This window comes from Lissotriton helveticus, chromosome 10 (assembly GCF_964261635.1).
Source record: "Lissotriton helveticus chromosome 10, aLisHel1.1, whole genome shotgun sequence".
NCBI lineage: Eukaryota > Metazoa > Chordata > Amphibia > Caudata > Salamandridae > Lissotriton > Lissotriton helveticus.
In genome coordinates, this window is record NC_136071.1 from 47,865,965 (window position 1) to 48,010,143 (window position 144,179).

The 144,179-nt window shown below is 45.5% G+C and overlaps 1 protein-coding gene across 1 annotated transcript; it reads right to left on the bottom strand.

Moving 5' to 3' along the window:
• Positions 1–8,285: 8,285 nt before the first annotated feature.
• Positions 8,286–115,691, bottom strand: CXXC1 (CXXC finger protein 1). The gene is made up of 16 exons (XM_078664736.1): positions 115,560–115,691; positions 111,009–111,112; positions 108,241–108,341; positions 105,827–105,942; positions 105,538–105,555; positions 53,393–53,551; positions 52,030–52,182; positions 50,876–50,989; positions 48,542–48,726; positions 47,834–48,041; positions 32,323–32,433; positions 31,799–31,848; positions 31,393–31,489; positions 12,884–13,036; positions 12,276–12,434; positions 8,286–8,608 (listed from the first exon to the last, which is right to left on the bottom strand). The coding sequence occupies exons 1-15, from the start codon at positions 115,560–115,562 to the stop codon at positions 12,288–12,290; spliced, it is 1,719 nt and encodes a 572-aa protein (XP_078520862.1). The 5' UTR covers positions 115,563–115,691; the 3' UTR covers positions 8,286–8,608; positions 12,276–12,287.
• Positions 115,692–144,179: the final 28,488 nt, after the last annotated feature.

The window sequence follows — 144,179 nt, forward strand, 5'->3', positions numbered from 1 at the left end:
TTCATATGACTTGCACTCATGTGCTAGGGGGTCCTCAGACCCCCCCAGTCTCCCTCGTCGTCCATGAAATTCAGGGATAAAGGATGGACCCAGATCCTCGAATAATTGCTCTTCGGCCGGCGCCGAATGCGGCGTCGAGCGACGCCGGATCTGGACCGAGGGTTGGACCAGGGACGGCGGCGTCCGAGGACGGCGCCAGGGGTGACACCCTAGGCAGACCCCCCAGGATATAGCGGCATGGATTGGCAAATTTAGCGGCACAAAAATGAAAATTTAGCGGCACAAAAATGGAAATTTAGCGGCATTTAGCGGCATTTTATTTTGTGGTTTTTGCAACACCAAACACAGATATCTTACTGTTTGAGTTATTTGACAACATGGAGCTATGTACATTTTGTTTATTTACAATTCAGCCAATTTGTTTTAGTTAAAAGGCATGTTAGTCTTGGCCACGTACGGTAAGTTCTTCCGTGTTCCAAAGAAATGTGTGCTAAATTTACAAGGATAGGCAGACATTTTCTTGGGTCATTTCATTAACAGCATACATCAATCCTTCTTTGTATAATTCAATTACAAAACATCAATAAAAATCGCATTTCAAAACTCACAAGTCAAGTGCCCCAGCAATTCGAGTCCCTGAAACAGCAGAAGCAGTCGCTGCATCATTGCATATTGTAAATTAAGCATTCAGAAATTATATTGTCACTTTAAAAGAAATGGTAAGGAACTGGCAGCAGGTTATTAATGTTTTATGTTTGATTGAAAGTTTGAGGGTGTAGGTTTCACAAATTGTGAAACCTACACCCTCAAACTTTCAATCAAACATAAAACATTGTGACAATGCGCAACATTAAAAAAGTCTGCCTTTCTGCCTGTAATTTCGTTTCCCCCGTCTCTCTGCCTTTGTGTAAAGTGCTAGAAAGCCAACTAGTTTCTTTACTTTGTGAATGATTGAATCAATCATTCACAAAGTAAAGAAACTAGTTGGCTTTCTAGCACTTTAGAACAGCAGCAAAGCCATATCTTTTTTTCTAAAAATGAGGCCAAAGACTACAACTGTCACAAGTAATGTAAAACGAGGCGCACAGATAAATATATACAGTATTCTGAATGGTAACACACACTGCAGAGCAGAGATAGCCAAAAGCGTGGGAGTACAAGTGTTAATTCGGACAGACAGAGTAAGATAAATAGAAAGCCATAGTCGTTTACACAAAAAGTAAACATGTACTTTGTCTGTATGTTACATAAATTGCAATGGAAAATAACTCGGCCTTAACAAACCCCAGCGCACCGAGCCTTACAGCCAGCATGGAAATAACACTGCCGAGTCACATAATTTATGTGACTCGGCAGTGTTATTTCCATGCTGGCTGTAAGGCTCGGTGTGCTGGGGAATACATGATAAAGACGGGAATACATGATAAAGACGGAAAACGGGAGTTGAGCCTGGATGATTTGCCTGGATGATTTACACGCAGCCCTGGCCGGGGGCCGGTCGGCCACATCTCCACGGCTACCCTCCCGCCCGGGCAGCACTCTCCCTCTCCCCTATGTGCGGGCCCCCACCAGCGGGACGGACGTACCTGTGTTCTGCTCCGCCGAGCCCTGGAATCTTCGTGTGTGTCTGGTCTTCGTCTTCTCCCTCGCTCGGCCGCCGACCTCCTGACCTCCTCGCCGCACTCGCCCGCAATATCCCAATCCTCTTCTTCGCCGCAATGAGAACAAATGGGTGCCTCGCTCCTCCTTTTATGCGGAAACGGGCGGAAAGACGGCGAACGGGCAGAAACGCCAAATTTCGCGGGCTTTTTGCAAATATCGCGGCATTTCCCGCGATCGGCCGATTTCGCGATTTTTTTGCAAATCGCGAAATCGCGATAAGCTGGAGGGTCTGCCTAGGGGTCAACGCCGACGGGGTCGTAAAGTCGACCAGGATCTGGAACCGGATCCAGTGGGGCCTTGCGGCATCGGGACCGAAGTCGCCGACGGCACCGGGGCCGAAGCACCCGGCCCGCTTGGGCTCCCAGTCGGGTCCGCTGGGCCCGAAGGCGCCGCGGAACCCGACGGAGGAGAGAACGACCTCATGGCCATGAGGAAGGCATCGATCTCCTCCGGCGTCGCGATCTGCCCAGGGACCGGCAGGTATGGAGCAGGCCCCGACGCCTGCGGCTCCGGCGGAGCCGCGTAGGCGGTGTCACCCGAACCCCTGGCCGCATCACGCGACCGTCGGGGGGGGGGGGGGCAGAGTCAGAAGAGCGATGTCGCCTCTTCGACTTCTTGTGCCTTTTACCTGAGGACTTGGACCCCGACGAGTGGTGTCGACTCGCCGAGCTGTGATGACTCCGGCCTCGCGACCGGTCCCTCGACCTCCTTCCGGACCGGGACCTCGAGGGGTGCGGGCTGACTGCCGGAGCTCGAGGCGCTTGTGGGACCGCTCCCGCAAAGCCTTCGACGTCAAGGCCCGGCAGTCGGGGCACGACTTGTCATCAAGGTCGGGCCCCAGGCAATGTAGGCACCGGCGGTGGGGGTCGGTAACCGACATCAGTCGGTTGCAGTCGGCACAGGACTTGAACCCGGGCATCCCTACCGGCACCAATGGAGTCGTAGACTCGAAAAGGAACCAAAAAGGATCTAAAAAGCTTAGTCAAAAAGTGACTAAAGGGTACCACTTTCTCCGGACCTGCGCTTGCTGGCGCGGAAAAAAGAACGGACGTCAATGCGCGAGGGCGGCGTCTAAGTACTCCGACGACGTCATGCTGACGCCGGACGCGGAGCCGCAGACGACGCCTACCGACGCGCAGGGGTACTGTTAAGCAAAATTTTCCAGATCCAGTCTGACTCCTGGGGATATTCTAAGGTAAGGAATCTAATACTAACCTGTTTCTTTAAGATCTTGCTTTCGGTTCGACCACTTTGGGTACCGAAGGATGCTTTGGTGCCGGTGTTAATTTTGGCTCAAGGACCTTCTGCTTTTCGGGACCGACAGACTGACTCGAGCCAGAGTCGACTGGAGGCATTTTTATATTCTTCGGTGCCGAGCCAGAAGGCGGGGCGTCGAAGGATTTTGGTTGGTGTGCACCTGGACCCGAAGGAGGAGGTGGAACCGAAGCCTGTCCCGGTATGGTGGGGTGAACAGGGTCGACGTCAGTACTCACGACCTGTTGACCAGCTGGAAGATAGTCATCTTCGGATTGATCCTCGGCTCCAGAAGCTGAATCCTCTGCTTCGGAAGCGAGGTTTTCGTGCTGCTGTTCTTCGGCATCTACTTCAATTGGAGCCTCGTCTATGATGAGGTCTGGTGTCGATGAAGATGACTGCGCCATTACTCTTCGAGCTTGACTGTCCCCGATGGTTTTCTTGGACTGGAAGGAAGCGCAGGCCTCACAGTCTCGACTCTCGTGCTCTGGAGATAAGCAGAGATGGCAAACCTCATGAAGATCGGTGTGAGGGAATTTGTGTCCACACCGAGGGCACTTCTTGAAAGTTGTTCTTTCCATGAGCCAAAGGCCCAATGGCGCAGTTGGGCTCGACAACCCCGACGAATGCTGGAATCGAGAAGTGAAGCCTCTCTTCGACGCTAGTAACCGGAATCAATGTCGACGACAATGCAGATGGTATTTTGATTGATTTATGGATTCGAAAAGAGATCGGTAACGGGACCGATCGATGAACACGTTGGCGGAAAAAAACAATCTGAAGATCGAGTCGATGGCCATGCGCACTACGATCTAAGGGAGGAGTCATCCAACAGACACTTCCAAGACTACAACAAAGTGTAATCATCCGGGCCCATCACCAGATGGTGATCTAATGCAATAGTGTGTGGTCTGCAGCCCATATGCCTCGAACATATTGTTTGGTTAGCTGGTGAAACAATGTTGGAATGCACTCTGCTCCAACTGTCATGAAGGTCATCTGAGTGAAAACGTAAAACAGGACATGTGTCTCAAACTGTGACAGCATTTTAATTGGCTGTTAGAGTGGACAGATTATCAAAGCCATTAACGGTCGGTCTTACCTTTTCAGTTTTGCCTCAGGGTATTTACAGTAAATAAGTACGCAAAGGGCAACTCAAGCAGAGACAATGGGACTGCAAAACAATTCTTAAAGTGCTACTCACAATGGTTGTAACTTTGTGTAAGTTTCTGAAAATCTTTGCGACAACTTCCAGTAAGAACTGATTTGTTTACCTGCACATGTTTTGCAAAAATCACGATGGAAGGATTAAAATTCAGTCTAGTACTTTAACCTCGTGTACGATAATCAAATGAACACTGTTCGGTGCTTAAGATTACACAAATAACAGCTGGAACAAATGTATACATATCCATTACCGTAGTACAATAAATATACTGGACTTCACTAAGGTCAAGGATAAGAAAAGGACGGGCATTTAATCCGCCTTTATGCATTTTACTGACGAAAACATGAATCGTGTCACGAATATCTGAAAAGGGCATCATGACCTGTGTAGCAATACCTTGTTCTCTTCAATGAATGTGAGAACAATTTTAAATCCATCTTCCATCAATTCCGAACAACACTACGAAAGAAGAAGCATGCAAAAAGAAAGAAAAAAAAAGGACGCAAGAACAGTGGAGGGCGAGGGGGCAGCGCAGGGGGCAGGATTACAAATGCCACGGGAGAAGGGAGCAATAGGAGAGCGGCGGAAGCATCAGAGAGCAGACAATGCATGGGGGAAGGGGAGCAACACGGTGGGTGGAGGGAAGGGAAGCAAACTAACAGGGAGAGTAACATGGAGCAAGCTGGTGGCTGCGCTCGTGCACGTGTATGTGACCGCAAGCGTAGGCCAGCTGAAGCCTGGAGAAGCACTTTTAAAAGCACACTACAAAATGTCTCGCAGAGCAGCGCATGCGCTGACTCAGCGAGACCTATAAATGGTGAAATAAAGAAGTAATACCATTACAAAATGTGCCGCATTATGCACATAATTTGCCTTTTCGTGCTGCATAATTTCCTCAACCCTACTGCATAATTTGCCACTTTCCTGCCGCATAATTCCAGTGGACCTGTATATAGGTCATGTGCTCTGCATGCTAGACAGGATTAGGATTTCAATGGGTGAGCAAATAGTCACTGGTTGTTTGGTTCTTCAGTGCCAGGAGAGCTTTTTGACTAATCGTGCAACAGTGGCATTAGACTCTCCCTTTTGTTTTAATACTCTTCACGGTAGTAGCAGTGATGCATGTTACAGGGTCTGGCAGGATGGTGTTGCCAGTAGAGTGAACCTGTACAGCAGATGTTGAAATCTTATGTTGTGATTTACTCCTGCATTTATATACCTGACATACTGTAACAGTATTGGAAATAATGTACAACGTAACTGGAAACCAATAAAAAAAGACTTTTAAAATTAAACAGATGTCAACATCCTTTTGTCTTGGCTTTATGTTTACAGGGATTCTTCCTTGGTTTATCAATGGTTGGAGTGATGGTCGCTAGATGGCCTTCGTAGGCTCATGACTTCATAAGTTGCTGGTGCGCTGCGTCTTTGGTTTGTGCATTCATATCTTTTTACACAGATTCCATGGTTCACTAGATACTAGAGACTGTGTCTGTAATTTTGCTCTAGGAAGTTTAGTGTAGATACTCAGTTGGCGCATGCGTGCAGTTTACTCTTGATTCTTCCGATGGACTTTTGTCAGGTTGTGGTCACCTCGCGTCAGTAGCTTGCTTGTGGTAGTAGAAGCACTCACTGTCAGTAGTATAAGTCTTTTCAAGAATGCCTTTAAGTCCTGCTCCCAATTGATCGTTGTTTTTTACCGTGAACGGTCGTCATGTTCGCCAGGGTGAATCGGCAGGCAACACTCCTTTACATTCCTTCTTTTTGGTACTCTGGGATGCACCTTCTCACCCATGCTGGAGAGAATTCCAGTACCTCAAGTCTCTTCTCTTTCTTCTGGTGCTCCAGAAACTGAAGGTTTTTTTCCCATCACTGTGAGTCATCAAGTGGAAGAAGATGGTGGCGGAAATAGAAGCCCAGGTTCACCTGGGTCCAAGCCCGGGGTGGGCAGGTCGAAATATGTGAAGGAAACCAGTGTTCAGTTATTGTCGAATGTTCCATCGAAGGTTATGAATCAGGGCGCTGGTAAGCATCACAGTAGTAATCAAAGCTTCAGTGGCAGAGCTCCGAGGTCGACATCCGAAACCCGATGGCGGAAAAAAACAATCCAACAAAGGAACCAATAAACATGTGCAGTATAAACTATAGGTAAAGTCACATTACCTCATTACTCAAAAGACTTCTCATAAGAAAAACAAGTTGCAAACGCCCGAGCCCAACATTAGATAGCAGGAGTATGCTAAGCATATGCATATATGGCCAACACATGCTACAAATAGTATCTTTTACATTACGCTTTAAACATTCTGGAGTATGAGACTCCAATGCAGCCTCATCGGGGACAAGGCCCCATGTCGGAGGATTGTACGCGGCATGCCTCTGAGCCCCAGAGAAGCACATCCGACCTCAAAGTCGGAAGTGAACAATCTAACCATGGAGTCGATGCCTATGCACATTGCCAACTAAGGGATGAGTTACTACACCTCATTACTTGAAAGACTTCTTCAAACAAAACCAAGTTGTACACATTCAAGACCAACAATAGATGGCAGGAGTACGCAGAGCATGCTTATCTAGAGCTACACATGCCATGAACATATATTTAGCAGAAGGAATCTCTTGTATTCAAAGCTCTAGAAGAAAACATAAAAGTGAAAGAGCTATAAACCAGGGTTGTCAATTTTGTAGTTTCTGCCATAGATTCATGCCAGCTCACATGTATACAGATGTTGTCATCCTTATTTCCACAGGGAATGGTCTCTTCTGTTTTCTGTGGTGGGGCTGTCCTTTTCTTTATTGAAATATAGGTTTCAGAAGATATTTCATACAGCTTATTGACTCATATCAGCACATGCCAAGAGATTCTTGATTGTATGTTCTGTGGTATCTGATGCTCTGACTGAAGATTACAGACTTCTTTGTGTTAGTGGGAGAAAAACCACAGCCGTGCAGATATACAGGCATATGGGTAATTTGTAAAGGTCTTTTATGGCCATCGTCTTTCCTGAATGCAGGTTTGCCAAGGAAAGAACGTGCAAGTGTTGAAAGGTGAGTTTTGTGTAAGGATACAAGTTTGCATGAAACTACCCTAGTGAGACATTCATGCCAGTGCAGGTGTGGAATAGATCAACTGTGTCTCCAAAAGAACTAGTGAGCTATGCTCTTGGTTCATAAACTCTTAATTGACGTCAAAAAGAAAGGGGTTGCTTATTGTGAAGTCATTCCACAGCCCACGGGAATCCCAGTAACCCCGGCAAAGTTTACATCCTTGAGCACGAAACTTTGTATGAGGATGAATAAAAAAAAGTAAAAAAATGAGTTCAGTGGGTTTGGCTTCATTCGGAACTCACCAAGAATCTCTAACCTACGAAGAGATAATTGGTGGTTTTATTGACTAAAGTTCATCTGGTGTCCATGGAGAAATCCACAACATAAGTGGAGCTTCATGCATACTTCTCTTGGATTTTGAGTATTTGTAAACATAAGCTAATAAATGGAAATCAAAAATGGAAATCTACAGTGCTTAGCTCTCAGTATTTTTGTGACTTATACCTTTTGTCTTCTTACCAGCGCTTTTGCTATACCAAATACTAGAGAACTTGGATGCAGGGTCAGTACCAGTAATAAGTGGCATATTAAAGTACATTTACAGAGAATGAGAAAAGCTACCACTTAACTTATTTTGTTAGGTAAATTGCTATTTGTCCCTCTTACATTGCATTATGCTAAGAGAAAGTGAAATGCAGAAGTTCATTCAAGCATTTATCACGAGACAGCAGCAGTGTGAGCTATAACTGCATCCAATAAACACTTCATGTGTGACCTTTTGCCTCTGCAGATAAGTAACCAGCAATTAATTCACTGTGGCCCATCAAGAGTGTCCTCTATGAAAGGAACCCCTATGTTGAAAGGTTTGTAGTGCACCCTTAGCCATGGTGGTATCAGTGCATGTTTTTTCTTTTTCCCAACATTTCCTCTACCTGTGGCCCGAGCAAAGGTTTGCCATCGAATTAGGTTCTCTCTTCAACAACTGTTCCAGGTTCAATTTAAACATTAGTGATCAATCTTTTTTTTTTAAAATAATAACTACATCTGCACAAATGTGTCATGGTGATTCGGAGGCACTGTCATCTTATTCTAATATTGCTTCTGTACCTTTCTACGCGGCTCAGTTCAACGTCAGTTAAGGGACACATACAAATTCAGAGTGCATCTTTTTATATCTCAAACAAATATATACAAGAATGGCAAGTATAAATGCACATCATTGACTTTATCTCCAGTTATTTACAAGAACGACCAATGTCAATATACATCTGCTATGCTTTCTCTTCTAAGGAAACATTTAACAGGGAGGAAGGAATACGAGCAAACATTTCTTGGAATGGTATTTTCATTTACAACCACTTGGAAATTCCAGCCACCTCAGAAAAATAAATTTGCTCTGGTTTGTTCAAGAGGTGAGGAACTTAAAGGTCTGCAAAACGTTGAATTAAGAACTCACGAAAGATACTGCTTCCAACACTGTGAAAACAAGAGGAAAAAATGCATATTAGAGAACGCTGTCGGAGGACTTGCATCCATGCAAATTACCACATTTCCTAATAGTTCAGGTCAGGTAAGCAGTGGTGGTGAATTATAGGACACACTGTCTCAAGCATTCTTTAGTTAGTATTTCATTTCGTATCACGAGAATTTCCATTTTACCAGCATCATTAGTGGACTACAATTTCAAGACATGAGGCTAGGTGTCAACAGTTTTGAAGCACTAAAGAAATGCACCTGGAAGCCCTTTTCGGGAAATGATTTGAGTCTCGACTCATGACCCAAATTCCCTGTTTGTTCTACAAGAAGGGAAAATGTAGTGCAAAAGGCTCTCCTTCTCAGAGCCTCCAGAAATACTGCATTAAATAAAATTTTGTATTGCAAAGATGACTTGTACATTTTACTGTTTTGAAGCACTTCATTCATAGAACTCTTGAAATCATTATAAACAGTCAATCTTATCAAATGGGTTAGCCACCTTTAGAATTTCTAAATGCTTTATCCTACGCTAGTCTCAAATTTGATCTCACAGAAAAGCGGTCTACTGTTAGTGGCAAAAAACGTCTTTGCCCTGGATTCTGTGGGCCATCTCTTCTCTGAAAATAACAAAAAAGTGATGAATGGACTGCCTGAATTAATGTCAACTATTGATACTTTGGGTGCCTTCGATGTTTTTTTCTCGCTGTGCCATTGTAGGCAGAAACCAACTGTATGGCAAAAAAACCTGAACCGTATCTACAACTGCTTGAGGTTGCACTCAGAGGAGATCTAGCCCTGCTTTTGTGACTGAACCATTCATTTTGGGGCAGGGTGAAGACTAATATTCATACAGTTGGTCTCCTGCTGTAATCACAGAGAGCAAAACAGGTGGTTGAGTAGTACTACCAGTGGTTCAGATTAAACTAAGCCTTTTGTTCCTCACATTTTTATTTAGTCAGTGCCACAGTAAAACCCATCTTACCTGTCACACTTATTTCTTTCTACCGCCTCCTATTCAACATTCTGTACCACTTTCCGAGTCATCTGAAAGGGCGGGAATTAAGAAATCTTGCTTACCTCTCTCCAATTAGTTCTTAATTGTAAAAAGTAAAGTAAAGTCCACATTTGTAAAGCGCACAATCACCCGTAAGGGTCTCTAGGCGCTGGGGGCCGTCGGGAAGATTAAGCGAGCTATTGCCCAGAGTCACATGGTGCTGGGCTAACCTGCCGCCGGAGCCGGAGATCGAACCGTGGTCCCCAGATTCCAGCGTCAGTCGCCCTGGCCGCGGCGCCACACCTCTTCCACATGCCGGCATACTTGCAGGGGTTATTTGTTTTTTAAACTTGCCTCACATCAGCATTATTTGGAAAGCCAATCAGGCAAGTTAAGCCCTTCCTGATTTATGTCCATTTACATTCACCTCGTGTGAAAAACGCCTGCTTCATTATGGCACACAAACGTGGCCATAGGAAGGGTCAAGGGAATGAAAAGGACTTTTCCATCAATCCTGCTGCATGAGGTGAAATGATGTTCTGCAGCTCTAAAACTAAATTATAAAAACAACCACCTCAGAGTGTGAACTGTTTTGGGAGTTCTAGTTCAAACAAGTTACTGGGTTCCAATTGAGTCCTTTATAATTTTGGTGTCCTATGGTCACCATACTATTAAACCTAAAACTAGCAGCAGGTGCATCTCTTTAGCACCAACCCTGTAACTATAATGAGGTAAAGCAAACCCAAGGTGGTGTGGGCTAGAAACTTGTTACTCAGCACAGTGTTAATAACACTCAATAATGCTATCAATCTAGCCTGTGCTGTTACTTTGAAAAGGAAAAGTACTTTCTGCACTCTGCTAAATACTTATATTTGACAAATAACAGACACCTGAGGAATTGATGGGGCAGGACACTGGAGTGTCTTTGCCATAGACTTTAACCCCCCCCCCCTTGCCCCAACACACAAGAATTGGGATTGGCAGAATAGAGGTAGGGGTTTTGGGGTTACCACTCTCCTGTTCAGCCAGTCCATATATCGCAGTGTAGGTGGGATACTATCTTTTATCAGAAGTGTGGAAACACTACAGAATATCTTTTTTATAGAACAGCGCATCGGGGTCTAAAAAATATTAATTTGACATTTTCTACTCTTTCTTTCCCTACTTACTTTCATTAGCTAGGATTTCAACAATTACTTTCTTTGGTAGAACTATGGTCGATCTACACCAGTGATCTCATGCTGATTTCAGAATGTGGTCTACTTTTCGGTATTTTACAGCTTTCCTGGTTCATCCCTCAGTTTCAGAACTCTTTCGCTCACATACAGCAAGTAGGTACTAACTGCAAAATAGAAGGTATTCACTACCACTTCGAAAACTGCAAAAACTGGGATAACATTGTTTTACAACTCTGTCTGTTTCTGAATGATGGTAAGAGGCCAATAATAGCACAGCAAATCTTTTGTTGAAGCCATTTTTGGAAGAAAAAAAACCCACATTTTTTTGCAAAGCACCTTTTCCCCAATATTTACAAAAAGCCCAAACTCCTTCTACATTTTGGCTCTCTTCAATTCGCAAAAGGTTCATTATTCCTCTTATCATAGGCAAGGGCTTTAGACAACTTAAACCGGCCCTCTTGTACCTACAGCTGTTGTCTAACACCTGGGAGATTTTCAATATAGCGAATTTCTTGACAATAGCCATGAGACTTAAGAGGAAAATTAATTGGACCCAGTGTATATAGTGGAATGAATAATTAATTTTGTCCGAGCGCTTTGTTTTTATCCGTGTTTTAATGGTTTTAAATTGTGATATTTGTAGAAGATCTTTGTTACCTAAACTCGCTAGTGTATGTTTTTAAACATGATATTGTACTGCAAAGCTTGCTAATTTGCACAAAATTTTCTTTTTCTTAATTCTGGTCTTGATTTTCTGATGTTTAGTACACTTTTATGGTTTTTGCAATGAACCGAATAAAGTATTTCTGACTGACTGACTGACTGGCTCTCTTCTCCTGGGGAATCATCAGGAGACCTTTAGAATTCTCAACATGTGGGGGTAAAAAGGATGAAAATTTAGACAGGATATATTTTGCGTGAAAAAGCTATGAGGGGTAAAACACAAACTGCCTCAAATATATAATCACTCAGCTTTAAAGTGGGGTGGGGGCCTTAGCTCGTAACGGGTAAAAGATTTTTAAGTAATGCACACTAAATACTACTAAGCTTAATAAACATACTTACATTTATTTGTGTCCAATACACATTTAGTTATCATGTTGCTTAACCTCGATTAAGGCTTCGGACCTATTCATCTCCCCAAAAATAGATGAAAATCAGTCCATGATCAAACTGCCTAGCTCGGAGTAATTTCAGTATAAGCTTGGGTTCACACAAAGATAAGTCTTTATTGATTTTGATCCTACATTTTGTGAGGGAAGTTAAATGTAGTACTGGCTGGTATGATGGCCTTTTTAGAAACTCACTGAAAGATAACGACCATCCTGTTCATATCTAAATAGTTTCAAAGCCCCATGGTACAGTACATCAAATCACTATCTTAATTATGCACTTCTTGACCCTGGGGTTTTTCAGCATATTAAGCAAAAAAAACAAAAAAAAAGAGTAACTTTCAAGAATTTCAGTACGCCTTTAACAACACTCCCACACTCACCTTTTTTTAATTTCAGCGCTCAATATTGCTCCTCAGATCTGTAGTAAGAGGGTCGTGCTGTATAGTCTGGTGCAGCATCAGTGCCAACAACCCGGCCCGGTTCGTCATGGCCATGCGGACATTGCGCTCCTGCTCAAACAGCTCGTCCAGCTTGTACCACTTTAAAGCCAAAGAGTCAGAAGACATGAGTTACTCCATGCAAGGGGTGGCGTAGTCTAGAAATATGTAAAGTTTATTAAATCTCGAAGGCAGTTGCTGAGAGCAGAGCCCAGAGTATAGTGAATTGTAATGAAACTGTGTTGATACAGTGTCTAAAGATTATTCTACTTTGAGACAGCAAACTATGACAAACCGAGAGTACTTGTTTTTAGAATGGTAGATAAAACTTTCAGGGAGCCTGACCTCAAGCCACAATCATGATAACACTGAATAATATTAAGATTTAGTACTCGCTGTGAAATTCTAAAAGCCTTGGGACTACTTTGGGATCCTCTACCTTTGGGGTATGCATAAAAAGACAGACACATCAAGGTTGCATACAATCCCCCTTCTCCCTCATCGTTCATCCAAAAACATTGTGCAAGTTAAAGGTGAAGGCTGCTACGTACCACACGAACACGCTCCAAGTCCACTTCCGCGCGGCGCAGTTTCTCCCAGCAGTAATGACGATTGCACTTTCTCTTGGGCACTCGGCAGAATTCACCAGTCAGTTCAAAGACGTCTTTTACCAGGGGACAGCCACACACTTCATCCGATATGATCTAATAGGGAGGTGATTCGGGGAAAATTAGGTATTGTGTGGCAGTGGAATAGTTCAAGACTGTTCTGTTCAGTGCTTGCATGTCCTCTCAATGCCTTGCTCAAAACATCTACCTTTACCCTTCTCTCAGTTTATGACTGTTACATGTAAAGTGGCATTTTAGGATTATTCTTGCCTACACAATGTAAATACCACCAAATTGGTATCATCACAAAACCACTATAACGATGAAAGCTCAGATGGTTTTTTACATTACAAAATCTCTACATGAAGGCTCTTAATAGAACTGTACATGTTTAACACCAAAGTTGGTTCCAAAACACCTTTGAAAGTGGGCTGTTCGAGTTTGAGCTCCAAATCATAACACTACCGTTGACTATGTGTAGCCCCATGCTTGTAGCCTCATAATATGATGGAGGTCAAAGGAAAGGAGTCCAATTTCACAGAATTCAGTCTTGCTAGAAATCAACAGCATATGCCGAACGAGGATGCCAACAGACACATTTTGAAGGCTCTCTTGTCCAGAAGAAACACCATGATTGTATTAGACAACACACATGGGGAGAAAAATAAAGACCACAATCTTGAAGCCGCAGACAAGCTTTCCTGCTTGTATGTTTGGTGGGCAAATACCATCCTTGACCCAAACAGTATCCTTTTTTTTTTTTTTTTTTTTTTTTTGGGTGTTTAAAACTGCTTTATTGATATGAGCACATAAGGATACACAGCTTGATGTGCCTACAACCCGGAGGCCGGCAGCGATAGTGGAGCAACATTACACAGCCTTTGAGCCGGCATCCCGGGGGCCCGGCGGCACGTTACAAGAAAAAGGCTTCGTACAGCGCTGTCCGGCGGGGCAGGCCAAGAAGGATGTACTGCAGCCAAACAGGTTTTGTGTGAGCAGGATGAGAATCTCGCTCCTAATGTTTTGTAACTAGTAGAACAAGAAAAAGAAAAAAGAGAAAAAAAAAACCCCAACTTTTTAACAAGGTTACGTGGGTGAAGTGATGCATTACAGTGCGATTACAATGTATGATGGTGGTGTAGTGTGGTGGTGTCGCCAGGCGCTGGTGCGTAGGGTGACGAATGTCTAGAAGTCAATGACCTAAGGCGTTGGCTGTCCATGGGGCGAAAGTGCAAAGCTGTTAGTGGAATGTGGGATAGCACCCTCCAGAGGAGGGGGGGGGACGTCCGGTGGCGCGTCGGAAGGGAAGGTCGGTCATAGGAGGGGGGAGGCGAGGGGGGCCGTACCGTGGAGACCAGTGCTATGCCTTCCACGGGGAGACTGCAGGGGCATAGGGATCCCATAGATGGAGGAAAACAACGTGTGTCATGTATCGCCGGGTAGCAATAAGGCGAACAATAATGCTAATGGGATTGGGAGGTAGTGGGCCCATCGTCTGACGTCGTGTCATCATCCGAGCGCTGTAGCAGGTAGTGTACTAGTGGGTCCCAGATATTCCTAGGTCTGCTCGTGAGAGGCAATAATTCCGAAAAAGTGTTATGCTGATCCTGGCAATATGTTAAGTCAGTTAGCCAATCCTTGAACTTAGGCGCCCTGCCTCTGCTCCATCGGCAGGCGACACGGCGCTTGGCTAGGAGGAATGCTATATCGACGAATTTTCTGCTTCCCTTGGATATGTGCGTCGTGTATCCAAGGATGACCACCAGGGGGTCCGCGGGGATCTCCTCATCCACCATCTGCACAACGGCCTCGATGACTTGTCGCCAATAGTCAGCAATTTGGGGGCAGGACCATGCTAAGTGGAGAAAGTCAGCGTGTTCTGCGCGGCAGCGTTCACAGCGGTCATTATCGGCCAGCCCGAATCTGTGTTTCCGGGCCGGGGTGTAGTAGACCCTCTGCAAGTATTTATAGTGTATTATTTTCAATCTGCAACTGGCAGAGATGCGGGAGGTCAATGCGCAGCAGTATTGCCACTGGTCATCCGAGATCTCTGTGTCCAGTTCCTCTGACCAGCGCAATCTGGCAGCAGAGACCGATAGGGGGGCAGCTCCTCGACATTTGCGGTAGAGCCCAGAGACCAGATGGGCCCCATCTGGAGATTCTAGGAGATGGTGTAGCGGTGGCAAGGGCACAGGTTCAATAGGGTATTCCGGAAGGATGTCTCGCATCCCCGCGCGCAATCGAATATAGTAAAACAGCTCGAGGGGCGAGTGGGCATGCGATTGGAAGAAGAGGTCCGCTGTTTTGAACATTCCGTTGTGGAACAAGTCACCCCAAGAGGAAATGTGCAGTTTGTTACAGAGCTGGCGAAACCCAACTTCCGACAGCAATGTAAGGTTTGGGTGGTAGGTCAGAGGAAGCTTAGGAGAATAGGGCATCGCGCAGAGGAGTCGCTGGGCGATTCGTCGCCACGCGTCCAGGGTGCATGAGACCGAGGTGTTCGCTGTAGGGATGGAAGTCTCGGGACAATGCATCAGACCGTTCAACGGGAGTGGGTGTGCTATCCAATCCTCCACTGCTACGTGAGGCATGAAGGGGGTGGGAGCCATCCAATGGTAAGCAAAATGCGCTTGCGCGCACAGGTAATATGTCTCGAAATCTGGAATGTCGAAGCCACCCTGGTCGTAGGGAAGGGTCAACGTGGACCACTTCAGCCGGGGAGATTTGCCCCCCCAAAAAAGTCTGCGTAATTCGGCGCGAAGTGTCCTGAAGAAGAAGGCCCCCGGATAATATGGGATGTTTAGGAAAAAATACAAAAAACGGGGTAATATCACCATTTTAATAAGGGAGGCCCTGCCAGCCATGGAGAGTGGCATCGTGATCCACCTGTCGACAGAAGCGGTCAATTTGGTTATAGCCACCCCATAATTGGAGCGAAGCGTCTCATCTTTGTCCCGTGCGATGCGGATCCCCAAATAGCGAAGACCGTCTTTGCACCACACCAACGGATAATCTAACGGAAAATCAGCCACCGCATCAGTTAGGGGAAAAAATTGTGACTTGGCCCAGTTAATATGAACGCCTGATAGCCCCCCGAACAGGACGAATTCACGGAGCAAGGGGTTGACGTGTAGTTCCGGGAATTTGACATATAGTGTGATGTCATCCGCATAGAGGGACACATCTATTTGCCGCTGCAGGCATTGAATCGCTCCCTCCCGGTGTAATTGGCGGAGGCGGCACGCTAATGGTTCGACCGCGATTGCAAACAACAGGGGTGAGAGCGGGCATCCCTGGCGAGTGCCTCTGGTAAGTCTGAGAGGCGGCGATAGCTTCCCATTGATCAGTACTTTCGCCGTGGGATCCGTGTATAGGAGGCGTACCCATGCCAAGAACAGTTTAGGGAACCCCATGCGGCCCAGAACCGAGAAGAGGTAAGGCCATTCGACGGAGTCGAACGCCTTGGTGGCGTCAAGGAACACAGCCGCCACAGGGACATCAGGGTGGACAGAGCGTAGCAGAGAAAACAGGGTGCGCAGATTATGGGAGGTGGATCTGCTTGCCACGAAGCCAGATTGGTCGGGCAGGACGATTCTAGTCATCAGCAGTGATAGTCTTGTGGCGAGGACCTTAGCAAGGATCTTCACATCACAATTTAAAAGGGAGAGTGGGCGGTAAGAGTCACAGGAAGTAGGGGCCTTGCCAGGTTTCAGAAGGGAGGTGATAACCACTTCACGCATGGAACGAGGTAGTCTACCATCAGCTAACGATTCAGTGAAGACTTCGTTAAGTACGGGTGCCATAATATCAATATAAGCTTTGTAAAATTCGGCTGGGATGCCATCGAGTCCTGGGGCCTTCCCATTCTGCAGGGACATAATGGCTTCGCGAACTTCCTCGAGCTCAAAAGGAGCCGCTAGGAACTCCCTGTCACCGTCGCTAAGCCAGCATAGCGCCACGTCGTTCATATAGTCAGCGTATGGAGCATCAGCTTCTGCCTTCGAGGTATATAGTGCCGCGTAGTGTGTTGTGAATGCAGTCAGTATCCCATCCGACTCTCTAGTGACAGTGCCATCCTCATCGATAAGTTCTAATATTGTGTTGTGTTCACGTGGCGCGCGCGTGAGTGAGGCAAGCACTTTACCAGGCCTATCCCCCTCGCAGTATTTCCGGGCCACCCAGTGTTTGCCCCGGTATTTCGCCTCTCTTGCAGTCTCCTCCTCATACTTGGTTAGTGTGTCCCGAAAGGTTGCCCGCAGGAGTGGGTCATCGCTCGTCACCATTTGGAGCTCTAGTGCATGCAACTCATTCTCCAATGTGGTTATGGTTCGCAGGATATCCCGCAGGACCCCATGGCTCTTAGAGATGCAGAATCCCCGAATAGTGACTTTGAAAGCCTCCCATATGTGTTCCACTGACTCTACTGAGCCCTTGTTTCTAGGAAAGAAGTCCCTGATCTCCTCGCCCAACTCCGTGCGAAAGAGCTCATCAAGGAGCGTATTGGGGCTCAACCTCCAGTGCGGCCGTGGACTATCCCACCCAGGAGTCCGGAACCGTAGTCTAACAGGGCTGTGATCCGAATAGGTCCTGGGCAAATGATCGGCCTCTAACAGCTCCCCAGTGACCTCCCGATCTACCAAAAAGTAATCCAAGCGCGCCCAGGTCCCGGTGTGATGCGTAAAGTGCGTGCCCTCCCGCCCGTGGGGATGTAGCCGTCGCCAGGCGTCAAATAGCCCACCCTCCTCCATTACCCCCTCCAAAACCTCCCGAGCTCGGGGCTTGTAAGAATTAACACCATCCGCTCTATCCAGGGAGGGCACCAAGGCCAGATTAAAATCGCCTCCCCAGATGACGTGTCTTGCCCCGATGGACACAATCTTGCCCCACAGTGTGGAAAAGAAATCAGGTGAGTCAATATTCGGTGCGTACATTGAGACAAATAAATAAACATCATGCCCCAGTCTCCCCCACAACAAAACATATCTCCCCTCTTTGTCCGCCACTTCTCCCATGTGAAAGAAAGGTACACCTCGGGCAACTAGTATCGCCACCCCTCTAGCATAAGACGAATAGGAAGAAAAAGCGCGAGTACACGCCCATTTCTGTCCAAACGGGGCGTCCCTGCGCGCAGGCAAGTGTGTCTCTTGTAGTAGAGCTATTTGTACATGGTGTCTAGTCAAGTAGGCGATCACATTCCTGCATTTCCGAGCATCGTTCAGCCCCCGAACATTCCATGAGAGACAGGTTAATCGTGCAGTCGAGTTCACCGCAGCCATAAGCACTTTGACATCAGAGAAGAAGGCGGCCAAGCGGGCCAAAGCATGGAGTCACAGCCGCAACAGTAGCGCCAGGCCTCACACCACATCAGCATATGCAAACACCAGCTATGCAATAGTAACCTCATAACGTCCGAACCCCCCCCACCCACCCCAGCATCCCAAACATGCCAGTAGCCATGGAATCCCCAAGCACATCCCCCCCTCACACCCCTCCCCCCCAACTTCAGAGTGGCAAAAAACCCAACATACAAATGTCCAGTGGGGAACACCCAATTAGGGAACATCTAAAGGTACACGCTGCCACTATCCGGCCCATAGCTCCAGTCTGTACCGCCCTCGGTGGAGGCTAGGGCCAAGAGAGCGGTCCTTGGTATACGTTACCACAGGGGGTGCGATGTCCAGTAAGTCCGATCCGCATGGTTCTGCCCAACCGCCAAAAGGTGCGTCAGCACCGACCAGTAGATAATTACGTTCTTGCCAAATATCGAAGGTCATGAAGGCAGTTAATCTTCCTGGCGTTCAGGAGGCAGGTCGTCGATCTCCAGGTCGTCCTCAGGTGCCCGGTCGCCTCTGCGCGCCCCTCGGATGGATTTAAAGTAGTCTTCGGCTTTCTGCGGGTTAGTGAAGAAGCGTTGTTTGCCCTGATGAGTAACCCTCAGCTTCGCCGGATATAAAAGTGCATAGTCTATCTGGGCTTCACGCAGTTTCTTTTTTATTGGCAGGAATTTACGCCTTTCATCCTGAACCATTGGTGTAAAGTCAGGATAAATGGAAAAGGTGATGCCGTCGTACCTCAGCGACCTCTGTGTCCTGGCCGCTCGAAGAGCCGTGTCGCGGTCCCGGTAATTCAGAAGTCGAGCGATTATGGGTCTCGGTGGTAGGCCAGGCTGGGGCATAGGTGCCAGTGATCGGTGAGCCCTTTCCACTATGAATTGCGAGGAGAAGGCGTCCTCCCCTATGGAGCCCTTGAGCAATTTCTCCACATAGAGTTCCATTCTGCCTGTGGCAGTGGATTCCGGCACATGGGTAATGCGAATGTTATTGCGGCGGCTGCGCGCTTCTAAGTCCTCATTCTTCGCCGCAATGACACGGAGGAGGTTATCCATTCTCGCTAACTGTGTTGCGTGGGTCGCGGCGGCGTCGGTGTTGTCGGAGATCCTTTGTTCCGCAGTCGTAAGGCGTTCTTCATGGCAATCCACTTTGTGGACCAGGGCGTCCAGTCGAGCCGTGACTCCATCCACTTTCTCTACCACGGTAGCGAAGCCCTGTCGCATTTCCTGTAGAAGGCTGGCGATATCCGCAGCAGGGGCATCAGGCTGGGCAGGCTGCGGGGGTGGCTCACCAGGACCCTGGCGCGTCCGCGTCGATGTGTGGTCCCTGCGAGTGCTATCAAAGCTTAGTTTGGGCTGGCGAGCGTCCGGGCGCCCCATGGTGATATCTCCAAACAAGTGAGGGTCCAGATAGGATAGCGAGGACAATAGTGGCCAAGCGGGCGGTCAGCAACCGGTTGTGTATCAGGAGTGACTCAGAGGTTGGAGCCCATCAGCGACGCAGAGTGCGCGCAGTGACACAGGCAGCGTCACGTGGTCAGCAATAGGTCTATGGCAGCAGATGCCCGCCGCTCACTCAGCAGTAGGCCTAGGTACCGGCCAGGCTGCGTGGGCGCCGAAGCGCCAGTCTGTGCGCCAAGTCTTCAGGCCAAATCTCCTTCGCCAGCCATCACCACGTGTAACGCAACGCACCAGGTATCCCTGAGGGGGAAGGGCAGTCAGGCCTCTTGATGGCTTTTGTCCCCGCTGCCAGTGGCCGCCGGCTCTATGGCAGTCCGTGAGCCAGGAGCGCTATCTGCAGCCCGGGGGCTCCGCTCCGCCCCAGCAGCTCCGCTGTCTCACCTCTGAAATCCGGGACCAGCAGGCAACGCACACAGCTCCGGGTCCGCCGCAGCTCCGGGGACAGGCACGGCCGCCGGCCGGGCACCAGACGGTTCGCCGGAGGCAGGTCGCGCAGCGGAACGGCAAGGCTGCGCTCAGGAAGAATTCGAGCGCAGGAGGAGAAGTGCCGCTCTCTCTCTCAGCCTGCACCGTGTTCCGACCCGGAGGAGCGAGCAGGCAGAATGTCCGAGCGGCCCTTCGGCCTCGTGGCGGCCTCCGGGGTCGCGTAGCTGCGGCGGCCGGGGTCTCTCCTCAGTGCGCTCCAGGGCTGATGTCGGGGAATCTTTGGGAGCCCGTATCTTCGGCTCCGAGCCTCCCAGCCGCTCCAAACTTCAGTCGAGTGTAGGGGGCACTTCCGTGATGCGGGGACCGGGTTTCTGGGGGTCACACGGTCCCCGTGGCGGCAGATCGATGCAGGATCAATATCCAAGGAGCGGGAGCTGCAGGTCTAGGCAGCCATTTCGCAAGCGCGCCCTCTAGCGCCCCCCCGACCCAAACAGTATCCTTTGAGTGAGAGTAACTGCCCCCTTCCAACTAAAGAGAGACACTTCGATCTTTCACCTCTGCAATTAGGTATAAGGTATTGGACATTGGTGTATGTGTTTGACTGTGTGTGGCCCACTTTTTGTCCTTCCATGTAGTTGGGAATTTAGCTATATTGCAGCACAAAACATAGCCTCTGCCAGACAGATTGTTATGTTGAACACTTTTAGAAAAGGCTAGAATCCTGTTATTCTAGGATATGGTACGTTTGAGTTGGCCACTGGTAATGGCACCAGTATACCCTTGGATTTTTGCTTCTTATTAAACACTTGACTTTGCTTACAGGCCATATGAATTTTGTGTTGCACCCTTTTTCAGGAGTATCGAGGCGGTCATTCTTTGCTGCGAATGGGCATTGTACCCTCCAGTACACTATGCACTTTGGGGTGGTCAGTTCAAGATGCCTAGACTGCTTCGCTGTCACTCAAATCCTATTGCAAATAGATTTATTTATTTTATTTTTCCAGCATACAGTTACTTCAGAAAGGTGTCCTGGCTCTTGTCTGAATGACTGAGCTAACTGAAAGGCATTAGAGGCAGGATAAGAATAATCATGTTTTCAGGATTAGCATTTAACATTACACTATTAGCCTGGTTGCAGATAGAGCGTGATTGTGAGGCTGAAAATATGAATATTGGGGAAAAGCTGTGTATGCCAATAACCTGTGGTAGAATTCTGTGATCTAGGAAAAAGAAATCACACCCTGACTTATTATGCGACACTACGATTGTGCTAGAGGAGCTGAATAGGGAGACTTCAGTTTCATGGGGCCCAGAGATAAGGAGGGGTCAAAGAGGAACTGAGACTGTTGACAGACTCAGCTATTGTGGAAAGGGTATTTGAATCCGGAGACCACACAAAACTTCCAAAATCAGGAATTTGGTATTTGTGGATTATTTCTAGAAAATTGGGTGTTGTTGTTTTAAAGAGCTATTTACCTGATATGTCTTATATCACCAGTTTGCAACAATTTTTATCTCATCCATTGGCAGTAGGTCAGATGCTTTTATCCACGGTGTTAAGCACATCACTAGATTCTACCTCACATGGTTGATTCTATAGTGCATTTGTTCTTTTTTTCCTCTTGTCCCAATCTCAGAGTTCTTTGCTTTATCTGGTTCACATGTGCATCTTTCTTACTCACGGATTCTTAATCTTTTTCTTCGCTTTTTTGAGAGCAGTTCCTCAGTCAAGCCACAGTGCTCTTGTGGCTGTTCATTGGTTTTGAGCCAAGGCTTGGTTTAAGGTCCAACCATGGAGGGAGGATCCCTGATGTGCAAAGTTGCAGGTTGTGCCCGAGACCACGTCAAATGGACAAGGTTTATTGAGCTGATGCTATAAACCGAAGGTGTTATTTTAGTACTGGGTTTAGGTTTCTTGGAGGGCCCCTGACATTCTCCAGAATCAGAATTGTGAGGCAAGACGTACTGGGAATTTGGCCCCTGTATGACTTCTAGGATACAGAATGGATCACCTTAGTCAGACTGGGCTGCTTCCACTTTTTCAACTACCATGGCAGACAGTGACTTGGTAAAATCTCGGTGCTGCAACATACAGTAATGTGCAGCTCTCTGATAGAATCATCACCAAATAGTTTCTTCGACTGAATGGCGCTACAAGCCGACCTTTTGCTGACCCAACCACAAGAATCGCCATTGCATGAAAGGAAGAACTTAAAAAGGAGGTCTCAAAACCCTTCCCCCAAATGTATCATGGTCTTACGGCCGAGGCTCATCCGATAAATGCATTCAGACGTGGTGGACTGCAGCTAGATGAACACAACCGAGTCCCAGCTCTCCATAGCGTATAGCAGAACAGAGCACTTAAAAACATGCCCAAACTCAATGGTGGAAAAAACAATTTACTGTTAAGTCTATGTCCTAGTTTTTTAGCTTCAGGGGAGGTAACTTGAGTCAACTCAAAACCGAAAGCACTACTGTGAAGAAAAGCAAGTTGTAACATTCTGATCAACACTAGAGGCACAAGTGTGTAAAGCTACACCTGTAGCAAACCATCACTTGGGGGCACAAAAAGCTCTACTTTTCTCACCGTTAATCAGTTTCTATTTAATTGATCAGGCAGCCCTTGATTTTTTTTTTTTTGTTTAATTTTTTTTATTGAATTTGAACATTTCAGAAAATAAACAGGTTAGAGTGATACAAGTCATGTATATCGATGTACACGCGCCATAATATTACATCTTACAATGCACCGCTAAGCATTCAGAGGCCTTGTGGTTTAGGCACAGTATATACTATACAACAATATTTGTTATATGCATCATACTGGTCCGATGTCCCATCTGTAGTGGCTCTCATACATCAGGCAGCCCTTGATGATTGCCTTCCATCATCCATGGGTCCAGTTCTACATGTACAACCATGATAAGCATCTGATCTTAGGCCAATCACCTTCCTCAAGGCGACCATAGATAACGCCTAATCATTACAGACTGTCTGTCCTTTATTCACTAGTGATTATCTGCCAATTTCAATAAGTTGAATCCATCTTAAAGAGAAGTTCTGATGATTAGGAGTGACTTTTTTTGGGGGAAATTCGTCAATCTGGCAGATGTGATATGTGCAGCACCTGATACAACAATTACTTTGTGTAGCTAGTGTGTCATAATAGGTACCAAAGTTTCACGTTAAGCTCAGGTTGCACAGGTCTTTACTGATTCATGAAAATCAAAAGACTAAAAGCGTTTTATCCTTTTATACTATTTCATATACCAGTTGTTAATACACTCATGTAGTTCGGGTCAGAGTATGGGAATTCCATCTAGAAGGTGGCAAAGATCAACATACTTCTTAAAGGGCTCTACGGAAGGAATCATGCCAGTTCTATTTTTTGATGGCTGCACAGAATGCTGGTGCATAACAAAATACTTCTTAAAGCCTTGGTGAATAACAGGAAAGCTCGTGAAGGGGGTTGTACTCGAAGAGATTGTGAAGCCTGTACTGGTTGGGTGACGATATAGCCTTTGAGCGTTCTGAAACCTCTTGTAATCATTTTGTAACATGCTTTGTAAGTCAAGAACCCAGGCTCTTGGTACCTGGCCCTGTCCTATTGTGGCTGTCGCCTGATTGGCTGGCATTTGGTTAATTTGTATTGATGTGGATAAGTTACTGTGGTGAACTTTTTCTAGCCTAGCTGTACTGCTTTTTAGGTTTCGCTGGGGAACGGAGCGTAAGCTCCGCCTCCAGAGAAATCTGTAGTTTCTAGTAAGGGTGCCTTGAATACGCCCCTCTATTTCATTGGCTAGCTCCATAAATGGAGGCTAGCCATTGGAACAGAGAGGCGTCCGTCATGGCCGGACCAGATTCGGGGGCGTTCCCGAGAATCTTTGGCTTTTGGCTACGTCATGCTACGTCAGCCAAAAGCCGGGAACGCCCCCGAATCTGGTCCGGCCGGGCCGTGCTTGCTGCTGTCCTGCCTTCCTCAAGTTATGTCAATAGTATTCTAATTCCCTGTAAAAAATCAATCCTGTTTGAAATAAATCTGTATGTAACACGTAATGACTGACCCGACTGAGTAATGACTTTTAGGCGATACCGCGGTGTGTGCTCAGTTCGTCTCGTATTGTTGGATTGTTGCAACTAAAGAAAAATATATCATTACCTCTAATGACGCTGTTTCAAAAAGAGAAAAGAATATACGTCTAACTGCTCAAGATTAAATCAAATTTATAGCGCGGTTCTTACCTAAGTTCTTGTTTAACGCTAGTTCAAGATAGTGTTCAAAACCTCCGAAGTTTACTCTCAATCTTCTAGCTGTAAGGTGACGCGGAGAGTTACCATACGATATTAAAAGAGTGCCGGTAATAGAAAAGGAGGAAGGACAATGTGAACGACGGTCCTGTGTTTGTCGGTGTTATATTGTTCCCGTATTCCAAAAAATTTTGTTAATTAAAAGAAAATGATTTAAAAGTTTCGTTCACTCTAAATCTATATTCGAGCAGAAAAGAAAACGCAATAAATGCTACACGGTGCTAGGAAGTTAAACAAGTCTGTTAAGACATAACATCATCTACGCGATGTATTATGGGAAATGTAGTTTCCCATAGAAGCCGTACTTTCCTGAGATAAATAATGTCATGCTGCCTGTAGGAACGATCACCTAGAACGTAGACAACCGTGTGATGTGTTGTAGAGTACCTATACTTGCTAGTATAAGCCATTGCCATAAATGTGCTCAACAGTCTTCTGTTCAAAGTTGCGACACCTAAGTGAGTTAAATGTCATCTGATATTATCTGAAGTTGTAGATATAATGATCACTCTCGAGGCGTGAATATGTTGATGAATGTATCACAATGTTACGATAAACATACAGTGTTGGAATATCCGTTAACAATGTATCCAATATTAACATCAGACATTGTATATCACTTCCAATAACATAGTCATCCTGTATAGAGCAATTCATTGTATGTCAGTACTACACTGCAATCATCCTATACATGTCGTCATATATCTAAAATACACAAAACCATCCTATCTGGCAGATATATTCCATCTTGATGCAATGTTCTCATATCGTGCCTATATAAACAAATGTTGAACATATATAGATACATTTATAGGTGCAAACTACATGTGAAGTTTTTTTTTAAAATGCACTTATGGACAACTGATGTCATCAGTGTGCGAAGTCATTTTTATATTAACTTTCATTAGCAATGTCATATCAGTTCAGCTGTACAGAAGCCCCTCGGAAGAGACCAGAACACTTCTCCATCTGTAACAGCCTGAGACACGGCTCTCTAATAGCATCACCGTGGGGAGAGGGGTGCACGAATGCTTCTAAATTCATATTTATAAATGAATACTGCTAATAAATAGCGCTCAACTCAGTGCTGTCATCACATTTATAAAAGTGAAACACTCCCGACTTACAAAGATGCACGCTTTTGAAATGTTAAAGTCTTTATCCTATGCTAACATTACTTTTCTGCACGATTTACGTACCAAATATTTTCAGGGCCCGCGTCAAGCTCAGGCTCTTCGAGTCAAGCCAGACCATCGGCTCGGCTCTCCCTCCTAATTTGTTGGCTCACCCACCTCTACAAAATACAGAAGTACAAAAACTTGCTGACCCAGCAGTTCGAGGGTACCAGGGAACACCATCGGAGGAGAGGGGGGGGGGGTTGCTGCCTCAGGAGCTCACACTGTTAGTTGTGGTTTTAAGGCCCGATGTAACTCTCCGTTCTCTTATCGTTCCACTTGCAAAAGTAGATGGCCGTTCGTATTATAGAACCGATTATTGCATTTAGAACGATTAGAATGGGAAGATAAAAAAAGTGTGAGGAAGATGTAAAATGGGATGCTCTTCACTTTATTGAAAGGGGTGGGGGATATCATGCGAAATGTCCAGATTATTAAACTGCTTGTAAAACGTAACATTGTTTAGCCAATCGCGTGGGGGAAACTGCTGTTAAATGCATTGCTTTAGGTACTGCTTTTCAAACTCTTGGTGGAAATGCCAAGCTCGCACAGCTGACAAGGAAGTCTTTACATTTTTCATGTTTGTCCCTTGAGATGTGCAACATTGAAATGTCACCACTGGAAGCAGACACCTGGGAGGGGGTTTGGGGAGTGGGTGTCGGTTGGGAGGGAGCTTGTGGGAGATGAGGAGTTTCACTATAGGGGGCATTAAGTTGTTAAATACGGTCAGTTTTATTCATGTTCAGGGCCATGACAGTAGGTGTATTATCCTCCACGCCGCCCACTATCCAGACACCCACACACCTTTAGCAAAAATGTATTTGTATATACGTTTTTTATTGAAGCATAGCTGCCGTATTCATTAATTAAGGGGCATGTTACGTGCAGATGCCAGTAGATGGCGTCAGGATGCCATGTTTTTCTCTTTCTCTGGAGTGCATTTTCTTTTTAGGTTTCGCTGGGGAACGGAGCGTAAGCTCCGCCTCCAGAGAAATCTGTAGTTTCTAGTAAGGGTGCCTTGAATACGCCCCTCTATTTCATTGGCTAGCTCCATAAATGGAGGCTAGCCATTGGAACAGAGAGGCGTCCGTCATGGCCGGACCAGATTCGGGGGCGTTCCCGATAATCTTTGGCTTTTGGCTACGTCATGCTACGTCAGCCAAAAGCCGGGAACGCCCCCGAATCTGGTCCGGCCGGGCCGTGCTTGCTGCTGTCCTGCCTTCCTCCGTGTCCCTCCTCCCGCCGTCCCCCCTCCCCTCGCTGTCCTGTGCACGTTTCCCGTCTCCCTCCCGCCGTCCGTGTCCTCTCCCGCCGTTCGTGTCCTCTCCCGCCCCCCCCCCCTGTCCTCGTAGGTGCTTGTTGTCTTGTAGTTTCACTTTAAGTAACTAAGGCCTAAAAAATTCCAGGAGGCGACCTCTAAGCTCAGTTCATTGTAAATTTGCCCTGTCACGCATCAGGCGGTGACATCCGCCAACCTTTAAATGCACTTTTGGCAGAGGCAGAGCACACACATGCCACAAGCCTGGGCTGTATCGTGTTGTGAGTTGCAAGGCACCCTTTTGCCTGGAAAGGCTTCTACCCACCAGAACTGGGGTCCCGATTGGATGATTCGTTTTGCCCGAGCACAGGAGGAGGCGTGGCCGAACCTCGCTGACCGCTCGCCTGTACTGCAGCAGGACCTGCAGCACGAGCCCTCTTCAGCTGTGAACCCTGCCACCATGAGCGCGCGCCCGGCTTTCATAGCGGCAGAAGTCGTCGAGGAGTTTTTAAGATTTCCTGAACTCATCCAGCAGCTGGAGAGAGCCCTGGCCAACTTCTCCCGTGGCGCTGAAGGGGGAGTTGTCCAGCCGCTGCGGACCATCGTTCCAGTTGCAAAGTACAGCGGGTAAGAGTGCCTTACTACTAGTGCAGAGATTCTGGGCGCTGCACCAGCCGAGAGACGGGGAGATGCGTGAACTGCCTCGTTATTTCTGCCTTAAACAGTCATGATGCTTCTGCAGTACATATGCAAGGTCAGTTAACAATGTCCTTTCACTGACCCGAACATTCCGGGACTTTGGAGTCCGTTCTTGGTAAATTAAAAAGATAAGAGATGCGTCAATGGGCAGAATGCAAATTGTCCTCCTGTAAAGCAGAGGTGGCCAAAGGCATTAGTCACATTCATAAGAGCGTGCGAGCCTCCTGGCGTCCATTTCGTAGGGTTGAGATCGGAACTCTTCACCCACATCATTAATTAAGTTATTCACACAGACATATGTTCCCCATCCTCAGAACAAATGATCTTAAAATATGTGAATATTTCTATTTATTTAATTCTTTTTTTGCAAAGATCTCACTCGTTTAGAAAGTAACTTTCACTTTGAATTCAACAGAGCCTATATATAGGCTTTTTTTATGGGCAGACGGACCCTCTCTCCTATAAACTATAGGGCGGAATGTGCGCGACCATCTGCTTTATTGTATTTTCTCAGACAACTTTGCCGACTCTGGTAAGTGCAACGAAATTGCGTGGTAATTTGTAGTCCCTGTCGGGGATGCAGAAATATTATAAAAAGGTGGTAGTTTAACCTGGAAAGCGTGACACTTGACAGGGCTGCACAAGGCAATCCGAGTAAATCCAGGGTCTTGCTTCATCTCAAGAGTGAATAGAACCACGGCCCGGCCAGTGAAGGAATTAGCAGCTACGCATACAACAGTTAATATAAAAGAACCTATGCTCAGCTCTCACAGTTAATTCGTTGGCTCGCCCACCTCCATTGTTATTTAATTATCATTGGATTTTGAGTGACATCCTGGAACGTTCTCTCTCCCCAAACAATCCTCCTTCCTCTAACTCCTATCGCCGCTTTAAAAGAGCAGGACTGCCGTTGCCCTTTTAAGAAAGAGTGTTGTCGCTGTGAGGAAGTTCGGAGAGCAGAGCATTGTGTGTTTTGGGTGTGGAGTTTAGAAGAGAGATGAGGAAGAAGTAAGTGAGAGTAAAGAGAAGAGCCCCTTTCGAAATATTAAGTGAAACATTCTTTGACGACCGGGAGTCCTTAAACAGTGGAGAAGATACGGGCTCGGATCTGTCCAATAAGACTTGTACCTGCAGAGAGAGAATGTGTGAAGTGAAGTACTAGGAAGTACATTTCCAATTATTATACTGAACGTTGCAGGCCAAGCTGGGGGCTGAGTAAGACTTACGAGTTACTGGTTGAATTCTGCTCTGCCCAGCTGTGACTATCCCTGCTCCGAGACCGCCGTTCGTAGGGTATCATCAGACAAAGGGCTTCCCTGACATCCTGTTTGTGCATTATTTTGAACCGTAACCACAGACCACAAAGTGAATTGATAGAGCTTAAAAATGAGGTGAGTACATCAACCGTTCGTGTGCAGTGCACTGGTGCCCTGTGTAAATTCACTTCCTCATTTACTTACATCTTTTTTTCACGGACTTTAATCATCCGCTTCAGATGCAGCCTGCCCTGTGTACTGAGTGGATGCTTCATACCTAGTTCCCCTATGTCAGTCACGGGAGCCCTGGAGAATGCACCCAGGCTACGTGGAGCAGAAATGACGGGGTGTTTTAACTCACAGGCGGCCTCTCTCTCCACATAAGCACACTCCAGGCAGTCCCCTCTCCTCGGTATTTGATAAAATTGAGTGCAGAGTGTGAGTGCAGAGTGCAAAGTGCAAAGTGAGTGTGCAGAGTGCAAAGTGAGTGTGCAGAGTGCAAAGTGAGTGTGCAGAGTGCAAAGTGAGTGTGCAGAGTGCATAGTGAGTGTGCAGAGTAGTGAGTGAGCAGAGTAGTGAGTGAGCAGAGTAGTGAGTGAGCAGAGTAGTGAGTGCAGAGTGCATAGGGAGTGCAGAGTGCAGAGTGGAGAGGGAGTGTATAGGGAGTGGAGAGTGCAGAGGGAGTGGAGAGTGCAGAGGGAGTGGAGAGTGCAGAGGGAGTGGAGAGTGCAGAGGGAGTGGAGAGTGCAGAGGGAGTGGAGAGTGGAGAGTGCAGAGGGAGTGGAGAGTGCAGAGGGAGTGGAGAGTGCTAGAGAGTGCAGAGTGACTGCAGAGATTAAGCTAATGGCAATGTAAATGACAATGCCATTTATTTATCTGTTTTCAAAACCAACACATAAATACAAATTTTGTCATTTACAATGCCAATAACTCTAACTTTTCCAAAGGCGAAACCATTGCATTGTAAATGCTTGTTTAATTGTATCTTGGAACCACCATGACAAAAGGGAATGATTAAAGTATGTGAATCTATGAAAGATTCAATGCTGAAGAATACAAGGATCTGTAAAGCTCTGAAAACCAGTTGCTGTTTAGTCAATAAGCCTTTAAACTAGTCATGGCTGGTTATGGGCCAGAGTTTGTGATTTTGTTTACTTTAGGTTTTAGTAGCTGTGATTTTTCCTCCAGCATGAATTAGTATTGCATCAGGCAATCTAAAAATAAATTACAATAATCAAGAAAGCATAAATAATATCACAGTCTTTCTACATAGTGCCACGCTCGGAATGGAATGCCCAGTTCTGGGATACTGATACACGCTAGACTTTCTCACTTTCCACCTAAAAATCAAGTTCTTTCAACTCCTATCACTCAGTCTCACCTTTCATAACCCAAAGGATTAGCTACAAAACTGGTTAAAGCTTAGTTCTAAGGATAAGCCAGCTCTGGCAAAAGAGCCATAGAGTAGGTTTCTTTTATAATGAAATTTGGACCATATTTTAAAATACAACAAACCCTACTATAAATTGAAGCAAAAACTACATTTATAAAATTCATTTGAAAAATGAAAGAATAATGTCTGCATAGCATAGCTAATTTGAAGGTTAAAGCTACTAGATGATCTAGTTATCCTATAAAGCTCAGTCGCTGGTTTATCTTTCCGCACTCCTGTGTGAGGATCCCTGGACACTGGGCTCTGCCCAATTTCTTCCATTTTAATTGTTTTCTTGAATAATGTTTGGAACTTATGGTGGGTGGGATACTCTGTCATAATCATGATATATATTTTGTCTGCCATATTTCCGGTACATTATGACCTCTGGCGCTTATAATAAGGGGGACGGAATATCCTTATCATTTGTGACAGAGAACCTATCCGCCAAACTCTAAATCAGGGCCAGAGCCGGTGCTCATTTTTCTTGATACAGAATTTATTTTTGACCCCCCACCCCCGCGACAACCTGTCTTCATTATTTGTCAAATATCCCAAATTTGGGAGAAAGGAGTCAGAGAGATCCCCATGATCACAGCATCCTGTGTCTTCTGGATAATCAGTACAACAGTCTATCCTCCCCTTTGCCTGAAAGTGTTTAGGAGAAATTTAAGGAACACCATGATGGGACGAATTTGCTTAGAAGGGAGCATACAAGACATCCTGCTGCTTTCCCTCCATCACCTGCAAAGAAGGTGGTCTTGATTAGGCGAGCTAATGCGGACTCTCGCACAATCTAATCTAGCTTGTGGTCTGAATCCGATGGACACCTGCATTGAAATATACAATGGTACTCAATATTAATGTCTAGTACTGTGTCACTTTCAGGCACCATCTAATTTTTTGCTATAAAGTGCTCTGGTACAAAGTAAAGGGTGTAGACTATGCTATATCAATTCTCTGAGAACATATAAAAACACAACAAACAAAATGTCCCCACAATTTGACCTGAAACTATTTTTAGAACAGCATAAAATAAAGAATAATAATATAGAAATAATTTAGGAATTACGACACCCTGCATAAATATGGAAATATGATACCCTACCTTTGGGTCACGTGAGTGTTCTGGGCAGAGAACCTGTAGACGCTTACAATATGTCTTGCTCAATGGATTGTAGACGTCACAAAACAATCGAGTTGCCCTACAAAAAAAGGGAAACACAAATACAATATATGCACAGTGTGCTGCAAATTGAAGGTCAGATACACAATAAAAAACACATCATCTGGAGCGCTGAATAACTTGTTAACATCTCAACATAAATAAGGCCACCTCCTTGCGTATGAACCTCAGAAAGAGTCAAGATTAATGAAAGTCATGAAAAAACAATCAGGACAACTATACACCGCAGGGCTTACAATATCCAACAGCTTGCACAATAGGTTAACTGGTGTAATAACAATCAAAAATATTTTAAGAGCTTAAGTTATGAGTATGTAGTGGCTCTTACCCCTCTATCCGGGTTGGGTACATGGATCCAAAGGAAGTCTGGCTCTCATACTAGCGAAAGAGAGAAAGAAAAATAAGACTAATCAGGGGTCAGGAGAAAAAAGATTGGGAGCCACTCAAAGCAGCACAAAAACGCCCTCAAAGAGGGAGGCGGGAATAAAACATTTATATTCTGGGACTGAAGGGTAAATCGGACGAGGAGGTAGGGTGTAAGTTGAAAGCATCTTCTGGATGGTAGGTATCACCTTCTCTTGTTTACCATTTTAAACCCCCTCCCCCCACAAATTCCCCATAATTTTTCCTTCTTGGTCTGGACACTCTAAAGCTACCTTCAAGTGGCATATAGTGCTTTCAAAATCATCAATAAATAAAAAATAAAAAACTGCTATGTGCTCTAGCCTGAACATAATGAGGCTAAACATGGGAAAGAGACCTGCCGTGCAACAATTTAATTCTTGCGAATATGCTTGCAAGAGCTCCCACCTTGGACACACATGGAGTCACTTAATGCAACAGGGCACATACCTTAGCGTAGCAACGCTCCATGTGCCTCAAGGCCACCTTCGGGTTGATGGGATGCCCGCAGGAGACGCAGAAGATCTGGAAGTCTGAGTCATCACCGTCACCCTCGCTGGTCTGAGCATCCAGGATAGAAAAGAGTTTCAGTTCAGGAAACTATCATTCAAGCACATTTCAAGTAACTTATGCAGAATTCTATTTTTTTTTATTTAGTACTGTTGATATTAACAAGAGGTGTCATTAGCAACGTTCAATATTCAGGATGTTGCCAGCAAGGATCTCAAAGCACTTCCCTCCACATAAAAGACCACAACTCAAAATGATCTCATCAGAGGCTGTGATGCCATCTGAAAGAGATACTGCAAGCAGTGTTTACACACACATTTGTTTTTTTTAAAAATCATTCTGTTCTGTGTGCACAGATATCACTGTGGATTGCTTCACTGTTCCAGTTGTCTAGTTTTTAAACTATTTTACTGTAAATTCACAAACTTGATTTTTTTTAGAATAAAGTGAAGGTATATATTTCTACACTAATAGCCGGCGTTTTAATTAAGTATTTGTTCATTTCTTTGTGAATTTTATAGCTCAAACGAACAAGTTACTTACCTTCGGTAACGCTTTTTCTGGTAGATACTATATCTGCCTGTGGATTCCTCACCTTGTGAATATCCCCCTTGCGTCAGCAACATTCGGAAATTCTTTTGTAGCTTCGCGCCGACGTGGATCCGGACGTCACAGAGGCACGGCATCGCACGCGACCCCGCTGACGTCACCGGCGCCTATAACAGGCCCACGCCGGCGTGATGACATCAGTTCCGCCCTTTTTTCCGTGCCCTCGAGGCACACGGACGGACCGATGACAGTAGAAATATACACAGTATACATAGTATAGAAAACAAGGTAACACACACAGTGTGAAGCAAATGCAATAAAACATTTGAAATAAACATTTCCATGACAATAAAATAACACATCATAGAAACTCTGGCATAGAAGAGTGGACAACGGGGAGGCGGGTGGGTCAGTGAGGAATCCACAGGCAGATATAGTATCTACCAGAAAAAGCGTTACCGAAGGTAAGTAACTTGTTCTTCTGATAGATACATCTGCCGTGTGGATTCCTCACCTTGTGAATAGAGTCCCACAGCAGTCCCCACTCCCAGAGGAGGGTGTCCACTCTGCTATACCAGGAAATCATGAAGGACAGAGCGCGCAAAGTGGCCGTCCCTCCTCACCTCGGTATCCAAGCAGTAGTGCTTCGCGAAAGTGTGGAGGGAGGCCCAAGTCGCGGCTCTGTAAATGTCCTCAACAGGAACACCTCTAGACAAAGCAGATGTTGCAGACTTTGCTCTAGTCGAATGTGCTCTAATACCCTCTGGAGGGTCCTTACCAGCCAAAGAGTAGCAGATCTTAATGCAGAGCACGATCCACCTCGACAGAGTCCTCTTATGGACCGCTCTTCCTTTCTTGCAGCCAGCAAAGCCAACGAAGAGCTGGTCGTCCATTCGACAGTCTCTAGTCCTGTCCAAGTAGAAAGACACCGCCCTCTTGGGGTCAAGACGGTGTAACCGCTCCTCCTCCTTGGAAGGGTGAGGGGGAGGATAAAAGGTAGGAAGGGTAATGGACTGACCAAGGTGGAAAGGAGTAACCACCTTTGGCAGAGAAGCAGCCCTGGTCCTAAGAACCATTCGTTCAGCATGAATGGTCAGGAATGGGGGCTTGGAACTAAGAGCTTGAAGCTCACTTACCCTCCTTGCCGAGGTGATTGCAACGAGAAAAACCGTTTTCAAGGTCAGAAGCCTCATGGGACACTTGTGAAGAGGCTCAAAAGGAGCCCCCATCAAAAATGTCAAAACTAGGTTCAAATCCCACTGAGGCACGACAAAGGGTGTAGGAGGGAACCTATTAGTAAGGCCCTTCAAAAACCTTAAAACAATGGGAGACTTAAAAAGAGAAGGCTGGTCAGGCAAACAGATAAACGCCGACAGCGCAGAAAGATAACCCTTCACCGTGGCAACAGCAAGCCCCTGCTGGGCCAGAGAAAGGGCAAACTGGAGCACATCAGATAAATGGGACCTCAAAGGGTCTATAGATTTCTCCCTGCACCAAACAACAAATTTAGACCACCTATAAGAATAGATGGACTTAGTGGAGTCACGCCTGGCTGACAAAATGACATCCACCACATCGTGAGGGAGAGAAAAAGAAATCAGATTGCCCCGCTCAATCTCCAGGCATGAAGGTGTAAGGTCTGGAGGTGGGGGTGTAGAACCTGCCCCTCCATCTGAGAGAGGAGATCTGCCCTGTGAGGGAGACGGAGCGGCGGGTGAGAGGAGAGGTGGAGAAGGTCTGAGTACCACACCCTTCTCGGCCAATCCGGGGCGATCAATATGACTTGGGCCCGGTCTTGGCGAATTTTCCTCAGAACCCGAGGAATCAAAGGTATGGGAGGAAACGCGTAAAGGAGTTGATTTCCCCAACTCAACTGAAACGCGTCCCCCAAGGCTCCTTGCAACGGATACTGGAGACTGCAGAATGACGGGCAGTGAGCATTCTCGCGAGTGGCGAACAGGTCCACCCGAGGAGTTCCCCACATCTGAAAGATGTCGCGAACCACCTCCGGGTGAAGCCTCCACTCGTGGTCGGCAGAGAACTGCCGACTGAGACTGTCTGCACGAACGTTCAGAACCCCGGCCAGATGATTTGCCATCAGACAAATCTGATGGTCCTGAACCCAGGACCAGAGGCGCAGAGCCTCTCTGCAGAGACACTGCGACCCACTCCTCCCTGCTTGTTGACATACCACATCGCGGTCGTGTTGTCCGTCAGGACTTGAACCGACTGACCGCGAAGGGAAGGGAGGAAGGCCTTGAGCGCCAAACGTATCGCCCGCAATTCCAGAAGGTTGATGTGAAGCAACCTTTCCTCTGGAGACCAAAGACCCTTGACCTCCAGATCCCCCAGATGAGCACCCCAACCCAGGGTGGATGCATCCGATATCACTGTGGCCACCGATGGAGGCAGTTGGAAAGGCTTTCCTTGAGACAGATTGCCTTCCACGCCCCACCAAGACAGATCCGCCGCAGCTTCTCTGGAGATCCTCACTGACTCCCTGAGATCCCCGTTGTGCTGATACCACTGCCTGCGGAGGCACCACTGGAGTGCCCTCATGTGCCAGCGTGCATGGTTGACCAACAGAATGCATGAAGCCATCAGACCGAGCAGGCGAAGAACCTTCAAGACTGGAACGACCGCTCCATTGAAAAATAAAGGAATCATCTCCTGTATGTCGCGAATCCTTTGAGGAGGAGGGAATGCCCGACATACAGTAGTGTCCAGTACCGCACCTATGAACAGGTTGCGCTGTGAGGGCACCAGGTGAGACTTGGGTACATTTATCGAAAAACCCAACCTGTGCAACAACTGAGTTGTCTCCTGCAGATGATGGAGCACCTTCTCTGGCGACTCTGCTTTGATCAGCCAGTCGTCTAGATACGGAAACACGTGAATCCCCGATCTTCTGAGATGAGCTGCCACCACTGCCATCACCTTGGTGAAGACTCGAGGTGCAGTAGTAAGGCCAAACGGAAGGACCACAAACTGGTAGTGCTGTGACCCAACCGTGAAACGGAGATACTTTCAGTGCGACTTCAAGATGGGAATATGAAAATACGCATCCTGCAAGTCGATCGACACCATCCAGTCCTCTTCCAACAGCGCTTGAAGAACCTGTGCAAGAGTGAGCATTTTGAACTTTTCCTGCTTCAGGTAAAGGTTCAAAATCCTGAGGTCCAGGATTGGCCGAAGTCTGCCATCTTTTTTGGGGATCAGGAAATACCGGGAGTAGCACCCCTGACCCCTTTCCTGCTCTGGAACCACCTCTATCGCACCCTTTCGGAACAGTGCCAGGACTTCTTCCTGCAGGAGAAGCAGGTGGTCCTCCGAACAATAACCCTGACAAGGAGGGTAATTGGGAGGGAATTCCTGGAAAGGAAGAGCATACCCATTCTCTACAAGATTGAGAACCCAAAGATCCGATGTTATAAATTCCCAATCTTGTAGAAAATGAGTAAGCCGACCCCCCACTGGCCCCACATGATCCGGAATGGCGGATCTAGGGCTGCTTTGCTGCGTTGGCCGGGGGTTGGGAAGGAGAGGAGGAGGAGGAGGAGGAAGCTTGACGACCTCTAGGACGGGATCTTTGTCTGCCTCTGTACGACTTGTACAGAGTATTCTGCTGCTGCTGAGGCTGCTGCTGGGATGATCTATAAGATCGAAAGGAAGATCGGCCAAATCCCCTGAAGCGTCTTCCGGTAGTACCCCTGGACTGAAGGCCCAAAGATTTTGCAGTGGCCCTACTGTCCTTAAAACGCTCCAAGGCAGTATCAGCTTTTTTTCCAAACAGACCTGATCCATCGAAAGGCAAGTCCATTAACGCAGACTGGACATCAGCAGAAAACTCTGAAGATTTGAGCCAAGCAGCTCTCCTAGTAGCCACAGAGGAACCCATGACTCTTGCCACCGAGTCTGCGGTGTCCAGACCACTCTGGATGACCTGTCTCGCAGCTGCTTGGGTGTCCGAGACTACTTCTTGAAAATCCTTCCTGTCCTCCTCAGGAATCTTTGGAATAATCTGTTTGACAGAGTCCATTAAAGCATGGATATATCTCCCCATCAGACACGTAGCATTGGTAGATTTTAATGCCATACTGGCTGACGAGAAAACCTTTTTTGCACTTTGGTCCTGTTTCCTGGATTCCTTGTCTCCAGGAACCTGTGGAAACGCTCCAGCAGATTTCTTAGAGCAGGCAGCCTGCACTACTAAACTCTCAGGAAGAGGATGCGTTGTTAAAAATGCAGGATCCTCCGGTGCAGCTCTATACCTCCTCGCCACCGTTCCAGAAACCGCAGGAGCAGATAAGGGTTTTTTACAGACTTCATAGATAGGTTCAGACAATGCCTCGTTGAAGGGCAACATAGGTTCGATCACAGATGAGGGAGAATGAAGCACCTCCGTTAAAATATTAGGCTTATAATCAGCCGTAGGTAAAGTAATGTTTAGCAAACTCGCTGCCTTCTTAATGACAGTGTGGTAAGGTACCACATCCTTAGTTGGAACATTTGATACAGAAGCTAACTCCCATTCAGGCGATAGCTCAAGCCCACTGGCCTCGCACAAGTCTTCAAAGGGATCCTCAGAATCCTGCAACTCCCCTTCTTCAGTATCAGAATACCCATATTTCTCCTCTTCTAGAAGTCTCTGGGCCTTCCTCCGAGACCTTTCTTTCCCAACCGAAGTCAAAGGATTCGGAACCGACTCCGACGGGGTCGGTGCCGGCGTCGAACCCGAAGTCGGACGAGGTCTCTCGACACGAGGTCGGACAGAATCTTGCCTCGGAGTCTCGGGTATCGGCGTCGATGGGATCGGCGTCGATGGAGCCGGCGTCGTGCGCTTCCGCGTCGACGACACAGGTGGTGTCGGAAAATGCCAATGCGGTGGTAGAGCCGGCATAAAAGGCATAAAGGGTGCAGGGGCATAAGCCTGTGGAACCCCTAAGTTAAAAGCCATAGGACCCGTGGGACCAACAGGTGCACCAGACGGGAACATCGCTCTTGAATATACACCAAACATGGCGTTCAGGAACTGGGTAGGATCCTGACCTGGAGTCGGAAACTCAGGATATGGACCTCTTGGATGTTCCCGGGGAGGCGGAGTCGATACGACGTCGACCTCTTCTTCGGGCGCCGGAACCGGAGTCGATGAACCATCAGGTGCCGGAACTTCGGCTCCACCAGCCCCCTGCTCCTCACCTTCATCCTCCTGACCAGAAGGATTGGTTGGCATCGGAGAATGGACCTGTTCTTGAGGTTCGGGAGAATCCGGATGCGAAGCCTCTTCGTGTTCAGACTCCGAAACCTCCACTTCTTTACCCATGAGTTTGACCTGGGACTTCGGTCTTGAGCCAGAGTCCTTCCCAGAGCGATGACGTGACTCATGGGTCCTCTTCCTGTGCTTCTTCCTCGATGACTTCGAAGCGTGAGCCGAGGATGACTCCGAGTGCGACCTCGAACGAGACCTCGACCTCGATTTCGACCTCGATCGGCGAGATCGAGATTTCGTTGACTTCTTGGCTTTCTTGCTCTTGAGTTTCGCCACGAGGAGCTTTGTCTCCCTCTCTCTCAAGGCCTTCGGAGTCATCTTCTTGCAGCAGGAACAGTCCTCGACATCATGGTCGGAGCTCAAACACCAGACACAACACTCATGAGGGTCGGTGATTGACATGGTCTTGCCACATTCACCGCAGGCTTTAAACCCAGTCTTCTTCGACGACATTCCGAAGAGAATGAACAAAGACACAAATATAAGGAAATAGTAACAAAGTTACTGTAAGCTACTACACGATCCCTGAAAACCGTTAGCGTCGATGACGCGGAAAAAAGGGAACTGATGTCATCACGCCGGCGTGGGCCTGTTATAGGCGCCGGTGACGTCAGCGGGGTCGCGTGCGATGCCGTGCCTCTGTGACGTCCGGATCCACGTCGGCGCGAAGCTACAAAAGAATTTCCGAATGTTGCTGACGCAAGGGGGATATTCACAAGGTGAGGAATCCACACGGCAGATGTATCTATCAGAAATTCACAGTGCTGAAAAACAGTAGAGAAGTAGTCTTTTTGGACTACTTTGCTGTGTTAATATTCATATTGTAAGTTCGGCATGTCTTCTGCTTAGAATTGCACATACAGGCTACAGCGACCCCTTCCACCGTAGAAACCGGTACACCTATCACAGCTTTTAACCCACCTACTACCATATTTGCACCACTGGTCAAAACGCAGGAGTTCAGACTACTCCAGTCTAACGTCTTGATGCAGCTTAGATTCATGAGAGAGAATGTTGCACTTTTGACCAGACATAGATGGTTTCGTATTCCCACAAGTTTATATCAAGGCTTGGCAAGGTGTCGATAAATGGAGAGAGGGCACATGCCATTTCCGCTCTGGCTTAGAGGATTATTAATTGATTAATTCCAAGCGAGGAAACCTGTGCTGATATTCAAAGGACTACTTGTCCTCAACCTTACAAATTATGTCTAACTGCAATTAAATTATCAATGATACTAAATGTTCAACAAATCTTTTGAAGGTTTCTGGAATGCTGGAAGCGTCTAAGTTACCCAAATTTCTAGGAACCTAATAAATCATGATCGAACTACGTGGAATTTATGAAGCAACAGCTATGCATGCAAACCCTTTAGGAACTACAAAAATTAATTGTTCCCAAATTAAATGTTTTGTGTTAGGAGTTGGAGTCTCGCAGGGCCTGCAAAAATGATGGATGCAAAAGATGTACAATGAGGTTTGCAAGAAGCTTGGATGGTGGAAGAATTCTCATTGCATAATTATGTATTCCAACTATGAGATCTTTTAAGCAGTAATCTGAAGGGTGGCCTTGCAATTCTATTAAGACTTAATGACAAATGGATTTGTCTGCGCCTCAACACCAACTTCAAAGTACTGTTTCCATTAAAAGATGTAATTTCATTTGAAGGGCAAATTGTTTTTCTGTGGTTTTATGTTTATGTCTCACTGGGCCTAGTTACTCGTCTGTTGTTAAGAAAATATCATTTATTCAACAAGTCCAGATTTCTTATCCTCAGATTATGTGTATACTGGGAGATTTTAATGCTTGTTTTGCAAATACAACATATGTATATTGTAGCTGTTTTGACTTACACAAGACTTTGATCATTGACAAGCCCAAGATCTTTACTCAAACCATCAATAAGTAAGGTTGTTACTTGTTGTCTTGGGCTTCAAATTAACGGTCCCAGTCCTCAATGGTAGAAACCCTGGAGATATACTGGGACACCAACTTAGAATTGGGGGGAGGGCGGGGTGAGCATGAAGGTCGACAATCGACTATATGTTAGTCTTGTATGACATATTGCACATTGTGCAAGCCGGAAAGTAGTAGACATTGATATAAGTGATTAGGTTTATTTCTCCCACTGAAAATGTTCTCAGACACAAGACTTCAAGCAGAATGTGATTAAATCATCACAGTTACGTTTTTTTTTTGCAGTTTTATATAGCGCGAACTAGACCCGAACCGTATCAGGTATCAGAGCGCTTTACATATTCTCCAGTTACGTTACGACACACTTTCATTTTTTAGGCACGGGGAGATTAAGTGATTTGCCCAGAATCACAGGAGGTTTTGGCGTCGTTACAGAGACTCGAACCCAGATCCCCAGGTTCGAGGTCGAGCGCCCTAGCCGTTAGGCCAATTTGTGAAAATCATTTGACACATAATTTTGGGGACTTAGACTGGTTTGTTCTTTGGTCTAAAATGGCCTTTGTACAGATTCCTAGTCTTCCTGGAAACCATGGTCAGAATAAGTGTAAAATTCAAACAACTCATCTATGCAGTCCACCAAAGCATAACGTAGAGCTGAAAAAGTTATGCCCACAGCACATGCAAGTATTCAAATACATGTAGCTTTGCTAAATGAGACCACATTGATATTTTACTCTGTTGTCAGATCAACAAGATAAAAGTACCAAACAGGTCTATACCAAGGCCAAGAAAGCAGGATTTGTTTTTGCTGGAATCCCTTACTCGCAGATATCAAAGTAAAATATCAGCAAAGTAAACTACATAAGGCCAGAAAGATCTGGCTTGTATTCCAAAGCAGAACCAATGATCAGGGAAACAACACAGGCAAATTAGTTCACTAACAAAGCTGTAAAGAGGAAGTGAATTGACACATAAGTAGTATCCACAACTGCACAGCTAATTATACAGCCGCACACCATCTACCCCAGAGGAGAATTTGGCCTTGAATTTCGAAGACTCTGATCTATCCTATGTAAACACAAATGCATTAGAGATAAAGTAACCACGTGGAGATATCATAGGTAAATTCGCAACTGGCCTCAAGAAATGTACTGGGCAAGTTCTTCAAAGGCCTCTGTAGTTCAACCTCTCAGTGCCCTTTCCAAATCTGCCAGGACAACGGGAGGTTACCCAGAGAGTTTAGCCATGTCTACAAAACAGCGACAGTGCAAAAAGACAGTGTCACAGAGGACTCTGCCTACAGGCCTATATCAATTCAAAAAATTGATACTAATATGATGGCATAAGTCCTGGTGAAATGCCTCTTTGGAGTCATGGAAGAGGTTCTACAATAAACTAAAGTGGATTCATGCCACACCGGTTAATTAGGCCTAACACTAAAAGGGTATTTAATTGACAAGTCATTGGCTTTACTTCCAATTGACTTCGAGAAGGCCTCTGATAGCTTTTCCTCAGACTACCTATTCACTCTCCTAGTACAAACTGACTTCATCAAATGAACACTGTTATTATATAAAGGACTGTCCACATGGGTGCTGACAGTGAACACCTTATCGAACCCGTTTCCTCTGAAGAAAGGCAAAAGGAAGGGGTGACCACTGTCACCCCTGCTGTTCGCCCCAACTGTAGAATCCTTAGCTCAGAGACTGAAGGCAGAATACACAAATTGCACGACTTAAATGGACCAAAGCCCTGGAAGATAAGGTACCTTTAGAAGTGGATAATCTTGTGTTGTACATAAGCAACCCGGCCTCAACAGGGCCAAAAGCAGTGCTTACCCTAAACGACTTTAGAAACATACCAGATTGGGAGTGAACTCAGGCGAAACCAGATTGTTCCCACTCTAATCATCTAGTAGCGATACCAACAGGGATCATCAAGCCGGCATACAAATAAACATAGAACACTTCAAGTAGCTAGGTATTCAAGTAACCAAAACCCTAGCAACTGCCACGCTGAGAAATATCCAAGACAGGTTGTGCTGCCAACAGGATAAGTCAGACTAAGATATTAAACAGTGGTCCACCCTCCCAGTTTCAATGACTGCAATATCGCATTAATAAAAATGATACTTTCCAAAATCTTTCAAATTCTCCAAAATTATTATTTTTATTAAAGGGGCTTTTAAAGCGCCTGGTGACGCCTCCCGGCGTGTCCCGGCGCTGTGGAGAGAGAATCTTAACCAACCCGGGAAGGTGGCGGTTTAGAGGGTGAACAGATGTGTCTTCAGCAGTTTCCTGAAAGAGGCCTCATTATTTTCTAGCCTAATGGGAGTAGGGAGGGTGTTCCATTTCCTGGCCGCAAGGGTACGGAAGGACTTTCCACCCATCCTAGCTTTTTTCACGAGCAATTACCCTTCTTAATCATCCAAGCCATCTTTACTGATTTAAACTTTCCATATATGACGGTGGACTGAGTATAGCCGACCTGACATCCTGCTTCAGGCAGCACATCTCCAAGTTATCAATGACTGAATGTATGGACCTGCTATGAACCCAGAAAATCAAATAGAACTGTGGGAGTTAGGTGACTTATCCCCACTACATTACTTATATAAAAGGTAAATCTCACCTACTTCAAGGAATACTTCACTTAGGACTGGAATTTTCCCAGCCTCATGAAAACATGCCCACTTGTTACCTTTTTTGAAGAAAGTACTCAGCAACTTCAGGCCTATCTCCCTGCTGTCAGTACCGGCTAAGGTACTAGAGAAGATGGCTCACCAACAATTAGCCAACTTTGTTGAAGCCAATAAGCTAATAAATACTCTCAATCGGGCTTTCATGCAGGGTACAGCATAGAAACTGCATTGCTAGAAGTTGCAAACTCAGAGGCCGTCGGATCAATTCCAATTGGTGGAGCCCAAGGAGTATTGCTGCACGAGACAGATTGGAATTGATCCAACGGCCTCGGATTCCAATTTCACCCCTTATCGAGCCGCCATAATTCTGTGAAAACAGCTCCTTGATCGACAAAAGGGTAATTAACTAGGACAATAGTACCCACAGCCACCGGCGATCCCTGATATTGATGAACCACTGTGTCACATGGTATCAGTAAAATTGAATTAAAGAAGAAATTCTTCAACCTTGAAACCGATGATTTATTGAAATACAGGGCATCACACAATTGAATTGAAGAATATTCATTCCAACACCTGATTCTGTGCTTGCCACTTGAAGCTTATGTGCTCCTAGCCCCCAGGAAGAAGGGGAGAAGGGGCCCTTATATCCCAAATAGGGCCGAAACGTCATCGGTAACTGAGAAGGGTATTCTAAATAAAGCACTAGAGAGAATCTGGTTCTTGATCTGGATTATTGAATCAGAACCATACAAGACATCTTTAAAATTCTCCAATAACCTGTCATTTGATTTTTAAGTCACAACAGAGAGTTGGTTATGGTCACATCACCGGGGTCCCCATTGTCACTGTTTTTTCCTTTTTAACAAACGTACGAATCACTGCTCTTGCATTGTAAATATAAACTGGGGTATTATAATAGGTTTGAAATCATGAATAAATTTATTACTCATTTTGGCTAAAGTGAGTAAAATTATCATATTCCTCAGACTACTTCCTTCTCATAATCAATTAATATTATATTTCTGTAATTATTTACAGGTAGATGGATTCTACCATATGCCAAACTCGACTGATCCTTTTTTATTTATTATTAATTCAATGCAAGGTCAAAACTTGTGAAAAAAGAATTTCACTTGGAAATGAGTTCCCTGTGAACAAATGTTGCTAGGTAATAGCTAATACCCATTTCACATGGACATACGGGTTGGTCTTGTTTTTTTTAAATACCGCTTAAAAACTCGGCTCATGGCCTAGTAAAATTATTTTATTTGAGATGGGGTTGCTCCGGCTCCCAGAAATGAAGGGAGGCGCGGAGTCGGTCCTGGCTCCGGCTCGACAGAACTGTGCCTAGAACGTTGGTGCTCCCTACCTTGTTCATCGAAGGACGACGGTCGAGGCAAAGTTGGAGTCCGCTTAGACTTCTTTTTCTTGTGCCCCTTCCCCAAGTGTCTCGAAGACCTCGAGTGGAAGGAAGAGGACGTGGGCCTCCGGGAGCGGTCCCGCAACCTCCTACTCTTCGATGGCGACCGAGATCTCCGCAGAGTCTCGCTGGCCGGTATCGACTGCAAGGCCGCAAGGCCTGCAGAGCCGTGCCCGACAGTCCGAGCATGACTTGATGTGGTCGCGCTTGCGACACCAAAGATATACGAGGTGGGGGTCGGTTACCAACATGGTGCTGTGATAGCCGCAATACTGTTTAAACCCGGTCTTCCTCGGCACACAGAAAAAAGTTTGGGTGGACAGAAAGTCGAAAAAACCTGCTAAAAAGCAACAGAGGGTGACTCTTCCCGGATCAGCGCTTAACTAGCGGGGAAACAAAAGAAGTGACATCTGCGCACCTGGGTGGCACCTATATAGTTGACCGCGATGTCATAACTGACGCTGAAGACATCATGCGGAGCCAAATGGAACCACCCAACAGCACTCGCAAGGGGTACAGCTCAAGCAAAAGTTTCCAGATCCAGCCTGACATCTAGGGAATTCACAGGTAAGGAATCTGCAGCTAGAAGTCTCTATCAGATATATGTATCTTATAGTATAACTCTTCATTTACTACAGACCTGCATTAAGAAACTTGGGGATACTCTTCAACTTAGACGTCAAAGCACTTGGTCAAGTGTGCCAATATGCAGGTCATACTACTCTGGGAAATCCTCCCACTACTCCAAACCATCCACCCAGAGAACTGAGGACTGCACCGGTCATGGAACACTAACAACTACATCATCATCTACACTGGTATCCCTAAGAAACTCACTGCAAGGCTGCAAAAGATACAGAACCAGGCAAAAAAGTAAAGGCACTAGTTGAGCCCAGTTTGTAATGGCTCAGACAAGCTAAAAGACAAAGGAATAAAATTCAGGCCAGAGCGATTACGAGTTGGTGAGAATTATTACAGCCTTGCATACAGCAGTACATGAAATTTCAACAGAACAAGATTAAGCATAAAGGCGATGGGTGAATGCCTAAATTAATCACAGCCACTGGCAATTACTCTGGGCTGCATTCTAGTTCATGAGATTTATTACCTACCTGTACTCTAGATAGAATCCAGCATTATGCAAATTGGCCTTCGTCCTGCTCTAAAAGGAACAGTTGTGGGCTTAGTGAGTTTAAGTTTGAGTTTAAATCATTTCTAGAGCGCACGTACACCTGGCGGTTTCATGGCGCTGTGATTTACTGAGCCTCAGAGAGCGGGGAGGACCGGGGGGCAGAGGGAGAAATTAATGTGGGAAGGCTTGTAAAAACAGAAAGGTTTTTAGTGCCTTTCGGAAGTGCGGGTATTGAGTGGAGGATTTGAGGTGGGCCGGGAGGGAGTTCCAGGAGGGGGAAAGTGTGGAGAATTTTGAACCTCCCCACCTTTTACGCCGAAAGCGGGGAACTGTCACCAGATGTTGGGAAGATGAGCGCAGTTCCCTTGCGGGGACGTAGGCTTTGATCTCCGAGGAGATAAAGGCTGGGGCGGAACCTAACTGAGCCTGAAAAGTGATGCAACCCATCTTGAACTGGAACGTTCACGGATAGGGAGCCAGTGCAGGGATTTAAGAAGCGGGTGACGTGATGGGATTTGGCCAAATTGTAGACTAGGCGGGCGGCCTGGTTCTGAACCAACTGTAGTCGTCGTACATTATATGCGGGCATGCCGCAGTAAAGAGCATTACCGTAGTCTAATCGAGAGACGACCATAGCTAATACAATAAGTTTTAGGGCCGGGAAGGAGAAGAAGCGGGAGACCTTACGGATGGTGCGAAGTGAGAGAAAGGAAGAGGACACCACTGAGCTCACCTGGGAGTGCAGAGTGAGTTGATCGTTGAGCTTGATACCAAACGTTTTGACTGAGGAAGAGGGGGCCAGGGGGGGGGGACCGAGGGAAGGGGGCCAAAAGAGGGGGGACCAGGGACTGGTACAACCACCTGTCAAAACCAGTTCGGTTTTGTCTGGATTTAATTTCAGGTGGTTGTAGTTCATCCAGTCCCGGATGAAGATCATAGTAGATTGAAAGTTAGCCATGGTGTCAGGGGAATGGGATAGGGAAAATATAAGCTGGAGGTCGTCCGCATAGTTGTATACGAAGACCTCCATTTGCTGAAGAGCAAAGATGAGGGGGGCTATGTGAGTGAGCTACAGCTCGATTACTATTGCACAATGAACTCTGGACCCACATATGGGCATACCTGTCGCACAAAACAAAAAAGGGATGGATGGGAAGCTTGAATTATTCTCAACCACTGACAATTACTATGGGATGCATGTCAGTCCATCATTTGTTGTAGTCTACAGAACCAAATAAAGTGCATTAAGTCATTGTATGCACAAGGTCCACAATCAAACTTAAGGTCCTTTGCACTGTTCTCAAAACCAATTATGCACAGGCCCTTAGCACTTCAACAAACTGGCACCTCACTATGTCCAAACTAGCAACCATTGTTCAGTGGCTGCACACCGGAACAACTAATGAATCTTCATGAGGCTTAAACATGGCTACAGAGACCAATCAGTATAGGTACCAGTTGATCGAAGAAAACCCTAAATCCAAAATTGAAATTATATCATAACCACAAGTAGTACCGGAAACGTCTGAGCATTGATTTAATTTGATTTGCTTTAAACTGAACTTTAAATGTGTAATCTCTGAGATAATTCCCATCTCCTTCCCTACATGTTAACACCCTCAGGGTTCTGAAGTAATCAAAAGCAATTTGCAGTATTATATAACGTTTCTGAATAAATACTTCCTGAGGCACAGTCTAGTTTCCCCTGGGGAGATTTTCTCACCCAGACCCTTTTGAACTTTTTTTGTGAGGTGCAGCTAGCTGGCACCTTTTGTAAAAACGTGCTCCACTATTTGAAGCTTCGAAAGTAATAGTCAGGTTAGTGCTCATAATTTAATCAAGAAGCAAGATTGTTTTTCAGGTCCTTGTTCTAGAATTTTTCCAAAACTGCTGGACAACTGACACCAAATTAAAATAAGAAAGAGGAGTTTAACTTCATGCCAAGTTGGTTGTTGCCAGTCCAGTGGTTATCATTCAGCAAAACTCCTCATGGGAATTTCAATAAACATGCAATGCAGGACATGGCCCCATACCAAAGGACACATCTTATGTACAGTAACCACAAGCAGGTGTAAACCATTATTCTGGCAGTGAAGGTTTGGGAAGGGGACAAAAAGCATCATTGCACTGCATCATTATTGATCAGGGTGTGGTTAAAGTCAAGCTCGATGTCCAGTACCTGGAGGGCATGTACAGAGGACACGCCTGGGGGAATGCAGGAAGAAGTGTGTGCATGATTACATGACAAGCGATATTGGCAAATGCATGAGTGCAGAGGATTGCAGTCTAATAACTCTCTTGGGCATGGGTGCCAGGCCTCCCAACTGCTATTACTTTGGTCTGTGAAGAATTGCATTCTCTCCTCTTTTGCTGCAGGGACAGTCTATGTGGTGGGTATGTATGTCTCCTATGTATAAACCACTTCCTACAATGGAAATGCCAACATGCAAGCTCTCTTGAGCGCCTCCAAACTGCCAAGAGCCAGGACCCTTTATTCAGAAACAAGGTGGTCTTACTCACCTCCTCATCCTCCTTTATAGCATTCTGTTTGGCCCGTGAGATGATTGCTTCAAGTTCGTGGAAGCGACGTTCCATGTCCTGCAGCTTCATGCGGGCTTGCTGCTGATCCCGCCGAATCTTCTCCAGCAGCTTCTTGCCATGCTCTTCTGCAATGCAGGGGCTCTGCTGCCATTGCTGGATGCGCTGCGGCAGGATTTCATAGATGCGACTGTACGGCAGGCATGTAGAAACAGGTTAGAGGGAGAAGGAAATGGTGGTTGGGGGACAGACCCAGAGAAGTGGAAGGAAGAGATGGAAAGAATTGTGAAGCAGGTAGCTAAAGAATACCATCCTGCCACACAAACATTTGTCGGATCCACATCATCAGAGCTCCTCCATGCACATCAAGCACTGCTGGAAATACTTCACAATTAAAGCGTGTACATTTAACAACAAAGTGAAAGGCAGGTCTAATGGACACATTCTTAACCATAGGCATACAACAGACATTTCTATTGCATCTGTCACCTCTTTTCATCCATACTTAAAAGATGGGTTATGTATAAACAGCTGTGTGAACACAATGAACAAGACACGCCCCAGAAAATGCCCTTCATCATATCCATATCAGGGTATACTCCAAACAAATCCAAAGCCAGACCAGTCCCTCTGTCTACCACCGCACGCCCCCCCTCTCGCCCCGCCCCCAACTAGGTAGCTTTAACTTACTTTGCAGCCAACTTCATGCCACAGTCGTCAGAGCAGTATTTGGAGGTGGTGCGGGCTGGACGGACACAGCTGGGCCCCAGGCACTGGCGCAATGAGGAAGGGTCTTTATACTCCACCCGCTCAGAGTGCCTGCTCCTGTCCTTATGCTTCTGTTTTTGCTTGTGGCGCCTGTACTTCTCATCTTTCTGATGAGGGAACAAAAAAGGGTAGAATATAACTTTAACATCAATGTGGAAAGGCAGTGCAGCTATTTGGAGATTACATACGTGCCATAGTGAAAAAAAGATTGCAACAGGTTTGTTTGTTAAACATGAAAACTAGATAGCTTGGTTACAACAATAACAGCAGCTTTTAATTGGATGTGTCTGAAATATACTTGTTGGGAGGAGCCTGCCGTTTTGCTGCTGCCCACTGCGAATGGAGGCAAAACCCAGTTTTCTGGGGCTGGATTTGTAGCACTCCCAAGGCCTTCGCAGTCTGTGCCCTTTTTCGATTTTCTCCAACAGAGTTGACTTGGGGCTCAAAGAAGTGCTCACCAGCAAAAGGAAAGCCAATGAGATGCTGCTGGATCACTGGACAGAGGCAAGACACTATTTCAAGCACAGAGGAATAGGAAGAAACTAGAGCTGGTTTCATAGAATCTGTATTTTCAGCAGAGTCCACCTAAAATTGCGTTAGAAATGGTCTAGCCCTCCTGGACAATTTCTTTCCTTCGCTTCTTATAAGCCCCAGGAAGGTACTTGATGAGCTCCTCCATCTCCATCCACTGGTACCTATCACACTTGGAGAGCAGGCCGAAGGAACTGGCAATTCACCTCTGAGTGGCAGGCCCACTGCTGCTCGCTTGCTGCTGCATCTATCTTCTTGCTCTCCATATCGGGTGGAGAAGTATCTCCTGGGCCCTGCACAAATGCCCTCTTATGAACCACAAAGGAGTACAGCAGTCCATGCCTGCAAATGTAGACAGGATCCTGCAGTGCAGCCGTGTACTTCTTCTGCACTCTGGCCATGACGGAGTGTGTTTTCAGTAGGTCATTAAACTTTTCCGCAGAATATTTCAACATGCTTTTAAGAATGGGGGAATATTGAGTAAACCACTCTGTTTTTGAAAGGGTCCTAATAAGGACGTTTTCTTCTTCTTCCTTTATATGAAGCTTTACTTATTGGGGATCTGCTGTGTGCTGGATGACCACATGATAAGCTGTCAAGTGTTGTCAGGTGGGATGGCTTAAACGGGATATGGCTGCAAAGACTCCACGTTATAGTAATTTTATTTATTTTATTTATTTATTTTTGACACTTGTAAAGCACACTGTTACCTTACGGTGTCCTGGCGCTGTCTTGATTAATCCTGAAACTAAATCCCCAGGTTAATTTCCAAAAAGCCATGTTTTTAGCTTTCGACGAAAGGTCATAAGCTCGGGGGACAGGCGGAGCGCTGCTGGAAGGGCATTCCAGGCCACCGCCGCCCCTCGGCTAAAACTCCTGCCTCCCCAACACACTTTTCTGATGCGTGGGGTCTTGATCAATCCCAGAGTAGCTGACCTCAATAGTCTACCGGGTTTTGTGCCAGTGAAAATATTGCCCCAGGAATGCTGGACCTATACCATGGATCGCCTTAAAGACAATGCACAGGCTTTTAAATAGGATCCGCTTCCTTACTGGCAACCAATGTAATTTCACTAGTTCGTGGGAGATGGACGCAAATTTGGGCAAGCCTGTAAGCAGGCGCGCTGCTGCATTCTGCAGTATCTGTAACTTGCTGAGTACTCCTTGCTGGGCTTCAAGGAGCAGACTGTTACAGTAATCCAGTCGTGAGAGCACCAAAGCCGTCACCACTGTTTTTTTTACATTCCCCTGGAAGAAACGGAAGAACCTTATAAGGATTTTCAATGTCCAGTGAATGGATGAGGCCAAGGCGTTTACCTGAGGTTTATAAGAGAGTCTGTCATCTATGATGACCCCCAGGTTCTTAACCTTATTAACAGGAGTGGGAAAAGTCCCCATCTCTTCTAAGGGTAGTCTCTGATCAGCAGGTGTAGGGTCCTTGTATGGGACTGACGGATATTCAATGAGGTTGTTATTGAGCATGAAGGGACAGAGCGGAGGAAAGAAAACATGTCAGTGACAGGTGGTGGTGTATGATCCGTTGGCACCTTTTTGGAATTCAGAAAGCCAAAGGTTTCTCTGAATTGCCTTATAAGATACATACATACACAGCAATTACAGTGGGCCACGCTGGTGGAAAAAACGCTGTAGGCATGGTTTAGAACATTAAAAAAAAAAGTTTGAAAGACATTTAAGGCAGCATCGTTCGGATCACACTCCAATTACCTTTTTGTCAGATTTTTTATCTCTTCTCTTCACGTGTTTAACCTTCACTGCTCGCTTCCTTAAAACAGTATCCAGAAAGGGCGCGTCCTCTGGGTCGCTCACGCTCAGCCATGGCTGTGGGTACAAAGAAAAAAATGATTTGGAACTAAGAAAGAAAATACAAGTATACCTACAGGTACAACACAATTCCCAATGCTCCCCGTTTAACAGATGTGAATATGAACGCATAGTGTGCTATCCTGTCTATTCGAACAGTAGGCTTTTATAGAGATTAGATACGATAGTGCGCCATTTCTGGCCATGAACTTCTAGATGAATTTGCTATGCATTTAATGGAAAGATTAGATACTGGCCTTTTCATATGGCAATGGACTCAAATAGGGACTCGTAGGCCTCGCTTAATGTTGGAGGGTTCTACTTGGAGCTCAATCTACTACCTCTTTTAATGGATTTGAGCTCCAGATGTCTGTAACGCTATTCCCCTTCATTCCGCTGTAATGTTGTTTGGGAAAGATTAAATGTGATGCCCTTCTCTAGGGGTAAAATGGTTTCATATGATGCTCTTCCTATGTCTGTGACGTCCGGTAGTGCGCTCCACTCACCAAGTTCTATGCCCTGTGTTAAAGGGAAGGTACCTTCTACTTTTATGGGTCATAATGAACTCCAAATTCAGACCCATGTCTATGGCTCGACCCTCCAAAGATCTGACATAACAGTCCTAGGTGAATGGCCCAGGGATACGAGGGAGCAGGGGAAACTGCTGTATTAATTCAGGTACATTTCTTATAGCATCCCAGGTCCTGCCACAATAGTTGTAGGTCTATCTCCCTGGACTGTCAAGGGCCTCCAAGACCCAAAATATGGCATACAAGTCCAAGGCCTAAGACTCAGGATAGAGGTGCTAAACTAGTCCAATGTCTATTGCTCCAGGCTCCCCCAGAGATGACTTGCTATTTGTTCTGTACATTGTCAGGTTTGTATCAGAGACGTTGATGTACAAACTACCATCACAAGTATGTTAGGGGACTAGGACATTTTTAGATAAAGCTCAACACACATGAAGACCCAGGATGCCTGCCCCACAAATAGATACATTTTATTAGCTAGGGCCCGGAGGCAAAGCAAATATGTTTGAGGCTGTATCCATGCATTACCAAGTGCTGGTCATCAAAAGCTCCGGCACAGAACTCCTGGAAGAATTCTGGGTCCATGGGAAGGTCATCGTCTGAGAGAGACTCCGACATGGTCACTGGTTCAGAATGCTCCTTGTAAATCTGAAGCTCGTCATCTCGCACACGAAGCATTTTCTGACAAAGCCAGGGGTGAAAGTGAGGTAAAAGAAGTTTATCAGAAGACACGCTTACTTACAAGGAAGCAATATATATCAGAGATGATAAACACAAGGCAGGAACTAGGGCAGAAAGTGAGTAAAAGACAAGGAAGCGACTCAGACTGTAGGGTGCAAGCAAAATAGGAAAAAACTGAAAAACAGAAAGAAATAGAATAAGATTCAACGAGGACGGAAGATACACATGTGAATCAGATAAATCAAAGAAACCAGAGATTGGAACAAGAGGAAAAAAGAACAAACACCCTATAAAATCATCTATGTGAGGTAGAATCTACTGATGTGCTTAACACCAAGGGTAGAAGCTCCTGACCTACTGCCAATGGATGAAACTGGCAACTGGTGGTTTAACAACTATCAGGTAAATAGCTCTTTAAAAACAACAACGCCCGTTTTCTACAGCATCCGAGTCTGTCAGCAATCTCAGTTCCTCTTTGACCCCTACTTATCTCTGGAAGTCAGGGTGTGATTTCTTTTTCCTGGACTGCAGAACTCTGCCACAGGTTATCGTCATACACAGACTCTCCCTTAGGATTCATGTTTTCAAACTCACAATCCCTCACTATCTGCGACCAGGCTAATAGTGTCATCTTAAGCGAAGGTCCTGGAAACATGGTTATTCTCTTCCGGCCTCCAATGCCTTTCAGTTAGCTCAGTCATTCAGACAAGAGCCAGGACACCATTTTGAAGTAAATGCATGCTCTAAAAGTAAAAATAAAGAAATATATTTGCAATAGGAGTTGAGTGACTGAGAAGCGGTACTGGCCAGCCTGAACTGACAATCTCAAAGTGCATGGTGTACTGGAGGTTACAATGCCCAGTCGCAGCAAACAATGATTGCTTTGATACCCCTGAAAAAAGGCCTTGTCACACAATTCATATAGCCTGTCAGCCAAGTCAAGTATCAGGTCCTAGAATAACAGGATTTTAGCCTTTTCCAAAAATATTCAAAGTAACAATATGTATGGGAAAGGCTACGAATTGTGCCGCGATATAGCTAAATTTCCAACTACACACAGGAAAGAAAAGTGGGCCTCATGTAGTCAGAAAGACACACCAATGGCCAATATCATATACCTAATTACATCAATTACCAACCAGCTACTTGCACAGAAATTATTTTACTTTACTTTCACTACAATCTGCAGCTACATCACTTTGGCACTTACCCGCGCCCGGACCTGACACTGTCTCAGGCGGCACTTCTGCCTGATCTTGTTGGGACCACCAAATTTCTTCATGTCACGGCAAAAGTCACACTGGCCACAGTCCTCTGTTCGGCTGCAGGACTCGCACTCACCACACATTCGTGCCGACCTCTTGATCTGCTAAAATAACCACATGGAAAAATGGACACTTTAGGGACCAAAGTTACTGGGCATCTAGGGGACACCACACAAAAGAGAATATTAGAGGAAAAAGATATTTTTAGTGCACATCCTCCATCCTTAAAATATTCAAGAGACGCCCTTCTTGAATTGACAACTGGCGATTACTTTTAGTGGTAGGAGCTGCAATACTGGCTCACACAGCTGAATGGTCCTATTCATAGTCTGACCTTAATATAAAATTATGTGAGATAATTCCATAAATTACCCACCGATACAAACAATTTGAATGCTAACACTATATCCCGTTGATAAGAGGGATTCTACCAAAGCAAATAGTGTTGATCACAATTCCCAAGTTGCTGGGACGTTGTGTAAATGAATAAAAAAAAACAGCTCCATACTACTCTCTTAAATATTAGTCTATTGGCCAAACATGCTGTTTGGGTTTGATTTTACTAAGGAACAGGACCTCGATCTCTTTTTTTTATGACTGAAATTTGAACTATGGAAACGTCCGGTCCATATTTATTTCTAACTTGGTCCTCTGGATAGAACATAATAGACCTTTCCTTTCCTCGCATAGTGTTTTTTCTTCGGGCATTCTTGTATCCGACCAACCATGGAGCACATGTAATATTTTGTGGATCATTTTGAGAATTATATTTCACCAGCTGTTTTAAGCTCAGGTAAAGTTCTTTTGCTTAGAGAATTTTATCTGGGGTGATTCCCAGTCTCCAGACATCAATGAATTGGAATTCAGATTGTGTGTTATTAGTTCTGAACTAGTTACTGACCCTTCTCATATAACAAGACACAAGCTGGATTTAAAATGTGCTGTGTACAATTCAATTTCTGAGCCTACTGTCCCTCCCTGTAGTACATCAGACCACATGGTTCTTTTGCTTAATGTAAAAACGTATGTTACATGCTTCGAAGCTGCAGATCATTCACTAATACGAAGGTGTAAAACAGCTGAAGTATCCAAAGTCAAAATTGGAAGAACAATCCATCACCTTTACTGATAATGATTCTAAGTGTGTCAATTTTATTTCCGGGATTATATCGGAATTGGATGTCATAACCTCTTTAATTACTGTTATAACTCATCACAAACATCCTTCTGCCCTCTGGTATACTAAGGATTTATCATGCTACATACTAAGGATTTAGCAGAGGCCAAGAGCACCTACAAATCATGAGAAAATGTAAGGGTGAGAGGTTAAAAAAAACTATAAACAAGGCGTAAGAAAATATAGGGAACCACCTAGACTAGCTCACGCGGTTTACTATGCGAATTGCATCCTGGAAAGCAATATTTCTTCTAGTGAATACTTTAAAATTGATAAGGAATTATCCAAGGCTTACCAAATAAATTTTTAGTGGCATCTTCAAAAGAGCTCTGCATTTCTCTCCCTACTTTTTTGTGGATAAAATCCAATTGATTTAACAACCATTCTCTACAGTGGCTAACAATGGTTTGACCTCTGTAGATTCTAACAATGACCATTATCAGTATTTCTCTGAATTCAAGGCAGTTACCTCGGAGTCAAAATTTCAAACTATACAATCCATTTAGTCTTCCTACCCAGGAAATACTTGCTTGGCACAACCTTTTCATTTGCTGGCTTACTACATCAGTGCATGTTGATGCCGGCTGATCAACTGCTTCCAATGAGGTTATTCTACCTCCGACTTGGAAACATTCTTGTTATTGGTCCCTTGTTGAATAAATCTTAACAAGATGCTCTATCCCCTAGTAATTATAGTCCAATTTCTCAGATGCCCTATCGTGCAAATGTCATGGAGAATATTGTTGTGGAGTCTTTTGTTGCAGTTAAACCTACTCCCTTTTAAGCTACTAGATGCTAATTTTCGACTCCGACAGTGCACCGGGGCCTGCTAACCAGACCTCAGTGCCAGTGCTCCTTCCTTCCTTAAACAAGATAAAGACTAATTGTGCTACAACTGGCAAAAGGACTTTAGCACCCCATTAGGTCCCTAGTAAGTGGTGATCCAGGTACCTAGGGCAGGGGTACTAAAGAGGGTCCATAGGGCTGCAGCATATCTTATGCCACCCCAAGGGACCCACATACAAATTCCACCAAGACAGTCATTGCAGGCAATGTGACCTGGTGCAAACCATGAGTGAAAACACGACAAGACACACTCCTGTGCGTCATGCCAAAGTCAATGCATCTAATATATGCAAGTCATCCCTACAGCAGGCCTTGAGCCGTAAGGCAGGGTGCATTATTTTAGAAAACTGGATTTTGTTGCATGGGCCGTGGAAAAGAGGACCGAAAGTGTCCCCAAGGATCGCAACGTCTGAGCCCACTTGCTGGTTCACACTGACGGATTCAAAAAGGGGGTGGTGATGGACAGAGTATCTGAATTAAGCAGAACACTCCTACCCAGTCAAAAGATCAGGGCTTGATCCATCACCGTTTTTTAGCTCACTGCACCATCCCAGTTCAGAACCTGGCTACATGCAAATTAGTCTGACCCTGGCCCAGTGCATCATGGGAACAGGGCAGACCAAACTACCAAGCCAATTCTTTACTGGAAAGGAAACAAGCTTCCGGGGACCGGTTTCTGGCATTACAGCCGTCTTCGGCCCGGCTTGCTTGAATCCTGATGGTGCAGTGAGCAAGAGACTCACATCTGAGCATACCCATCCACACTTGTGGTGGCCAAAACGATTCAAAAAGGGGGTGGTGATGGACAGAGTATCTGAATTAAGCAGAACACTCCTGCCCAGTCAAAAGATCAGGGCTTGATCCATCACTTTTTTTTAGCTCACTGCACCATCCCAGTTCAGAACCTGGCTACATGCAAATTAGTCTGACCCTGGCCCAGTGCATCATGGGAACAGGGCAGACCAAACTACCAAGCCAATACTTTACTGGAAAGGAAACAAGCTTCCGGGGACCGGTTTCTGGCATTACAGCCGTCTTCGGCCCGGCTTGCTTGAATCCTGATGGTGCAGTGAGCAAGGGACTCACATCTGAGCATACCCTTCCACACTTGTGGTGGTCAAAACGATTCAAAAAGGGGGTGGTGATGGACAGAGTATCTGAATTAAGCAGAACACTCCTACCCAGTCAAAAGATCAGGGCTTGATCCATCACCGTTTTTTAGCTCACTGCACCATCCCAGTTCAGAACCTGGCTACATGCAAATTAGTCTGACCCTGGCCCAGTGCATCATGGGAACAGGGCAGACCAAACTACCAAGCCAATTCCTTACTGGAAAGGAAACAAGCTTCCGGGGACCGGTTTCTGGCATTACAGCCGTCTTCGGCCCGGCTTGCTTGAATCCTGATGGTGCAGTGAGCAAGGGACTCACATCTGAGCATACCCTTCCACACTTGTGGTGGCCAAAACGATTCAAAAAGGGGGTGGTGATGGACAGAGTATCTGAATTAAGCAGAACACTCCTACCCAGTCAAAAGATCAGGGCTTGATCCATCACCGTTTTTTTAGCTCACTGCACCATCCCAGTTCAGAACCTGGCTACATGCAAATTAGTCTGACCCTGGCCCAGTGCATCATGGGAACAGGGCAGACCAAACTACCAAGCCAATTCTTTACTGGAAAGGAAACAAGCTTCCGGGGACCGGTTTCTGGCATTACAGCCGTCTTCGGCCCGGCTTGCTTGAATCCTGATGGTGCAGTGAGCAAGGGACTCACATCTGAGCATACCCTTCCACACTTGTGGTGGCCAAAACGATTCAAAAAGGGGGTGGTGACGGACAGAGTATCTGAATTAAGCAGAACACTCCTACCCAGTCAAAAGATCAGGGCTTGATCCATCACCGTTTTTTAGCTCACTGCACCATCCCAGTTCAGAACCTGGCTACATGCAAATTAGTCTGACCCTGGCCCAGTGCATCATGGGAACAGGGCAGACCAAACTACCAAGCCAATTCTTTACTGGAAAGGAAACAAGCTTCCGGGGACCGGTTTCTGGCATTACAGCCGTCTTCGGCCCGGCTTGCTTGAATCCTGATGGTGCAGTGAGCAAGGGACTCACATCTGAGCATACCCTTCCACACTTGTGGTGGCCAAAACTATTCAAAAAGGGGGTGGTGATGGACAGAGTATCTGAATTAAGCAGAACACTCCTACCCAGTCAAAAGATCAGGGCTTGATCCATCACCGTTTTTTAGCTCACTGCACCATCCCAGTTCAGAACCTGGCTACATGCAAATTAGTCTGACCCTGGCCCAGTGCATCATGGGAACAGGGCAGACCAAACTACCAAGCCAATTCTTTACTGGAAAGGAAACAAGCTTCCGGGGACCGGTTTCTGGCATTACAGCCGTCTTCGGCCCGGCTTGCTTGAATCCTGATGGTGCAGTGAGCAAGGGACTCGCATCTGAGCATACCCTTCCACACTTGTGGTGGCCAAAATAATTTCAAAAAGGGGGTGGTGATGGACAGAGTATCTGAGTTAATCAGAACACTCCTACCCAGTCAACAGATCAGGGCTTGATCCATCACCGTTTTTTAGCTCACTGCACCATCCTAGTTCAGAACCTGGCTACATGCAAATTAGTCTGACCCTGGCCCAGTGCATCATGGGAACAGGGCAGACCAAACTACCAAGCCAATTCTTTACTGGAAAGGAAACAAGCTTCCGGGGACCGGTTTCTGGCATTACAGCCGTCTTCGGCCCGGCTTGCTTGAATCCTGATGGTGCAGTGAGCAAGGGACTCACATCTGAGCATACCCTTCCACACTTGTGGTGGCCAAAACGATTCAAAAAGGGGGTGGTGATGGACAGAGTATCTGAATTAAGCAGAACACTCCTACCCAGTCACACTGACTGGCGCGCCCATGCTAGTGACGGAACCGCTCCCGTCACCAGCCTCGGTTGAGCTGTGCTCATGACGGGGCGGTTCCGTCATGGCCCCGCCCACTCAATAGAACGCGCCGCGCAGACGCGAAATCAGCGCCGCGCAGGCGCGTCGGGCGGGCCATGACGGAACCGCTCCGTCATCAGCACAGCGCCACCACGGCTGATGACGGAGCGGTTTCGTCATCAGCATGGAAAAGGTTATGAGGATTTGAAAATGCCTTGCACTCCACTGTGTTAAGCCTGAGGCTGCTCGACCACAATACCCCCTAATAGAGCACTTTGGGATTGAACAGCAAGACCCTGTCTCTAGTAGGGGATCCCCTTGACTCTTTATGTGATATTTCAGTGATCTGATATACTGTGTAAAGAGCCAGCTTCCTACATAGGTGGTGCAGCAGTGGGATAAAAGACTAGACATTTGCTGTACCACTTGGTTAATAAGTGATTTCACAAATTGTCTTTAGGTGAAAATATTTTTCAGATTTGCAATTTTTCTAAATTGTTTTAAAATAGCTGTTAAGGCTTTTGGTAAACTGCTTAGATTTTAAAAAGTATTTTTAGTAAGTTAGGCCTTTAGAAAGTTCTTAGCCTTTTTTTAAAGTTTTCTAAAAAGTTCCCAAACTCACTTCCCACCATGTATGATGCACCGGGTACTTCCTCCTCGCTAAACTTGGAGCCCTATAAGACCCTTAAGATGGATGGGACATTGACCCACAAAAGATCATTTGCAAACATTGCTTGCAAAATAGGCTAGGGTTATGGCTAAGGGAGAAAACCCCCATGGAGAAGGGGGAGCAGATGCTGAGGTGAATGAAGTAGATGTTGATTCCTCCAGCAACAATACAGAAAGTAATACCACTGAGAGCACTTCTAGTAGTGTCTCAGAAGAAATAGATACTGAACCCTGTCCACTGAAGATTCTCAAGGAATGTAGGGACACCATTCTGCCGCCTCTTCTTGAGGTGATGAATGGTGCCATGGCCCAGGGTACCTTCCCTTCGGTCTGGAAAAAAGCAATAGTGAAGCCCCTTTTAAAAAAGCCCACCTTGGACCCCGAACAGCTTAGAAACTTCAGACCTATCTCTCTGTTACCTGCCACAGCAAAAATCCTCGAATCCCATTTGAACTTTCATCTATCTTCTTTTTTGGATTCCTCGGGGTACCTGGACAACCCCCAGCACGATTCAGAAAGTTCCATAGTACTGAATCCGCACTAACTATGGTTGTCAATAACATCCGCCGGAAGGTAGATCTGGGCCAAACCACTGTGTTGGTCCTTCTTGACCTCACAGCAGCGTTTGATACCCGGTCTCCCTCTACTTTAATATCTCGCTTAAGGGAGGCAGGGATCGCGGGGTCGGCCTTGAGCCTTCTGCACTCTTTTTTACATCTAAGAGAGCAGAGAGTCATGCTCGGAGAGTTCCTCTCCCCTGCCAAATCCGTCCAATACGGGGTGCCACAGGGGTCGGCCTTGAGTCCGACCCTTTTCAACATCTACGTGGCCCCCCTTGCTAGGCTAGTAAAATCTAGGGGATGGAGGTGGTGTCATACGCCGATGACACACAAATCATGGTGTATCTGGCCCACTCTGTTACTACATCCGCTGCCAACTTTAGGACTTGTATGCAGACAGTCGCGGAGTGGATGATCCAAAACTCCCTAAAGTTGAACGGCGATAAAACAGAGATCCTGGTCTTTGGCAAAGACCAGGACATTTGGTTGAAGGAGTGGTGGCCTACATCTTTGGGAACCTGCCCCTCTCCTTCCCAATCGGCCAGAAATCTCGGCGTTATATTCGACACCTCGCTGTCCATGACTCTACAGGTCAACACAACGGTAGCTACATGCTGGGGGATTATTAAGATCTTAAAAAGAATTTTGAACTATCTCTCTCCCCAAGCACGTAAGCAGACTGCTGTTGCATTAGTAGGCTCCAGGCTGGACTACTGTAATGCACTTTATGCAGATTCCAACAAGGGCCTTATTCAGCGCCTTCAGGTCGTGCAGAACGCGGCTGCGAGATTGGTCTTGGCTTTACCTAATGCATCCTCTGCTACAATGGCCAGGAAGAGCCTGCATTGGCTTCCCATTCAACGGAGGATCTCATTTAAGATCCTGTGTCTGGCCTACAGAGCTCTTTTAGCTGGCCCTCTGGACCCTTTGGGCTCTCTTTTAATTCGCTATGTTCCCAGAAGGACCCTTAGATCTGCGGAGATGAATCTGCTTGTAGTTCCCCGCGCAAGAAAGGTCAGATGGGGCAGCAGAGCTTTTTCCATCATTGCCCCCCGGTTGTGGAATGCCCTCGCTTTGGAGATTAAGGCCCAACCGTCTCTGCCCCTCTTTAAAAAAGCGCTCAAAACTTGGTGCTTTATCAAGGCCTACCAGTAAGAGAGTATATTTCTCTCCAGCTAGCTTTTTTGGTTAGGCGCCTTGACGCCCATTGGGCTTAGTAGCGCGATACAAATCAGATTTCATTTCATTTCAAGATGCAGATCTTCAGAAACTGGTCAAGAGGATGGTATTAGAGGCTAAATTCCTGGCTACAGATTAGGAAAGAACGGAGATGGGCCTAGGACCCATCTCTGGTGGCAGCAAAATGATAACTAAAGAGGAAGGTTTTTGACCCTAAAATCCACAAAGGGGTTGTGCCCAAATATATTGTCCCCCGAAGAGGACATCACAAAATGGTTCACACATTTGAGAAAGCCTGCAGAGTAAGAAAGGTCAGCTAGAAGTATTAGGGCTCTCTCCTTTGGGAATTGTATGCTGGTAAATGCAGGGATAGACTCCTGCCATTGAATGAGATAGAGGTCGTGTCCTATGACCTCATGAAGGACTACCTGACAGATGGCTTTGGACCCACCACTGAGGAATACAGGATCAGTTCAGGGAGAATCAGAAAACAGTCAGTCAGTCCCAGATTGATTTTGTAGACTTTTCTGTGGAAAAACTAGGTGGTTAGTTAAATGTCAGGTGCAAGATTATGATGGGCTTTATCATTTGTTTATGAAAGAACATCTGGTAAGTAAATGTAATTCAGAAAAGTTGCATCAATACCTGGTGGACCTGGGACCAGTCTATCCCCAAGAGTTGGGGAGGAAGGCTGATCATTGGGTAAACACAAGAGTGTCCAAAACTAGGTATAATGGGGGTGACCAAAAGACAGAGGCCAAAAAGCTGCCCCAAGAGAAGAAGGTGTACCACTCTGAAGACAAACATAAAAGTAACACATCCTCTGTAGGCCCCCAAAAACCTGCTCAGGAGGGAGGGCCCAGAGACACCTCACAAAAGAAAAGTGGGTACCGGGGTAAGAACTGGGACCCCAAGAAGGTCTGTTGCTCTAACTGTAAACAGACAGGTAACCTAGCCAAGGAACCTTACTTTCTTAAAAACAAACCCACTAGTGTCCCTCCAGGGGTTGCTAGTGAAGCCTTTGAGGGATACTCCGCAGATGAGGAAGTCCTCCTAGCCTTTAACTGGAAAGTGGAACCAAAAGGTGAGTTGGAGATTTCAAAGGGTAGTAGACACTTCCACCACCTAGTGGTGAACGAAATCCCAGCTACTGCCCTGAGAGATATTTGTGTCAGTCACAGTGTTGTGCATGACAGGTTAATAATATCAAACCAGTATATCCAAGGTGAGGCTAAAAGAGTAAGGGCTATCCCAGCGAAGGTCACTGTTAGCCCTGTGGCTTTATTACCCCTAGAAACAGCTAGGTCGTATGTTGGAGAAGGGTGGTAAGCAGGAAAGAAATCCCCCTTGACCGTCTTCTTGGAAATGACCACCCAGAGGCTGGTCTGAACCAAGTGAGGGACTAGTCCAGTGCCAGTTCACACCCAAGGATTCTGGAAGTTCTGACCCTGCAGTTAAAGCAAGTAAGCCCCAGAAGAAAAAGAAAAAGTGTAGGAAAGGTGGCCAACTGTTAGCCAAAGTTCCAGTAAGCCAAGGAGACCCTCTCCATGCCATGGAGGGCTCCCTAAGTGGCCCTGATGATGACCTACCTAACTCACAAGACGTCCTGACTAGTCACACAGCTGTTAAATCTGAGATGGTGGCTCCTCAGTTAACAGAACAGAGAGTGGAATGAGGGTTTTGCTACAGGCTGTAGTCACTCTCCACTATAACAACAGCAGACAGGCAATCTGAACCAAAAGAAGCCTGTATTTTAGCACATTCATCTGTCAGTGAAGAGCTAAAGGTGTGGTTCGGGACACATACAGCAGTCAGTGACCTCTGCTGGCCGTTAGCTGTTATGGCTCCACTGTCCTTGTCAGGGTGGTTTGACTCCATTTGAAACAGCAAGCTTCGTCCCCTGACCCTGTTGAGAGTAACCTCTTTGGGTCGGCTGTGGGTTGCCCTGGCTGAGATAGGGTTAGCAGAGGTGGACACTTCTGATCCCAAAACCAAGACAGGAGGATGTAAGGCAGGATACGCCCTGCAACAAACCAGCCTGTTTCCTCACTCTTCCGACAGATTAGGAAGACTCTCCCGGGTTTGGCTGATTTTCCTGGCATGTTAGCTAGTGAGGACCTGTGTATGAAACTGAAGTTTGCTGCAGTACACCAGTCACTTTTTGCCTGCTATTATATGCAACTTTGACTGAAGTGTACTGGGATAATGCTAACCAGTACCAGTGTGCTTTCCCTAAAAATATACAACGGTTTCCCCAATTGGTCAAACCTTTAACACCCTCTGTAAGTCCCTAGTAATTGGTACCCTGGAATCTAGGGCTTGAAGTCCTAAAGGGGTCCCTAAGTGCAGCACAAATGGTGCCACCCTAAGGGACCCCTCACCAAGCACATGCAAGACTGCCATTGCAGGATGCGCGTCTTGGTGCACAGGAACATGAAAATTGCGACATGTCACACATCCCAATGTGCCATGTCCCTAACACTGCATATTATATTTGTAAGCCACCCCTACAGCAGGCCTGACTGCCCTAAGGCAAGGTGCTGAATATGACATGTGAGGGCATACCTACATGAGCAGATATGCCCCTGTACTGGTCAGTCATATTTCTGCCAGTACAAGTGAACAGGGAGGTCATTTTAAAACATGTGCTGGACACGGGTGAAAAAAAGTTTCACAGCTACACGATGGCTTAGCTGAAAATAGGGATGTTTGGTATCACCGTTCTGTATTGGTAGACCCACACCAATGGCAGTGTTGGATTTATCAATACATGCACCCAGAGGACACCTCAGAATTGCCCCTAGAAAACCTACCAGCCTTTGGTGTGCTGGCTGACTGGATTCTGCCAGCCTGCCACCTGAGACAAGTGTATGACCTCCTGGGGTGAGAGCCTTTGCTATCAGGAGCCCCAGAACAAAGACCTGTCTGGGATGAGGGTGTAATACCCGCTCCCACAGGAGGGCCTGCTGATTAGCCGCCTTCAGCTGAGGAGTTTCAAAGATGCTGGCTTTGCAATGCAAATCTGGCTCTCCTCACATTAGCTAGTGAAGTAGGAGTGCCATCTCCAGGCTAGTACCACCCCTACCTCTTCTTTTTCGCATTTGTTTTGGTTTCACTTCTTATATGTTTAATATTTATATGTTTACCCCTTCATCTTGTATGGTTCTATGCACAGCGCTCCGATACCCTGGCGGGTCATGTTTGCGTTTTATAAAACTTTTCAAATAAATAAATAAGGTGGGCTACCTGTGAGGTGAACACGATTTTTCAGAAGTGGACCTCATCGTGACAGCGTGCTAAGGAATTCTGGGACAGGGTTATGCTCACTTCCCACAGGAAGTGGTCATATAGGAGGCATGTGACCCCAGGGGTAAGTAGCCCAAAGGCTACAACCCCACACTCCCCTTAACGCCCCTAAATTTAGTATTTAGGGTACCCCCCCCCCCGACACCAACACTTCAGATTTTGATGGATACAAAAGAAGAAGTGAACTGAAGACTGCTGACCCAAGAACCGAGGAGCACGACTGACTTAGCGCCAACTCTGCCAGCCTGCCTGATGCACACACCGCTCGTGGAGCTCCCAATTTGTCCTGCCGCTGTGCAGACTTTAGGAAACCAGGAGGTAGGTCCACCAGTGTTTTGCTAACTGCCAGAAAATCTCATATAGTAGAGGAGCTACTCCTCTGCAGCCACAGGCACCAAAGAAGCAAGACCCAGGAATCCGACCTGCTGCTTGCAGCAGATGAGGCTTGTTGTGCCCAGACCAGACACCAAGGAAAACGAATCTGTACGTTGACGGACTTCAGGGACAGTGAGACCTACTAGAGTGGCCCAGCTGTCCGGTTTGCCCCTCCTACATAAAACAAAGACGGAGAAGTGAGTCTGCTACCACTGCCCCCGATGCCTCAGAGCACCTATACACCCACGCTCCAGAGCTCGAGTCCAAGAGAGGTGATGGTGCCAACAAGGTCCCCAGATCCACAAGCGTTAAGCCCACACAAGGGTTCGCCCAGACTGGATTTCCAGTCACTGCCTGCAGCCTCTTTCTGCAGGCCCGATCCAACCACGAGACTCCTACACCAGAAGTCGGCACCAAAAGACACCACTGCACCCGAGCCGAAGGAACAAGTGGACCAGGGATGTCCCTTTGTGTCTGAGGAACTCAAGGGTCAAGCCCCACTACGGGTTTCCCCAGGACTAGTCCGCTTGTAGCCAGGCCATTTTCCCATTAAAGTGAATGCGACAACGACGCACAGACACACCTCTGCACCGGGACGCCCCAGAGTCTCCTGAGGTGACCTGTTGGTGTGGCCTTGGACCTTGCCCCATACTCATCCTAAGTCCAGAAGAACATTTCTGTAAAATCGCTGACAAGTGCCCGAATGCAATATATTTTTTTCCTCCGTAGTATAACATTACCGATCTAGAAAATGCACTGTGTCCACATTTGAAAACTATAAAAATTAATAACTCAAAGTACTTGCCCTATTCTGATGAGCTTGGTGTCTTAATTTACAGAACAGTACGTTTTACTTTTATAAATAGGTTTTGTATTTCTGTATTGAATGTGGTCTCACTTGCTGCATTTGTGTGTGTAATAAATGCTTAGCACTACCCTCTGATATGCCTAACTGTTTGCCCACACTACCACAAAAGAGAACACCTGGGGTGTCATTTGTGCCACTGTAATTCCTTCCTTTGGGGTTTGCCTACCCTTTGTTTGGTCTACTATATAAAAAGCCAGCTTCCTACGATTGTTAATAAACAACTTACAGAGTGTATTGCCCAAAACTCACTCTAAAACTGTAATCCACTGATTTCCAAGCATGTCACAGCACTGAAGGTGCTTTAGTGACTGTTCAAAACAAACTACTCTATTATGAACTAAAGAGGCTTTGCTGCTGCTCTTAATCTTTTTGACCTCTCATCTGCATTTGACACGGTTAGTCATTTGTTACTTCTTGCAGACTATGCAAGTGTAGTTTGAGAAGCCAAATGTTGGAGTGATTTCACTCTTGTATCACTGCTCTGAGCCAAACAGTCATTCTGCCTCTGCACCAATCGACGCAAAGTCACTATGCTGTGATATTCCACAAGGATCAGCCAGTACTCCAATTGTCTGTAACCTGTGTGTCCCCATCTCGTCTGAATGAAGACCACCACCTATGTTCTGTGTGTTGCCAATGCTGGATAGCACATCTGATTTGGCTCAGTCACATTTTTTAAGAGCTTAAAGGCAGTGGTAGGATGGATTGCTGCCACCTAACTTAAACTTAACTCTGATAATACTTAGGTCATTCTTTTGCGAGGGTCCTTGTCTTAATGGATATCTAATTAGGGGCCTTATGAATTTTAACGCTGTTCTGATTTTAGGTTATTTTAGATGGCACTCTATCCCTTTCCCTTCAAATTAAGAAAGTTACATCTGATATATATATAATGTTTTATGGCGCTACATGATTGTGACAATTGTTTGATCGAAGGTCTGTTTTCATAGTATATTCTTGAAAGAGTGCTCCTTTCTTTTTGCTTGTTGCAGATTTCTAAGGTAAAGAAACCTCAACAAGGTAGCAGATCTTTTGCCTATCATCCCGAGTTGCTCTTGAACTCTCTCCCTGCTCCTTTATAGCTTAAAATACCTTGAGGAAGTTTAGAAAACTGCTGAAAACGTATCTATTTTTCTAGAGGCTGAAGTACTGTCTATAGTAAATATTCTTAATTTAGCATCAGGACACCTCCAGGTAATCGCATGCTTTATAAATATCTTAATAATAGTAGGTCAAAGGGTACATGTTACACTTGGACAGGGAACAACATTTCATTTGTCTGCTTTTTATTAAGTGACAACTTGGGACTGGGAGTAAGAAATCAAACTGGAGGTACAGATTTCTGCATAGTTAATTTTTTTACTTTTAGAATAGTTGTAGGTTTTTTTCAAATGATTTCTAAAGTAGAACACCACAATTTCTTCAGAAACAGCTTAACCGTGTACATTTTTTCTTGTTTTTAACATCTTTGTAATACACCAAGCACTTTTTCGTGCACTATCCTAACGATTACGGACTGCATCTTTGCCACGCATGGTTGCACACTCCACTGCGCACTGACTTCTGGATCTTTGCACCAGGTGTAACTGCTAGCTAAACATGAAGGGCAGGTATGTTAAGTGAATTCATGGAATCAAATGGGGGAATCAAAGCAGACGATTGTAAGGAAAGGTAATGAGCAGAAACATAGCTTAAAGATCGAACATAGTGCATAGCAGTGGTGACTGCCGTTACCAGCTAAAAAGCCAGGGCAGGATTGTCATTCTTTTTTGTCATAATTCTTTATATCCCATCTATGAAATCCAGACCCCAGTGTTGTACTAGACAGAAAAAAACAATCCAAAGACTGTAAAGGAATACTGGCATTTGAAATGGTGGTGGGTGAGCCGGTAGGCAACCATGGGTACATTTACAAACCATACACAGGTGATTTGATAGCTCAAGCGAAGCAAGCAGTGAGAAACTAGGAACGGGGTGAACAAACAAATGGGTGAAGGGTTTAGATGTACCAAGAGATGAGCTATGGGAGGATAACCGTGGGAACAGTTAAAGAGGGTGCCTATAGCGTACAAAGGTTAAAAGGAAGCCAGCAGAGTGAAGTGACAAAGGAGGCAATTGAAGACGAGGGCCAGGGGTGAAATACATAACAGAAAGTGAATAGGAGTTAAAGGAGTGTAAACAGCAGACATGAGCAATCAAGGAGAAGGGAGAGCAAACACACAGAGTATGCCAAGATTATGGACTAAGGAGGACAAAGAACTATATAGGGATAAAGGGGATGGAATTGAGATGGAAATCAGGAAAGGGAGAGGGTGTAAGAAAAAAGAATTTCAGTTTTGATAGATAAAGGTGAAGAGAAAGAGACAGACACTGCAGGGTAGAAGAGAGACAGTTACAGGTAATATAATTTTAGACCAAACTACAAAAATGAAAAGAAGTATAGATCAGGAAGTCATCAGTTAAGAGACATTAGGGGCAAAGCAAATGGTAAAAGGGACCCAAGGACAGAAGTCTTGTCAACTCTGTATCAAAGAGGCAAGGGATTAGAGTTCTGGCCACATTACGTATCAAAATACAAGAATTCAGTTAAACAGGAAGATGGCCACAATACAGGACACACAGAAATAACAAAAGAAAAGTTGAGTAATTCAATATGATCCACTGTGCTGAATGTAGCAGAGATGTAGAAGAATGAGAATAGAGTACCGGGCACAAGTTAACAGAGTTAACCAAGGGGATCAGTACAAAATCCAACCGAGATTTCAAGATTGAAGGTAAGAGAAGAGAAATGTAATAAAGAAAAAATGTGTGCCACTATATCAAAGACAAATTACTTCAATAGTCTGGAAAGTAGAGTAAATAAGTATGCAACAGAAATTGAAGTTTTGTTTTTTTAGGAATAGGGGTTTCAGAAACAAGAGAGCCATGTAATGGATTAGGGTGGTAAAAGGATGATCTGAGGGAGTAACAGCGAGAGGACTTTCCAAAGAAACCAATTGACATTCAGGATCAGGCCTGGGGCCGCTACCCTAGGTCGGCTTGCCTGATCCTTTACCTGGAAAAGGCATTTGAGACCCTGACTTGGCCGTACCTCTTCGAAACACTGAGGCGGTTGGGGATGGGGCCAGTCTTCAGAGTGCACATAAAAATATTATACAAAAAAACTCACCTCCAGGGTGAGATTAGGCTAACATATCTCCCCGCTCTTTCGGATGTGGGGAGGCAGCAGACAGAGGTGTCTTCGCTTTCCCTCTCTCTTGTTCGCAATGGTCTTGGAGCCTCTTGTGATCTGGTTGCGTCGGGAAGAAGAAGCCTGGGGCATCCCAATATCAGGCACCACACACAGTGTCCCTATATGCGGATGCTTTGCTGCTATACATGAGATATCCCAGCCGATCTCAGCCCCATATGGAACATAGTCTCGGACTGTGTGGCCGCAATAGGACTCAAAGTCAATTGGGCAAAATCCACTATATATCCCCAAGTCTAAACTTTCCTCCGTGAGAGATAAGAGTTGGGAGTTCACGTATGGCTTAGAGCAACAGCGCTCCGCGATACCTAGGCGCCAGACTATCTATCATTCCCCACTGACCAGTTTGAGGGCAATCATCGTGGGACTTTGGTGGGAGTCAGAACGGGAGTAAACTTTTGGAAGTATAATAAACGAGGGTCTGAGGGAAGTTTTAAGTCCTTAACAGATTCAATTGAATCTTTTAATGACTTAAAACTTCCCTCAGACCCTTGTTTATTATACTTGTTCTTGTACAGCTGTTCAGCTGCGGGTCATATTAATCATCTTTGGAATTTAATATCCAGAGACATTAATCACAGCATTATATCCTAGCAATCGTTTCCTTTGACAACCACCAAGGAAGAATGTAGCGGAATGGCCTATGAAGATGAGATGTACCAGGCCATCTTGGATAATACACCTAGCGTTCTAGATAGTTTTAGTAATATAACACCATCACCAGAAGACGAATGGATCAAGGTTCTCTTCTTGAGGAAATCACATTCACGTACCCTTGTCCATGGGGCAATCATGGCAGAAAATCTTAGGGGCTATTGTGCTCCCTCTGGTTTAATCGTGACTAACAGCCCACGCCTCTTTCTGCAAGACAAAACATTTCTTAAAGATTGGTCCATGATAGCATGGCGTTGTACACGAGATTGGCTCATTTTGATAGTGAGCACAGCCAAACGAATAGCCGATAATATCTTAATAGAAATCCAGGTTTTGGAATCTCAGATAAAAACCACCATCTCGATGAGTCTCTTTAAAAAGAATCAAGATGAGTCCAACAAAACAAATAAATATTTTAAAGATGGCATACGAATGACAAAAATTGAAAAATTCAAACTTGATATTATCTATCCTTACACGAGCGAGAATTATTCTCCTCCTGAATTTAAGAAACAAGGGAGAATGGGGTTTGGACTGCTCTGGATAACTATATGGAGTTGTCGTCCAAGGGGCTGGTTGACCAATATCCCTTCGACTTGTCTGGATGAATGACGTCTTGTTTGTCGTGTTTGTCGGGTTTGTTCGTTGGGAATCCTTCTCTCTTTCTTTCTCTTTCCTCCTCCTTATCTATTTTCTATCTCTTTTTCCACTCTTTCCCTTTTCTGTTTCATTCTTTCTTCCTTCTGCTTTCCTGTCCTCTCTTCCCCTGATTATACCAACTGATAGTGATACTTTTGGTGGTAGACTCTGCCTAGGATATTAATTTATATTATTAATTAATCTTTCTGTTTTTGGCAGAATGCTTCTATATTTCGAAATATTTGCTATGATTCATTTTTGATTGTCAGCTTCTGATTGCTACTCAGCTGTTATCAATTGTATCACTTCTACTTATAATCTGTATCTTCATTTGCTTCTTTATAACAATAAAATTCTTTTGAAATGAAAAAAAAAAAAAAAAAAAAAAAAAAGAAACAAGGGAGAAGATATGGTCCATCCTATGCAGGATCTAGCTCAGGAGATAGTTCCAATGAGGGAGAAGCACACACAGGAGAAAGACAACAATTCACGGGGAGAACCCGAGGAAGATACAATAGAGGTAATTGGCGGGGAGGTCCGCCCATAGGCCAATACCAACAGTGGTGGCCACCTACACCATGGGGTTTCCCTCCCGCACACTTCCAATCCCCTACACCACAATTCCCAACACACCCACAAAATTTTCAAGATCAGCCTTTTTTAGGGTTTGGCCCGGGAGACCGAGAGGAAGAAGAAGAAGCGGTGCCCAAGTGCATTGGAATCAGCCAACAACAACATACATGGGAACACGGAGCAAAACCAAAAAGGGTGGGCAAACAGTGTGGAACCAGCCTCGTAGTAAACCTCAGTCAGAAAATACTTACAGAGGACGAAAATCGAGTTCTCAATCGAGGGCATGGCTTCGTAGAAACCTATCTGGGAGACAGCTTTAAAGTTAACTGTGAGCTGGCCCAATTTTTTAGAAAGATTCGACTTCACTACTTTTTTCAAGACAAAGAGAAAATGTCAGATGTTACATCAGAGCAGAATACAGGTCTGAAAAAACGTTCAAACTTTACCCCATCTCCTCTAAGTGTGCCTGCTAAGGTTCTAGCATTTGAGAAAGGCGTTCAGGAAGAAGTGCCTACTCTGTCCAAAACTAAAAACAAGGCCATCTATTATAACCTTCCTAAAAAAGAACAAATGGCAATTAGCACCCTGTCTGCAGATCGCACTATTACAATCAAGCCTGCAGATAAAGGCGGTGCAGTAGTGATACAAGATACATCGACATATCGTGAAGAATGTTTATGCCAATTGGCGGATGGACGCTCTTACCAACTATTGAAAGAAGACCCAACTGAACGGCTTAAAAAGACCATAAGGAGATTAGTAGACGAAGGCCTTCTCAACGAGTGGATCACGGCCTTTTTGCAGACCAGCCATCCAGTCATGCCATAGTTCTACTGCCTTCCAAAGATTCATAAAAGCCTGAGACCACCACCAGGCAGGCCAATAATTTCAGGTATTGGTTCACTTTTGGAGCCTTCATCTACATTCGTGGACCACTTTTTAAGTCCTTTGGTTAAAACAATGCCTACATATTTGCAGGATACGAAGGACGTTTTACGTCTACTCCCTGAGATTGTCTTTGATACAGAGTTGGATTATCTAGTGTCATTCGACGTGGAGTCGCTCTACACGTCGATCCCACAGGACGAAACCCTGGAGACTATTTTCCAGATACTAAGTAATACGGAATTGAACTCCATAACTCCTGTTCCGTTCATTTTATATCTGGCATAGATTGCCATTAAAGACAATTTCTTTAGGTATGAAGACAACTTCTACCTTCAAGTGTCTGGCACAAGCATGGGCAGTATTTTCGCACCGAGCCTAGCGAATTTATATGTCCATGCATTTGAACAGGAACACGTCCTCTCCATGTCCAATCCCCATCTTTCATCGATACGCTTATGGAAGCGTTATATCGATGATATTTTAGTGGTATGGAGAGGCACACTAGAATCTATTATGATCTTCAAAGACTGGTTGAACAGCAGGAATAGATTTCTGAAATTCACAGTGGAAGCTGACAAAGGAAGAATTGCCTTTCTTGATCTATCTATTTATCATGACAATGGACGACTACACAGCGAATTATATCAGAAAACGATGGCGCGAAATTCGCTGCTACGGTTCGACAGTCAACACCTCAAAACTCTCTGACAAAATCTGCCTTTTGGGCAATTGTTACGAGTGCGGAGGAATTGCACTACTATTGCGAAGTATGAAGAAAACTCTGAAGCTCTGAAACAACAATTGAAAGATACGGACTATCCAACTAGCTTGATCAAGGCAGCTAGGAAACGTGCCCAGAATAATAACAGGGAAGCTCTGATTGAAACATCAGTAGAGAAACCCCCTCTGGGCCGCCTGACATTTGTGCATACTTTTAGTACATTAACTAACAACATTCAGAAGAGCATCAGGAAACACTGGCGTATTTTGAATAGCTGTGTGGACAAGATACCCTTACCATTATTTGCCCTCAAGAGTGGAAAAAACCTGTGCACACTTGTCCTCGGAGTCTGGTACAAGACACGGATACTACTCTATGGAATTTACCAAAAGTTCAAGGCCACTACCCATGTGGATCATGTGGGGTATGTGCTCAAACCAGACCATCAAAAACTGTGGACATTGGCGGCATCTGACCCTGGGAGCAGAGGTTCTTTACAAATTGTACTAATCTAGTCTACTTAATTAGGTGACCCTGTAACAACAAATATGTAGGCATGACTACCAGGAAGGTAAAGCTCAGGATGATGGAGCATAGGAGCACCTTTAGGTGCAACAAGACATTGACCAAACTTACAAGACACTTTTCCGAAAAAAATCACAAACCAGATGATTTAGAGTGGACGGTTTTAAACTGGCAAGTGATGAGAAGGGTTTGAACGAAACCATCCCTTGGATGGCACTATCCTCGAAATGATACATCTGATTTTTTGAAGAGTGCCTCATTAAGATGGCTATCATAGAAATCCCATACAGAAATGCTTTCACTGGAAGGTGAACTTATTGGGAATCTTACAAGTACATTAAGATAAATTACTGATAAAGAACACCATCACTCTACACCCTTTAGTAATGATTGAACCTGGTTCTTTCCATTGACCTTATGAAGACAAGCGATAATAGTCTCAAGAATACGAGTGCAATCCATTATGCAATATCAGTCATAGGTATAAAGATATCCGAGTGCTGGCTTACTAGTATAGACGCCAAACTTACGAAATAAATATTATAACTTGGATTATAATGCATCATTCTGATAGCTACACTATATCATTCCATCATATGGAAAGAGGATCAGCCTAACTAATATGTAGACAATATGGGCGCCTGACCTACTGAATAGACATTGCAGTTTAGATTACCACGCATACTGTATCACTCAACTGTATAGGAAATGATTCGGCCTAAATAACACACACTGCCATCATTTGCTAACAAGATGGGATGGTGGCCCTTTGTTTTTCCTAAATCCTGGATTTCTTTGCAAAAAAAATAATTATTTCGCGCTATCGGCTTTGTCCAAATAGACTTTATTGTAATTACAACAAGCACTGGCGTTGCCAATAGGTTTCGCATTTGGAAAGTTGGAGCTATTGGTTTTGTAAATGACATTTTATATTTATAGATTGTTATTGACAATGCCAATAACGATATATAAATATAAAATGTCATTTACAAAACCAATAGCTCCAACTTTCCTACTGCGAGACCTATTGGCAACGCCAGTGCTTGTTTACTGAAGAGGAGAGATGCGTGGGCAGAGAGGAGCCTGTGTGAACGTGCGGCGGAGATCAAAGAAAACGCCAACACCCATATGGAGAGGAAGGGGGGTGGGCTGCCTGGTGAGTTGAATGCGTGTGGCAACCAAGGGAGAGCGCGGCGCACGCTGGAGAGGGAGGGGGTGGGCTGCCTGGCGAGTTCAATGCGTGTGGCAACCAAGGGAGAGCGCGGCGCACGCTGGAGAGGGAGGGGGTGGGCTGCCTGGCGAGTTCAATGCGTGTGGCAACAGTGGTAGCAAATGGAAGCACTTTTGTGGCAACAGTGGTAGCAAATGGAAGCCCTTCATACTGTTCAGCTCAATTAAAGAAGCACCCAAACCCTGAGTGAGCTGTTCCGCCTGGCACTGGAAAACAGAGAGATGCATATGTCGAGGCATAATGCTGAAAAAACAATCTGCCGAAGGTCACACCGAGTGCCAGCTCCTTCATTGGGAATTCAGGACAAAAATGCAAAAAGTGCGAAAAATACGAAGGCCCTGGTCCGAGCTCTGCACGGCATGTCGGCCTTTCATCCAGACGAGGGTGATAAATGACGTCTCATTAAATTGGGTAATGGCAGGAACATCTTTGTTACAGCGGAAGAAACCACAGCCACAGGCTCACCAGCTAGAGATCACGTAATGAACACAATTTCATCCTCACAGAGGATGAGATTAGAACTTGATGTGACAATATTGCTTCTGGTCTCGGATTTGCCAAAACACCCTAATCATTCGAGTGGAAATGATTAATAAAAATATAGTAACACGAACATAAGTTCTCAGAAGAACATCACAATTCCAGCGTGGCAACGGGTCTTCGTTATAGTTAGTTTGACAAAACAAAACGTAAAGTTTAAAAAAATAATAGTTAAACGTTAACTGTCAGCGAGGAAAGTAAATACTTTGAAGAAGGGCAGACAAAAACATATTCCGCCCAGAGGACATAAGTTACTAAAATATAAAAGTCTGAAATAACTTGAGTGCTGGTAAAGACCAGACAGAGCTTGATTACGTTTGGAAGGTAAATTACTTTTTGAGGGTCGAAGTAGCTCCGTCGGTTTCAAATGCCAGAAATAAAATGAATATTTTTGAAGGCCAGTGGTAACTCGTTTACTTCTGGTTGGCTCGGTGAGTTAAGCAATAGATTAGGGCATTTGGTGCGACCTGCAGGCCCGGGTCCGAGCTCTGCACGGCATGTCGGCCTTTCATCCAGACGTGAAAGAAGTGTAATTAGGGGGAGGAGAAGTGAGGCCTAGGGGAGAGTGGTGGTGAGAGGTGAGAGTGGTGAGAGTTGAGGAGAGAGTCAGGCCTGGAGAGAGTGAGGAGAGGGGTGAGTGAGGAGAGGGGTGAGTGAGGAGAGGGGAGAGAGGCGAGAGAGAGAGAGGGATTGGAGAGGGAGTGTAGTGGTGAGTGGTGAGAGGGTAGAGTGTTGAGTGGTGAGAGAGGAGATGGGGAGAGGAGAGGGGTGGGTGAGGAGAGGAGAGAGAGGAGTGAGTGAGGAGAGAGTGGGATTTGAGAGAGGGAGGGGGGAGAGGAGAGGGGTGGGTGAGGAGAGAGTGGGATTTGAGAGAGGGAGGGGGGAGAGGAGAGGGGTGGGTGAGGAGAGGGGAGAGAGGAGTGAGTGAGGAGTGGGATTTGAGAGAGGGAGGGGAGAGTGGTGAGAGAGGAGGGGATAAAGGGGAGAGAGTGAGGGGTGAGTGGGAAGAGAGGGAGGAGGGGAGGTTGAGGTTGAGGAGAGAGGGAAGATGGGAGGGGGAGAGGGGCTCACTTGCAATAGAAGAGCTACCTTACTCACTGGCACCAGAAATGGAACATTATTTAGATACAGCAGAAATTGCATATATGATCACATGCACAAGAAATGTCACTCTGCTCACATGCATCAACAAGAAACATACAAAGTAATGCTAAATGTATGCATTAAGGTGGTGAAAACATTAATAAACTGGCTTGTTATGTCGCTACCGGCGAGCAGATGAATTGCGTTTGTTCGGCCTTCACGTTGTCTTTGCTGAAGCTGGGGACAAGCTTCTCACACAAACATTCACTGGCGTCATGTTTTGCCACCCCGTTGCACACAGCACAAACGTTATGTTACGTAATAGGAAAGGACGAGCCCTAATAAAGAATACAAATACGTGCTCTTTGGTGAGGGAGGGGGAGGGAGTTAAAGCACGGCAGGACTGTCGAGTCATGGCCTGCGGCCGTGAAACGTGAAGTGATTAATTAGGGGAGGAGAACTTTGCAGAGGCCGGCCGAGCGGGGGAAGCCTGTGGGAGGAAAGCTGATGCCTTTGATGTGGGGAGGGAGATGCACGTGCTTGTGTGGTCACGTGGTGACTGACTCACATGCACTGTGAAGAAACGCCAGTGGTTTCATGAGTCGGATCAAGCCCTTGAATTTTCGCCTATTACATTCGCAAGCGAATGATAATAGGCGAAACCTAAAAAAACAACTTTATTGAAACCAAAAGAATTACAGCTATCTACGGCACAATGACAGCCGAGTAGTATTCTTTGCAATTATATCATGATTAATATGCACATACAAGATAAGCCATGTGGGTGGTTGTCATTTCCGTAATTAGACAAAGAAACAATATCTTCCACTGGCAGGACCACAGTAGAGTAGTTTTCACTACGATAGCGTTGTTGTCAACGCGCAAGTGAGATACGCGCTGATGGAAATTTTTAAAGGGCAGGCTCATGCAAGCACAATTAAAATGAAGAAACTACAGTACCCATCAGCATGTCTTCAGCCGAGTAGTTCTGATCACAACATTGACGCCATCTAGGCGCGAGCTGGGTACTCCCTTATGACGAAGATAAAATGGCGTATTTAGCCTCGCACAGATACCTCCACCCCAGCGAAGGTTTTGATCGGAGGGTACCGACGGACAGGTAGGCTTTAGGCAGTCTTCTGCTTTCTACTAGCTAATATGGGACGACAATTCACTACTTCTTGTACAGAATGGCGCCACACATGTGATGTCTTACGTCACGGACTTGAGTTTCGGCCACACCTTATGCTTTTGGCCAGCCGGGTGATTCTCTTTAACTAGGGCTATTTAGTCATGCATGAAGCACGGTTAACAAGCACAACGGCTTTTTGCTTGTGTTGTATCTCTTTGCTTCGTTAGCAGCATAGAGACGCTATTATGTACATGGTTCTGTTGTAGACCACTTCGCGGCATTCAATTAAGGGTGCGTGAGCGTGGTTCTTCGCGTTCAGCAACACAGAGATGGTTTGTTGAAGGCTATCTTACTGCATTTATGTCTACACATTGACATACACTCACAAAGGGTATGTTCCTCATACACTTATAAGGAGTATGTTTGCAGATCGATAACTCGGCTGTTTTTGACAGTGCACACATATATATTTACTACTTTATAGTTGTTAAACCCATATCTTCATATGTTGTACACTACCCCTTTAGAATGAATTTAGACTGATGACATAGTATCAACAAGTGCCAGATCTGACTTGGTTCCTCACCAGTAATGCTCATGATGTTTTTAACAATTTGCCATGTGTTTTTTTGTGATTTTTTGTTGATGATCAAGGAAACATCATTAGTGTTCACACAAACTTATGTGGTTGCACTGTTTTCTTTATAGAGCGGGGCCTTATAAATTGAACTTGAGCTGGTGCCGAGTGAGGTGAGGCTTACCCCTTGAGAAGTGATGGTAAGCCCCCTTTTTTATCAATAGAGCTACGAACTGATTAAATTCAACGTAACTGTATAGAAATGATACTTGAAGGTATTGGTACAAGCGCTGCGAGGCCTCAGGGTAGTTACGCGGTATATAAGTTTAATTTTCATTTCATTTCATTCATAAAGAGATGTTTTTGTTTATTCTCCCTAGATGCAGTCCTATCATCATGCTTATATCAAGGGTTTGAATACAACTGTCATATCAGTGAAACTGTATGTATGATTTCTCTTTTTTGTTTATGAATGCAGTGACAAGAAAATTAATTGGTCCTGAAGAAAGCCAGGGGTTAAATTCCCGAGTGGCTGAAACATGTCGACAAGACCATATGAATAGTGATTCATTTCGAACTGTTCTCCATTCTTTTCACTTTCACGTTGATTTTATTAGGAAAACTATGAGAGACTGGTAGGACCACTAGTAGAGAGTATATTATCTCAGTAGTTTATCCTTTTTAAAACACTTGTTTGCACATTCCCACTTGCACTGCACATTTGAGACCGTCTAAACATCTCCCGTTCTAATTTGTTTTTCCTTCTAAAAGAATCGCACGGAAGGATACAGTTCTCTTTTTTTGCTATCTCTGATTGATAAGAGACGCAGGAGAGGACCCCAGATGATGACACTGGGCACATGATTGTGTATTGATGGGATACCAACTATCCTGAGGCGATTTTGAACGTTTGTCTCTTTGTAGCCTTCACTGTCATTTCTTACTATACATACTACGTAATAGAGAGTCGTGATAGCCTCTATACTTGGAGATATATATTTGAATATTTCCGATTGTTATCTGGTCCTTAAGATTCCATTTGTTTTTAAACTTTTGGAAGACCCTACCTTTAGCTCCCATAGGTAGAGTAGCCCTGGCCAAAATGATCTTAGTGCAGCAATTCCTTTACTACTTTGCCAATACCCCTGTTGTTACCCCACGCTCCTTCTTTCAAGAACTAGACACCCAATTAAGCTCCCTTATATGGGGTGGCTGGTGCTGGAGAGTTGCCCTCACAAAATTGCAACGTCCGATAGATCAAGGGGGATTGGGAGCACCATCCTTTGAGGCCTATTTTCTCACTGCACAAATACGGTGGTTGTCTCGCTGGACAGTGGGGCGTCATTTGGCGGAGACCACCTCGCAGGGAGGGTCCATGCCAGTAGAAGCCCTGTGCCGCCAGCTCCTCCCAGGCACCCACCCCACAGCGACACATTCTGTGCAGGTGAAAGTGGCACGAACATGTATGTTGCGACTTAACTGCATCTCTGGTGAGACTTCCCTTGTACCCGCTGGCTGGCGTGCCCAGAAATGAAGGATTCTACTCCGCTTCTGCAATGCAAGGTTGGACAGAACACGCAGTCCTGGAGGTGGGATCCCTATCGCGGAGGGTCAGTTGCTACCATTCAATCGGCTTTTGGATGAGACGGGCTTCCCGCCAGGGCAGTTCTTACTGCACAGACAAATAGTCCTCAGCAGCCACTGCATTTGGGATCTTTCTGAGGGGGAACCAGCGACATAGCCAGTACTCCACACAATTCTTTGCATAGGTCTGGGGTGACAATTACATGGCTTTACAAAGCAATCCGAGACCTCACCACTATCACGCTCACCCCGTTGAAAGTGCGCAGAAAACACATCTCTATGGAATGGGCTACAATACTGAATCAATTCCGCCACCACATGGACAACACTCAACAACCACCATCACGGAGGAGCCTAGCTCGAGAGCGTGATGGCCGCCTTTTAGCTCGGCTCCGTCGGCCCTCCGGCTAACCTCGAATATCCTGCAATATATCCTGTACTGCGACGATACTTCACTACAGATTTTGGAATTTAAAGACCCACTCTTACTCACCGTCTGGTCCGGAGGCTCTTGCGTGCTGTGGGTCCGCAGCTGTGCCCTCGGTGAGATTGGGGCCTCCGGGCGCTCGAGACCGGGACCTCGCCTGTGGGACCCGACCGGCGGTGCAGAGATTGCCGGCCCCGGCCGCGAGAGTGAGCCACTGGTGGGAACCGTTGTGTGTATGCCCCGGCGATCCTGAACCGGCCCCGATTTCTGGACCGTGCGGCTGGAGGGGGACGAGATGTGTTGGGGGCTGACTGTGTGAAGGGGTCCCTTCGCCTTTGTCCTGTCCGGCAGCCCTGGACCCCGCGCCTGGCTCTCACCTGTGGGGCCTGCCACTGTTCGGAGGGGGCCCCCCCCCCATCGAGCGCCTGCCCGTTCTGTGCCGGTGAGGCCGTTGTTGGGAGCCTCCGGAGGTCTGTAAAGTCCTACATTTGGGAACTGTTTGGGGGCCCACGGTGGAGTGTGGGGCGGCGAAACTCACAAGATGGCTACCAAGAACGTGGGGGGTGATCCGCTCTGCACCGACGCTCCTTGCTGGCCGGATTGTGCGGAGGCGTGGGCGTGTACTCGAGCGCCCACGCCCGGAGATGTCCTGGACGCCTTGATGTCCTTGTACGCTGTCTTGGCCCCCGGTGCTTCTACCGACCCCATGCGGCCCGCCGCCATTTTGGGTCGCCGCTCTTTCATGCACCCCTATCGTCCTGCTGCCTCCATTGCTTCGCCCCCATCGGCTGCGCCAGGAGTTGCTGCTGTTGTTCTTCGGCCGCTTGATGGGCCGGTGGCTTTTGAACCTCTGCTTTCTCACCGCCTGGACTTCGAGGACTTCCACACGACGCGGAGATCTGCTCCTTCCCGGACAACTGGGAATTATGGTGGGCCGCTGTTTGCTCCCGCTTGGATGGATTCGAACTTTTGTCCTGGAGGGGTACCTTTGTATTGTCGAACTGCGCACCTGGACTCCGGCTTGCTTTTGCCTGCCCTGTCGTTGCTGCTACAATTGACTTGCTTTATTGACTTTTTGTATTCCCTCCGCACGGTGGCTCTCCCTAACCTACATCACTGCCGTAACTCTGGTCAACATTACGATTATTCTGTGCTGGGTGGTCCGCTCCATATTATCCTTTATTGGGTTGGTTTCGTGGTTAGGAAGGGTTGGGGGTAAGTTGCACAACATGATAGTTTGCTGGTTTACCTGCCCGTTGCACTGATGCTTGTATTCCCGACATTGTGAAACGTTAAAATTTCCCCCTCCTCCTCCCTGCGGGTTTCTGCTGTATGTGAAGGTGTAGTACTGATTTGATACTTATTCATTTGTTGGTCGGGGGAGGGTCGTAGCCGAATGTGTTTGTCCATATCCTCTGGCTCCTCCCTCATATTTTCTTTTTTGTCTCATATTCCCTCTCCTCCTCTTTTTGTCTTCTTATTCTACTTTCTTTCTTTACTATATTTCGGGTTTCGGATTAGGGCGACAGGCACGCTGTTTGGAGGGTAGGCCGTAGCCTTCTGCAGGGGTGCGGGGTGGGACGGGTGGGCGGGGTCTTTCAGATGTTTTCTTTTTGGTTCTATGGCCCTTTTCTATCCCTTTATAGCGGTGCCGCTTCTGTCCTCGCTTCTCTGGCATGAGTGGGTTGGGGTCTGCTGCTATGCCACTTTTATCGGTTTCGATGCTCCGTCGCGACTGCCATACCCTTCTTCTCGCCAGCTCTCCACTTTCTTCTGTACTATTAGCCACGGGATGCCTGGCCCGGGGTGGCGCCCATCTTGCACGATTGTGTTTCTCCTTTTATATTTCTTTTTTCTTTGTTCTTCCTTTTTTCCTTTCCCCTGTTCTTGCCCTTCTTGGTTTCCTCCCCTCTGTTTCCCCCCTATTTTTCCCCCTTTCCCTCCCCCTCTCCCCTTCCCCCCCCCTCTCCCTCCCCCCTTTTCCCAGGCTCGTATGGAGAGAAATAGGTTCCGTTCGTACAGTCTATCCGCTCCCCTTGCCTTTGTTAGCATGTTATTGGGTGGGGGGCATGAGATGCTGGTAGTACTTGTATGCTTATCCACTATATTTTGCGTTTGTTTTGTGCTACGATCGACTCGTGTCTTTACATCCTACTCCCCCCCCCCCCCCTCTTCCCGTTTTGGCATGGGTGTATTCCTGTTTATTGGTTTTTCCCGTATTTATGAGTCTGCCATGAGCCTTGTCCCCTTATTATAAAATGGACCTCATTGATCCTGATATTGGGCCGTTAATGTCGCTAATCCCATTCCTAGCATTGTTTAAATATGTTTGCCTGCCTGCCTGCCAGCTGGCCTTGTGTCGCTTATTTTGACTTTTGATCGTCTTTGACTTGTGGCCGGCCGGATTGGTTGTAGGCCCACGCATGTTTATCCTATTGATGCAAATAAAGGTCTTCAAAAAAATAAATAAATAAATAAATAAAACAACCACCATCACTACTGACTGCACCAGAAAGCCAGAGTCAGAAAACACAACCAAACACAACATGAGTCCCCCCACACACCCATGCGGACGCAGTCACTTCCAGACCCAGTCAAGAAACATGACCCTGCAGCGCCCCCATGAGCATAGAGCCATCTGTCTCACCTAGACCCCCTCCTCATCTCACCTCCATTCATACCCTCCCATCTCCCAAACCCCTCACCTGCATGCTTGTTAACTGCCGCTCCGCTGCCCGACATGCCATAGAAATCTCTGAAACCATCCTTAGCGAATCCATCGACATCGCGTTCCTTACAGAATCCTGGCTTAACGAACACTCTACTAGCATTCTTGACCTACTCTCACCCCCGGGCTACTCAATCATTAGGAAAGATAGACCCATCCGAAAAGGCGGTGGTGTAGCTATCATCTTCAAAGACGAACTACAGCTATCCCTTATCAATAACGCAGAATATGCCTCCTTTGAATACCTTGTAGCCGAACTCAAAATACAGGATTCCCCCCCCATCCGCCTTCACAATATATAGAATCCGCCTGGAAATCACTACCCATTCATCGACGAGCTATCTAACCTTCTTACGCAATCCTCAATTTCCAAATCTAAAAACATCTTCCTGGGAGACTTTAACCTCCATTGGAATGATACTAAAGATCCCTCAATCTCCCTCCTGTATGACCTTCTCGAAATTAATGACCTCAAACAAATCTGTCAGTCACCAACCCATTCCAAAGGAGCCACCCTTGACGCTATCATTACCAGCAAAGATCTGGCCCTCCTATCTAACATCATTCCGATTGACTGGTCCGACCATCACCTTATCCTGTTCTCCATAAACAACTCTGCCTCCACCCCTCCGTCCAAAACTATTAAACCCATGAAACTGATCAGAAATCTCATTCATATCCCTCCCGACTTACTAGAATCCAAACTTCAGGCCCAGCTTCTCGCTATCCCTCCTTCCCTCAACACGAACGAACTAACCGAACAATATAACAGAGCTGTCACTGCTACCCTTGACCTTCTAGCACCACTCAAACTCAAAAAACAAAGAAATATCCCCTCCAAATCATGGTTTAACACAGACCTAAACATTGAAAGACGTAAACTCAGACTGTCTGAAAGATTATGGAGACAGCACCCCTCTCCTTCTAACCTGGCCAACCTCAGACTTGCTAGATCGTCCTACAAAAAACACATCTTTAGACAAAAAACTTCCTTCCTCAGATCACAACTAGATCGAGCTCAGAATAGGCCAAGAGAACTATTCAACATTGTGCGCAATCAAACTGCTTCCGCTCCCCCTGTCCCACTTGCCTCGAAGACTAGATGTGAAGAAATAGCCCTCTTTTTTTCAGACAAAATTAAACTAATTGAGCAATCCTTCCTCTCTACTGCGATCCCTACCACCAATCCGAACACCTCTCTTAATATCCCACCCTCCATCAGAACTCCCCCTACACCCTCTACGGCCCATCATAACTCTGATCTCCCTTACCCCTCCTTGCCCCCAAATTTCCTGGACTCCAATCATCCTAACTCTCTTACTAAAAATAATGCCGCTTGGCTTAACTTCCAGCCAGTCACGGAAAGAGACGTCTTTAACATCATTTCCAAACTCAAGCCTTCCTCCCACACCAAAGACCCTCTTCCATCCAAACTTGTCCAAAACCTCAAACATATCATCACCCCTACCTGGACCTCTATTATCAACAGCTCCCTTGCCACCGGTTGTGTCCCCAACTCATTGCAACTAGGCCAAATCACCCCCATTATCAAAAATCCTTTGGCAGACCCAAACGACCTCAATAACCTTCGTCCAATCTCCAACCTTCCCCTTCTTTCTAAAGCCCTGGAAAAATGTGTTCTTCTCCAACTAGAGAGACACATTGAACACTTTAACTTACTAGACCCCTTCCAATCTGGCTTTAGGAAAGGATGCAGCACTGAAACCGCCATGCTAAGCATTGTTGATGACATCCACCACTCACTCGACAATGGTGAATCTAGCCTTCTGATCCTCCTTGATCTCTGCAGCGTTTGATACTGTTAACCACTCTACTCTACTCAATGTTCTTAGAGATCGATTCGGCCTAAATGGTATGACACACAAATGGTTCGTCTCATACCTACAACACCGTTCTCAACAAATCAAAATCCAAAATTGCCTATCTAACCCTACCTCCATCTCCTTAGGAGTTCCGCAAGGATCCATCCTCTCTCCCTCTCTCTTTAACCTTTTCATGGAACCCCTCACACTCATTCTTAAACAAGCCGGGATCAACTACCATCTCTATGCCGATGACACCCAACTCTATTATAAGATTAAAACCCATGCTGACATCCTTCACCTCAACAACACTCATCAAGATTCAAGCCTGGTTCCACACTAACCACCTCAAACTCAACCCTAAAAAAACTGAAATAATTCTTTTTTCCCCTAAAAACAACCAGCTCCCTATTCAGAATTGGATCTCTGACCTTAATGCCCTCAACTGCTCCTTATCTTTGTCCTCCTCAGTCAAATCACTAGGTATCTCACTTGACGACCTCCTAACCCTCAAGACACACATCAATAATTCTGCCAAAGGAGCCCTCTTCACTCTCCGCCACCTTAAGAAAATCAAGCCCTTCATCCCTATCGATGATTTCAAACTAGCAGTCCAATCCCTTGTTCTTTCTCGCATCGACTATGGCAATGCCATTCTCACCGGAATTCCCAAGATCCACCTCGCACCGCTTAAATCTGTGCTGTACCTTGCAGCTAGGCTTACCTCTGACTGCAAGCGATTCGACCACATCTCCCCTACCCTTAAAATCCTTAAATGGCTCCCCATTGAAGGTAGATCGACGTACAAAACAGCCTGCATTACACACAAAATTCTCCATCAGAATACACCAACCTACCTCGCTAACAAACTCACAAAAGCCGGTTGCTCCCGTTCCTTGAGAAGCACAAACACCTTCCTTCTTATCCCCCCCCTTCAAAAAAAGAAAACCACCCAGTCTCGGTCCTTTTCCGGCAACGCTCCATGCATTTGGAATGCCCTTCCAACGGACCTTCGTTGCAACCCTTCCTACCCTTGCTTCAAAAAAAGAACTCAAACTACATCTCCTCAATAAATATTGGGGACCATAATCCATATCCGCTATCTTCCACTGGCCACTTCTGTCCGACCTCAGATACATCTGCCTCCCTTCTTTTCAGCCTTACTTCGCCCTTCCTCCTCGTCACTTCCACCTCCCTGTTTACCACCTTCACTCCACCCTGCACCCCCCCTTCCCTTGTCCTCCGTCTGCCCTCATTTCTGCCCCTACAGCTCTCGTCCTTACAAACCCAATTCTGACCACCAACCTCCCTATCCTCCTCTGCAATTTTCAATGTATGCCTGGTTATTTTTGATTATCACATCTCCCACTTTTCGGTGTTCTTATTTCCCATATTTATCATTTTGAAATATGTATGGCGGAGACTTATATGTTGTTTATACTCATTTATGCTATGTATGACCCATGTCTTACTGACCTTCTTGTCTCAAAAATGTAAAGCGCCCTGATACCCCTGGGTCCAGCCAGCGCTATATAAAACCTCTAAATAAATAAATAAATAAATAAATAAATCTGTAAAGCGCGCAAATTTGACGGAGCAACGCTCCTAGAGCCCCATTCCCCCAGCTCCCACTCGTAAAGGCATGTAATGACAAGATCAGTCCCTATTTTTATACGCCCGCAGGGGCAATTCTAGTCGTCTAGGTCCATTTACCCCAAGTTCCAATCCCCAGTGAGCCATACACGCTGGTAATTTAAAAGACCGGATGCTTTTTGAAAAGAATAGCTCCTTACCGGAAATGCATGGAGGCCCACTACTATACTGCATGATTGCTTCAGAGTGTTCAACAGCCAGACCTGTTACCTTAATATATCCCCTACCCTTGAAAGGTCCAGGGAAATGTACTATACAACTGTATTGCTTAGACCAACCGTTATGCCTACATTCATATATAGCAATATATAAAAGCAAATAAAAATTGTTTAAAAAACAAAAAACTGATTATCATCATGAAAACCTCTTATGAACACGGTGGTAGAAGGGTGATGGCTTGAGCTGGAGGACGGGGAGGGATGTAAGCTAATCTCTGCAACCTTCACAAATTAACAGAAAGTGGATTGTGTAGCAGGACAACGGTCCAAAATATATCGGTAAATCTATGATAAAGTAAAGAACAAGTATTCTGTAATGTCCAAGTCAAAAACCAGACCTCATTGTTCTCTGCATTTTGGTGGGGCCAAAAGAGAGATGTGTATAAAAGAATGTCCTCAAACAAAGACAATCTGAAGTAGTTTTTTGTTTGTTTTTTAAAATCGAGAAAGGGACCGGAATTATACCCAGGAATTATGAAAGACTGATAAACTCTTACAAGGAAACACATACTTCATATTATTGCCATTAAAGGGAGCTCCAAATGTTAATGGATCACAAGGAGCACTCGATTTGGCGCATAAGGCCACTAGATGTTTGATAAAGGAAGCCAAACTGCAATGTGCATGTGTATTTGACAAATGCGGTTAGATCTACCTATTGTTGGACTGGTGAGAGGTAAACATAGGTTATGGGTAATATGCAAAACACAAAAATGTCAACAGGGTGTTTACAAATTCCAGTTCAAATGTCCTCATTATGCAAGGACAAGGAGCAGCCACTGTGAGAAGTTGGCCTGGTATATGATGTTCACTATTCTAGTGAGCACCTTGCACCAGTCCAAACAACCCTTATGGTGATCGTTGTAAAGTCAACCTTATAGACCAGCTATCCTAGTGGTAGCATGGACAAAGAAGTCTTAGGCTAACACTTCAGAGAGCATGTGAAGCCAATTGTTTTACCAATAAGAACCCCTTGAATACCAAATGAAAGGACACCGCACAAGGTATATATCAAATATATATGTATGTATTACTAACACAACCCCTCTGCACTCTTTATGAGGTCAGAGTTCGAGATACAGCACAAGTTACTCAATAAGCATACTATAAGTTGCACAAATACAATTCTGCCCTAGGGGCCTCACGAACCATATACTAAAGAAGTGGTATAAGAACCACTTCAGGAAAGGTGAGTAGGCCTAGGGCCTGGGAAATCGCTGGGGCTACACTGATCAACCAAAGGACTGAAAGTAGGAGACCCACAGGATGCGTGTGCAGTGTCTAAACACACATGCGAGTTACCATGGACTTTCAATGGGAACGTAAAGTTTACAAAGTAGTTGATTTTGGACACTTCCGGGTGGACTAAGGGAAAACCCAGTTAAACTAGGACAGTTGGATAGTTGTTACCCACGGGAGCACCGGAGTTCTCGAGTTACCTCACCCAGGGAAGCCGGTTGCATAGGTGTTCTTTTGTGTTGGGTTTCGTCGTCGAATCCTATGGAAAGCTGCAAGAAGATGCTGCAGGCGACCAGGAGGAAGATGTCCGGGTGGATTGGAGTCGAGAAGAAACTGAAAGCAGAGGGGACAGAGTCTGGGTCACTAGCCAGTGACCGGGAAGGAACCAGGAGGGAACTAGGCGATGTCGAGATGCAATCAGGTGAGGATGTGAAGCTGGTCTCTGCAGCCACGTGGACCAGAAGGCGTCGACGACGACCAGGAGCTGGATACGGACTGTCCCACGAAGGATCTCGCTGTTGGCGGTGTCGGCTTCCGGATTAGAGTCAACAAGCCTTGGCAAAGGCAACCCACGCAGGAAAGGAAGATCGTCTTCAGTTCAGACCAGCAAGGTCTGTGGAGCTTCCCCATTACAGGAAAGCATGAGCAAGCCTAGAGCAACCAGGCAAGCGGTGTTGATTCAAGTTGATGTCTTAAGGAAGGCCACTAGCCAACGGGCTAGCAACCGCGAAGACGCGTCGAGGAGAAATGTAGGCACAGGCCCCATGCGGCACTCGTGGAGTGTGGAGGGCTGAGCTTCGGTGCACTGCTCGGGGTTGGGGCTTCTCAAACCCCAATGCACAACTTCGAGGACGCCTCAGAAGCTGCACAATTAGCAAAAAGTAGGTACTGCAGGATGTCCGGTCCCACGTCTATGGTGTCCGCCACGGGTCTCAGCTTTGCTGTGGATGTGAGTCGGAGTCAGAGAAGTCTGGAAGTCCAGAGGCTGCGTCGCTAAGTCTTTGGTATCCGGCTGGAGTGTCGACAAAGCAAACCGGCAAGTTATTGGTGGTGCCTGTTTGCACTGGGTGGTCACTCCTTGACCACAAGGGAGATTCTTTAGTCTGCTAGTTGCAGTAGAATGTTGAAGGTCCAGAATTTCGTTTCAGAGTTTCAGTTCAGGATAATCTGAAGTCTCTAGACTCAGCTCCTAGCCTTATACGAATCTAAGGGGCTGGATTACCTGCTAGGTCCTTCCTATGGATGGAACCTGGGAAGGGGGTGGTTACACCCGTTTCCCTTTGTCCAGCTTCGCGCCAGAGCTGGGGCTGGAGTGCCCCAGCAACTGGTTTGAACCGGGCTATGCATGGGGCACCTTGTGTGCCCCAGGCAGTGTCTCATTTCATTCAACCCACCCTGCCCCAATACACTACAGGCTGTCTGGGGAGGTGCTAGCACCTCCCAAGACAGGAAACCTATTGTCCAGGCCTCCCCTGCCGGAGTTTCTTCCAGCAGCAGGAGGTCAGACTCATGTCTGTGGCAGCAGCATCCATTTTGTGATGCTGAGGCTTTGTTTAAGTCTAACCGGGTAAAGCCACAACTGCATGTCTGGGGGTGGGGGGGGGGGGGGAAGTATTCCAAATCGCATGACACCTTACACAACATGTTTTGATAAAGCCAAACCAAAGTTAGCAATAACCGCTAGGATTATAATGCACTTAAGAGTATATAGTATGGCTAGATCATAGAACAGCTATGCGGTCATGGTTCCGAAAGCTGCAGACAGGCTCAGCTCATGCTAGAGCACCATCTCACAGAAAACCAAGCACTCTGCCTCCAGGATTGTTAAGGCCTGCCATAGGAGTGACTTATAGGTATATATGTGTCTATATGTAATGGTAGGTATAGGAATACTATACCTAAGCATGGGGTGATTACACGACCTTGCCCCAGCTGACTGATCAGCCAGTTGTGTCAATTTGTATGGCCAGCCAGGGGTGGCATAATACATGCTGCAGCCCCTGGTAGGCCTTGGATGCACCTATGCCCTGGGTACCTATGGTACACTATACAGGGGCTCACAAATGTGACCCAATAGGATATGTACCTAAAGTACATGGTATGAATTTAGAGAGAGAACAGCTGGGCTTTGGGTCTGATTAGCAGGCCCACAGCCACACTAAAGTCGAAAAACCAGTGGATCAGAGCAAAAAGTGGGGGTGACCATAGGAAGCAGAGCCTACTCTCCTACAGCCACCATATTCATCAAACCCATGGGGGTGAAAGGACATATTATTTGAGAGTGATCCCCAGGTCAGAGAGAAAGAAGAACGTCGGTCTTCATCTCAAGCATTACTTTCAGGAAGCTATCCTTTTGGACTCTAATATAATTTTCTTCATCAATGAAATTCCACCTGTTGTAGAAATTCACTTGTCAGACTTTCCTGGCCTCTTAATGGTAGATCAAATGCCCATCTATGTCTTCCAGCCCTCATGCACCCTCACACCAAGTGAAGTTAATGTTTGTGGTCCGAATATGTTTAGTGTTATTAAAAAACTCAGCAGTAATAAAAAAATCATATCGGGATGCAGTCCTATTTAAAGAAAATCACCCAAAAAGTAACTAGGCATGAGACTGGATAGGTATAAAAGCAATGTCAAGTGATGTAACGATAAAACCATCATCAACAAATAAAAAAGGTGCAAAAACATAAGATAATCATGAAACAACAAAAAAATCGATAATTGTAATTGTAAAGAGGTTTATATAGCGCATGGCTACCCGGAGGCATCCCAGCGCTTACAATCATGAAACGCAGTGGTATGACTCAGTTTGGAAAAAGAAATGTTTTCAAGGATCTACGGAAGGAGAGATGATTGAGTTCTAAACGAAGGTGAGAGGGGAGGGCATTCCACAGTCTGGAGGCGTTGACTGAAAACAGGCGCCCCCCACTCCTAACCTTGTGGCCCCTGGGGGGTGATGGCCAAATTCTTAATTTTAGAGCGAAGAGGTCTTTTGGGCTCATAGGACTGGATGATCCCTTGAAGAATAGTGGGTCCTAGTTTAAACAGGGATTTATGGACAATACATAGGCTTTTGAACTTAACTCTCTCCTGGACCGGCAGCCAATGCAATGCCTTAAGAGCCGGTCTGGCCGATTGATACTTGGGGGTACCCACTAAGAGTCAGGCCGCCCAGTTTTGTGTGGCCTGAAGTTTAGAGAAAGTGGCCGCTGGTGCGCCCAGATATAGGGCTTTGCGTAGTCCAGCCTGGACAACACCAGGGCCTGGACCATAACCTTTCTGGCCTGAAAAGGGAGAAGAGGGAGAAGAGGGAGAACCTTCCGGACCGTTTTAAGGGTCATGTAGCATTCAGCTGCCGTTTTCCGAGCCTGGGTTTTGAAGGTAAGTTCGTGGTCCATCCAAAAGCCAGACTCTTTAGCTGGGTCTTAGGAGTAGGAGCAGGTCCTATGGAAGTAGGCCATCTTTCCATCAGATCATGAGGAGACTGATTACCCAAGATCATAATTTCAGTCTTTCCGCCATTCATCTTAAAGAATTATTCATCCATCTTGAAATTTCCTCCAAGCAAGGATGGAGGCTGAAGGAAGAACTTTCACCTTTATTGAGCCCAATCACCAATTGCGTATCATCCGCGTAGGATATTATATGGACTCCAAAGGGTAGCACTATCTCTGCGAGAGTGCCGGTATGAATATTAAACAAGATGTGACTTAATGAAGATCCATGCGGAACTCCACGTTGAAGAGATGTTTGTTTGGAGATGTCTAAGTTATCGAAAACTCGAAATTATCTATTATTCAAGAAGGATTTTAGTCAGTCCAGGGCCGTTGCCGTGATAACCAAGTTACCCAGTCTGTGAATCAGAATCTGATGGTTTACGGTATCAAAGGCGGCACTGAGGTCAAGGAGGAGGACCACCGCAGTGCCACCAGCGTCTACTATCCTTCTGGATTCTTCTACTACAGAAAGTAAAGAAGTCTCAGTACCCTGTAAGGGACAGAAACCAGTGTGTGGATGGAGAAGATTGTTAGTCTCCAAATAGGATGATAGAATTTGATTAAAGTATTTTTCCGTGCTTTTGCTCATTGCAGGGAGCAGTGAGATAGGCCGGTAGCTTCCCAGATATGCTGGGTCAAGGCTGGGTTTCTTTAACAGAGCCTTTACGATGGCTTCTTTCCACTTAGGGGGCACAATCCCTGAGGAAAGTGAGGTGTTGATGAGATCTAGAATCACTGGGAGGACCACCTCAGCTACCAGCTTTAGTTTCCCTAAAGGGGCAGGATCGTTGGATAATGGTAAAAATCCTGGCAGACTTTCTTGATCTCTTCGTCATATCCAGGTCCCCCGTCCCTATCAGCTCTGCCTCCTAATCCTCATGCTGCCACCTACCACTGGCAGGGGCTAAGGCTAACCACATCCCCATGGTTACTAGCGATGGTGCCACAGTATGTGGGTCAATACCTACAATGCTGCTGTGGTCTCAAAAAACTATCAAATTAATTTCTTGCCCACTGTACCCTAACATGTCTCACTATATAGTATCAGTGCATTCCGGGGTAGGGCTTAGTTCACTGGACCTCATCCGACGGGGTTGTTGGTTGTTGACAATATATATATATTTGTGTTAATTCTGCCTTTTCTCCCATATGGTTAGCCAATTAAAAAAGTGCTTGTTCATGGGGTGCTGCATATTAGGGACCTATCGCATACATACACTTCCTTACTGGCCCAAAAAACTGACCTGAGGCCCATGATGAGTTACACTCACCCGAACAAGTCAATACTAGACTAGGGACGTGGGGTGCACTCGCCAACATTGTTACTTTCTACACCCAGAATATGGTCACTCCAAAACTTGCTGCGTCAGTCATTCCCTCTACAGTGGGAAGTAACATCAGTGGTTCATAAGCAGTAAACATACACACATAAACCATTCATGCACAAGCTATCAATCTAGACACACACCATCCATCCATCCATCAATCAATCATTCCATCCATCCCACCAACCATCCATCCATTAACTATCTGCTCAACCAGCTCCTCCCTCCACATGCACGTTCATCACACACACACAAGCTAATAAAACTCCACCTAAACATTCACCATCAATCTGAATAAACCTAAAGTCTTTATCCACTGATCACCCTCACCAACCACAAGCTCACTAGCCACCCATTCACACACTCAAAATACTTCTACCAACATTTTTTGTTCATCCATTAATAAACACTGGAGCTTGCTGTTGCTGGATCCAAACTCGTCATCAACCCACAAAAAAAACATTTCATCCACATACACACTCTATCCATTCCTACAACACAAACCTTTCTTCCATCTACACCCACAAAGTCTCTATCCAGCCACCTATTCACAAGCCTACAAGGACACTTCCCATTAACCATAAACAAATTATTTGCCCTCTATCCAACCACACAGCTCCCACAAAAACTCAGTATCTACTTCCCAACAACTATTTGCCGATTATGAGATTCCGCATTTGCTACCCGCACACATTCTACCCTCATCAACCCACCAAAACGCACTATACTCCACATACAAACTTTCCAGATCTCCATCCACTCACACATAAGCTCACACTGGACAGAATACCCCAGTGGGGGCCTCCAGAACTGGATTCAATACATCTTTTTAGCATCCACTACCAGGCAATATTCCAGAGATGCTCACAGATCTGGACACAAAAAGACAGAAGTGGATACACCACTCTATTTAGAGTGTCCTCAAAAACCACACAGTGTCAGCCATTTGCCATTGCTTCAAAAAGGCCACCTAGAACTGGACAGAGTAAAGTAGGTGTTCCCTCTAGAAGTGTAGGCTTCTGAAGTGGTGTACACACTGTATGGTTAAGAGAGCCTGCATCTCCTGCTAGCTACCTATTTCCTTCAGCATCTCAACTTTCACTTGCTCTCTGCAGCAATGTCATATTGTGAGTGGAGCTTAGAAAAATGCTTCACCACATAAAAGCCCAAACTAGTAACTTTGACAGTGTTTGTCAGGTTATAAGACAACAGCACCTGATGGATAGTAGCTGTTTAAATCTAAAGCTCTTTTTAAAACTCAACTGACTGGCTAGGGGACCAGATTCTTAAGGGGATTGGATTATAAAGTGGGCCGGATCTCTCTTACCAGTCTCTATTGTTGTTCCATAAAGCTCCAAATCAAAGAAGAAATAATCTTACCTATTCTCCTGCATTTGTATTGTAGAGCTTACTCTGAGCTTGTACAAGCACAGCAACGCTTTCTACCAGTCTGGTGGCTCTTCAAGATAAGGGAAGCACAAGATGCCCATGGAGATGTGAACCAATACTTCTAGACGCTACCAAACAGTGCTCAGTATACATTAGCACTGTCAACGCGTATCTTACCCACTTTTGTCATGTGGCATGTGAACCAGGGAAGTAGGAGCCTAATAGCTAATCTCAGGCGGACAAAATCTTTTTTAGACCTGCTCTCCCCTCGCTGTTAAATAATGTACATTGGAGAGTGCACTGAACAGAAAAGGCTTTCTTTTCTAGTTTTCTTTTCCTGTACTTTTCAGCCCTTTCCCAAGGCTTTGGTCTCAAAGCTACCACAGGCCCAACTTCCTCTAGCATCTGACTCTGGGTACCCCAGAAAAGTAAATGGCACATAAAATAAGGGAGCTTCTGAGACAGACTCGGGTCTGTGCCCAGTAGGACTTTAATATGGCCAGTGTAGTCCCCCAGAAGGGTAGCCTTCAACCTCTGATTTACCAACCCCATACACTATGTCCATCTTTCCAAAGCCAGTCTGCTTAAAAATAAAACAATCCCTCATGCCACCGCATCCCTACTAACCATACCCCATTACATTTATACCCACTCCAAATAACACCTCAATAAACATCCCATCACTGAATACCCTTTGAATCAGTCTGAACAAGAAAGAATCAGCTGAATTGTTCAGTGATGAGAAGAGCTCCCCACCTTCTCGCCCATGTAAGATGAACAAACCTCCAACTGATGGAACATATTACAACAAAATCAGCAGCGGCCTTTTGATCATCCACAAAGACACTAGGACATTCCAAGAACTACCCACTTCGCCCTCCAAAACCCTTATCATATTGCTCCCCCTTTCATCTACACAAACCGTCACATTTCAGCTCTTCAAGAGGCCACCTGTCTACAACAGCCTCTTCCTTGAGGATTTCAAACAATCACCACATCCAACATTCCGCACGCCACCCAACGTCCTTCTAGAGCACTTCAATCTCCAAGGAGACGGGAGCATAAGAACATGGAAGGAAGCATTCCTAAGACTCATGTCTTCAGTGAAACTAGTAGTCAACACCAAAAAGACACACATATTCCTACACAAGGCAGGACACACCATCGATGTCTGGGAAGAGATTGTGCACAGCACTCTTTTAGAAGGAGCACGCACACCCCAGTCTCCTGCAAGAATCCAAAACACAATCCCTTTAATTGATAGTACATAAAAGAGCTAAATACCAGAAACAGAGAAACTGAATGAGTGCAAAGAAAAAAGCTAACTCAAATCTCACAATCTTGTAAAAAATACATATCTTAATATTTAAGCTGACCTAAAATCTAAACACCAACTAAAAAACTAAACAAATGCAGAAGCAAAGCATATTTTGAGTAAGAATGCAACCGTACTGCCTAACTACCATCTACCACACTAACAAAAAATCCCCACCAATATGTAAATATCATCCCATTAAAAAAAATGTTAATTAAACAAAAATGGTTGTCAAAAAGAAGTTGACTACACCGTACAAACTATGAATACCTCTAGCAACGGGTAATCTCTCAATCAAAATACACAGGACAAATCCCAAATCTTCTGAAGAAATCTCAATTAACACAGAAGATATGACCAACTTCCAGCCTATCAACCTCATCACTGGTAAAAATACCAGCAATAGATTTTCACAGACCACCATCTCCTCTCTGAATTCTTCAGATGTGATTTGTGCCCTAAAAGCAGCTGGGTATTGATCAACTCGGTTGATGGCTCTCTAACCTCTAAATAAAAAAAGACGCCAAGTATGCGAGATCTGACTGCAGTCTTCGACACAGTCAGTCAGTGCACTCTACACACACACAATGACTTTAAATTCTTCTTCTAGGGCAGTCTGTGGGGCTTGTACAAAATTACCCCACCTACAAACTTACATGCATCCATGGGCTCATGTATTGCTCAAACAGTATTGGTTGCTTACTTCAAGCGGTTGTATACAATATATAAAGGCGAAGCTTTGTGCTCAGTTCACAGGCGTAACAATCAGATTCATACATTTAGGAATACCACAATCAGAGGCAAAGCATTTGCAGCTAAGGCCAGAATATACTTCTCCAATCTAGGGTCCGAGCCGGTCACTTGGACTTCAGAAAAGACTTAAAATACATTTGGGACTCAATAATCAATGCTGATATCAGCTATGTTATATTAAAATGTATACCCTGATGGAAGACGGGCCCCTCAAATGTTCTGTGCAATTATTCACCATTTCTCATTTTACAGCATTCACAAATACCAATTGTACCTCCTTTTGTTTGGGGACTCAAACTTATTAGATGAAATAGGACCAAAAGCAACCGTTCTCTTCTTCACAATATCTACATACTCCTATTTGGATAGCCTAAACAAAAGAGTTAAAAAGGCATTCATAACAAACTAGATTAAAGAACCTAAAGTAAAATAGCAAACCAAAAATACACAAAAGCGATTAACAGTAGGAACTCCTCAGAGTTCGAGCGCTCTATAATTAACAGCACAAATCCTGCTGCGACACAAACATTTCTTAAGGGGATGGTGTAGAAGTAGGGTTTCTCTTTTTTTTGTACAATGTTGTAGGTTAGAAGAAGTCCGGTATATTGCAGCTGGGCACAGTGTTCTGTAACAACTACATAACATTCTAAGAGGAGCTTTTCCTACGGTGAGACAGGGATAAATTACGCACCAAATTTCGACAGTATCTTTATGGGGACTACATTATGAAACATTATAGCAGCACAGTGAAGACTTTAAGAAATGTCATCTCGTAATGTTGTCAAAAGACGCACTTTTTTATATCTTCGTACCAGTGTGGGATACTAACATGTAGCCAAACGTATAAAATATACCAATTTGATAAACAACATTTCAGAAGGCTTCTCTTACAGCTACCACATCAACATTCTGAAGATGTACACGGATATATTTCTCCATTCATTTTGGAGCAAAATCTTTTTCCATTGTCCAGAAAATTAAAACATTTTGAATAAAAAGTAAATACAGCTGTTATAGTCGCAGAAATAATGCTATTTATTTGCTCCTAGCTGCTAATGTAACATTTTCTCCCCACGTTACACTCTGATAATCCTTGTTTCCATCGAAGAGCCTCAGTCCTGTTTCCACCATCTGCTCCCATACAAACATGGCTTGGTTGGACTTTGCTCTTGGTCATTATTGGGTCCTTTTCCTCAAGGGCAAGCACCATAGCTTCACTATTCCTATCTTTTCCCCCACTCACTGAATGGTACCCCTTATCTCCAGAAACTGCTCTGATAGAGCTAGTCTACTTTTGACCCTTAGTTTCCAACTGAATCGAACAACTGCCTTTCTGTATCAATGGCCATTAGGAATAAATCACCAAATCACAAAAGGCTAACAATGTAGGACTTGAGCCCGATACGAATAATACACTTTCACAATGATCTGGTTCAAAGACCTGTTGTTATTCACGACGGGTTTGCCTCAAATACCTGAATCAACTTGGGCCATGACTGATACTACAGTCTCTTTTCCAGAAGAAAAAAAAATGCTGTTGCTCACTTTATACTCCAATTGAAATGAAAAATATTGTACACCTTAAAGTATCTTACAAATAGGAGACGATTTTTCTGGTTTTGGTCTTGGAAGGGGGTAGGGAAAAAGATACAGTAATACCAATAACATACAATTACTCCAAAGACTACCATATCCAGTTTAATATTTCTGCTTTAATTACCAAATTCTCTCTTGCTTAAAAGTGATGGTCTCCTCCGGAAGGTGACAACGCTAATGACAGACCTATTATGGGGAGAACGCCCGCCCAGAATAGCACATACCAAACTTAACCGTGGGTGGTATGATGGGGGAATAGCCTTGCCAAATGTGCAACTGTATTACTGGGCGTCGCAACTCAAGATCATTAACCAGTGGATCCACGCCCCGCATAATGACCCGGCGTATTCAGCGGACAGGGCACAACTGGGCACACACAGCCTGTTGGCCCCGTTGTATACTCCAGGACTTACAGCAAAACTGACTGGACCTACTAAACATACCGTGCTACTCTGGCACAGGGCGCAGGCGCGACTTAAATGGAAAGGGGTCATAACTAAACTTACCCCGTTGTGGGACACCAAACGGCTGGGCTGTCTTCATACCAGCAAGGGCTTTACCCAATGGGATAACATTGGCATCTCGACAGTGGGAGACCTTTGGACCACTACTGGCGTGATCCCTTTTCCGCAACAACAATACGCACTAGGCCACAATGAAACATACAGGTACATACAAATAAGGCATGCGTTGCTGGCGGTGATTGAGCCAGGGTCGACTGTCCCGGACTCTTCACCGTTGGAGGACCGCCTGCTCACGGAATTCATGCAGACAGGCGCCACCTCACTCACTTACCGTAAACTTTTAAACAATCTACCGGACCCCTTAGTCAAATTGAAAGAAAAGTGGGAAACTGAGCTGGGAGCCATGGATGAAACAGACTGGAACGCTGCATTGGCGTCACCACGAGAGGCGGGCGTCTCAGCTCGTTTCCGGCTGATACAATTTAAGATACTGCATAGGGTATATTACACTAGGACCACCTTACACAAAATGAGCAGGGCAGACAACCCGTATTGCCTTAGAGGGTGTGGAGAGGAAGGGACACTGTTGCACACACTTTGGGAATGCCCGGCCATTTCAGGATACTGGCGGCAGATCCTGCGCACCATCTCCCAGGCTCTCGAAACATCACTTACGCCAGACCCGCGAGTGTGTTTGCTGAATGTGTGGGAAGGCACTGACCTAACACGCAGGAAACAACAATGGGTTACAATCGGGACGATGGTGGCAAAGCGAGACATTGCACAGAGGTGGGGAGTGGCAGAGACACCTACATTGGCGCTGTGGTGCAGGACTATGGACAAACTCATGTTAGTCGAACGTGCAGTGTATAAAATGCGAGCTAACCCACGCAAATGGAATATGATCTGGCAGCAGTGGAACAAATACAGAGGAGACTTATGTGATCCGCTTTCGGAAGAAGTGGATAGCTCAGAAGATGAGGAGGAGTTGGGCGAGTAGAACCTTAGGGTGTGGGGAGGAGCTAAAAGAAGGATAGAGAACCGGGCGATGGGGGTATTGGGTGGACTGCGTCCGGGGGGGATGAGATAGTACTCTGGAATCTGTGCACCGGCTGGTGACACTATGGCAGCATTGCTCTGGCTATAACTGACTATTTATTAGTGATGAGTCTACAGTTTTGTTTGTAATTTTATAAAAATAAAAAAAATAAGATGAAGTACACTCGACGAAAAAATTTCCTGACTGCCATGCGTACTGATTCAACGCACGCTGCCGGACCGGTGGGTTGTCGGCTAAATAGCTGTGTAACGCTGTAAATGAGCTATTAAGAACTATTCGACTGCATTATGTTGCACGTAATATTGTAATGTACTATTGGCAAATGTAAATAAAGTCTTTCAAAAAAAAAAGTGATGGTCTCCTGCACTTTGTCCCCACTTCCTTCACATACCTCCAGTGTTAAGATACCTCATTCATACGTACTTTAATTAACAACCCAACATATATGCAATGAGTGTTACACAATTAGAAACCACGAACTTGGTGACCAGTAAAAATACTTATTTCTAAACTTTTTCCAGCCATTGATTTATACTGGGGGGAAATTGCCCACCCCTAAATAGACCAGTAACCTATGCGACTTAGGACGGGTAGTGGAACACAGTAACATAGCTAAACTGTATGCAGCAGTGAAAAAACAAGAATCCTGACGCTCTATTACAGCCAAATATCAGAACAGAAGATTTAGGAAATAAAGACGTACTATGGTCTGACATACAGAATACATTCAAAGTAGTCAACCTGAATACATTTAAGGACTGAGATAATTGGGAAAGGGGACACTATTTTGACTAGTATCCCCCACTGATTCTACATTAAGTACTGTTGTTGATGATGCCTGAGGTTAAGATATTTTTACTCAGAGAAATAAGTTTCAACTTATGTTCATCTCTTTGCTGATGTAAGGGGAAACACAATCATAATTTGGTAAGATCAATTAAGTTATCTATATATATTTCCAATGTTAAAAAAACATTTTAAAAAAAATCAAAAATGTCAAGCATGTCAAGATTTAGTCATAAAACATGCTAGTTTTACGACTAGAACTCTGAATCACTTCCGACCAAACCAGCCAATGCCAGTTCGCTCACATGGGCTCTTCCAGACTCCAGAAGATCCTGATCAGCTCCAAAATACCAGTGTTCAATCTTGTTCACTGTTTACTTAAAAATGAACATGGAGTCTCTTCAGAACTCTACACACTGACAACAGCATAAAAATGCACCAATATCCGTTGATAAACAACTACATTTGGAAGTCTCCTCTGCTCCAGATATCCAACATGTCAAACCCTTTGCCCAGACCAAAATGTCAGGCATCCACCTGAAGCTTAACCATACTAAAAATAAGCACGAGTTCAACCCTGGCTCACGGACATGAACATGGACGGATCCAAACCACAACATTCACCTACCACCAGCTCGCTCAGAAGTCCTCTGGAGACTGACCTTACACTTAAGGAACACACTGCCAGGAAAACATCCTGGTACCAGCTCTCGCTGCTAAAGAAAGTGAAACCATTCTTCCCAAAAAACAATTTGTGAACTGCTACTTAAACCCTTGTTCTCTCGCATGTGCATGGTGACAATACCATTCTCTAAACCTTGCAGACTCTACTCTAGCCAGCATTTAGGGCTAACTACAAGACGCAGCAATCATCATCAAGGGCCTGATGGAACTCCATGGGCCCCCCCTTCCAGCCCAGCACCCTCTTCAAAACCAGCCGCACCATCTACAAAGCCTTTGCACCAGCCACCACTGCCTAGCTAGCTGACAAGATCACCATCTCTGGTAGCTTTAAGAATGCCCGCAGCCAGGACACCATCAGGCAGGAAACAAATCAAAAAAAAGAGTCCAAAGAATCAAAAAAGAAGGCAGCAGGCCATCTCCATCTAGATTGAGGATATCCCTGTATCCATCAAGACTGCCTTAGTTCTGATCCAATTTAGGAAAGAGCCGAAGACACTTCTTTTCAAAGAGCACTAGCTCACAATACAGTAAAAGTTCACTCTCGCTCTTGGAAACGTGCTACCCCTCGAGTCACATGGTAATATGTATCTGTCTTGGATTCTATCCTGTTCTGCCTTTTGGCTAAGTTGATGTGCTATGTTGGTGCAATAAAATGCCATATACCTACAAGCTAGTGTGCTTAGTCCAAGTCCATTTGCACACTTTCAAATTACCATTAATAATATAAGTAGGCTATCCTGTTTTAGGTTTAAACCTATAACTGACAAAACCCCACTAAAAGTGAAATTGCCCTCACCAGTGTAAACATATCAACGCTGATAAACACCTGCACAACCACAAACTAAATGCTTTTCAAAGAAAGGAAAAGGAGAGTGTAAGAGTCATGTTTTATTTCTTCCTTAAGGGGTCAATACAATATAACGTTGTTATACAAGGTAGCAGAGAGAAAGACTGGGCTAACATTATTTTGCTTGAGTTTTATTGTTTAGGGATGTCACTAAAATATTGTTTCTTCTTTTCCTGTTTTCAGTTTTGAGGTCTTTGGTCTAAAGATGCAGGTTGTAGAAGCATGTTTTTGGTCTTATTTAATTATCTTATAAAACTGTAGAGAATGGGTGATATTAATAGTAAGTGTATTGCCAAACACCCCAGGCTATAAACATTCAATGCAAGGTGTATTGGCAGGTATATGTGAAGAGAGTTCTGTCACCAAGCATCTGGGAGAGAGGTGACAACGTGACACCAGACTTTTGGAAAACATAGAACGCAGTGTCAATTGGAATGCTGCTGCAAAAAGTTCTTACCAAGTTCAACAAAGATTGGAGTGATATTGTTTGTTTTTGCAGTGATTCAGCTAAGTAAATGAAAAAGTTGTGTGATGACCTGTCAAAAAAAGAAGAAAAAAAACCGATAGCTGAAGTGCTTCCCTGTAAGAGATTCTTGCCACTTGCTAGAAGAAATGCTGAAAGCATCTTAACAATCTTCAGAGTTAATGAAGAATGCTATTGACTTTGTAGTCCGTTCTGATGCTCTGTTTCGTTATGCGTGGGAACTAAAATGCAAATATTTCTCAATTTGTGATTTGTGTGGCATCAAAGAGGCATCTCAACTATCTCATTTAGCTGGTGGTTCTCACTCCTAGAGGCAGTGAATGCTAGATTATCCATGTGGCAACCGTTTACAGAATATTTGCTTAGTGGTGATGCTAAATGCAAGGAGTTTTAGGCTTTTCAGTTGCATACTGACAGCAATGTGAAAAAAGTACACTTTTCTGCATTCTTGGATTTTTACAGGAAAACATGACTGCTCCAGTGGACATAATCAAAAAAATGATAGTCTGAAAACACTCTTGTCTACAAAGTGTTCAACGTAATTGGTGTAGATTTGAAACATCTCCTTGAGAGTAGGCTGGGTGACACTTTTAGTGACTTTGGCACTGCAGTATGTTTTTAGTGCCAGAGGCACTCCCATGTATTGGGATCACGTGATGACCTTTGACTACCATGGTTTTAATTGATTTTAGGTGTTGTTTGATTTATCCTAGCATGAATGTACATCATTTTTCCTGCATGTGCATTTTTTGTTGAAGATTTCATTTAGTGTCTCCTAAAAGCTTCAGAGGGGGGGGTGTTTGCTTTTTACAGCCTTGCCAGGAACAGAACGTGTGGGATGTGCGTTTGAAAGCAAGAAAGAGAAAGGTGTGGAATGTACTTCTCTGTCTCGGAGTGTAATGTTATATACAGTGGGGCTCAAATGTGCATTGTGTTGTACATTGGGAGATGAAGTGTGTAGTGCTATAGGCAGTGGTGTACAAACGTGCATGGTGTTGTATATTGGGATGCTTTATGAGGTTTATACTATTGGCTTTGGCATGCCCTTGTGCCATCTTGAATTCTGACTTGGTATAGCTTGTTGTTTAGGCTATTCACGTTCAAGATTATTTTCGTACCCTTGGAGATGTTTTGTACTTTCTCAAACTTCACAGAGATAAGGGGCTGGACCATGTGGGAGTGCAGAAGAATATGTGAGAATTCCTTTGCCTTTGGAATACTTGCATGGAGAGTGGCCAACTCCAGTAAAAGTTTTCTTGGCGCAGAGGCGGTCCTCCCGGAAACTTCTTGTGCTTTGAGAGTATTAAACTGGGGTTTGTTGACTTGGAAAGCAGGATTTTGGAACCTGAAGAAACAACGGACAAGTGTAATTCAGTGTAGCAGTTCCCGGCGTGCTGAGTCTCTTGACCCCAGCTGTGTATCCCCCAGTCAGGAGTGGGCTAAGATGCAGTGTTTGGAGCCGGTGATGTATACTTTTGATGTGCGTCTGCGAGCACATTCAAGTCTTCAGCGATTATAATCATCTGATGTATTTAGTGTATATATATATATATATATATATATATATATATATATATATATATATATATCTTTTCATGCTTTCCTTTTGATTCCTTGTGTCTGATTACTTGCATTTAACAGTGTTTATTTCATGCAGTGGATGTCCAATATTAGTATATGCTTGTATTTTATTCCATGCATTTAACAGTTGCCTTTGCTTATTTGTAAGTGTGTTATTATTGCTTGCACACATATATATATATATCTCTATATACATTTGCTTATTGTTGTCCTTTGACATCTGGGAAAGCCTTTGTTAGAGAGTGTTGCACAAATAAAACTGCACGCTTTATTTTTAAAACGGTCTTTTGATGTACCTCATTTTATGAGAGTGAAATTCCTTTCCAGGTGTTTTTATTGCTTCACCGTGTGTGTGCCTCCATGTGGAAGAGCTGTATTTTCTATTATTTGGGAGGGCAAAGCAATACACATGTTCCATGTTAGAATGTTTGCCACTTTTAAGCAAAGAAATGTTGAGGAGCAATTCATGAAAATTTCTTTTACAATGTGCCAGAAATGGCTTGCAATGATGCACAGAAATGTCTCTTCACCAACCATGGCATTTGAAGTCAATGAAGCCTCACTGTGGTACTCTGCACAAGTTCTAGACACCTTCCGTAAAGGGGAATTTTCTCTGGAATTGAAAAGTACTGCTTCACTTTTGACCACTTTAATAACTCGGAGGGCATCTGCGCCTAGTTCAACACATATATTGCAGAACTTGTCACAGAGAATCGCAATCTTCAGGTGCACCAGTATTGGCATGGAAAGCTATGTCACAGTCTAGAGTTAGCAAATTGCGTGCTGGCTGTTCTGGTGGCAATTTTGAGAGGGCCTTTTCACTGATAAAAGTTTACATGGTAAGGTAGGAGCGAGTGTGCATGACCAAAGATTCACTGAAGAAATATTGTATGGTGTTCTTCAATAAGTTTGATTTGTAAAAAATTATTTGGACCTCATATACACTGTCTATATACCATGCACTATCAGTGCAGAAAGCTAACTATAATAATAGCAAAACGTTCCATAACCAGCAGAAAAACACTTTGTTTTTAATGGAGCGAAAATGTGTAACCACGGATAACCACTTTTTTTTTTTAAAGGTATTGAAATCTCTGGAAAACACTGAAAACCCCCCACTAGAATTTACCAAAAATAAAAACTGAACACAGGAAAGCCTAAATATAAGCATATTAATGCTTGTTCTAGATGAGAAAACTAAGCACAGTCATCCTTCAACAGTTCCCAATGCAAAGCCTGTGTATTTGTTGACTTACTGCAAGTAGGCAAGCACATCTGCCCAATCCATTTTGTAATAGTGACACCTCAATGACATCAGGGAAAGATGTTGCTATAGCTTCGTTATAACCAGAGGCTATTGGTGAGGGCAATTTTCAGACAAGAAACTACAGCAATATCTCCAGAGGCAATGCACTACTGCATGAGCTGAAAACCCAGCACCCTTCACTGGCCTCAGAAAGATCGACGAGGAAGAACTGCTGAAATAACATTGCTATAACACAGCACTGACGTTACTTCACTGAATGCTTTGTTGTTGTTTTTTAGTAGTTTTTTTTGCTGTTTCCTACAAAAGGATAACCCCATTGTTTCCTGCTCTTGTCTGCCACTCCTCATTTCACCACCAAAGCTTCAGGTGCAGTTGTTCCTTTCAACAGTGGGCCTTTGTGCTTCTGGCACTTTTAGTCTCCGGCCAGCACATAGTGCATACTTGTTATGCTGTGTTGGTGATAGGTATGAGGGGTCACCTTTTCAAGCTTCTACCCATGCAGGCATGTAAGAAGAGATGGAAAAAACTCTCTAAAACAATTGAACGCTGCACAAATAAGTTTGAATTTCTAGCTAGTAACTGGACATCTTTCTCGACAAATAGTCAACATATCCATATAGTTAGATGTTGGTCAGTGTCGAATAATAGAGTGGCATGAAACCTTCACAGGCATGTGTTGATGAATAAATGCCCCTTTAACATAACGCACAACTTGATAGGGAGTACCAAACAAGTATCAGATTTAAAGAACCATACTGCAGGTTTATCCACTATATGTTTAACATGGGGTGACCGGACCAATACTCAAATTCTAGGTTTCTATTCTACATTTGGAGTGGACTTTTGCACTGTTACTCTTTCATGGGGCATGCATGGAGGAAAGAGTTGGTTACTACAATTACGTTTTCAAACCTAAATTTAGTTGTTATTGCTGTCCCAGTGACACTGGTAATTTAAACATGAATGAACATCTACATTAAGCATTTAGATATAGCTTAAGAAAAAACATATCCTAATGTTTTTCATTAAACAAAAGACCTTTGTAACAAAAATCCATGCTATAGGGATACTCTATTCTTGTAGCACTTAGGATGTAATGTTGGCACCCATACAATAAATATTTCGAAAAACTGCAGAACCAAGATTAAAATGTGTGCATGAAGCATTGAGAAATAAGAACACGTTTTACTATCTTTCTTAACAATTGTTACAGGAGGCACTTCTCCTCATTCTGAAGCCTGTGACTTAGGAATACTGTGGTCAAAAACCCCACAAATTCGGACTTACTTGCAGACTTGGGAAGGAAATGAAAATATAATACTCGAAGTAAAGCAGCAGGTTGTCCTTTGATTAAACAATCACCAATAAAGCAATTCTGCTCTATTCAAAACACTTAAGAATACAGCTAATTTGGTAAATGCAAGCGATTTTGGCCAATTTACTAAAAGGAGCTTCAGGGCGATTCTTAACTATGACTGTGCTGGTGACCCCAGCAGTAGTAACAACAGACCAGCAGCGGAGGCCATAGAGACATACGCTGAAGTCCCCTCAGCCAATCAGCGGGCAGCATTTTGCATCACAGAATGGTCTCTTATCCAGTACAGAACATCTCTCACGACAGCTCACCTCTTGCCCTGAAATATTCTAAAGAGGAAGTAGAGGGAGAAGGGAAGAAGATTTAGATCGCTTGAATTTAAAAAAAATACAGTTAATTAGCACATCAGTATTCCAATTAAGCTGCTGCACAGACATCAGCGCTATGGTACATCTACCACTCAGCGACAGAGACGGGTGGGAGTCTAATGGGATACAAATGACGCTGGAGACTAGAGAACGCGTAGACAAGCTACACACAAAGTGCCAGCTCTACCCCGCCCGCAGTCTGCAGCACCCTTGACTCGGCCAGTACACTAACCTTGGAAGAAGAGCTCCTCCGCTGCTGGTTAATACGCTCCTCACGATCAGCCTCGCGCTGCTCTCGCTCCTTTGACTTCTTGTGCCGGTATTTGATCTCCAGGTGTGGGTGCTTCTCTGTGGGTTAAACAGCAGAGAAAGACTGTTATGAAGGTTACGTTTATTTAGACCGTAGTTTATTAAAACCACCATTTTAAAATACATACAATAAATAAACTTAAAAAAAAAATGCCCCAGAGGAAGAAGAAAAAACGCTCTTCTAAACACAACATTCTAATTCTACACAGCGTTGTCTTCCTCACTGACAGCAAGTCTTTTAAAACACCTTTAACTGCAATTTGAAATCTCCCAATTGCACAAGTAACATCTAAGGACATCATATCCATTAATAAATTAAGCGCTTATTTCCGTCTGGTGATTCCATACTTTAAAATATTGGCTTTCTAAGCGTTTTGCACATTTAAAAACCATTGACAATCTAATCAAATATACGCCCCATTGCATTTTATGTTCGTACCACATGTACACAACAGAGGATCATCCATAATTGCCCACTTTGCCCTCCTGTCTTCATAACACAGGTTTACCTCAGCTCTATATTTCAGTACTGCATTTCTTAGTTTAGGATTGGGCAATGCCTCGATATATGGAAAACTATCATCATCATCCATACCTTTATCAAAAACTGCATGGATGATTTCCTGCCTAAATACTGCAGGTCCTGTTCTCTGGCACACACTTTTGTGAGTGCCCTTGTGAGGCAATCTTTATCCCCAACTTCTTCTCCACCTAATCGCAGCCGCATACATAAGGTAGCTCCAATGGCAACGCTAACAGTCTTTTCACATATTTATCTTCCTCGTAATTCCAGTCCAGTTTACACCATAAACTTAATAATTCTACACCATACTGAATTTAGGGCGGACAGTGACATTATAGGCTGACAAACTTGGACGTATAGAGGGACCACCGTATTTCCTGTTGATTTGCCTTAAGCCCCATACAGAGGTCAATCCCATAGCTTAGCAGAGATACAGGAGTGAAAAGGTTATACCATTAACAAACTTCGACAATTTATCCTTTTGCTCTCGTCTCCACAGTTGAAGAGGGTGTTTCAATTAGTAAGTGGCTTAGGATGAACAAGAAACACTGGAAGTCCAACTTGCATAACCCTAAGCAGTCTAAATAGATAGGCAAATGACTCTGTAGGAAACATACATATACCAATCTCATTCCTGAATTCTTGGCCTGTGTGGAATAGACTGCTGTCCACAAGCTACAGATGTCCCTTCTAATACCAGTTTTTGGACTGTGTACTATTCAGCATGTGTACCTGTATGGCCCACATACTGCAAAAACGATGTGGCACATAATACAAATTGAAGGTGGCTGGCACACAATGATAGGCATACAGAGAGAAAGACTGATCGTAAGAATATATGGCATGTGACAAATTCCAGAGTTATGACATGAGAGTACACTGCTCAAACACTAAAATACCAGTTAGGCCCTAGAAAGATGGTAAATTCTCACTACTCTACTCACTCGTCACAACTGGTATCTAAACTGTGAAAATACGGTTGTTGTTTTTGTAGTCAAACACAAGCGTGCAACGTATAATGTGATTCTCACATCCACTTAAGACACATATCATTTGTCATTACAGCATACATCCTTCACCAACCTCCTCTCTGATGCACTGGTGTTATGCTACAAAACCATGCAGTCTTCTCACCCGTTTTCCTTCACAACCAACCACTGTCTTATTGATGGTTACATAGTCTAGACAAATAATGGCGCACATCTCCTGGTCCGCTTAGCAATACCCCCTCCCCCACTTACACAAATAAGCATTCTTAACACCCACAAAGGAATAATAACCTTGCATTGCTTTCAATGGTACAGTACCAGCACTTCTGGGCCACACTAGAGGCACACAAATGTTAAATATATGCAGTAACAATTTTCCAGATGGGAAGTGTAATTCAACCAAAACCAGGAGCCATAGCTGCTCAAGCCATCCCTCTACCTCTGCACACCTGATTGATAGAATATGTGAACAGTAAAAAATAGACCAACCTGGCAGAGTTTGATAGTTCCTTCTATTGAGACAGCTCTATTTACAGATGTAACAAATAGGGAATGACAGCAAACTCTGTTAGATAAGCTATTGGTGGAACTGGCTGTATTCCACAATGAGGTAACAAGCTGGCCTGGTAACTTTGTTCTGCTCAGTCTGCCTACAGTAAACACAGGTCAGTACAGAAGACACCATAACCAGATATATTGCTACCTATAACTAATGAGATCATGGCACATGACTAAAGGTCCCCCACCCCAAACCACCTTCACTATTATTACAGTATAAGTGACATGCAAACTGGTCAAGCTCAGTTGCCTTCAGGATGTGCTCACCTCGACACTGCAAGCAGTACCACTCACGGATGGCCTTGGCCATCTTCTCCGTGATGTTGATGCAGTCTCCATGGAACCACTCATTGCAATTATCACAGCCACTGGGAATGTGAGAAAATGAGTATAGTTAAAAGCATAGAAAAGGTCTATCACATTTGTTATCAGATCACACAACATAGGTTTGTGGCACGACGCGCACTGAAGGAGAGCTCTGTTGTCCCCTTACTGAAATAAACGTTCATAGCCTTGCTAAACAAACCCGACACAAAGTCAGTAGGCCCTAAAGTAGTTACCTCATGGTTATGCAACAATTCATATCTTTTTGTTGCAACCCCAGTTGTGGATAAAAGGTTAAGCACTAATTTAACAAGCACATGTGTACACAGCTACTTTCTTGCAAGAAAAAGGTCTTCCTCTTAAGGGGTTTTTGAATGCCACAAAACTCTCAGGTGTTCAAGCTTCACTTCCAAGAATATACAGGAAATGCTTTTTTAGTTCCCTGAGGGATGTTTTTTTAAAATAAAAGTACAGAGGCACAGGAAGAGAGGGCAATTACACACACTAAGAAACATTGTCTGGGGCAATCTAACCACTCATAAGAATACAGGAGCTAGGATCGCACAAGAATTATAGTTACAGGAAAAAATATAGTCCTTGGGCCATAAAAGAGGCTGCTTTTAGCAAACTGGGAACCAACCAACTCTCTCCTCACAGACTTATACAATATAAGAATGAGTGACCTCCCTTTGCTTCACTGTGCAAAAAACAGAAAGATTCATGTAAGCGCTGCAGCTACTATCCTTGCTCCCATCAAGGGTTGAACTGCATTTAATATATTCCACCTTGATGCATGGGAAAAAATGCTAAGCCTTACTGCCCACAGCTACTTGAATAAGAAGTTAGATGTCAAGGACAAGGAATTAATGAAAATATGCTTTAATCAGAGGATTTAACAATCACTGGGTGTGTCAAAAACACGCGCCTATCCGAAATACATTTGAAATTCTGATATAAGAAATTAATCTGAGGAAGGAGAGAGTGGGGGAGCAAAATCAAATTCAACATTTTATTTGATTCAGACCTCAACTGAGGTCAACAAATACAAAATATAAAATAGTTGCATTTATACTTTTAGGAGTGCTTTACAACTTATTATAGGCATAGTAAATTAAAATTGGCGAATAAAAATACATGAATTTATGAGTGTTAGATTTATGCACTTTTTAAAACGCTTAAAAAACTCTTTAACAATTTAAAGTTATAGCAGACAAATTAATTTGGGGGAAACTTGAGCAACGTAATTAAATCTGGAGTTAAAATAACATTGCGTCTAGGACGGATAGGTTTTATAAAACGTTGCCAAGCCTCTACCAAAGTCGGATTTGGACAAATTGAAAATACACAAGTCACAAATGCCTGAGGGATGTTCAAGGGAGTTTCATCTGGAGAAATAAACTTTTAAAAGGAGGATTCCTAGTCTCAGAAGAAGAAGACAGCGCCTTACTCTATGTTCTAACTGAAACAAAGGGGCATATGTATGATGCCCATTTCCCGTTCGCAAACTAGCTGATTTTCAGAATCTGCCAACGAGAAAAAGCCTTTTGGGATGTATCATCCCAAAAGGCCCTTGCAAAATTTGTGATTCCCTATTTCGCAAATGCATTTAAGGAATTGCAAATTGCGATTCCTTAAATGCAATGTAGAAAGCAACCAAGCTGTGCGATTTCTTCTTAAGAAATCGCAAATTACCACCAACTTCAAGTTGGGGTAATTTGCGATTTCGTTGAAAAATTAACTTTTTGGCATTTTTCAAAGTGCCATGTGGCGCACATACATGGCCTTAGGGCATGTATGTGCGCCACATGTGCACACATGCTCATTTCAGGGATGCAACAGGGTGTCCTTATGACACCCTTGAAATTACATTCGCAGTTTGCAAGTACCTAATGGGTATTCGGAAATTGCGAATGTCTTCCCATTCATTCCTCTGGGCCTCCAGGCCCATAGGAATTAATGGGAAACCATTCCTTAATTGCGACTTGCAATTCATGAGTTGCAATTAAGAAATGCCAAAGAATCGCAAAATAGTTGTGAATTTTTAATTACATCCCGTTTTGCGATTCTCAAGTAGCGATTTTCTAAAAATCGCTATACCAGTATTTGATTCATATGCCCCTGTATGTAATGCTCTAGAGTTTTATATATTATATTTTCCGCATTTTTTTTTTATAATACTTTAATTGTGAACAGTGCTCCTTATCTGATACAAAGCTTATTTTCGGCGTCATGTGTTTTAGAAAGAGCTTCAGATACACTGGGGACCAGGCCTGCAAAAGTGCTAATGTGCATTGTGAAGCCTCGAGGGCTACTTTTAAGTTCCTATTGAAAGAATGTGGTGCCGATTCTTCTCTAAAAGTCTCTAATTTTAATATATGTCTTAGGGACCCAGGAGCTGCATGTAACAGTGAGGGAGCAGGTTTATGAACGCTGGAAAATTCTTTGTAATGTCTTCACATTGCAGCTTTGTCTATCAACTTTCTAGGTCCAAAGTACTTGGTCATAAATTTAAAGTTGCTTAATGGATAAATTGAGTTTTATTTAACAAGGCTAAGAACATGAGATAATTCTGTAAAACATCCATGCAACAAAAGAGCAAACAGACAATTCATAAGAAAATATAATCAAAAAAGCCACAGAAAAGAGCAATGGTTGTAACAAGCAGATGGTTACACTGGGTCATGACCCAAGGATCCCCCCAGACTCCTTACATCATAAAGCAGTTGATGTCAGGTTTCCGACAGATGCAATAGATCGGTGCATTCTCTCCATTTTCCCCTGCAGCAGACAGCTCCAGGTCAGAATATTCACTATCCTGCAGGAAAAATAGCATGTAGATACATCATACAAATTAAAATATCTGATTTTCAGTCAGTCTGCAAAATACCCTCTGTGGATCACTATGGTTTGTGTTGTTCTATGGAGCAATCCCATGCCCTTAGGACACTGTAATCCCAAGACTTATCCAAACCGCCATAATTTATGACACTTTTAAGCTATGTTTTTTCAGAGTGCAAATCAATTTACTAGAAAACTTATGTAGCAAAATACAACTAGTCCGGTCTCATCTAAAAAGTACATTAACACAAGGATTACATCTACTATTTAAATGTAACAAGGAAACTTGTACAGTGGTCTGCTGTTTTTTTTTTACTAGATTGTGCTATGCATATAGCAGATGCATACATATTGAAATTTAAAAAAATACATAGTTTCCCTAAAATAATGAACCAAAAAAGGTGTCTTCTCACTTTTATATAGTTTTCCATTACTATTACCACTAGTGCTATGTGTCTACTACACTAATACTATTACAAACACAGAAGCTATAACCAATATCTAAGATTCTACTGCTAGTAATAAGAGAGAAGTAGAACTACTAACAACACTACTATTAGACCTGGATGAACGCCTCCTCAGCGCCCGACATCGCCATCGCGATCCCGGACGGCTACAAGATCATCCGGAGAGACCGCGTCAACCAGACAGGAGGAGGCATCGCCATCATTCACAGGAACACCATCCGCATCACGACCAACACCGACGACACCATCGCACCCGCCGAACACCTGCACTTCCAGATCCACGTCAACTCCAAGACCACCCTCAGAGGCACCCTCATCTACAGACCCCCGGGACCACGCACACAATTCAGCGAGGACATCGCCGACTTCATCAGCCCGCTCGCCCTCCCCTCAGCCGACTACATCCTCCTCGGGGACCTCAACTTCCACCTGGAGAACAACGACGACCGCAACACCACCACCCTGCTGGAAAACCTCGCAAACCTGGGACTAAAGCAGCTGGTGACCACCCCCACCCACCTCGCCGGACACACACTCGACGCCGTCTTCTCATCCAGCAAAGACATCGCCTTCAGCCACGCCACAGGACTCCACTGGACGGACCACAGCTGCGTCCACATCACCTTCAGAAGAACGACGATCCACCACCACCAGCAACAGGTTGCCCGAAGAAGCTGGAACAAGATCACAGCCGACCAGCTCGCCGCTTCCCTGAGTCAGCACCCTCCCGCCAGCTCAGCGAACCCCAGCCAGGCCGCCGACAACCTCACGAAGTGGATCAGCAACTGCGCGGACGAACTCGCCCCTCTGAGGACCCCGCCCAGCAGACCCGGCAGCAAGAAAGCCCCATGGTTCACCGACGAACTCAAGAGCTCCAAGAAGAACTGCCGAGCCCTCGAGAAAGTCTGGAGAAGGGAACCAACACCGGACAACTGGACCACCCTCAAGCTTGCCACCCGGAAGCACCACCAACTGATCCGCGCCACCAAGAAAACTGCATTCAAGGACCGGCTGGACAACAACGCCCACAACAGCAAGGAACTCTTCAACATCGTGAAAGAGCTCTCCAACCCCAACGCCGGAAACAACGACATCACCCCATCGCAAGACCTCTGCAACTCCCTCGCCTCCTACTTCCACAACAAGATCGCGGACATACACAACAGCTTCAGCATTCAACCATCGCACACAACGACCGCAGCAACGCCGCCCACCACCACCCTCCGCGCCTGGACTCCGATCAGCACCGATGACACCATCCGCATGATGAACTCCATCCACTCCGGATCTCCAACCGACCCCTGCCCTCACCACGTCTTCAACAAGGCCGACACCGTCTTCGCACCCCACCTGCGGGACATCATCAACACCTCCTTCGACACCGCCACCTTCCCGGAGAGCTGGAAGCACGCCGAACTCAGCGCTCTACTAAAGAAACCAACAGCGGACCCCACCGAACTCAAGAATTACCGCCCCATCTCGCTCCTCCCGTTTCCAGCCAAAGTCATCGAGAAGACCGTCAACAAGCAGCTGGCCGCCTTCCTCGAGACAAATGGATCCCTCGACCCCTCACAGTCTGGCTTCCGAGCCAACCACAGCACCGAGACCGCCCTCATCGCTGCCACCGATGACATCCGAGCCATGATGGACAACGGAGAAACAGCGGCCCTCATCCTCCTAGACCTCTCCGCGGCATTCGACACTGTCTGCCACCGCACCCTAGTGCAGCGCCTCAGCAACGTCGGAATTCAGGGGAAGGCACTGGAATGGATCGTCTCCTTCCTCGACGGAAGAACACAGAGAGTCCGTCTACCACCGTACAAGTCAGAGGCCACCGAAGTCATCTGCGGCGTCCCTCAAGGATCCTCGCTGAGCCCCACCCTCTTCAACGTCTACATGAGCCCCCTCGCGCCCATCGCACGCCAACACAACCTGAACATCATCTCCTACCTAATGACACCCAGCTGATCCTCTCCCTGACCAACGACCCCGCCGCTGCCAGAGCCAACCTTCACGAAGGGATGAAAGATGTAGCCGAGTGGATGACGACCAGCCGACTGAAACTGAACTCAGACAAGACAGAAGTCCTCATCCTGGGCTCCTCGCCCTCCGCCTGGGACGACTCCTGGTGGCCCCCCGCCCTGGGCACCGCACCCACACCGACAGACCACGCACGCAACCTGGGCTTCATCCTGGACTCCTCCCTCTCCATGACCAGACAAGTCAACGCCGTCTCCTCGTCATGCTTCAACATCCTGCGCATGCTACGGAAGATCTTCCGGTGGATCCCCATCGAGACCAGGAAGACGGTCACCCAGGCCCTCGTCACCAGCTGACTGGACTACGGCAACGCCCTCTCCGCCGGAACCACCGCCAAGCTCCAGAAGAGACTCCAGCGGATCCAGAACGCCTCAGCCAGACTCATCCTCGACATCCCCCGACGCAGCCACATCTCCGGACATCTGAGAGACCTGCACTGGCTCCCCGTCAACAAAAGGATCACCTTCCGTCTCCTCACCCACGCACACAAAGCCCTACACGATCAAGGCCCGAGCTACCTCAACAACCGCATCAACTTCTACGCTCCCAAACGCCACCTCCGATCAGCCAGTCACGCCCTCGCCGCCGTCCCCCGCATCCGAAGAACGACAACAGGAGGAAGGTCCTTCTCCCACCTGGCCGTCAAGACCTGGAACTCCCTCCCTCCCTCCCGACCTGCGCCTGACCCAAGACCACCTCTCCTTCAGGAAGAAGCTCAAGACCTGGCTGTTCGAGCAGTAGCAGCACCCCCCCCCCCCCAGCGCCTTGAGACCCTCCGGGTAGGTAGTGCGCTCTATAAATGTCCTTGATTGATTGATTGATTAGCAGTTCAACATCTATAACTGTTACTCTTATTAATACTACTGCTGCTACTAGGTGTAAAACATTAAGTACACACACTTGTGATAACAGAAGTACATAATCTATAGCTTCCGCTACAGTTACTACTATTTCGGTTAGTCCACTGCCTAGTGTTAACACACCAAACCAAGTCCTACATGTGATTCTGTCATCACTACTGCAGAAGGTCTACTAATACAATTGCATCTAATTATACTATTAACAGTTCTTTTACTAACAGTACTACTTAACTTTCAACCAATACTACGACTAATATTATTGTTAACATTACTCATAATGCTTCCACAAGAATCAGTGCAATAGATACCAATAATACAGAAACTACTTAATGGAAAAATAAACTGAGAAACCACATTGGAGGAAACAAAGTCAAGGAAATACAATTTTAAGGAAATACAAAAACACCGAAAATTAAAGGAAAAATGTTGAAAGGAAAGTACACAGAATAGAACGGTGGGAGCTGCACTGCAATACTGTAGAAATGCCTAGTGCAACTGCAAGTAAACAAACAGCGAAGTCTCAGTACAAACGAGTAAGCCATAGAATGTCTGTGAGAGTGATCTGTCCATCTTCCTCTAAGATTGAAAGTTACACCCCTCGACCATTTGTTTATTTCGTCATGCATTTTTGCATAGCACAAACAATACCCAAAGGTAAGGTGCTTTACAGCAGACGCATGCATTTTAAATGGATAATTACTGAGGGATCAAAATGGCCAAATGTTAACAAAAATAGTTGCATATGGACAAGAGTTACAAAATGATAAACCATTACATAAAAACTAATTGTACAAGAAGTATAAAGAGCAGTGAAAAGGTTGAAAGCGCCGGATGAAATGAAGGTAGTGTAGTTATCTGAGCCAAGTTTAGTTGCACTGTCTTAACTAAAATATTGAGGCAATCAATCAATTGATTGATTTTTTTGTAGCAGGAGGGGGGGGGCTTACAGATCCGTGTTACCCTTCTGCTCCTCCCCCTTCCACTATAGGCTGATAGATACAAGTACATAAATCGCAAGCCAGCTGCGGTCCTCACCGTAAACCTCATCTGCACTCACCATCGAGGCGCTTTGGTCTCCCCGGCCCGGCCCGCCCCGCCGCTCTCGAACGCCCGCTATTGTTCCCGATTAATTCACCGAGCCTCTAGTGTCTCCAGGAACCAGGTCTGACCTGCAAACAACTACGTCTACTTCCGGGTCGTGTTGTGATTGGTTGAGAAATAAATCCAAGCCTCGCTTTCAATTCTGAAAGGGGAGTTCCCTCAAGCATGGAAACTAAAATAGGATTAATGTAATCATTATTCGTGCCGCTTCAGTACAACGAACAGTGGCGGCCATCTAACAATAGGAAAATATTCCGGGCATAAATTATGCCCGGAATATTTTCCTATTGTTTAGAAATTGGATATTATGATAATATCCAATTTCTAAACAAGCAGGAATGCTTGTTAAGCAAGCAGGAATTACTATGCGTATGCTCGAGTGGCATGGACTCCGGAATAAGATGTACAGAGAAGTGAATCCATTGTAAACTGTCCGCAGTGTTTTGCTCTTGGGTACAGTATTAACAGCCTCGTCCGTCAATTCAAATGTTGCCTTAACGATTCCATCGTAAGATGGCCGACACCGCATTTTATTTTATTTATTTTATTTTATTTAATGCATTTTTATAAAGCGCGGACTTTACCCGAAGGTGTCAGAGCACTGTACAATAGAACCAGTTACGTTACATGAGAGAACTGTTAAAAAATGGAACAAACTAAATTAGCAGGCCATAGAATCAAAACAACGCAGGCAAAAGGAACACAATATCAAACACAGCAAGCACAGAATGTACAATCAAAAATATAAATATATATGACAAATTTACAATGACTAAAGAACTTCCTGGCGGGGTCTGAGAAGACGGGAATTAGTTCTGAAAGTGTCTTGGAATAGAAGAGATTTGAGGTCCGCTTTGAAGATCTGGATGGAGGCACGGAGGAGGAAGCGAGTTCCATATTCTCACCGCATTACCTGAGAACGATTGTGCCATCAATTTTTCTTTTTTGAAGGTGGGGGGCTCAAGCAGGAACTTTTCTACATTCAGAGAAGGTCTTGAGCCTCCAGACAATTTCAGTTTATTCGCCAGATAGCGAGGGGAGGAAGAGTTCAAAGCTTTGTGGGTGATGCACGCCATTTTGTAAATAGCTCTAGCCTCAATGGGAAGCTATCAGAGAGAAGACAGGATAGGAGTGATGTGGTCACTTCGTTTGGATCCTGAAATGAAGCAGGCTGCTGAATGGAGGACGGATTTGAGGGGGGAGAGGTGAGATTTGGGAAGGCCCGTCAGAAGAGAATTACAATAATCCAGTCTAGAGAGAACTAGCGATTGGACCAAGGTTTTTAGGTCATTCTCTGGGAAGAACCGACGAATCCCCCATAGAAGGCGCAGCAATGGAGTTGATGTGTGAGATTAGGTTGAGTTTTTTTTTAATCAAGAATGACACCTAAGGATTTAGTGCAGTCAACAATGACGGATTTACTGTTGAGTAAATTCAACTGATCCATCCAGGATTAAACAGGAGGCAGGGAGAGCTAGATAAGAGGAGGAATTCTGTTTTGGAGGGATTGAGAATGAGTTGGTGAACTAACATCCAGTTGTGAAAAGAGTTGAGAGTAGAGTGGAGTAGTGAGAGATCATGAGAGGAAGACACCTTGAGGTAGATTTGGGTGTCATCCGCATAGAGATGGTAGAGGATTCCAGATTTGCTTAGGAGGTTCCCTAATGGTTCAAGATAGAGATTAAACAGAGTGGGAGCAAGGATAGAACCTTGAGGGACGCTTTGACCAACCAATTGAATTGAATTGAAAAAGGATTTATACAGCGCAACTTTGCCTGTAGGCGTCAAGGCGCTAACGATGGTATAGGCTGTGAGGGAAAGGGAAGGAATTACAAATTGGTCTCCCTAAAGAACCAAGTTTTCAGGGCCTTTCGAAAAAGAGAATAAGCTGGCTGACCTTTAATGTCTGCCGGAAGAGTATTCCAGATCTTGGGGACAAGGTAGTGGAAAGACCTCCCGCCCCATCTGGCTTTGTAGATTCTGGGGATCACAAGAAGATTTTTATTGGCAGATCGAATGGCCCTAGTGGGGATATAGGGTGTTAGCAGAGATTTGAGATCTTCTGATCCACCGGCATGCATGGCACAGTGAGTAAGACATAGAGCCTTGAACTCTATCCTAGCCTGCATAGGGAGCCAATGAAGGTCCCTCCTGATGGAGGTTGCTGATGAAAGTCTGGGGGCGTCAGCGACAAACGAGCAGCTGCATTTTGTACCAATTGCAGGCGTTGTACCTGCTGTTTATTGATACCCAAGTACAGTGCGTTACAATAGTCTAACCTGGAGGAGATTAGTGCTACTGTAACAGTTTTCCGGGCTTCTGGGGAAAAATAGTGCACCAACTTCCTCAGGGTTCTGAGAGCTCCACAACAAGTGGAGATCGTCCTGCTGACCTGTTTGTCGAAAGAAAGTTTATTGTCAAAAATGACACCCAGATTTCGAGCGGACTGGGAGGGCTTAGGACAGACCCCAAGAGCGGGAGGCCACCAATCATTTGACCATATTTCTTCCTTGCCTCCGAAGATCAACACCTCTGTTTTTTCTCTGTTTAGTTTGAGGAAATTCCTCAAACTACCAGTGGAGACGAGAGACTGTTCGCAATCTTGATCATTTGCGATCTATCTTAGAGGAATGAGGCAAACCATTTGAGTACTGTGCCTTCCACGCCCATTCTCACGCCCAGTGTCAAAGGTTGCAGGGAGGTCAAGAAGAATCAGAAGTCACGATTCTCCCGAATCGAGTATAAGCAGCGCATCATCGATCACTCGCAGCAGGGCTGTTTCAGTGCTGCAATTTTGAATAAAGCCAGAATGGAACATGTCAAGGAGATTATTGTCCATAATGTGTTGGGAAAGTTGTTTTGCAACGCATTTTTCTGTGATCTTTGAAAGAAAAGGGAGATTGGTGATGGGAGGAAGTTATTGGGGTCGTTTGCATCTGCAGAGGTTTTTTTTAGTATGGTGGTAACCTGTCCTGTTTTGAGGACAACTGGGAAGGATCCTTGACTGAGGAAGAGATTAACTAGCCTGGTCCAATAGGAGAGAGTGTTGGTATAAAAATCAATGGCGATGACACTGGGTATGGGGTCAGAAGAATGGTTGGAGGGTTTGGTTTCGAGGATGCATTTGAGGAGATCATCTTCCGAGATGGAGGCAAAGTTCTGTCAAGTGACTAAAGATTTTCGCTCCTCAATGGGGGATGGGTGGGTGACCTGTTCCACCAGAGATTTTACCTTTTGATCAAAGAATATAGCGAACTCAGTTGCTTTCTTTGAAGCATCCTCAGGTTTGATGGTTTGAGAGAACAATTTGAGGTCGAAAAGGTTTTTGGGTCTGTTTTTAGCTGAATCGAGGAGGGATCTGAAATGTGATGTTTTTTCCTGGAAGATATGCTTGTGGTATTTGGATCTTGCTGAATGTAAAAGAGAGAGGTTGGAGGTGGAAGGAGATTGTCTCCAATGTTTCTCCAAGATTCTAAGGTTTTTCCTTTCGTCATAGAGATCTTTATTGAACCAAGGAGCTGATGGGGGTGGGTCTTTTCTTTTTGCTTTGAGGTGGAGCTACCTTGTCGATTTCGACTGCAAGGATTGAGAGGCAATGGGGGGTGAGATCGTTGACATCCGTATTGGGGTCAAGACTAGGAAGTGAACGCATAGCAGAATCACACAGAGTCCCAAGATCAATGTTTTTTGTGTTGCGGAACAAAGTAGAGGCTCTTTTAGGTTGGCCAAGAGTTATAATGTGCGAGAGGTGAAAACGGAAGGGAATGAGGAAATGGTCTGACCAGTCTACACGGATGGGGGAGCAGTGGTAAGCTGGTCTGATTTAGAAAAACCAAGGTCCAGAATTGAGCCCTTGGAGTGTGTAATTTCCGAGCAGTGTTGGACAAGATCGTTAGCTGAGAGAAAGGTTGCAAGTTTGTTGGCAGCCGAGTCTTCCACGGAGCCCCAGTGGAGATTGAAATCACCTAGGAATATCTGCTTATCGCTTTGTGAATATTGGTCACTAATTCAGTCGATGAGTTCCTCCATGAAGGAAGAGCAATTACCAGGCAGGGGGTCGATGGCATGGAACCTGAAGGGTGAACCATGATGAACTTGAAGTTCTAGGGAAAGGCATTCAAAAGTGTGAAAGAGGATGGTGGGAAACGCTTTGATTTGGAGGGAGTTTCTGAAGATAATCGCAACACCTCTCCCGATCTTGTCTGTTCTGTCGTTTCTGAGGATAGAGTAGTCAGTAGGTATCAAAAGATCAAATGAAGTGTGAGAGGAGTCATTAAACCAGGTCTCAGTGAGAAAGAGCATGTCGAGATTGTGGTGGGTGATGGTGTCAGAGATTTCCAGTTTGTGTTTGGTTGCAGATCTGCAGTTATGGAGCATACAGTGTAGCTCTGACGCAACTGTTTTGGTGATGTGAGTGTCTGGACTGATAAGGGGGATAGGGATTAGATTCTTGAATGAGGGTGCCCCTTGGGGGGGAGGCTGGTAAGTTCTGACGGAAGAGATGGTCTGAATGGAAAATTGAGTAGAATTGTTAGGAGAGGCGAGTGGAGGGGAATTGACATTGGTAGTCTTGTAGCTAGCCAGTAGGTTTGTGATGTCTGTGGAGGACAGACTGTGGTTGGCTTTCTTGGGGCACGGGAGCAAGGAACTCCTCGGGAGGTTATTCGGGAGGGGGATATCTTAGCACATGAGAGTGAAATGGACGCTTCAAGCTGGGAAATGGAAGAGATGAGGGAATCAAGTTTAGTTTCCAGAGAGAGGTGAGCTGAGCACGGAGTGAAGGGTGGCTCAATGGTTAAGGGAGGGAGTGGCTTAGGCGAAGGAGGACAGAGGGAAGTGGGGGACCGGGGAGAGTGTTGGGGTGCGAGGGTCGAAGGTGGAGGAGGAAGTGAAGTAGGCGAAGATGGACAGTGGGCTGTGGGGGACTGGGGAGAGAGATGTGATGCAGGGGTCTGAGGGGGGAAAGATGGTGATAGAAAGGAGTGGATGGAGTTACAGTGATATTTTTACTGGTGTTGAATAGAGATCATACATAGGAGGAGAAAATGGAGAAGTAGAAATGGATGGCGAGACGAGGAGGAGGGGGAGAAGGTGGGTTATGGGAAGGCCATGGATACGGTGAGATGAGAGGAGAAGGGGCTGTACAGGGAGGGGAGGGAGGGAGGGAGGTCAAAGGATGGCACAACAGAAAATGGGTATTAAGTTTACAGGGTTTCACGGGCACTCAAACAGTATTAACGTAGATGTCTTGATAGATTCCAGAGTATTGGTGCTGGCAGGGAGGGGGGACCCAAAAGAACCCCTCAATTTAAATGTGCCCGAAACACATCTGAAACATAAAACACAAAGTCCTGCGCACTCAAAACAAGTATACACAGTAGTGTGCTACTGTATGCAATTGAATAGAAATATGTCCAACGTCGATTCTTGGAGTTTCATGTATATCTCCTTTTATTTGATCATCACACCCATGGTAATTTACAGCCAGCCGACACGTGTTTCGTTGTAGGTCTGTACATGCACAGATGCTACAACTCTTCAGGGCTCAATGGCTGGATCCTCAATATTATGGCCCACGTCCGGTGATAATTCCAACCCGGCAGGGTAACCTCCTATTGGGAATGGTACCGGTATATAGAATTCCGATATAATGTATTTAGACAGTTGCCGAAGACGCCAGAAATCCAAACATCAATGCAAAAGGAAAATCACTGTTCCAAATCTTGTAGACAATTTAATTTATGACGAACACACGGATGCGTGTGGTGTCACTCACTTGGGCCGAATCGCCCTCGCTAGACTGGCGTCTGGAACCCGGAAGTGAATTTCACCCTCTTGAGCTCCGATGCCTTTGTTTTTATAATTTGGACATTCTGCCCTCTAGGGCATGTGTGTGTAACATGGAACTTTAAAAAAACGCACTTTAGTACATTTTTCAAAGTTTTTGCAAATTACCATCAAGTTCAAATTGATGGTAATTTGTGACCCCTAATAGCGAAATCGCTATTTGCAATTGCATCATGAATTGCATTTAGGGAATCGCAATTTGCGATTCCCTAAATGCAATCACAATTTACGTAATCGCTATTTTAGCAATTACTTAAATTGCGATTTTTGCATTTGGGATGATGCATCCCAAATGCAAAAATACCGGTCGCAAAGAGGCAGATTCTGAGAATCTGCCCGTTTGCGACAGGTTTTTCTTTTGATGCATGTGGCCCTTAGATCTTTAATATTTGAATGTAAATACCACAGATGCTAGAAAGAAGGCGTTGGGGCCGTACTTTCTCAGCGGGATGATGAAGGAATAGAATGTGCGATTCCCTTTGCATCTGGAACTTTGTTTCTCACTGAGGAGTAATATACAATCATACAACAAGCAACATTGACTTGTTTATGGGCCTTGGAACATTTTGGATCATTTATCTGGGGTAAAACATTTCTGATCAGATTTGACCATAAACCTTTGACTAAGTTTCTGCCTACAAGCAGGATTGTGAGTACCTTTGCATGCTTTGGGCATTTGTCAATTCACTTGCAGGATTTCATTTAAGTATTTGACAGGAAGGTGTAGTGTTATTGCTGATTGTCACTCTTGGATGTTCTCTCATTTAATTGAGAATGAAGTGGAAGTGTTGCACTGGCTTGTGGTAGTTGTATGTGTGCATTTGATAAGAAGGTATGGATGGAATGGTATAATAAGGATTTGATTCTATAATGTAATGCAGTATGTGAGGGAAGGGTGGCCAAACAACATCTTTTTGAGGAGTGCAAAACCTTTAGGGGGAGGTAAGAGGCACATTTGCAAGCTCAGATTTGACTTAGATAAGAGGTGTAATAGAAAATATAGTCAAATAATTTCTTAAATGGCATCAAGGTCACTTACATTTTTTTTTAAAGCATGAACAGTGTTAAGAGTGAATTCTGGTAGCCTGGACTGTATAGCAAGGTGAAGAGGTTGGTAAGAGAACGTTCAAGTAGTGTGTCATCTGATAAGCATGATCGTAAAAGGGGATGCACGATTATGTTTTTGTGAAAGTGGGACAGTGGGTGATTGTGAGGAAACCAGGAAGAGTTCACAAGTGTGAAAGCAAATTCTTTAGGTCATACAAGTTTATACAGGTGCTGAAGAATTCTATGCGCCGGAGTACTGGCATCTTGAGAGAGTGCCTTTGTGGGATTCTAAGGATTGTTAGGATGGCGCGAGTTATAATAGCAAGCTTCTGTGTGGTGAGGAGGAAGGCTTGGGTGACGAAGATGACGTCAAAGGCACCATGAACTAGGAAAAGAGTGTTGTGGTCGTTTGAAGGAAGATGACATTGTATGAAAATGGTTTAGCTAATTAATCTGCATCTGTAGACCCCAATTATTCTGAAGAAAAACTGTCTAATGTGCAGACCAAAAGGAATGTAGATAGTGACTCTGCGGAGCTTGCTTCAGATGGTGGTGTTATTAAGCCTCTTTTTTTAGGGCCAGCATAGGCAGCGCATGCACTTTCTCTTTGAGACATGCTGTATCTACTCTGTGGGCTTACAGCCTGCTTATCACTTTTAATTGGTTGCTTCACTGCCCTTTAAAAAAGCTTGCTTGCTACTGGTCAATTCCCCATGTCCCTCCTTTTTCTTTTTTGTTCACTCCACAAAGCACCGCCCAATTACTGGTCTTTTTATGATTTTCTTTTTATGGGTTTGTTTTGGGGAACTCTTTTTAAAAATCATTTGTTTCCTGTCTGTGTTTTCTGTGCATGTTCAGCTTCAGTGCTGCTTGCATTTCATGTAATCTCCCCGTTCCGTCTCCCCCATGACCACCTCCCGCCATCGCTGCTTGTTATTTTCACTATTGATTGGATCCAATAAAACAAGCATGTACAATGCAATGGTTTCGCCTTTGGAAAAGTTAGAGCTATTGGCATTGTAAATGACAAAATTTGTATTTATGTGTTGGTTTTGAAAACATATAAATAAATGGCATTGTCATTTACATTGCCATTAGCTTAATCTCTCGCAAATGTGAGACCTATTGTCTGAGCAGGAAGGACCGTGATGAGGAAAGGAGTGACAGAGTAAAAACAAAAACTTGTTATAAGTATTCCCAACATTTACAGTTCAGCTTATCTAGTTTCATTTGATCTGAGAACCCAGTGCGAGAAAGTAGATAGATTTCTCTATTACCCCAGATGCAACCTGTCATAAAGTAGTGTGAGCTGTTGAATGTGACTTTTGTGTGTTCAGCAAAATGTGGGAATATAGACTGGGCATTTTTCATTTTTCCAAATGTGTGCTTTCACAGCCAGTATTCATTGCTTCGTTGTTAGCTGCATAAAACAGAATAAGCTCAATGGAAAAACATTGCGTATCCTGAAAATCTGAAGATACAAGCTGACAAGCCCTCTCTATACTCTGCATTGCTGTTGTGTGTATTAAGGTGAACAGCCTCCCTCTGCGTGGCCTGTCCTTGCATTGCTGCCTGCTAGCCTACTTCCAGAGAAGCTTCTGAAACGCCCCATTTCTCCGGTTCGTGCTTTTAATTATTAAAGGCTAATTTATACATAATTTATGAATGTGACTTCCTGAGGCTCGAGACGCAGGGCTCTAATTAACAGAGACCAGGGTTCAGCGAGCAGTCGCGTTTAAAAAGGTCACTTTACATCGCATCTCGTTTCTTTGTAACACAAGATTTCTTTCTTGGCCTCAAAGTGAAGCTTTGCTTTTCGTGCCAGTGCTTTCAGACGACCCCCAGAGAGCAAACCCAGTCTCAGCCTTTCACGTTTTTACCTGACTGGAGGAGCAGCCCCAGCGCAGATTGGGTGACATCCTGGAAGAAAACCAATGATTTAAGCGTCCTTGCAGGATGTTCCTGCCAACGTGCAGGAGGATAAAAAATATAAAACTAGGCCTGGTGCAGTGAGAAGAGAGTTTTGAGGATAGTGCCAGGAAAGAACGCTTGCACTGTGACAAGAACGTCAAAGTAACCTTTACTAAGGGGAAGCAGATGTGGGTGTGCTCTGGTTAGTATTGTTTCCCAGTTGAGCGTTTAGTCTCATTTTTTTCCGAGCACCCACTCTACCCGCATTCGTCCTTCGGCCAGGGAATGTAAGCATTGAGGAATTCTGCAGGAGTTTCCGCGCTGGTGTTTGTTTCATCTTCCTGCCTTCTGGTTTCTGCCATTTCTGCCGGCTGTGGTTGGTACTTAAGGGGGCCAGTGACCTGTGTATGCAAAACCCGGAAGCTGTGCGTGTACTGACCATAGGGGCGAGGGCGGCAGCTGTAACGCGAGATTGTTTAGGTTTTTTCTCTGTCATTGAAATGTTCACTTTATGAGTCAATCAATCAATCAATCAATCAATCAGAGCATTTATATAGCGCACTACTCACCCGGAGGGTCTCAAGGCGCTGGGGGGAGGGGGTCCGCTATTGCTCAAACAGCCAGGTCTTGAGCTGCTTCCTGAAGGCGAGGTGGTCCAGGGTCAGGCGGAGGTGGGTCGGAAGGGAGTTCCAAGTCTTGGCGGCCAGGTAGGAGAAGGACCTTCCTCCTGTGGTGGCTCTTCGGATGCGGGGGACGGCGGCGAGGGCGTGGCTGGTCGATCGAAGCTGGCGTTTGGGAGCTTAGAAGTTGAGGCGGCTGTTGAGGTATCCTGGGCCTTGGTTGTGTAGGGCTTTGTGTGCGTGGGTGAGGAGCCGGAAGGTGATTCTCTTGTTGACCGGGAGCCAGTGTAGGTCTCTCAGGTGTCCGGAGATGTGGCTGCGGCGAGGGATGTCCAGGATGAGTCGCGCTGAGGTGTTCTGGATCCGCTGGAGTCTCTTCTGGAGTTTGGCGGTGGTTCCGGCGTAGAGGGAGTTGCCGTAGTCCAGACGGCTGGTGACGAGGGCCTGGGTGACCGTCTTCCTGGTCTCGGTGGGGATCCATCGGAAGATCTTACGTAGCATGCGTAGGATGTTGAAGCACGACGAGGAGACGGCATTGACTTGTCTGGTCATGGAGAGGGAGGAGTCCAGGATGAAGCCCAGGTTGCGTGCGTGGTCTGTGGGTTTGGGTGCGCTGCCCAGGGCGGGGGGCCACCAGGAGTCGTCCCAGGCGGAGGGTGATGATCCCAGGATGAGGACTTCCGTCTTGTCCGAGTTCAGTTTCAGGGGGCTGTTCGACATCCATTTGGCTACTTCTGTCATCCCTTCATGCAGGTTGGCTCTGGCGGTGGCGGGGTCGTTGGTGAGGGAGAGGATCAGCTGGGTGTCGTCGGCGTAGGAGATGATATTGAGGTTGTGCTGGCGTGCGATGGCTGCGAGGGGGCTCATGTAGACGTTGAAGAGTGTTGGGCTGAGCGAGGAGCCTTGAGGGACGCCGCAGATGACTTCCGTGGCCTCCGATCTGAACGGGGGGAGGCGGACTCTCTGTGTCCTTCCGGCGAGGAAGGAGATGATCCACTCCAGTGCCTTCTCCTGGATTCCGACGTTGCTGAGGCGCTGCACTAGGGTGCGGTGGCAGACAGTGTCGAAGGCCGCGGAGAGGTCCAGGAGGATGAGGGCCGCTGTTTCTCCGTTGTCGAGCATGGCTCGGATGTCATCGGTAGCTGCGATCAGGGCGGTCTCGGTGCTGTGGTTGGCTTGGAAGCCCGACTGAAAGGTACTGTGAAAGTAAACCCACGAGGGCTCCATTCACAATGCTGTTTACGTGTGAACGGCCAACTTTTATGCGCAGGTAGCATTTTACGAGTGGAAAACTACTTAGTTTGACCATTGAAAAAACGTTTCACTCTTGTACAGTGTACAACGATTAATTAACAAATTATTTTTTTCTGTGTAGCATACTCCCCACCGGAGTCAAACGTTGCAGAACTGCAATGCCCTGAAAGTTTGAGCGCGTCCGAGAAGCATACAGGCCAACATTTTACAAGTGAAAGTGGAAGATTGGGGGGAAAATCGGGAAATACATTTAGTGGGAGGGGGGCGGGTTAACGGGCACACGGACAGTGGGAGGGGGGCGGGACGGGGCATCCCGGGCTCTTCGCATGCGTGGACGGGGAGCGGGACAGGGGCTGAAATCACTCTCCACCGGGCGCCATACTCTCCACCGGAGTCAAACGTTGCAGAACTGCAATGCCCTGAAAGTTTGAGCGCATCCGAGAAGCATACAGGCCAACATTTTACAAGTGAAAGTGGAAGATTGGGGGGAAAATCAGGAAATGCTTTTAGCGGGAGGGGGGCGGGTTAACGGGCACACGGACAGCCGGAGCTGGGCGGGACGGTGCATCCCGGGCTCTTCGCATGCGTGGACGGGGAGCGGGACAGGGGCTGAAATCACTCTCCACCGGGCGCCATCTTAAAAGAAATGACCAATACAAACGTATTCCCAAAAAAGCGCCTCTCTCTTCCAATGGCTAGCCTCCATTTATGGAGCTAGCCAATGAAAGACAGAGGCAGGACAAACATCCTTACTGTAACTCAAAAGAGTTCGCCCTGTGCGAAAGTCTGCTGCGCAGCTTTCGGCGAGGCGAAACCTAAAAATGGCTCCCTCGCTGTACCTTTTTTCGGCTTCATTGGTCTAGATAGTCTTTAAGAACGTTGGTAAGTGCTGGCGACTTTGAAATTATACACATTACCAAGGACACTCTTTATTGTTTCTCAGTCATTAGGATTATTGTGGTTCAAACCTTTTAAATTAATGTCCCCATGCTGTGCTGTCCTACCACCGGCACTTCCTTCCCGTCGCTGTTTGCTATTTTCGGTGATGACTGGATCCAATTAAAAAGATGGCACTCATGTGCCACCGTTTTCAGCTTCATTGATCTTGATTGTCTTTTTTAAGTACGTACGTGCGTGCAGGCGACTCCGAAATTATACAGTTTACGAAGAATGTACTTTACTGTTTCTCTGTCATTAAGATTAATGTGGTTCAAGCCTTTAAAGAGCTTATGCAGATGTGCTCTGAGTTGCCACTGACAGACCAGAGCCCCAGTGAATTTAAATATGTGATTCAAACGCATAAGCCCTTTAAAGGTTTGAACCATGTGGTGTCTTGGGCCTTAGGCCCGCATGCTGTGTCAATGACCACACAGACACAGCGCACTTGGGTGCTGGAACTGGCCCAGGACACGTGCGCCCGGCCTCTTTTATTAACAGGGTCACCTGACTGATGACGCCCGTGGTGGATGGGTGTAGAATGTCTTACATCACAAGCTAAAAACTAGAATGTATCCAGCCATATACTACTGTAACCTGGAGGACCATTGAGAGCCGCCTCCCCCCGATTCCCGGCGCGACCCTGTAACTTGTGACCCCCCCCCCTCTTATCTCCACAGCCACCAGGACTCCCGGAGTGGACCCGAGAGGAGCAGTACAGCTGTGATGCAGAAGACGAGCTCGGGCCCTTTAACTGGATGGGAGGTCCCACGGAGGAGGAGGAGTCCCGATCCACGATAAGAGTCAGCAGTGAGAATCCACAGGTGTGTTATTACACCGGAGGAGCGGACAGTGAGTGGCAGAGCGGAGAGGCGTGGAGCAGTTTGGAGATCAAGCAACGAGAGAGGAAGAGAAGGAGAAGCCGGAGGCGGGTGAAGAGACCGAGGCGTGCACACCCCGAGTACCATCTAGAACGGAGGAGCTGCCAGTAAGAGGTGAAGAAGAGGACGGGAGGAACGACGCGGGAAGGAGAACGCCAGGAGGCCAACACTACGCGTCGCCCAGCCACACACCAGGAGGGGTGTGGCTATCAGAGGTGCATACTCGTATCGTGGGCTGGGTGAAAAAGAAAGGCAAAAGCCTCACTTAAACAATCCCGTTCCCCGGGAGTCCCCCCCCCTTTTCACCCCCTCACGTCCAGTGAACAGTTCTGCACTTATGGTTTTCCTTCACTCCCCACCCCAGCTGCTGGTATAACGTAGGTCGTGAGAACTGATACTTTCCTCTTTGTGTTTCCCCCCTCATCGGTGGTGTCTTGGCCATTACGGAGCCGAAGGAGAACAGCCGAAGGAGGAGCCCAATCCGACTAAGGGAGGAGGGACTACTCCGAAAGACCCGACGAGAGAGAAGCCGATCACCAAGAAGAGGCGTACCACGAAAGACATGTACCGACCTGTTGTTTCAACAAATAAACCCTTCTAAAACCAAGACCCGTCTCCTGCCCTTCCCTACCCCGCATGTTACAACTACAAACCACATTAATCTTAATAAGTGAGAAACAGTAAAGTACGTTCTTGGTAAACCATAATTTCAGAATCACATGCACGCACTGATGTTCCTAAAGTTTTAGAATATGTATGCCGCTATAGTAGTCCGTGTTCTTTGTCTCTGATCCGTATTTAATGGAAGTGACGCACACAGTGAGGGACATTGACAGTGTCACTTCATGATGTGTTGTGCTTGTTAGTATAGTGCCCACTGCTGCTTGAACACACACTCTTGGTTCTAGAGGGCATTTTAAGTGGGGATAATCATTACTTCCGTGTGTGGCTTTAGTACGCAGTAAAAACAACCAAAGAAAGTATTTGAGTCTGCTTCTACGGATACTTCTGTCATGCAGGCCTTGACGCACCGAACTGGGTTAAACGTGCCAGATATAACTGGCACCATCCCAGGCTCACTGCGGTTTCTGCTGGTGTATCTCTCCTGTGGCCCTGAGTGCATCTCTCCTCCATTGTCTGGGAGTGACCCTCACTTGCTATGTCTCTGTGAGAACCTCACCTGCAGTTCACATGAGTACGCCACATGTGTGTGCACACTTTAATGTTGTCCAATCCAACACGGTGTCTGTGCGTGGATCTAGCATAGCCTGTGTGAGGACACATGGCATGTTGTGCCAAAGTGCTCTTTTGCCTTGCTTGTGAGTCACGTGCACTTATGCTGTGTCTGTGAGTGTCCTTCTGATGCCGCGTGTGTGAGCGAGGAGAGCACTTTCCATTTGTTGGACGAGATGGGAACCTCCCCACCTTATGCTTGTGCTTCGCCGTGTGCGGTCTGCGCATGTTGTGCTCACGCACCCACTACTGCATGTGCTCTCAAGTTCCTCACCTTGTTGTTTTTCTGCACTAGGCCAAACGTTAGAGGGGTTTCTTGATGTATGATGTTTCAACGCATGCTTTGACAACGCATGCCATTACGATGCAGGTTTTACAACGCAAGTCATTACAACGACTTGCGTTGGGGGGCGCTGGATAGTGTTTTTTTTTTTAAAACAAATTTTATTGGGTTTTTTCGTTTTGTTTTCAAGTGATAGAGCAAACATATACTACAAGTACCCTAATACAGTTTAAGCATCAATTCTAGCATATAGTACAGTTAAGACGTTACTCCCAATAATGTTTACTATACAGGTTTGATACCTGCGTGAGACTAGTTCCCAACACAGCCACTTCGCATGTTACATCACATGTGTTCAAGCATAGTTATCGGCAAGAGCATAAACCCATTTTTTTCCCCAACTGAAGCCCCCCCACCCCTAACTTCTGACTGCAGGTACAATCTGTAATACTGAGGCAGGGTCATTGTCGACAGTAATAAAGCCGAATATTATCTTATGTATTCATATATCATCATATATTTACATCATGCACATTCGAATACAAATACAAGTACAAGGCATGAGCAGAACAGTACACCACAGAGGAGGTACTTTAGCTATCCTGGTCCATTTCAAAGGCTTTCAGCGCAATCATCATGACTTCCCATTCCAACGAGATCGGTATCTTCCGCAACCCTCTCACCTCTTCTCTACGCAGCATAGCACCCTCTGCACTGCCCCATCTTATCAACTCCGTACTCCAATGTAAAGGGCTGGGGAGTTTAGCCGACTTCCACCGCATGGTCAGCGTTCAAATCGCCAATACCAGTGCAAGGTCTATGAAGCGATATTGGACCTTATGTTTAGATGCATGCTTGTGCAGCCCCAATATGCATTCTTACACTGTATCTTGTATCTCCCAGTGTGTTACCGCCCCAGCTACTTCTCTCACCGTATCCCAGTACCCGCGTATAATCGGACATGCCCATATCATGTGTAGCAGGTCAGCTCCCACCTCCTTACATCGTGGACAGGCATGTTGTGTTTGCGGGAACATCTTGTCCAGCCGCTTCGGGGACAAATAAGCACGGTGCAGCACCATTGTTTGGATATACTTAAATCTGGGACGCTCTATTATGGTCGTCCATTCCCTCTCTGTAAGGTCCCGATCAATATCTCCCACCCAAGCCGTTCTTAATTTATCCAAGGGGTCTCTTGTGGGGGCGCAGATACCCGTATACAACCATCGGATCAGGTGTCTACCTTTCCCCATATAATGCACCATCTTAATCAGTTCATTGCTGGGGGGTTCCATCCTCTGTGGCGCCCATTGTGTTTTCACATATTGCACCAGTGCAGCGTACAGTAAATACAAGTGAGCTGTCGCACCCGTTTCATGTATAAATGCGTCATGGTCTAGTAGTGTCCCATTCTTGAATAGGTCACCCACCGTGTTTATCCCCACTTCTTCCCATGGCGCTATTCTGCGTTTAGTGAGTGTACCGGTAGCCAGTGGTATTCCCAGTAGTGGTATGTTATTGGAATATGGAACTGGTGTGCGCGTGTAGCGCAGGGCCGCCTTCCAACATCTGAGCGCCGTATCCAATAATGGGGGAAGGTCTCTCGGTATATTATGCCTAGGTGTTAGCCATGCATGCAGACGCCCTGCATCTATATCCGCCGGGGTATACCCTATTTCTTGCAGGTTTCGCCCCGCCCCCCAGTATGACAACCACTGCAATTGACAGGCATAATAATAAGTGCGGAGGTTCGGAACTCCCAGCCCTCATGCCCGGGTACCTACTTGCAGTTTCTTTAAACGAATGTGCTTCCTACCCTTACCCCATACCAGGTCTATTAATAGAGTGTTTAGCAAGCTGAACGTGGTCAGCGGGACCATTATAGGCAGGTTGGTAAAATAATACAGTAAGCGGGGCAACACCACCATCTTTGCTATCGCAATTCTCCCCATTACTGATAATGGCAATGAAGTCCAGAACGCTACGCTAGATCTTAGCGCCCTAATCGCTCTGTTAAGGTTGCCCTCTATCATATCTGCATTAGTCCTATAGATTTGGATCCCCAAATATTTAAAAGTTGTCTGTGCTACCTGGAGTCTGGCTACACCGAAATCTATGTCCAACACATCTACATGGTCTATGAAGAAAAAAGCGTGCGATTTTGCCACATTTAGTGCCAATCCAGACAGTGCTTTGAACTGCGTATACAAATCAGCTATGGGGGTGAGAGGCAATCGGAGATCATTAATGTATATGATAATATCGTCGGCATATGCCGAAAAAAGATGTGTCATATTTCCCACCGGGATACCCCAGTCTAGAAAATCTTGTCTCATTTTAATCGCCAATGGTTCTAATGCCAGAATAAAAATGAGCGGCGATAACGAGCAGCCCTGTCTAGTTCCTTTGTAGATCCTATGCTCATCTCATATGTGTCCACCCGTTCTAGTCCGTGCCGTTGGAGCCGCATACAGCAGGCGGAGCCAGTCCACATATCCTTGTGGAATACCAAATTGCAATAATACCCTGAACATATATTCCCAGCTTATGGAATCGAATGCCTGCTTAAGGTACAAGGAGAGACAACCTGCATGCGGAAACCGCTTAGGTGCCTCCGCGAGTAGATAGTGTATTTTCCTGATATTTAAGGATGTGCTTCGTGCTGGTAGGAACCCAGTCTGCTCCATGTGGATCAGCCGCGGCAGGCAAGGTAGCAGCCTGTCAGCCAGTATTTTACTTAAGATTTCATATTCTGTGGACAATAACGAAAGATGACGATAGTTGGCCATATCTGTATGGTCCCTGCCCGGTTTTGGCAGCGATATCACCAGCGCCTGCGCAGTGATGAGGGGCAAGGAACCCTTATCCCAGGCTTCCGTGTTCAGTGCCAGCAGTTGGGGTACCAAGACATCCGCAAAGGTGGGGGGTGCTGGATAGTGAATAGTTTAATTTACTATTCCAAATCCAGTCCCCGTGGATAGTAGGGAAGGTGTTGGATAGTAATTAAACTATTCCCTATCCTAGAGCGCCCCCCAGCGCAATGCGTTGTAATAACTTGCGTTATAAAAGTTGCGTCGTAATGGTAGTGCGTTGTAAAAGTTTCGTTGTAAAGGATGTTTCCCGGGGTTTCTGTCTACTGAATTTAGAATTAGATGTGATTGTTTCCGTAATCTTTATCTAAAGTGTTTTGAGAGTGCGTACTTAAGTCAATATATATAACACATTGATACAGCTGTTTATTTGTGTGAAGTTCCTAGCAGGGCCTCAACCTCGCCACCTAGCAACAAATATGCAATTTCTTAATTCTGGAGTTTGCTTGATAATGTTTGTGGGACGGAAGAAAGACTTTAATTAACAACTCTTTAGTGTTAATATTTGTATAGCATCACAGGATTCCGGAAGTGGCAAAAAGGCCATTGATTAAGGTGAATTAATAAAGGACTAGTCAGGGATCGGACACTGTCAGGAAAGCATGGTCTGTAACAGCTGTTTTGCATTTTGTCTTTCAGCCTTTGAAAAAGAACTTTATTCGTTTGAAACGCATCAGGCAGATGAAATTGGATTACTAAAGCGTTCCTGCTGAAAAGCAATAAATAACCTACCTGTACGGGAAGTGCACTTTCATCTCTGGGGCAAACTTTGTGGACATATTACGGCGGTTCCAGACGGGAAAGTGCATCATCGCAGTGACTTCAAAGCGGGTCGGGTTAGGCTGAACTGTTAGCCTAACATGTGAACATCAGGACAGCAGCAAGCAGCACACTGGAGGGCAAAGGACATTGGTAACATTGTTGGACACTGCAAACCCACCAGAGGGTATGAATTGTAGCTGAACAGAACCATGTTGCCCAAAATGCTTTGTAAAGTTTAGCTCAAATGAGAGTCTATTACGCACTTTACTGACATTCAGAAAGAGAGAAACGTGGTCTGTAACAGCTGTTTTGCATTTTGTCTTTCAGCCTTTGAAAAATAACTTTATTAGTTCGCAACGTGTCCGGCAGATGAAATTGGATTACCAAAGTGTTCCTGCTGAAAAGCAATACACAACCTACCTGTACGGAGAGTGCACTTGGGGGCAAACTTTGTGGATATATATATATATATATATATATATATATATATATATATATATATATATATATATATATATATATATATATATATATATATATATATATATATATATATATATATATATATATATATATGAAAAGCTAAACCAGATGGTGATCCTTTGGCAGAGTGACCCTCCGAAACAGCTTTCGGGCAATTGGTGATCAATATATATGTATATCAATCAAGTGAGCAAGGACACAGCCTCGTGTCCGAAACGCGTCTTGAGGCATGCACTGTTCCAGCACTTTGTAATAAATAAATGAATTCTGGCATCAGCATATTCCGAGTCTGTGATCCTGTTCGAGCACGGAGGCACTAGGGAGAATACGGAGTGGATATATATATATATATATATATATATATATATATATTACAACATATTTTCCCCGGTCCCGGGGAGGGTGGGGTCGCAGAAAAGAACGGAGTTCAATCGCTTGTTATCTTTTCAGTTTGTTTATTCACAAATCCATGGGGGGTCAAAAACACACACTTTCTCAGATTGAAAAGGGAACAACATGTCCATTACTCCTAGAACTAAACGGTATTAGTGAAGAACGTGTCGCTCTTGATCAGTTCTTATGAAGCATACGAGGTGTACAGAAAGTGGTAATCAAAGTTTGAATTTATATTGGCATCTTTTCAGTGTGTTACTTAATCCTCATCGGTTGTTGGTGTCAGGGCACTGCAGAGCCAGCCAATCAGCTTAATTTCATTCATCAGCCCACAATTCCAAGACACAGAATTCAACTCCACACTTTTCCATTCCACTCCATATTATTCAACACCAAAGCCCATAATTCGACTCAACATCACAATTACACAACACACCACACACATCCAATTCATACCACAGAATTCCACATCATGCCAAAAAATTCAACAGCACACCACATAATTAAACTAAACTATATACCTCACAACACAAAATACCATTCTACAGATTTACACTCCATGACACACAATCCCACTCCGCATAATTCCAATACACTCGATACCACATAATTACTACCCACATAATTCGACTCACTGAACACGATGCCACAAACTTCCATTACACAATTCCACAACTAACAATTCCAGTCCAACCCACATAATTCTGCTCATTGCAATGTTCAACCCCAACAGCTTTAACTCTGGCAAGCAGGTATGGATACCAAAGATGCTGCCAGTATGGTAAAGAACAGGCAAGTTATCAATCCGCCTAAGAAGTTAGCGAATCTGTGGATGATGCTATTTCACAGACGTGTTCATGTGTCACTTTGCATTTCTGTCATTGTAGTTATTTTTCTGATGCATCAATTCTTCCAGTGGTCTTATTTGTATGGACTTATTTACACAGTGCAGGGGCTATGCTGCAAGACTTATTGTTTACAATTCAGTGGGCTTACAACCCACCTACAACAGAGCATTGGTTGTTTTCGTTGTCATTCTCATTTGCCATCTTTTGATTGCTTGTCTCCCGTAGACTTCCTTCCTTTCTTGGATTAGCTCCTACATGAGCATGGACCAAGTACATGAGTTCTTCCTCCTCCTTGTCTTTTTGCATTACACTATATTTTATTTAGTGTTTCAGTATTATCCCTGGACGTGCAATGTGCTTTTCAACTTCTAACATAGGCATACTGCCTTTTATTTCTCAGCTAGACAGTTCTTGCGCTGTCTGATCTAGACATGTTGTATATACTTTTTAGGCTTGAGCCCCCTCACCCTCCATTTAATGACTCCATTGTCACTCTCCTATTCTTTCTCCTCATTTGTCCATGGCAGGCATTTGTCATGCCTCTTCCTGTGTTTATCCCTCCCCGAGAGCAGGGACCAAGTGCTATATCAATCCACTGGTCACCATTTTAGCATGTTTTACTGACTACTTTTTTCTTTGTTGAAAAGCAATTCACACAATCAGTCCTGTTTTCACTCCCTTCGAGCTCAACAGGCTGGTAAATCTTGTTCTTATCTCGTCACATCAGACACTGTTTGCCTGTCTTCATGCATGTTCAGCTCTCTCCAGACACACAGACACGCAGAGTTAATTAAGTCTTGTTTTCTGTAAACAAGAATGAGTCTGTGCGTCGTGTCTGTCTCTCTATGTCTTTCTTTCACTTTCATAGTTCCTTCAACTTGTAAATACTGCGATGTTCTACCAGTGCTTGAGGCAGTGACACAGATACATGTGCCTAGACATTTTTTTACTCTATCTTTCTGGCGTTTCCGTACTATCAAATGTGGTGCTTTAAGTCGCACATATTGCACTAAAAAATGCAGCGTTTGGAAAACAGTCAATTTTAGCAAAAACAAACATTTGCTGATTGTCACTAAAACATGTTTTCATTTACGTGCTTGTAAGCTACAGAGCTTCCTCTGATGCCATCTGTTGTCCGCGAGATAAGCCACCCATGCTTGCAACTTAAACAAGCATTGGCATAGCCAATAGGTCTCGCCTTTGGGACCTGATAAGTATTTAGCCATGCAGCCCATTCTCCTGGGCGCATAACATTTACTGTTCTTTAACGTATACTTTTAAAAGGTGCTGGTTAGTCAATCTAAAAACACATGTTTTGTCCCCCATATGTGATGAAAATAAACAAAACATTTTGGATACATTATACATGTTGCGACATAAATATTAGCAAAGCGTAATTATATCATGTTTTAAACGATGCGTGCAGCGAATAATCATGTCAGTAAAAATAAACGAGAATTAAATATTAATTAATAAAACAACAAATACAATTATGACATAATGAATATGAATTGTAAATTAACCTGTACATATAACAATGTCAACCAAACGATTTCACATGCAAGCAAACTAAATGGTCTATTGTCAGCTGATCCTTCTTAGGTCATCACATTATGCAATAAATCATAGCCCAGCTCCCATGCTACAACATCAGGAGCCTCTACATAGGGCTGGTGAGTGGGGTCCAGAAGACTTTTAGGATAATGACCAGGGAAACAGCGAGTATGGTAGGCTACAATTGTACATATGAATGTAAACATAGCCCCAGTGTAGACTTCAATTCTATGGGGGCGGAGTTGGGCATAGAGATGTCTCTCCATCCCTTCCGGAGTCTCAGGCTACACCTGTACCCCATGCTGAACAAGCAGATCTGTACACATCCTCAGGGCACCCTACCCATCCAGAGGCCCCGGTACACGCCAGACTCGTATAGGTTCAGCCTTCACGTACACAGCGCAGGCACAACCCACTTCAAGTTTCGCCTATAGATGTCTCTTTCTTCGCAGCATCTCCTGAGCCGTGAGGTGCGCGAGCCCTGGCAGGGGCAGGCAGAGCCTGTCCGGCAGCACTCCTCTAACGCCTGGAGATGCGGAGCGCGCTCGCACTGCAGGGGCTGACACGGGCTGCACTGCAGGTGCTGGCACGGGCTGCACTGCATGGGCTGGCACGGGCTGCACTGCATGGGCTGGCACGAGCTGCAGTGTGCATCTGGGTGGCCGGCTCTCTCAGTGCCTTACCTGTAACATGCCAAAGACACCTGGGCTGCAGAGGAGACAGGCAGGAGGGAAAGAGAGGCAGGGAGACGGCACCACGTCGAGAGACCGAGGAGAGGGGGGGTTCAGCAGCGAGAGAGAAGGGAGATGAAAAACAAGGGGAGACAGAGGGAGAGGAAGGGAGAAGATACAGAGAGATAGAGAAAGGAGGAAGGAGACAGCGCTGAAGAGAGAGCGCGCAAGAGAGAGGGGCGAGAGAGACAGAGGCGATGGAGACAGCGGGGGGGAAGGGGAAGAAGGCAGAAAGAGAAAAAGAGAGGGAGAACAGTCAGGTTAAAGAGGCAGCTGGAGGGTAGAAAGAGGGGTGACAAGTGGAGAGAGAAAAAAAGTAGAGAAAGAGAGGAGTGGTGGGGAGAGGAGAAAGAGGGGCATGGCAATACAGAGTTAAAGAAGAATGTTGACGTAGGAACTAGGGGCCCGATGTAGGTAAAACGCATTTACCGATTTTAAAATACCGATCCGTACCGAATCTGTATTTCAAAATCGGAAAATGATATGTAGGAAAAATTAGTCGGAAAAATACCGATTCGGTAGCAATCGGTATCGTGAGTCGGTACGTACCGATTCGACAAGTACCGAATCGGTATAGACCGGATCGGACACGTCCGAATCGGTAAATAAAAATGCGGATCCTACCGAATCGGTAAACGCCGAATCGGAAATAGAAATACGCCCCATGGGCCGAAAGGCCAATAGGAACGCATAATACATACCGATTCGGTATTTTCCGAACAAATTCGGTAAATTCCGAATCGGAAAATACCAATTCGGAGAATGCCGATTCGTCGAGCAGGTTAACTGACACTGAAGACATCAGCCAATGAGCTGGAAGCACCCTCCCCCACAGGGAGTGGCAACCCAGGCAGGTGCAACTCATCAGAACTTTCTGGAAAGCTGCCTGAGCTGAGCAAACACAGTGAGCAGCAGTGTTAGCAGGATCCCTGTGAGACATGGCAACCAGCACTGAGAGCCAGAAGGCAGAGCGAAAGAGGAAGACAAAATTTAGCACCAAGGAGCTGCAAACCTTGGTGGAGGAGGTGGTGAGGGTGCACAGGCAGCTTTATGGAAAGCTGTCCCTCACTGTTCCGGAGAGCACCAAGAGGAAGCTCTGGATCGACATCGGGGGAAAGTCAACGCTGTTGGTGTCACCCACAGGAGCCTAGACGACCTCAAGAAGAGGTTTTACGATATCCGTGGTGTGACAAAGCGAAAACTGGCTGACCTGCACAAGCAGGCTGGACTTACTGGAGGTGGCACAAACCGGGCGCCACCCCTCACTCAGCTGGAGGAACTAGTGGCGACCACTATTGAGAGGGCGAGTGTCGTGGGAATTGGGGACCTGGATAGCTCATCCCGAGCTACAGCTACAGGTAAGAAGCATGCGCAACTTGACACACCATACCAGACACCTCCCCTATAGACCCAATGCACAGCCAAACCCCAGGCCAGTACTGCTAGCATCAGACATGAGCAATGCATCTTGCAAAATGTAGTCAGCAAAAGTACCCAATAATGCCACTGCAGAAGCGTAAGAAAAATAACTGTAATACTGCACCGACGTTTTAGTAATGAGATGTGCAATGCTTTAATAGTAGTGACTGGAACACATTAGCACTCAGTTGACAAATGCTTCTTTATACCTAGGGGCACCATCAGGCGGGGGAGCAGCACCAGCTCCAGCACCAACAGCCAGTGCGGTGGCGGTGGCAAGCACCAGTGCAGCAGCACAGGAGGAGGACAACACCAGTGCCCTGGGCAATGAGGAGGACTCTGGACATTCCCTCACACATCCACACTCCCCCCGACTGTCACTGTGTCAGTCGCCCACATTGCAATTCTCCCCGGAGATCACACCGCCACACAGCCACCCTGCACCTGCAACATCCCCTGCCAGGAGGAGAATTGTAGCTCCATTTATCATCATGGAGGGAGCGGTGGGTGAGGCTCCTGCACAAGACCCAGTGACACCAGCGTCACCCCAGCACACACAGCAGGGCAGCAGGATTCCACGGAGGCCACGTGCAACCAGCAGTCCAATAGTAGCACAGGGAGGCAGCGTCTTCGCAGGGCTGGAGAGCAGTATGGTGAAGATACAGCGAATGCAGGCAAAATCCATCCTGGCCTGCCATCGCCAGTTGCGCCAGCACAACCTGCAGATGGGGGAAATGGCACAGAGCTTCAAGACTTTTGTTGACAGCAACAAGGAGATAGCAACATCTATTGGCCGAATGACGACTGCCATCACCCAGCTCTGCAACAGGATGGATGACCATGAGCAAAGTCGTCGCAGGGATGCACGTATGCAGAACAGGTCACTCAACCGCCTTGCAGCTGCGACCGCCCAGCTATGCCAACGTGGGGCAAACATGGAGGCCAGCCTCACACAGAACATGTCCGAGGTCACTAGGGGCATGGGCCGTATTACCACCGCCATGGAGACACTACTGATCTCCAACACTGTCGTGAATCCCGTCCTGGGCGAGGCTGGGGACAGCAGCAGCCGCAGCAGCCCGGCCAGCACAGTGTCAGAGCCGCGCCGGAGCAGCAGGCGCTCAGCTGAGGCTGCTGGGCATACTGAAGGGGGTGAGGCTCATCCTAGTGGGGCTGCTAAGCGCAGCAAAAAATAAGACTGGCAGTGAGGGTGAGGCAACCCGGACAATGGACAGTTCCCCACTTCTTCTTTACCTTTTCTTTTGTTGCACATCAGTGCAGTAACGTTGATGCAACATTATTAAATATCATTTCTTAAAACATACATTGACCTGTTTGTGCATCTGTACTCACTCAGAAATAGTTGTCTGTTATCTCCTGACGCCTGTATCTGCCGTCAGTTGGTGCAGGGAGTCCAGCAGGTTGTGGTAGTGGCACAGCATTGTCATCATCAGGGTCCTCGTAGTCGGATAACTCAACCTCAGTGCCTTTCCTGACTGCAAGGTTGTGCAACATTGCACAGACAGCAATAATCTTGCAGCAGGTGATGGGGGTATATTGCCTTGCACCTCCGCTCTTGTGCAGACATCTGAACCTGCTCTTCCAGATGCCAAAGGTCCTTTCCACTACATTCCTCGTGCTTTTGTGGGCACGGTTGTACCTCCTTTGGCTAGGTGTTGAGGGGTTGAGGTAGGGGGTGAGAATGAACGAGCGTAGGGCATATGCACTGTCGCCTACAAGGAAAAGGGGTAACATTACTCACATGCATACATGTACTTCACAATGCAATTTTGGTTATGGGGGTCAAACACTGTGTCTTACCTAGGAGGTATCCTTCACCAAAATCCCCTGCCATCAGCCGTGCATATATTCCGCTACTCTGGAAGATATAGGAGTCGTGGGTACTCCCCGGAAACTTTGCAACCAGGTCAGTGATGACACACTTAGCATTGCATATGACCTGCACATTTATGGTGTGCCGTGACTTCCGATTGTGGTATACGTATTCCGTGTCAGCAGGGGGGCAAATCGGAATGTGTGTGCCATCTATGCAGCCAATGACGTGGGGGAATCTTGCCATCTGATAGAATTCAGCTTTTGTCTGTGCCAGTTCTGCATGGGTGGAAGGGAAGGAAATGTAGTGGTCCATCCTCTGAATCATGGCATCAAGGAACTTGTGGAAGAACCTTGACAGGCTGCTCTGGGTCACCCCTCCTGCCACAGCAACTACACTTTGATAGCTGCCAGACGCCAGCAGGTGTAGGCAGCATAGCACCTGCACCTGCACAGGGATTGCATGTGCCCTTGGGGTGGGGTGCTGCAACAGGGGTTGGAGGTCCCTAATGAGGTCTCTGATGGTGTCTGCCTCCAGCCTGTACCTCTGTAGGATCTCTGGATCTGTCAGCATGCACAGGGTGATACGCTATCTATACACCTGCTCCTGTCTCAGCCATTCCCTCTCTCCTTCCTGCTGTAGCTGTAGCCGTCTTGCTATGACATAGAAAGCTGCCATGTTGCAAGTTGAACTGCATTTTGGGTCCTTTTTTATAGGTTGCACCTGGTTACCACCTGATTCCAATCCATGGTAATTTCCGACTCTGAAATACCGAATTTGAAGCAAATTCGGTATTTCAGTGCTTACCTACATCTCATTCTTCAGCTTTTCGCATCGATTCGGATTTTCACCGATTCGGTATTAATACAGAATCGGCGATTTTACCGATTCGGAAATTCACCGAGTCGGTAGAATCCCGATTCGGAAAAAAGTAGGATTCGGAAAATTCTCCGAATAGGTATTCTACCGAATCGGAGAATTTTCCGATTCCTACTTTTTTCCGAATCGGGATTCTACCGACTCGGTGAATTTCCGATTCGGTAAAATCGCCGATTTGGCCGGATTTCGGCCTCCTACATCCCGTTGTCTCCATTCCGATCGGTAACGGCCGAAAATACCGATTTTCGGCCGTTACCGACCGACCTACATCGGGCCCATAGAGAGATAGCGACAGTATAGATAAACTAGAGCGAGCACCAAGCCATACAGTGAGGGACAAAACGAGAAGCGGGAGCTGCTGGTGTACACGCGCGGTTGCGAGCAGCAGAATATGTTTCCAATTATCGCGCCCGCGTCTGGGCACGATAATTGGAAACATATGCTGCTGCTTGCGCATTAGCAAGCATTAGGCCATGGGCGTGAACATGGGGAATAAAAGGTGGGACAAAAAGAGCCTTTGGCCAATTGCGTGCTGTCTTTGTTTAAAAAAATGCACGCAAAGACCAATAGCCTGGGTCAAAAGCACACGCACAAGTGTTTGCGAGCGTGAGGTGAGCTTTCTGAAAGCCATTATATAAAGTCGAACAGACCAGCACATGCGCGCTGCGCTAGGCTCGACCTTAAAATCATCTGTCCCCATTGTAGCCCGGCAACGTAAGAGCCTGGGGTTTAAAGATCTACCTCGTGTGACTACAATGGACAGACTGTGAGGCTGCCATATATTGTTTTCTCTTGCTTGTCTTTCCTTTCTGAATTCCGCTATTTAATTTTTTGTAATAATGTATGGGTATAGTCTCTCGGAGTGCCCTGAAGAGGCTTAAGCGTGGCCTGTTGACACTATAAGAGCAGATAGTCCGCTTTTCAGGAAAATAACAGAAAGGGCATAAAAGCAGAGAAGAATTATTTAACTTAAACTATTATTTCATCTCAGTACTGTAGTTATGTCTGTTGACAATAATGGGGTGACTTAGTGTGATATGTGTAAATTTTTTTGTAGCAATATACATCTTTATGGTGATTTGAGCCAGGGAGATGGGTTTCAAATTGATGGAAATCTGTGGCACTCAAGGAGACTTGAGCTGTTTATAAAGATTCAAAGTAAATACATGTTTTTCTTTATTTTGTAAAACAAAGGTAAAGCATCACTGCTTTGTTCCCCTCTGGTTTCCGAAAAGGAATGAGAACCTGTCAGTCTTTTTGAATTAACTTTAGCTTTTTTCTGTTTTCTTTAACTCAAATCAGAATTTCTCCTTACAGCTTTATCAGTATGTCAACTAAAAATAATATACATATTACTGAGACACAGGGCAAAATTATGATACCATTAAACACAATTGTTGAGGAGCCCTGTAGCGCGGGCGGGAGAAAAGGGCAAGAGACGTGTTCTAGTGACTGGTGTGTTACGGAATACAAGTAGTCAGTGCAAGTTCGTCTGGAACTTAAAGTCCGTCGGGGAGATCTGCTCCGGGCGTTCCGGCGTGGGCTCCTCCTTCCTGCATCTGTCCTCCTTCCGGTATCCGAACTCCTCCTAGGTAGTGGTGCGGTGGGGTCTGTTTTGCCGTCAGGTGTTCTCGAAGTGTAAGGGAAAAGGACAGAGAAGGCACTCGTCAGTTCTGGTGAATGTGAACACTCTAGTGAAAGGGGAAAGGGAGTGAGGAAGCACCGAGGGGTCACACTGTCGGACTCGGTGTGTAGGAAGAGGGGATGTGCGTTGGGGAATAGGAACACCGGGAAAAAGTAAACCAGGTCATATTACGGACCCTCCCTTTCTTCCCACCCAACTCGCTATCCGACCCCGTACCTGTGCAAGTCATACACCTCCGGGCGTATGGCTGGCCGGCTCGTGTTGACGGTGGCCTCCTGGCTTCCGAGCCGTCGACAGGTCAGCTCCTCTCTCTCTCTCACAGTCTTTTTTTTTTTAAAGATTTTTATTGAAACAAACAAAAGTACAAAAGAAAAAGAACAAAACTCACAAGGCAAAAGCACAGTGTTACATGATCACGAATCCTTGCGGGCAGAGCTCCAGAGTTTGATACATATAGTGCAATCAATTAACGTTGAGTAAAAGGGGTGGACAAGGAAACAAACAAAAATATTGACAAAAAATGAAAACTGGATGCCAATTAGGGGGACGTAGAAACATGAGGGTTTACATCCTGTGGGGGAGTACATATATTCCCACGGTAAGCGTTCCATTGGGACCAGATCCTACCCCCTTTCCTGGGTCAGCCCCGGGAAAGGTACACAGTTTTCTCCCAGAACATGCACCAGTCCATGTTCTCCTTCCACTTGGATATGGTGGGCGATCTGTGAGATGCCCAAAGCTGAGCAATGTCTCTTTTCGCGACCATATTTCCAAGGGTCGCCCATGCGATCTGTGCGGTGCTGTAGTCATTGGGCTCCCAAACATTCAACAGACAACACCTGGCCTCGGGCAGCAGCGACACACCCGTAACATTCTCCATCACAACATGTATTCGGGACCAAAACTCAACCACCTCCGGGCATTCCCACAATATGTGCAGGAAGGTGCCAGACATTCCACAGCCACGCTTGCACAACCCGTCCCAGGAATAGCCCATTCGAACCAGACACGGCCCGGTAACATACACTCGATGGAGTATCTTAAGCTGGACGAACCTCAGGCGAGCAGGAATAGCAACTTCCTTGGGGGAGGACAAAGCAGATTGCCAGTCCTCATCATCCAGTTCTAGTCCGTCTGCGCTCCACG

What these genes read in the sequence shown, in the direction of transcription:
- CXXC1 (XM_078664736.1), bottom strand. An exon ending in CTTTTGATGACCAGCACTTG is followed by an intron (nt 50,990 to 52,029) that starts GTAATGCATGGA and finishes TTGTACCCACAG; the next exon opens with CCATGGCTGAGCGTGAGCGA. An exon ending in GGCATGAAGTTGGCTGCAAA is followed by an intron (nt 48,042 to 48,541) that starts GTAAGTTAAAGC and finishes CCTGCCGTACAG; the next exon opens with TCGCATCTATGAAATCCTGC.